Source organism: Corylus avellana, chromosome ca2, assembly GCF_901000735.1.
Source record: "Corylus avellana chromosome ca2, CavTom2PMs-1.0".
NCBI classification, from domain to species: Eukaryota; Viridiplantae; Streptophyta; class Magnoliopsida; order Fagales; family Betulaceae; genus Corylus; species Corylus avellana.
In genome coordinates, this window is record NC_081542.1 from 32,892,595 (window position 1) to 33,036,773 (window position 144,179).

Genomic DNA, 144,179 nt, shown 5'->3' on the forward strand with positions numbered 1-144,179 from the left:
TTGTGGGATATTCCCGGTCGGAAAAGGATCGTCATGGAGTATAATGGTACGTGGCAGCCCGTAGGACTAAGCACGGGAAAATTTAGACAGATGATGGGCAAGACTGTTAAGAGCAGATCCTTTATCAGGCTATCCGGCGACTGGAATGAGGTACTAAAAAATACGAAGGAGGATTTATTTGAGTCATTGATGGTAAGTGTAGATGAGATGTTCTTAATTTATGATATGTAGCATTTGTATATTAAATTTTGTAAAACAATCAGCGTTTTAATACCCTAGTTTTTAACTGATGCAGAATCACTTCTATATCATGCCTGGGTTAGATATGACCAAAATAAAAAAGAACGCATTCAGAGACATGGGCGAGAAGATGAAGCTTTTGAGGCACAAGTTAAGAAAAAAAGCTCATGATTCAGAGTGGCGATACTCCTACGACAGTGGTGGCAAGGATGTGCCAGACAATTGCAAAGTACAACCCCCCAGACGTGGAAAAATTGTTGATGAAATGGTGTGATCCCGCTTATCAAGTAGGTCACTTCAAACTATTTGTGTTTCGTTAGTTGTAATTGTTTGATGGCTTAGCTATTAATAACGTCTACATGTTATGTTCGTAGGAATATGCTCAGCACATGAAAGACATACGAACACAATATCAAACACCATACTACATCGGCTCGAAGAGCTACACAAGGGTGGCACATGAGGACATACTACTCTAATTTACCATAACTATATGTATATGTCATATATTGCGTAGTACATATACGAACGTTTCATTGATGGTTTGAACTTATTGCAGGTAATTATTTCGGGCAAGGCTCCTACTCGAGCGAGGGCTTACATCAAGACCCAAAGAAAGAAAGATGGAAGCTGCCCAAATCCGGTGGTGGCAGAGAGAATTGTAAGTGCCTTACACCTTGTCATGAATTTTTGTTTATGTATTAACTTATTGAGTCTTAACAATTATATATATAACAATGATCATGTACAGGCGCGAATGGAGGAGTTATTGAAAACTGACCCTGTGGAACTAGTAGATGGGCCCCAGGGGACTATTAGGTGGACACCGAATGCCGCTTATGCCCAAGTGCATGGCAATAAGCCTGAGTATGCGGGTCGTGTTTGAGGGGTCAGTAAGAATATTATGCCTACACGTGGCACCATCCACTCATACTATACACCGTCCCAAGCACGGTCGCAAAACCCTGGTGGCTCGATGGTCTCCCGTGCTGAACTTGAAAGAGCCATTGAAGCTAAAAGGGAGAAGCACAAGGAGCAAATGGATACGATGCTGGCGCAGCAGAGGGAGGAGATTACTATGGCGGTGACTGTGCAAGTGACTCAGCAGATGGCTGAGTAGATGGCTTCTCAGATAGCGGTGTATGAGACGCTCGATTTCGCAGCCATGAGGGGTCGAGACGTATGAGCTCCGAGCTTAAGGTGACGACTATCAGGACTCCGCAAGATGCGGAGTCCCCAGCCTGAGTGATTGTTAGATCCTCAGTTGATAGCCGATCAAGTAACACTATATTCTTATTGTTTCTATTTTAGTAACATGATTATCTTACGAGATGACTATCATTTTAATGGCTAGTAATTTTGTTCGGTAAATAAAATTTGTTCGTATCTTTATATGACACATGCATGTATATAACACAATTGCAACGTAATATGTGTAGATGACGTAAGAGTAGAAGTTGAGGACGATGATCACAATGAAATCCAACACCAGACGCTGGCTGGACAGAAGTCTCGTTTGTCAAGACATTATACTCGTCGTTCAGCAACCCCATGAGTATATATATAATCGAGTAGCTTATATATATACTTAACTCAAAATAATCTACTTTGTTGTTCTTGGTTGGTTTGGTTGTGGTTGGAGCTTTGCATATTTAATCTTACCATATTTGTTGAAGCCGCCTCATTGAATAAATGTATGTGTAGATGTATATGTGTTTGTGTATAGGTTGTGCAAATATATATGTTGAGGTTGTTTATGTGACAATCATTCAATTTTTTCTCATTTACTTGGACGTTGCTGATCCCTTAGGACTTGATAAGATTCTATTACAAGTGTCAATTTACTGATTGATTGTTTGTTTTATCATTTGCAGTAAGTGCGGAGAAGTCGGGAGATAATATCATGATGATGTTCACTCAGATTTCGTCAGACTAGTATTTGTTTGATAGTTTTTTGTGTATAATTTAAGGCTTAAGTTTTTTGTATTCGTGTATAACGTAAGTTGTATTGTATTTTACTATTTTCTACGTTATTGTGTATATATTTAGAGTTGGATTATTTATATATATATAGTTGAATTACTATATTTAGATTGATGTTGGATTGATAGATTATTTATATATAGATTATTGGAATATTGGATTTTGGATTAGTTGGATTATATAATGTAAATCGTATATCAGGTGCCGACCGGAGAAAATGAGAAAAAAAAAAAAATTCCTGCCACAAATGGTGACGTGTCAATTATGACACGTTACCAAATGGTAACATGTCATTATTCACACGTTACCATTTGGTAACGTTTGAATAATTAACACGTTACAAAAAAATGACAAGTTACTAAATGGTAACGTGTCAGAATATGACACGTTACTAAATTTCAAGTAGTTACGACCAATTTTTTAACCTGTCAAACATGTTACCATAGACACGTTACTAAATTTTAGTAACGTGTTAACACCATATACACATTACTAACGGTTCGTGGCCAAAAAAATATATTCTTGTATTGTAGGCATTTATTTTCAAAAACTTTCTTTTAAAACTAACTTGATTAATTTTGTGAACGCATGAATGGAGTTATATATATATAACCAAAAACAAGAAACCCTAAACAAAGAGTATCAAATTGCCGCCCATCTCTTTATTCTCTCATTTTCTCAGAACTTTTACCTTATCTCAGTTTTCTCTCAAGAACCCTAGCATTGTGAACATTGCACGCAGCCGTCTCTCTATCTCCCCTCTTATTCTATCATTTCATCTTTTCAAGAGCACCAAGAACACGACCCTTGTATTCTTCAAGAAATTGTACAACTCTCTCTCTCTCTCTTTCCCTACATTGCCTCACGGCCACAAAGGATCATCAAATAGATTTTCTCTCCTATCCAACTTTTGTTTTATAACGTAAGTACCTCTTCTTGACTTTCTCTAGCAACTACTTTATATCTCATAAAATTATATGTATGAGATAATAACACACTTTCTTCATTTTAGCCACACTTTCTTGCATGATGAGTTATTTTCATAGTTTCATCTAGTCATGCGTTTTCCTTGCATATTTTCTTAATTTCACGAGTGCATGAGAAAATATCAAAACATCTATATTCATACCAAAAAATTACATTATATATAAATAACACTTCTAAATAAAAGTATCATATTTTCGTAGATCTTGGTTATGGTTTATTGTCTTCAAAATCATGATTTCGTGTATGCACATCTACGTTTTTGCATGAACTGAGTTCATTATTTTCATGACAAGAACATTAGAATGCAAAATCTCCTAAAATAAATATGTTTCATATTCATGGAAAGTTTTAATCACACACTCTCTATATATATATATAAAATGCATTTGATCCATTATACTAAAGTCTTGGGCCTATTAGTAGTCTAAGTTAAGTGGGTTAGTTGGTCTATCCTAACTAGGCTAGCACTTGAATATTAATATGACTGAACATTTGGTTTAGGTAGTTAGCAGTCAAGAGTCATCTTATGCAACAGTATCGAGGTAAAGGAAAATTCTTAACCCTTTCCAAACCTTATTTCATTGCATGATTTTATTGTGAAAACTCTTTATTACCTTATGGAAAATGTTATGTTATTCTGATGTTACTTAATAATTATGCTCACATGAAATGATTTTATAAGAGAGTTTTGAATTCCTAATATTTTTATGTTACTCAAATTAAGATGGGTATAATGTTTGATATTCATGAGATTTTTTAAGTGAAAGATATCCCATTTTAATGGGATCCTATTTTGGAAATTCCTATTTTTGGAAATTTCTAAATTTTTAAGTTTCCAAGACTTCTACTTAAAGGTAAGACCTTTCATTTATGGAAAATTCTAAGTAAGGAAATTTATGGTGAAGTAAGAACTATCCCACACGTAGTCTAAGGGACTCATGATGAGTAAAGGATTGAGAATAAAATGTCTATGACAAGGACACGTGTGTGGAGGAGGTAGTTTTGGCTCAAGAGATACTTACAAAGATATGAGCTCGATACCGTTGCTTGAGATGGAAGCACAACCGCTGAAGGACAATGAGAAGGTGGCAATCCATTGCTATGTCACGCTGAGTGCACATTGGTTAATTAGCAGATGGGTAGAGCTGCGGCCACAGTTGCTACCATGGTCACAAGGACCACGCAACCCTAGTACACGAGGCTAATGGTGTACATGGGCCCTACTATGATAAGTTGTTTCATAAGCAATTGTGCATTTGTTTTAAGTGTTTGGATAATGACAAATATTGTTTATATGTCTTAAGCTTATGAAATTTAACAAATGTATTTCAAGAGAAATTTTTAGAAAGAGAAAAGGATTTCTTTTTAACATTGTGTTAAAGAAAATGAATTTTAACTCAACTGTTTTATGGTTGAGGATCTCTTACTGAACACTTTTTTTGGCTCACCCTTACTCATTTTGTTTTCAGGTTTTGAGCAAGCAATCTAGGAGGTCGGGATGGGGATATAGGAAAGGAGTAGGGTCATCCCATTAAATTCCATTTCAATAAGTGCAATAGCACATAGTTTGCATTTTCTTCGAACTTTATTTAAACCATTGGATAATTTATGTTGCTATGACCAAACGTTTCCGCATTAAATAAATTTTGATTATGCATTTATTTTCATATTTAGTTAAATGCTTTGGTAACCTTATAATACTTTGCGCATTTGAGAGAATTTGTTAATAAACCTAGCTCTAATGGGTTGGGGCATTACAAAAATATTGAATGATCCCTTAAAAGGGGAGCCGCGACAGCTCATTGAAGGACTACGTGTGTCCCAAATGTGCTCTGACCGTGTGGGAATTCTGAAACCACCGAGAACTAACCAAAGGATGATTGACACGTGGCAGGGATCAAAGTGACGCCTTGTGCAGTATTTAATAAAAGCTATCATTTCCGAGGCACTCTTTCGACAATCATAATGTGGGCTCTATAACTGCCCTTGTCATTTGAACATCCTACAATAGCTATAATCCAGTTGTCAAAGACCAAGGCACTTGTAAAATTCCTCTTACCCAAGTATCGTGGATAAGGAAATTGGGAGCTAACTGTTGGGAATAATCTCATTCAATTAACTCAATTGATTATGGACCTCAAAACCAGCAATGGGCCCCCGGCCTAGGTAGGAAGACCTCCATCCTTGCACATCACGGGAAGACACGTCAAGTATTCCAAGAACGATCTCCGGGACAAACATCTCTCTAGATCGTCAGGCACTCCCAGGACAAACATCTCTTAGGAGTACCCGTGCTACGCCAACACGGAAGATCACAAGGATATCTTTTATCCCCACGACAGAATTGAATCCCATACAAACTGGATAAAGATCTCATATCCAGCTAAATTAGGAGATAAATCAGAGTCCAAATCAGAGTACAATTCCCAGTCCCAATCAAGTTCCAAGAATCCTAATTTGAGCAAATGTAGAAGATCAACTCTAGGTTGGAATAAACTCCTTAGCCTATAAATAGGCCACGCACTAAGTATAAAACCTAGACTGAATTATTGTGCATTACGCCGATATTACTCATAAATATAACTTAGGCATTGGAGGGAAATCATGCCTACACACAGGGCGAGCTCTCTTGGTTGTCTCTTATTTTGCAGGAAGTAGAAGAAGGAATTGGAGCGCAAAAGGCAAATCGAACGCTTACTTTTCATACTCGAGGGGCGTGTCAATCACACTAGACCTGAAACTGTACCAACAATCTCAATGCTGGTTGCTTTTTTCTACATTTTCTTTGTTATTTTTCTCTTCTTTCTAATACATTTTGAATACAAATACGTGCTAAAACCATGCACCATTTTGATTTTTCAAATCATTTTGTTGTAAAGATTCACATCACCTTTATTTTTAGGAAATATTGCTAAATTAGTCTTTGTAATTCAAGCTATGACAGATAATTTTCTAGAATTTCAAAAGTGATAATTTTTATTTTTTGGTATGTGATGTGATCTTTTTGTGTGCAAAAATATCAATAATAAAATACCACTCGCAATAGAACAAATCCTTATATGATAGGGCTAGTCAAACCTTAAGGACTGCACATGTGTTGTTATTAAGCATGTCAAGATTAAATCTAACTTAATTTAAAAGAGATTGTTTTGTTTTTGTTTGAAAAGTAAATGCATAAAAGTAAAAGTAAAGATAAATAGTAATGAGAGAAAGAATAGGGGGTCGATTTCACCGCTAACTGCATAACAATGGTCAATCATAAATTAACAAGAAAAATTAATACTATGCATGATATATGGCTTGTTTCACTCAAGTAGTCAAGAAAATACTATAATTAAGAAATAAGTATAATCCATCTTTGATTGGCACGGACCATCTACCTAACTTCTAGATGCGGAATGGTCCGTCTTCCCTAGGTATGGACTATCAAATCGCTTAATCAGTTACACACAATCAAGGGATAAGCATAACTCATCTTCGGGTCGTACGAATTGTTTACCTAAATTACACTAAGCTAGGGTGTAGAGTAATTCACTTTTCCTAGGCATGACCTATCAAGCTCTCTTGATCATGTGTCAGTTAAAATCGTTATATAACAATCATTCATATAATCATAGAAAATATGAAGGATTGAGTTCAATCAAGATAAAAAACTTTCTAAGACAGGAGAAGAATTTCATAATAATTAAATATAAACTTTAAAACCAAATCTCTAAGTTATACAACCATCATGCATATAGAAAATTTTTAAATTAAAATACAATCAAATCATTGTTACTTGGAAATAGCTACATCAACACCCCATTATGATTTTAGCCACTCATAGTGGTGCTAGAATGGCCTCTTGCCATGTTTATTTTCTCTTCAACTCTTTAAGCCTCCAAGAAGATATTTTCTATATAAAACTAAGCACCCCTCTCTTCAATGCTCAGAGGCCTATTTATTGGGTGTAAAACAAACCCTAGAAGCCCTAATCCCAGGAAAATTGTACTTCAATCTCATAGTCAAATTACGAAGCAATCCTAGTACAAATCGGAATATGATTCGTCCAGATTTGCAATCTTATATTGCGGGACGATTTTGGCATAGCAGACGTCCGAATTAAGAAAATATTATTTCGTAATCATTTGTATTACTTTTAGTTATATTTCTAATGCCGCTAATTTCACCTCAATCCGATACTTGACCAGAAAGTTACGGTCAAAATACTAAGACGTGTGTAGAATCCAAATTTGAATCCAATCCGATTTTAACTCTAATTAGAAAAATTCCGATTTAATCATTTCTTTGATTTGATTAAATTTAATCACATCATATAGGTTCTCTATTATGATTGGTTAGAGTTAACTACATCTTCTAGGTCTTCTCAAAGTGTGGTTTCAGCCCAAAATCAATGAAATTTATTGCATATTTATTAAAAACTTGAAAACAATAAAACAACATAAAATCAAGGGCAAAATCAACTTTACTCTATGAAGTTTCATGTGTTTTTCAATTTGAATCCTAAAGTTTAAAAATTGGCAATGTACCCCCCTGATGTTTCAAAAATTTTCAATTTAAACATTCCATTACTAATTTCCGTCGAATTGGACGAAAATCTATGAAATTACGTAATTATCGTCAGGCTTTTTTTTTAAAAAAAAAAAAAAAATTTCCGTCCAATTTAACGGAAATTAGTAACGGAAGGTTTAAATTAAAAATTTTTTTGAAACATTAGGGGGGGTACATTGCCAATTTTTAAACTTTGGGGTTCAAATTGAAAAACTCATGAAACTTCAAGGGATAAAGTGGATTTTTCCCTAAAATAAACAAATAACAATGCTAAAGAATTAAGATATGCAAGTTAAGGCGTTTGAATGTGCAACATTCAACAGTTATCACATTCCTAAACTTACATATTGCTAGTCCCATAGCAATTCAAAACTGAAAAAAATAGAAAAAAAAAAAACAACTAACTAATTCTTTTTTTCGTGGGATGTACGATTGCATTTAGCGTATGCAAAAAATCATTTTAAACCCTAGGCATCCCTAGAGGACGAGTGAAGTCTCGTGAGGGTTTAACATGAATGGTACCCACAGACATTATCAGCATTATGGTATTCAGAAGAATGAAGCATCATAGAAGTAATGGTTTTCATTTATTGGCAAGCTTAAAAAGACAAACTCTGTTTTCAAAATTCCAGGAAATCACAAGTCAAGTCACTTACAAATGGAATTTTTGAGATACAACAAGTTCCAATTAGTGCAAAGTGAACTAACACATAATCTTGAGGCTTCAAAATAATTCAAACATAAATGAATCAGCATCTTAGAATTTATTGGACTTCCTATTAGATGAAACAATCAAGGCATAATTTTTTTTTTCTTTCTTTCGTTCTTTTTCTGCGGGTCGTGCAATGCTTAGCTCTCTTAACCTTTCTAATTGACCCATGTATCAAGTGTTAAGCCAATGAGTCTCAAACCAAATGGTTTTAAGGCATCAGGTATAAAGACATCCCTAAGGACTTACTAACTTGAGTCAAAAAGGCTACGAAGCTAAGCTAGCCATGTTATCAATCAAACCAACTTCTTACTTTTTGATGCGAACATTCACTTCTTAATGAGGTATGAGGTCACTAGTTCAAATCCCCCCTCCCCCTTCCCTTCTGTGGACATGTCAAAAAAAAAAGAAAGAGGCATGAGGTTCGATTACTTAGTGAAAAACTTAAACTTTATCAAATGTTTTTATTCTTTTATTATTATATATATATATGCCAAGGTTATTCATCTAATAAGTCACCCAACTGTATTCAAGATATTGAAAACAAACATAATTGGTCTCAAATTTTATGCCTCACAAACATGTGCCGGTGTGCTCATTGTAAATCAAATTGAACACGAAGAATGTTGCCAAAAGTAAGTAACAAGACTCAAATTTCCTAGTCAGATGATCATGTGTTCATAACTTTAAGTCCACCAATGAAATTTAAATCAAAATCAAAGCTCAACCACATGCTTAAGAATAACATAACAAAAATTTGGAATAGTGTTGTTCTTCCATACCCCAAACTTGAATTACATAGTATCCCAATGTATGTATAGAACTGAAAAAACAAGAGCAAGAGAATAGAAATATCTAAAGGATGTGGGGCATATTATACCCCCAAACTTGTATGCCAAAACACATGTCCTAAAAATGAAAGTAATACTCCAACCAAATAAATAGTCAAATACAACACATTGTTCTCAAAATATAATCAAACTGTAAAAAGAAAACAACAATGGAAAAGATAAAACCTGGAAGGAGATCATGTACCCTGGTGGAGGACTCAAGCACATAGGGCTTGCGCTCAATCCTATGAATCTAATCAATCCAAATCTGCATTCCAAAGGATCTTCCCTCAATCCTTCATAAGTCTAGTCAGTCCTTTCCAACCCTTTCTCTTTAGCACAACAAGGCACTCCTCAAGAAATAGGACTCCACTCATCACCTCCAAACTTATTTTGTCAACTTGATTTCGGAGTTCCCTATGAGGATTCTTTATATGTCTCTCTCAAAAGGGGTTAGTGATCAACTCTTCTCCTCTAAGGGGGTCCTCCAAAATCTCATCATGTAAGGCGGTGGGAGGTGGGTTTGGTGTCCAGAAGGAAACATTCCTTCTCATCCGGCGGCTGGTGTGCAACATTGAAGATGTTCAACTTGGCTTTCAAAAAAAGCTTACAAAAAATATTCACTTTTTTTTTTATGCAGAAAATACTTTCTATTTATAAAAAAAATAAAAAGATGGCGCTTGGCCTCCATGGTTAGTTCCTCCTACCTCCATTATCTACCTTCACCCGCAGGGGAGATAGGGGGGTGATGGGGGGGAGGTGGGCGTTCTATCTTCCACCTCCGCATGGAGGCGTGTCTTCCACCTCTACTGTTCACATAGAGTCACAAGGATGAATCATCCATCCACTCCCACAGTGGAGCGTGGAGGTATGCCACCACCAACCCTCCGATGAAGGGGTGCCAACTTTCATTCGGCGAAGCCAAACTCCATTTGTCTTTTTATGTTTTTATGATTAGGAAACTCTTTTCAATTTTATTTTTTAAAAATACTTTCCAGTTTATTAAACAAATTTTCACACATGGACCCGACAAACAATTCTTTTTAAAATACAAGCCCCATGGACATTACTTCTCAATTTTCACATTTTCAAACCTAAAATCGAAAAACTCTCTTTGAAAACTTCATCAAACAAGCATACGTGTTCAACTGAATAAACTACAGTTTTCAACGACATTCTTGTGCATTCCGACATTGAGAATAGATTTGCAATAACCTGGAACTGATTTTGTAGAAAGAATACATTCACATAGTATATAAAAACCATCATAATTCTAAGTTGCAGGGTTGAATGGCTGCCCATTAAATTAGATTTCCACAATCCATGCCCCATCATTAGCGTACATCATCCATGACGGCACAGTTGCTGAACATGATAATCACCCTAATTCAATCTCATCAATACGCATGCGTTGACAGGGTTTTGTATGTTATTATTATGAACATTGTTGAAGCAGTTTTCTGAATGATGACGTGGAAAAAGGGGCCAGCACAATATTTGATTACCGAACGTTGAGCTGGGAATGAGATAAGAAAAAGGGATCAAAGCTGCCGGCGTTGTCCGGCCGGTGTAAGCTCCGATGCCTAAGTTAGTCAAGTTGTTCAAAGGGAAGATGAACTGGGAAATTATATATCAAGGAAAAGATAAGCAAGTATTTAAATCTGAGGGTCAAAAAAGTTACTGAAATAGTGAGAGGGGACCCCCCTTTTATAGGCATTGGATTGTACCTGTTCATCTGACACTGTGGACTTTTTCCGAGGGTCCACATGTCAACAATATATCGGGGAACATCAAATAGGATATTTATTCAGATATGTTCATCATTTCCTGAGGGTAACGCTCGGTACCTGCCTCAGGCTCGGCTAACCGAGCCTGATAACCGAGTGTCGATAATATAATCTACATAAGCCTAAGTCTGCTGAACATGAATTTATTCTGAACAGTAAAAATGACCAAGCGTGGGGAATGGGCCGGTAGGTTTGAACTGGGCCCAACCCAGCCGAAATATGACCCAACAAACATATATCTTCCAACTCAAATTTTCTCTGGTCCACAATCCATGTAGCCTTTTGATGCCCCCCCAAATTCTTCTAAAAGGCGTTCAATGGTCTTCCTAGATGTAACCTTGTTGACCTCAAATGCTTTCATCTCGTCTCTAATACCTGTATAAGCACCACGTTAAGGTTTAATTCCATTCCAAATTATTGAGAATAAGCACACAGGCATCTTTGGCAAATATGCCAGTGAGATTTGTTTGTAGCGTCATTTTTGAGATTAAGGAATAGAAAACTGCAATGAATGGTTTATTCAACTGCACTAATGAGATCATTTCAGGTAGGTTGCAATTTGGACTGCCATGTCAATCCGAAAAGTTAACAATTTGTTTCAACTATACAAACTGACATCATCCTCCTTCAGAAAAAAAAAAAAAGGAATAAGAAACACTTAACAATTGGTTAAGCATGTCAAAAGCTCTAGCTGCAAAAGTTTCCAGTCATGCCAAACCCATGATTTAAATTTATATCATCCTGAAGATGTCATTCATTATAGTGTCATTTGGTGACAGACTAGGTCAAACCCAAAATACCATCACACTTTTTACTTTGGGTTATGTATTTGAGGATAATAATCTCGTTGTCTCGGATCTCATTTTAGAATCATTACTTAGGAATTAGAGCTAGGAATATTAAAAAACATGAAGTTTCAGTTCATTATAAATAGAGCTATCATGGATAAATCATTTATTTTATTTATTTTTTAATTTGAATGAATCGTGGATGATTGGAATACATATGCCATGTGTTTGAACAGTTTTCCGAATGATGACGTGGAATGGGCCCTGCAGATGGCTTGATGACCGAGGAATTAATTGGGTATGAAAAACAAAGAAACATGATCAAAGCTGTCGGCGTTGTCCGGCCGGGAAAAGCTCCGATGCCTAAGTTAGTCACAGTGTTGAAGAGAAACATAACTTGGAAGATTATGGAAGGAACAAAGTGTATGCAAAATATTCAGTTCTAGAGGGAAAAAGAAGTTACCCAAAATAGTGAGAGGTGACCCCCCTTTTATAGGTATCGGGTTGTTCCTCTTCATCTAACACTGTGGACTTACCGAGGGTCCACGTGTCAACAATATATTTGAGGAACAGTAAATAGGGCATTTATTCAGATATATCTAATATTCCGAGAGTACTTTTCGGGAATTCATATTCATGTGAGGTTCGGTTTACCAAGCCTTATAATCGAGCATTCTTCATTGGGCTCGGGTGGGCCTAAAGTTGCCGAGTGTAAACATGGTGAACAGTAAAATGATCGAGCCATGGGGATGGGTCGGCAAATTGTTTTACCAAGGCCAACTCAGCTGATCCATGACCCAACAGTTACCCCCAAATTTCCTAATATAACAGATATTTGGAAATTTCATATTTCCTAAAATGGGTCAGCTGTTTTATAGGTTCAGTTTTGTTTTTGGCAAAACAAAACGAATTTGGCTCCTAAATTCCAAACTTTTGAAATTTCAAATTTTCAAAAAATAGTATTTAGAACATTTTAAGGATTTACCTCTGCCTTTTGAGAACCACGCGTTGAATTCTCTGTGGTTTAAGCTTTGTAGTGGCCACGCGTCAGTTTCTGCGCGGAGAATAAGAGATGAAAAGGCGCCCCTTCGACGAACCCTATATCCTAGGGCATTAAATGCGTCGATTCGGTCTTATCTTTGAAAATCTTTTAAAAACCTCTCTTCCCCTTCGTTCATTCTTCACTTTTTCTTCATTTGAAGCCATTGTTGCCCTTCTGAGCTTTTGTTGACATCCCCTCTTTCCAATCTGGCACTCCTTCGCTCGGACCTTTTGGCCGAGTATTACTTTTTAAGAGTAGTATATTTCAGAACCTCGGTCGAGTCTGTTCCTTCGGCCGAGCCTTTTATCCACCCAAACTGCCCCGTACTCCATTACCTTGATTTCCTTCTTCCTTTAATCAAACACTCAGTCAATCGTCTTCGCTTGAGCGTTACCCACATATTGTTTCAACAGGGCCTTACTTCCATCCCTCGTCTTATATTTCCTTACCATCGATACTTGATGAGTCGTAGGGTTGAGGATGTTCCTAGTGTATTGGGTGCTTTACACCCAATCACTTGGGAATCAAAGCTGTCAGAACGTGATGAGCCTGAAATTCGTGAAAGTTGGCACATCCCTGATTTAGTTCAGCTACGCTTTGACACCAACAATGTTGGAGCAGTAGTGGATGCTGACAGTAACCAGATTTGTGTCTATTTGGACATGTTCCGAATAGGGCTGAGGCTTCCCCTCCCGAGGATAGTTCGGGAGCTATTGAGCTATATTCGAATAGCTCCTCATCAGTTAGCTCCGAATGGATGGAGGGTATTCTTTGCCTGCATGGTCGTTTGGCTAAAGATTCTCGGAGTGGAGCATCTACTCACAGTCGTGGAATTTCTAAAAATTTACCGGCTAACAAAGTGTTCCAGAACCGAATTTTTGTTCACCTTCCAACTTCGAAAGAAGATGAAGCTCCTCACCTTCAGTCGTACCTACTCCAGCAACAAGGGGTGGAAAGACGAATTCTTTTTTGTCCAAGGTGATTGGGAATTTTCACCTTCAGAAGTAATCAGGGACCCAAGTGTCCCTCGGGAAACTATTGCTCCCTCAAACCGAGGTAAAAACCGAGCTTCACATTTATTTACTATATCTTTTTGCAGCAAAGCTAATCTTGACATCTGCTTTCAGGTCAACAAGAACCGAGTTTAAATAGGGAGGAGGCGAAGCGTGTAAGGGACGTATTGGATCATGCCGAGCTTCATCCTCTAGAGATGGATTACGATGCCCTCATGGTTGATGAGAACCTGAGGCGATATGTGTGGACTCCTGCACCTGCAAGACTGGTGGAAGCTGCCCCACTGAGAGTTCCAATTTCAGAGGTGTCGAGAAGACCAACTGCTAGGGCTGCCGAGTCTCCCAAACGAAGGACTGTCGGGGTTGGAGGGTCCTCTAAAGGAAAGGGCAAGAGAAAAACCGAGGATGCTTTCCCGAAAAAACCTTCTGCACCAATTGCTACAAGGGTTTCCTTGGTAATTGCCGACGAGCCAGAAGATCCTGAGGTCCCTTCTCTAGAGAAAAAGAAAAAGAAGAAGAAGAAGGGAACAGAGGGTAGTTCGCAAGCAACAAGGCCAACTGTCGAATTGGAGGTAGAGAAGACTGAGGCACACTCGGTCCCTAAAGCAGCAGTAACGGTACCAGATACAACTCCTAATGTTGAATAGCCTGCTCCTCACATCCGAGCGTATTCCTCGGTCCTTAGGGGAGTTAGGGAATTCCTGGGAGGACAAGGCACATCAACCCGAGACGTTCTTCTTGCAAATTGGAGTCCTCCATCTTCTTCTCTCACACTTGTTAGAGCTGAAGTTCCTGCTTCTGAAGTTCTGGATGTTACCCCACTCTTGGCCGTCCCTCTTTCCTCCACTCCTACCGAGGCTATACAGCTAGCTCTTCTGACTCCGAGGAAGAAATCCCAATTGACGTTGGTCATATCCTTAAGGATCTTGCCTCCAACATGCCACTGGAACAGCCTCTCGTTGTGATTTATCCTGGTCAGACTGAGGCTGAGAGCTTAGTCATACATCCCGAGTATGCACATACAGAAACCTCAAGTGCTGGAGCTCAGGATGCCGAGGACCTTGTGGCTGCTGAACCCTCGACCATCGAGCCTGCTGCTGATGTGCAAACAACCACAGAGCCCATAATTGCTGAGCATAGAGTTGCTGAAGAGGTGGTTGGTGTGTCTAAAGATGCTGAGCAGCCGGATGCAGAACTTGTAGCAGCCGCTGGTGGAATTGCTGGAGCTGATTTCAACTTCCCAGCTGGTGGGGAATTAGTCCCTCTTGGAGAGTCATCTTGGCCACCGAGTGTTCCTATGGAGAATTTTGCTGATGCTTCGCGAGCAGCTGATTCCTTGGCAGAGCGTACACCTGATCCAATCACTTGGTCCTTTGGGGAGCCCCTTTCTCGGTTAAGTGACAACTGGCTCAGGAACCCTTTTGCTGCTCTGGTGAATCTGATTGCAGCTAACAGTTCGCCAGAAGTTAGGGCCCAGCTTCCGAAAGAAGTGATGGAACCCATGCTGTACCACTAGCTGGAGGTAAATTGGGGGATAAATTGCTTTTTGTTTCTCTATTCCCTTTAAAGATAATATTAGTGATTTTAACACTTTTCCTTTTAAAGGGATCAATGCACAGTTTGAACTACTATCTCCACTTCAGAAAGTTTGCAGAGAACTCGCCTCTAGAGACCGAGGATACTAAGAGGAAACTTGTAGATGCTGAAGCTGAAGTAAAACGACTGCAAGAGTTGTCCTCTCGGCAAGGGAATGAGCTCCTTCTCTCGGGTGAGCAGGTTGCCAGTCTGGAGGCTCAAAGTGCTCAAGCTGTTTCTCAGTCTCAAGAATTGGAATCCGAGCTAGTTGTTGAGAAGGTAAAATATGAGAGTTTACTGGCTGATTTTTCGACTCTCGAGGATGGAGCTACCCGGCTTAAGGAGAGTCTTGCTGAGAGCTCGACCCTGGAAATCGAAAATACCAAGAAGAAACTTGAAGAGGCCGAGGCTGAGCTAAAACGAGTTCAAGAGCTGTCCTCTCAGCAAGGCAACGAGCTCCTCCTTGCTAAACAGCAAATTACCAATTTGGAAGCTCGGTGTTCTCAAGCTTATTCTCAGATTCGAAAACAATGAGCCTAGTCGGTAGCTGAGAGAACCAAAAATAGAAAGTTGCTGATTGATTATTCTGCCTTGGAAGATGAAGCTGCTCTTCTTAAAGAAAAACATGCTGAGGCCGAACTCCAATGCCGAGCTACCGAGTCTCGCATTAATCTAGTCTCTGAAGAGCTGGAAGCAGCTCAGAGATACTCGGCTACTCAGTGTACTAGAGCTGAGGTGGCTGAAGGCAAATCGAAGGTAGCCGAAGAGCAACTTCTAGTGGATAGAAAGAAACAAAAATCAGCTGAGAAGAAAACTAAACTTTCAAGGGAAAATTCTCTCGAGCTAAGGAACAAGTGATCAGATACAAGGAGAAAGCTCAGAGTTTTTATAAGCAGCTTTCGTTTGCTTCTTGGGGCCGAGACTATGCTTGGGGCACAAGTTTCATCTCAGGTTTTGAAACTTTCCGCAGTTGATCGAAGAATCTTCCCGAGGGTGTCGACCTTAACACAATCAAACCTGAAGATGTTCCTCCTACTGAAAAGGCCATTTCAAAGATTGCTATAATTGGTCAGGAGCAGATGCCCGACTATAAAGGCATCACAGTTTTTGGCTTCAATCCGTTTGCTTGGCGTCAGACTAGGGAATCTTCTACTGTGGTCGAGCGTGCTGAAGCACCTGATGACTCGGAGAAATCAGTGGCTGCATCTGACGAAGAGTGGGACCATGCACTTGCTTGATTTCCCAATTATAACCACCAAGATGACATATCTCTTTTTGTAACTAACTACTTTAACTTTGATAATAAAAGAAATTTTTGTTTATTCGTCGAGATTCATATCAATTATGTATATTGACTTAGTTATTGATTTTAGCAATTTCATGCTATGTATACCCCCTTGATTCCCATAGGTTATAAATTTAATTTATACTGATGGAAATCTTAATGAGGTGTAAAATCTCGATCCTCTTGTAAGTGTGAATTACAACTTGCTGCATGTTCTACTGAGGATGCATTGCTTGTAAGAACATCGCGTTTTGAACATGATGGTTGAATATTTCGCTTTAGGCTAGTGCTTGGGGAAAAGGTTTTAAACTTGGAAAATGCTGTGGTTTAGTTAGGCCTATGAACTTCTTCCTCGGGAAAGCGCCTTAGTGATGTGTTCGCCGAACAAAGTTCGGGAAATTCTCTAGCTATATTTCTCCGAGGTGGAACCTTTTGGAGTAAAGGCTTATGTTCGGGAAAGCGCCTTAGTGAAACTTCACCAAATGAAATTCAGGAAACTCTCCGGCTATATTTCGCCTTAGTATAGTCTGATTAGATTTATGAACTTCATCTTTGGGGAAGTGCCTTAGTGAAATTTCTCCGAACAAAGGTTGGGAAATTCTCCGGCTATATTCCTCCAAAGTAAAACCTTTGGGGTAAAGGTGATGAGTTCGGAAAATGCTTGTTCAGCTACATTCCCGAATTTTTCCTTGATGAAGGTGCCTTAGAGAGAATATACCGAGTGATGTTCGGGAATTCTCCGGCTATATTTTATTGAAGGGTTGGAAAGTGCTATAGACACCTTTCCAAAGGTGGCTTTTTGGAGAATGCTTTACTCGAATGTTTTCTCCGAACGTTAATTAAAATCATGGTCTGCCACATACTTAAGATTTATGCATGATTATAACCTCAGAGGATCCTTCATTCATATGCATTTATTCGTTATAACAAGAGTACAACAAAAGTGACGCTCTGAGAATTATAATTTTATACAAAATACTTCTTAAGATGTTCAGCATTCCATGGTCGGTGGAGTTGTTTTCCTTCGGAGTTTGTGAGATGGTATGCTCCTGCTTTGCCACGTTTGATCACTTTGTACGGTCCTTCCCAGTTTGGTGCTAGCTTTCCATCAGTTGCATCTTTGGTTGCAAGGGTGACTTTTTTCAAAACCAAATCTCTAACTTGGAAACTGCGATGCTTAACCCGTCGGTTGAAATACCGAGCTAACCTCTGCTAGTATGCTGCCATAGTAACCTGGGCCTAATCTTGTTTTTCTTGTAGCAAATCTAAATGCAGCTTCAGACCCTCGCCATTGAAATCGAGGTTGAATGTGTCCACTCGAAAACTCCTCGACCCAACCTCAGCAGGGATGACAGCTTCGGTTCCGTAAGCTAATGCATAAGGGGTTTCTTCAGTAGGAGTTCTTTTGGTGGTTCGGTATGCCCATAGAACCTCGGGAAGGTCTTCCGCCTAGTTTCCTTTGTACTGACCGAGCTTATTTTTCAGGATCTTAAATATGGTTTTGTTCGTTGCTTCTACCTGTCCATTTGCTTGAGGATGTCATGGGGATGAGAAGTATTGCCGAACATGAAGTCCGGCACACCAGCCTTGAAAGGAATCACAGTCAAACTGCTTGCCATTGTCTGTAACAAAGGCATGAGGAATCCCATATCGAGAAATGACACTCTTCCAGAGAAATTTCTCGATGTTTTTTGCTGTAATACTTACCAGAGCTTCCGCTTCTGCACACTTGGTGAAATAATCAACGGCGACCACAGCAAACCGAACTCCCCCCTTTCCTGCAGGTAATGGCCCTACTATATCCACCCCCCACTGTGAGAATGGCCATGGCGAGGAGACCGAACTAAGTTCCTCGGGAGGCTGCTTGATAATGTTGGCAAAGCGTTGACAGCTATCACAAGTTTTGACAATATGTATGGAGTCTTGATTCATACTCGGCCAGAAAAATCCTGCTCTAACTGCTTTGTGTGTTAATATACGGGCCTCTGAGTGACTGCCACAGATTCCTTCATGAATCTCCCTGAGGATATAATCGCCCTCTTCTTTGGAAACACACTTGAGGAGAGGCAACATAAAGCCCCGTTTAAAAAGAGCGTCATTGACCAAGGTGAACTGAGCAGCCTTTCGTTTCAACTGTACCGCCTTCCTCTTATCTCCCAGAAGAATTCCCTTTTCAAGGTAGCCGATAATTTCTTCAGCCCAAACGGGCATGACTTCGATAGTCAAAATCAGAACCTTCTCAATGATGGAAGGTTGTTGCAAAATTTGTATTGGCTGGTCGGATTCTCCCACTTCATCCTTGGTTGAAGAGCCTAACCGAGCTAGATGGTCCGCTTTCTCATTCTCTTCTCTTGGGATTTTAACAATGCAGAATTTCTTGAAAGCTTTTTGCATATCTTGAACTTTAGATAAGTAAAGCTTCATCTTGCTGCCCTTAGCTTTGAATTCACCACGAACGTGGCCGACAATAACCTGAGAATCACTTCGATCTTTTACAAATTCCGCCTCCATCTCTTGGGCTAAGCCGAGTCCGGCTACCACAGCTTCATACTCGGCTTCATTGTTAGTAGTCTTGAACTCTAACTTTAGCGAATTTTTTAACTCCCTTCCCTCCGGTGTGATCATAACCACTCAAGCTCTGCCGCTATTCTTGGTAGAAGAACCATCCACATAAATTACCCACGTCTTCTCTTTCGGCCAATCCTCCAGGTCTTGCATGTTGGTGGATTCTACCACAAAGTCTGCAAGAGCTTAGCCTTTGACAGCACTACGTGAGATAAAATGGATGTCGAATTCACTAATTTCGATTGCCCAGTTGACTAACCGAACAGACAAGTCCAACTTCCGGAGTACTTTCTTCAATGGATACTCGGTCAAAACATTGATTGTATGAGCTTGAAAGTACGGTTGGAGCTTTCTGGAGGCAATTACCAAGGCGAAAGCAAGTTTCTCCATCTGTACATATCTCTCCTCGGCGCCATGCAATGCTCGGCTGATGAAGTAAACCGGCTTCTGAACTCCCTCTTCTTCTCGAATCAAAGCTACACTGACCAGATACCTCTTGAGTTGCTTGAATGCTTGTTCGCATTCCTCGGACCATTCGAAATTTACGTAAAATTTTAAAGAATGGGAGACATTTATCTGTGGACCGAGAGATGAATCTATTGAATGCCGCAATTCTACCACTCAACTGCTGAACTTGCTTTGTATTCTTCGGAGATTGCATATCTAATACTGCTTGGATCTTCTCTGGATTGGCCTCAATTCCTCGGCTGGACACCATATAACTGAGGAACTTCCCAGATGAAACTCCAAATGCACACTTTGTGGGATTCAGCTTCATTTTGAAACGCTTCAATGTCTTGAATGCTTCCTACAAGTCTGTCACATGATCTACCCGTAGCTTGGTCTTGACCAGCATGTCATCAACAAAAACCTGCATGTTCTTCTCGATTTGTTCTTGAAACATCTTGTTTACCAACCTTTGATAAGTTGCACCGGCATTTTTCAAACCAAATGGCATGACTTTGTAGCAGTACAAGCCTCGGTCAGTGATGAATGCTGTCTTTTCTTGATCGGATGGATGCATGAAAATTTGATTATAGCCAGAGAAGGCGTCCATAAAGCTCAGCAACTCATACCTTGCTGTTGTGTCAACCAACGAGCTGATATGGGGTAATGGAAAACTATCCTTTGGGCAAGCCTTGTTAAGATCGGTAAAATCTACGCACATCCTCCATTTCCGAGAGGACTACTTAACCATCACCACATTGGATAACCAATCAGGATAATGTGCTTTCTCAATAAACTGAGCTTTAAGCAGCTTGTCTACCTCCTCAGCAATTGCCATGTTTTTCTCAGGCACCTTTAACCTTGCCTACCCCCTTGGCTGTTGGGAATTTCAACTTTAAGTGATAGGTAGAAGTCACAGCCCTCAGTTGATTCAAAGCTGGACGACCAATGATTATATTGTAAGCTGACGGCCGGTCAATCACCAAAAAGTCCACCATGATAGTGGATTATTTAGGGGCGGTTCCTGCTATGACTGGAAGAGAAATCATTCCGATGGGTTGGACATGCTCACCTGCGAACCCTATCGATGGTGATAGGAAGGGTTTCAACTTGTCTCGGCCGATGCCCAATTGTTGAACAACGGTCCAATAAAGGATATCAGCTGAACTTCCATTGTCCACCAAAGCCCAGTGAACAGCATGATTAGCCACCGTTAGAGTTATTACCAACGTGTCATCATGTGGCATGGAAATATCTTTCGCATCTTCCTCTGAGAATGTCAGGATGCTCGGCTCCTTTTTCTGTACCTTTGAGGGTTTTTCAAGCGCAAATATTTCTTCCATTCTCGCTTGCTTGATGTAGGCTTTCCTTGTCGAACTTGATTCTCCTCCACTTGCAAAGCCTCCTGAGATCGTTCGGATTTCTGCAACTATGGTTTGATTTTGGGGACTTTGTTGCTTGTTCTGAGATACCCTCAATTCATCTAGTCTCTGCCTTTGGTTGCGCAGTCGGCCATTGTGCTGTCCCGATTGTTGACCCTGACCATCCTGATGATCCTTCCCTTTGCCATTTTCCTCAGCTAAGAAGTTTAGCAACTTTCCATTCCTTAGGAACTTTTCAATCTCGAACCGAAGACTAATACAATCCTCAATTTGATGTCCATGATCATTATGATACTCACAGAACTTCTGAGTGCTGCGGTTTTGGGGAAGAGCCTTCATCTTTCCTGGCCATCCGAAACTCGGGTCCTTTCTACCTTCCATGAACACCTTATAAACAGTTGTGTTTAGAGGTGTCCATCCCACATATTGTTGATGCTGACTTGGTCTGGGTGGTAGATCAATCTTCCTTTCCAGAGTCTTCAAATTCTAGTGATCTCTTTTCTTCTTATCGACAAAAGTCTTTGGTTTTGTTCTAACTGAGTCAGAGGCAGGCTTACTCTTGGCAGCTTTAGATTTCATCAAAGCTGAGATAGTTTCTTCTTGATTGATGAACTTTTCAGCTTTGTTGTTGAACTGTCGAAGAGTTCCTGTTTTCGGTTTTTTGGCTAATTCGGCCATCAAAGGCCCTTCAGTCTTTATGTCGTGCATCAATGCTGAAAGAATTGTCTGTTCATTTGGACTTTCTACCATTAGTTTCTCCCGATTGAACCGTAACATATAATCTTTCAGAGACTCGTTTTTTCCTTGTACGAGAGATAGTAGATATGCTGGGTTCTTCTTCCTTCTTCGAACGACAAGGAATTGTCCTAAGAACTGCTGCCCAAGGTAATCAAAACTATCAACAGACTTAGGACTCAGACTTCCAAACCATTCTTTGGCAACCCCCCTTAGAGTTAAAGGGAAAGCTTGGCAAGTGATTTCGTTAGGAGTTTCATGAAGGATGATGTGAGCTCGGAAACTTTCCATATGGTCGGATGAATCTCCACTTCCATCATACTCACCAACCCGAGGAACCTTAAAACTACCAGGCAGCGGAAATCTCATCACCTGATCAGTAAAAGGCAAATTGGTGTGCTACATAAGATCCTCAGTGGCAGACCAGTTTTCTCAATTTTCAATTAAGAAAGCCATTTTTTCGTACTTTTCTTTAAGATCCTCAACATCTTTATTCACAGCCACCTCCGCAGGTTTGACATAATGTGACCGACCATGATGGGAATGGCTACACTGGGAATGACTATGATGGGTTTTGACATGACTAGATTCGCCATGGTGTGATTTGCCACTAGGTTGTGAATCATTGTTGGGCCCTCATTGGTGAGAGTTCTCCTTGGTTCGGGCAGTACGGTGACTTCCTCGTACTGAACTTCCAGCGTCTTGTCGAGTTGATTGTTGTCGGGTTGATGGTGGTGGCTCCTTTAAAGAGTCCTCTTGCCTTCTTTTTAGTGCCGAATCTTCTCTAGGAGGTAATCTAGAGACGATCTCTTCATCTTGTTTCTTCATAGCTTCGATAGATTCGGCTATTCGCTTCATGAAACCTTCCAACAAGGCTGTCTGGGGATTTGGATCGTGTGATGTTCCAGGAATATCTGTTTGGACATTTGGGGTAGGATGTGGAGGTGTATCAGGGTGTGGGGGTGTGTTCACCATATCGGAATATTTGAGATTAGTAAGAACCGATAAAAATCGAATTCCCACAGACGGCGCCAAACTGTTTGAGCAGTTTTCCGAATGATGACGTGGAATGGGCCCTACGGATGGCTTGATGACCGAGGAATTAACTGGGTATGAAAAACAAAGAAAAAGGATCAAAGCTGCCGGCGTTGTCCGGCCGGGAAAAGCTCCGATGCCTAAGTTAGTCACAGTGTTGAAGAGAAATATAACTTGGAAGATTATGGAAGGAACAAAGTGTATGCAAAATATTCAGTTCTGGAGGGAAAAAGAAGTTACCCAAAATAGTGAGAGGGGACCCTCCTTTTATAGACATCGGGTTGTTCCTGTTCATCTAACACTGTGGACTTACCGAGGGTCCACGTGTCAACAATATATTTGAGGAACAGTAAATAGGGCATCTATTCAGATATATCTAATATTCCGAGAGTACTTCTCGGGAATTCATATTCATGTGAGGTTCGGTTTACCGAGCCTTATAACCGAGCATTGTTCACTGGGCTCGAGTGGGCCTAAAGTTGCCGAGTGTAAACATGGTGAACAGTAAAAATTACTGAACCCTGGGGATGGGCCGGCAAATTGTTTTACCTAGCCCAACTCAGCTGATCCATGACCCAACACCATGTATAAACATAAACTAAGAACTTGTAGGTGGGAAGCTTATTAGAGAGCAAGTGGCTTTTAGAATGCTCATAATAATGCTACAAATTCTGATATAGATTGGAAGTTTATCAAGCTAAGCAGCTTTATCGAGATATGAATGCTGGCAGAGGGCCTTAAGAGAAGTTTTGGTAACTCATGTGTGGGTTATATGTTTTATGCTTATGTTCACACTCATAGCTCCTATAACAGGTTCTTCACCATGCTGTAGGGGTGGCAATTTTGACACACTTACAAACCCGACATGAGCATGACACAAAGTTACAAGATTTGGGTTTAACCTAAATGGGTTTGAGTCATAATCGAGTCAACCCACTTGACCCACGGGTGACCCATCTGAACCTTTTTTTTTTAAAAAAAAAAAAAGGAAAAGTGAAAAAATTTAAAAACCTAAACCTGAAGGCCCTGCAGCCTTCTCTCCCTCTCTTCACCAGCACAGCACAACTCTCTCCCCTCTCTCTCTCGCTCTCTCTAGAGCCCCTCGACAGCTTGACTTCGTCCATGCCCAGCCCTCTCCATCTCCGAGTCTGAGTCTCCCTCTCCAACTTTGCGTCTTTGAGTCGCCGGATTTCACCGCACCCACCGTCTCCAAGTCTCCCTCTTTCTTGCTGTGTATCACGTTCTTAATTTCTTCGAGCTCTTGCTTTCTCTGATTCAAATTCTTTGTCGAATTAGAAGGGGATGTGAAATGTCTGATATACTCGCAAAGGCAGAGGCAAAGATAAAGGTACAGGTAGAGGCTTTGCAATGGACACGTTGGTGGTGGTGGTGGTGTTGACCCAATAACGATGGTTCTGGTGGTTGCTTTGGTGGTGGTTATTCAAGAGATGGTGCTATTGGTTTTGTAGGTACTGGCAGTTTTGGTACAACTTGGTGGCCGTGATTGAACACTGTGGTGGCGTCGAAGCCATTTTAGACACCACTACTCTGCCTCACAAAATATAAACAAAAAGCATAGTGTTTTAGAGAGAAATATATACAAAAATGTGATCTTTATCTTTTTCATATTAAACAATGAACAATTAATTAGTAAAAAATGAGAGCCAGACAAGATGGATTTACATGTTGTAGCTGTAAGCCAGAGCTACCAAGATCAAGTTGTAGAATTAGCAAAGTTTCTTCCTTGTACTTTATCTAAGAAACATCACTTTTCCCTTCATTAAAAAAAAAATAAAAAAATAAAAAAAAAATAAAAAAAAAAAAAAAACTTTTCCTTCAAACGGGTCGTGTTGGGTCCTGTCAACCCGAGATGACCCGTAGCTAAACAGGTCATATTAACCCGTTATGACCCGCAAGTTAAACGAGTCGTGTTAATCCGACACGACCCGTTATTTTAAATAGGTCAGACAGGTAGTATCGGGTTACACGGTAATTTACCGTGTTGTGTCCGGGTTTTACATTTTCACCCGTTTATCTAAACGGATCATATCTGGGTTGAGGCTAAACGGGTGGCAGGTCGACCAGGTTGTGTTCGGGTTGACCCGCCAACCTGTTTTACCACCCCTACCATGCTTTGTCACAAGCTTGTAGGGGCCTTTGTGCTAGCGCATGGCCATCTAGACTAATGACATTCTTGCACTCACCTTGAGAGTAGGAGCCTTAGTGGTAGTCTTGTAACCAAGTGGAGTTTATGAATGCCTACAAGAAATAAGTCTTAGGGCATGTTTCTAATACGTAATAGACCCCTTTGGTTAGAATTTTATTCCCAGGATCTATTTCCATAGAATAGATATTCATTTTCTATGGGAATAATGCATCGATTAAACTTCCCACAAAAGCCCCTACAATACCGTCAACACAGCACGCAAGAAAACCACGACAGAGAAATGGCTCTCATCAACTCGTCAGATTCTCTTTCTTTTGTTTTGTGGCCTTTCTTTGGTGTATTTTCTTTTTCGTCAATGCAAGTTATACTGGGTAACCAAGGTAGAAGATAAACAGGATTATACGACAGCTGAAAATACAAGTAAGTTGATGAGAGAGTCCCTAGGACCTTATAGTTGCTGGGGGTGAACACTAGGTAGACACTAAGCTATCATTTGAAATACTTAATTGTCTAAACTATCTTATAAAGGTTGGCGATTTAAATTCTGGCTGTAGAATTCACAATTTTCATTGAGGTTTTTCAATTCACCAAAAACTTAGCCTTTTTTCTTTTGTTAAAAAAAAAAAAAAATCCAACTTGGGATGGTGGACAATATTCAAAAAATAGGTGTGTAATCATGAGGATTAAATAAGCAGAGATTTACAGGTGAACAATTCTACAAGATTTATAGGTGAACAATTCTACAAGATTTATAACTTTGCAACATAAGTTGCCTGGTTGATGGAGAACTTTGAATGGCAGTCGAGACTCGAAGAAACAAATAAGGTTCCTCATAAGCTCTGTAGATTCAGCAGAGACCAGGATCTCTCTCTAAATTACACACAGAATAACATGTAATGTTAGTAATCTTCATGATTAAATAGTGGAAGCAACACAATCATTAAACCATTAGGACAACTATAAAAATATTGAGGAAAATACACTTTGGTTTCTCAAACTCCTGCACTTTTTCATTTACCCCACCAAAATTTTAAAAACTAGCATATGGATATGTCAAACTACCCTCTCTCTTCTTCTTCTTCTTCTTCTTTCTTTCTTTCTTTCTTTCTTTCTTTCCTTTTTATTATTATTATTATTTTTTTTTTTTTGTTTACGACGAAAAACTCTCCAAGGTAAAACCACTTCGTGTGTCTAATGCTGATAGAGTGACATTTTTGATAGGATATGTCAAACTACCATAAACTATCAAAATGCCATTCTATTAGCGTTGAAAGTTAAAATGAATGGAAAAGTGATCACGTGGCACACATGACCATTTTTCTTTCTCCTAAAATACCCATTTTTTTTTTCTTAAAAACCAAAATTTGACTCATTGCTGGGATTAAAACCACATCAAAATCAAAATGTGTTTAGTGGATTACATCTTTGGGGGTGGGTGTCTGGGGGAGGGTTATAGCTTTAGATGTACCTATGCAGCAATAAGCCATACTGTTAGATAAGTAGATGGTCTTTTTGCCATAGCAGACATGATGCTAAGTCCTCATGATGATACCCGTGTTTTAATTGAAGGTAAAGTTACTAAATCACTCACTGAGTTTTGGACATATATCAAATCGCTCCATGAATTTTTATTTTTATCTTTTAACTCTTTGAGTTTGTCTCTCCTTACAAGCTTAAACTTTTAGGATAAGTGGTGATTTAACATCATATCTTTTTTTAAAATAAAAGAAGAAAAAAAAAAAGAAAAAAAAGAAAAGAAAAATCAAGGGTAGCTCATGGCCAACTCGAAGGAAGACCAACTCCCAGTCAGCCTGTAACAGAGGGGAGTGACTCACTGCAACACCATAACAGAGCGTGGTGGCTCGCAACCACCCTGCTTTTGTAAAAGAGAGGGTGGCCACACGTAACAAAGGGATGGCTTGTGGGCATTTTTATTTTTATTTTCCTTTCTTTTGGAAAATTGTATAATTGTAGATTTATGTGGACTCCGTGAAATAATATTGACAAAATCTGTATAGAAGGATTGATTGGGTAGGAGTTAAAAGATTAAAATAGAAACTAAGGGAGCAATTTGATAACAGTCCAAAACTCAACAAGTGATTCAATAATTTTCCTTTTATTGAAATCCTAACAAAAAGAAAGGAATGCAAAATAGAATACAAGAATGTCTCAAACCTTGAAGTTCTTCTGTGAATCATAATATCCAGAAACGATCATGAATAGCTGCAGTTTCTCCATTTCTAAAATTTAGAAGAAACAAAAGTGCAGTCGTCAATGTTATTTCCAAAACCAGATTATTATTCATTGAGCCACAAATAGAGATGTAAATAAGATAATTGAGAGAAAAAATAAAATAAAATAAAATAAAAAAACCTGACTAATGTCTCAGTAAACTATGATGGAATTTTTAATTATAAATTCTAAATGAATAGAAGACTTCAAATTCATGACTATCTCTACGTCAAAGATTATTTACAGGTCATGATAAAAGGAGACATACAGGGAAAAAGCATAGGGGCAGAGAGTATGTAACTATGCAAGTGTGAGTGCGCACATGTTTTGTTTTTAGATGTTGACAACGTAATGGATCAATTGAATAAATTCCAATGGAAAACATAATCTTATATGCCTTTTTCTTTTTTTGAGGATCATGTTAATTTTGTCTAGCTGAGAGTGCTACGTTGATATGCAGTAAAGATGCCAAAATATATATGTACAATTAAGAAGAAAAAAAAAAAAAGAACAAGAAAAAAATTCCTCTACAGGAAACTCCAATTAGTGAATAAGAAAAGATGCCTAGCTAGGTAGCAAAGTACTTAAAAAAAAGTTTCTTGAAACCACAAAAAGGCTTTACTAGTAGGAATGTAGAAGCGGTCGGATATTAATCGCAACTAACCACTATCTGTGTAACCGCATGCACGCAGTTAATGTCAATTGTACTGAATACCTCTCAATGTGAGGGTTTCTCATATTATATAGGAATTGTCTAACTAATTACAGGCTGTATCTCAGCGATTATAGCAATCTAGGAGAACAAATAAGGCAACTAAAATCTACCTATTAATTACAAGATACTATAGCTATAATACAAACATATACCATAACTAGAGAGACTAATTATGGCTAAATATATATATCGTATCTAACTGACATCCCCCCTCAAATTAATGCTGGTCAATCAAGAAGCATCAATTTGCCCACAAGGAACTAATGATCTGTCATGTCATGGCCTTCGTGAATATGTCAACTATCTGGAGATCAGTGGAAACATGAAGAAGAGATATAACACGAGTGTCCAAGGCTTCCCGAATAGAATGACAGTCTACCTCAATATGCTTCGTATGTTTATGGTAAACAGGATTAGCATCTATTTGAATGGCACTAGTATTATCTACATGGAGAGGAGTACAATCAGATTGAGAAAAACCAAGCTCAGCCAGAAGCCCACAAAGCCAGACAATCTCAGAACAAGCAGCAGACATTGCCCAGTATTCAGATTTAGTAGATGATTTAGAAACGCAAGCTTGTTTCTTACTCTTCCAAGAAATCAAAGAATCACAAAGAAACATACACCAACTCGTGACAAACCGCCAAGTATCAGGACATCCGGCCTAATCCGCATCACTATAAGCAACAAGGCGAAGAGGAGAGCCGTTTGGAAAGAACAACCCACAGCCAGGTGACCCCCGAAGATAGCAAATGATACGGCGAACCGCAGCTAAATGAAGATGGCGTGGAGTTTGCATAAATTGGCTAACCTGTTAGACAGCGAAGGAAATGTCAGACCGAGTAATAGTCAAATAGTTCAAGCTGCGTACCAACTGTCGGAACATAGTAGGATCAAAAAGAAGATCACCCTCCTCATTTCGATATTTCACATTAACCTCCATAGGAGTATCCACCAAAGAAGAATCCTGAAAACCAGCCAGGTGAATCAAGTCCTGGGTATATTTGTGTTGATTCAAGAATATACCTGAAGAATCGGTATGCACCTCCAACCCCAAAAAATACATAAAGAGGACCAAGGTCTTTCATTTGAAAAGAAGCCTGAAGATTCTGCTTGAGATGGCCAATCAAACTGGAGTCAGTGTCAGTAATGACAATATCATCCACATACACAAGTAAAAGAACGAGACTAGTTGGAGTCAAGAGCAAAGAAACAAAGAGGAGTCATATTGGCTTTGGACAAAGGAGAAGCGAAGCAGCGTAGACCTGAATTTTTCAAACCATGCCCGGGGAGCTTGTTTTAAGCCATAGAGAGACCGCTTTAACTTACACACAGCTGCAGATGGAGAAGAAAACAAATCCGGAGGAGGAGTCATGTAAATATCCTCTTTGAGATCACCATGAAGAAAAGCATTTTTGACGTCCATCTGGTGAAGTGGCCAGCCTTAGGAGGCGGCAATAGAAATAACCGTACGCACTGTGGTCATCTTCGCTACCGGAGCAAATGTCTCCTCATAGTCCACCCCATATTCTTGCATGTTCTCAAGAGCAACTAATCGTGCCTTATACCGATCCAGAGTCCCATCAGAGCGGAGCTTAATCGAGTAAACCCATTTACAACCGATGGCATTAACATTAGAAGGACAAGGAACCACCTCCCATGTTTGATTGTCCTAGAGAGCCTGAAGTTCCTCATCCATCACTTTTCCCCAACATTCATGTTTAACGGCCTCGGAAAAACATGTAGGGATGGAAATAGAAGTAGCATTAAAAGAAGTGTGAGAAAAACCATACCGATCAGGAGGACGTGATACTCGGGCAGATCGTCAAGGACTAGGCTCAGGAGGCTTGGGAGAACTGATCGGACCTGTCTCGGATGACAAATCAATCTCCGGAGAAGTTGTCAGAACAGTTTCGGATGAAGGGTCAGTCTCAGGAAGAGGCAAAGTTGGTAGAAGTCGAGTATACACAATTCCAAGTTTGAACCGTTCAAGGAGAGGAGTCAATTCATCAAAACACGATAGAATACTAATTTCAGGCAATGACTCAACATGTGTAGAAATGAAACATTGATTCTCAAAGAAAACAACATTACGAGATATACGAAATTTGTTAGAACAAGAATCATAGCAAACATAACCCTTGTGTGAAATACTATAACCCATAAATGCACATTTAACAAACTGAGCAGAGAGTTTGTGATGTTCATGAGAAGGTAAATGAACAAAACAAACACATCCAAAAGTATGTAGATTAAGATAGCTAGGATGCTGATGATACAAACGATAGTAAGGAGAATCAAAATTCAAGACCCGAGAGGGCAGTCTATTAATTAAGTAAACTGTAGTAGATAATGCCTCAACCCAAAATTTAGATGGAACGGATGACTCAAGCAATAAGGTGCGAACAATGTCCAAGAGATGTCGGTTCTTTCGTTTCGCCACCCCATTTTGTTGTGGAGTATAAGGACAAGAGTGCTGAGAGACAATTCCTTTGTGGTGTAAGAAATCATGAAATTCGTGGGACATGTATTCTCCACCAGAATCAGACCTCAAAATCTTAATACCTGTAGAAAATTGATTCTCAATATATGCTACAAAGGTCTTAAAAACAGACATGACCTTAGATTTAACCCGAAGAAAATAGACTCCAGTATATCAGCTGAAATCATCTATGAATGTCACAAAATATTTATATCAAGCATGAGAAATTACTAGAGAAATGCCCCATACATCACTATGCACAATATCAAAGCATTTTGTAGCACGACTACCATGAGAAGAAAAGTGTCTTACTCTTACCAAGTTTGCAGACAGAACAATCAAATAACAAATTTTTAGAAACTCGTTCTTTATTGCCTAACAAACCAGAATTTAACATATGAGACAAAATAACAGAGTTTGGATGACCCAAACGTTTGTGCCATACTTCGTTTGGAGTGTTAACTGTCATACAAGCCAAAGATAAACAACTAGGAATTGAAAAGTGCAGTGGAAATAGTTTGCCAACTTTAGGTCCCTTCGCGAGTATCTTCCCCGACACCTGATCCTGCACAAGACAACCATCACGAGAGAAATGGACATCACAGTTTTTCTCAACTGACTCGCCAACTGAAATAAGATTATTAGAAAGTCCAGGAGACACAAACATCTCGGAATGAAGGATTGATATCTCCTACTTCATTAATAGCTAAATGACTCCCATTAGCTACTTGAATATCAGATGAACCAAGATATCGACGAACATTGCAAAGAGTATCAGATGATCTAGTCATATGATTGGATGCAGCAGAATCAATAAGCCAAGACTTATACGGAGTAGTACCATTACCTTGGAGCCCTAAGGCGGAAAAGGTTGACATAATCATCTGCTGGACCATTTCAAGAGTAAGAACAGACGATCCGGCAGCAGAAGAAGATGTTGAGGACATCACTGGAGCGGAAGAGGTGTTCACTGCAGTTTGATAGGCGGTAGCTTGGCGATTCTGAGGCCGAATGGGACATTCTTTGATAAAGTGGCCATGTTTCTTACAGTAATTGCAAGATTTCTTTACACAATTGGTGGCAATATGACCATATTCCTTGCAGCCGAAACACTAGACCTTGCGCATATCCTTACCCTTCCCTTTCCCGTAGGCGGCATAGGCTACTGGATTTGGGTTGGAATCATGCTGGAATGTAACTTGTGTGAGAAGACGCTACTCCTCGCAAAGTAATTCTCCAAAACAAACATCCAAAGATGGAGAAGGATCCCGATTCATTAAATTTGAGCGAGTAACCTCAAATTCAGGGCACAATTTCATCAGGAATTGATCTCTCTTGGTTTGCTCATGAACAGCCAGAACAACAGAGCTAGATGCAGCAGGTACCTTCGTATAAATCATATCAGAAAATTCTCCCCACAAATTTTGAAAACCAGAAAAATACTCCTGAATGGAAAGATTGCCTTGAGTGTAACTAGCAATCTCATATTCCAACTGAAAATGACATGCGGTATTATCCTGGTGATAAACCTTCAACAAATACTCCCACATAGTCTTTGCAGACTTATAGGGTCTCAGATTGAGCACAATAAGAGGATCGACAGACCCTAAGATCCACGACATCACACGTGCATCTTTGACCTTCCATTTAGCTAACTCCTTAGGTTTCGTAGGGGCTAGATCACTACCATCAATATGGCCCCACAACTCTTTTCCCATAACAAACAATTGAAACTGGAATTCTCAAGTAGAATAATTTTTTCCAGTAAAACGAACCCTGAAAGACTCGCTAAAAGACATGATGAAACCAAAATAGAATCAGAAATGATAAAACCTGATAAAGGAGTAACAGGCCCACCAGATTTGTTGGACAGCAAGCCCAAAGCTCACCAAACAGCAACCTGCAGCAGTCCACAAGCAAGCCCACAAGCCCACAGATCCGCAGCCCAGTTTGCACTCACACCACACTAGAACCTGCAGTGGCTACGACACAAGCCTAGTCTGCACCCACTCTCAACACCACAATAGAATCTGCAGCAGCTACACCACGCTCACCGCACCACACCTAAACTTGCCGACAGCACCAAAATTCCGACAGCCCAGATCCCCGCAAGCCTAAGTTTGCCTCACCACACCACACCAAATAAAATCAACCACACCTGAACCTGCCGACAGCGCCAAAGCTCCGACAGCCCAGATCGCCGACAACACCACAGATTGCCGAAAGCCCACATCTGCACAGAATTTGCTGACAACCACCACAGATCGCCGGGAACGCTCCAAGACTGCACAGAACCTACCGACAACCACCACAGACCTTGCCAACAGCCACCAAGGATTCTCCACAAACCAAGAAACTGTCGAATAGTAGTTTAGAACCCACCAGAATGATTAACAACTCCCCTGAAGTTATTGACCGCCACAAAAAACAACAACCCAGTCCCATCCCAAGCTTGACAATTCCTACGCCCCTCAACAGGTAATTGAAAACAACCCTAATTTAGATGATGACTCTGATACCATGTCAATTGTACTGAATACCTCTCAATCTGAGGGTTTCTCATATTATATAGGAATTGTCTAACTAATTATACGCTGTATCTCAGCGATTACAGCAATCTAGGAGAACAAATAAGGCAACTAAAATCTACCTATTAATTATAAGATACTATAGCTATAATACAAAAATATACCATAACTAGAGAGACGAATTATGGCTAAATATATATATCGTATCTGACTGACAGTTAGCAGTTTTAGGATAGGCAAATACGGTTAATAACCGCAAGCCCTTATATATAATATATGTATTTTCTTTGTTATTTTTAAGCTGGAATGTAGACTCAAGATATGGATTTTATCTAAAACATTAAAGCTTAAAAAAAAAAAAAAACACTAGATCAGGCCCAAAATAGTTTTATATTCGTTTAAATAGGCCCTAAAAAGGCCAAAGATGGTTCAAAACACTAAAATAGGCCCATTACTTAATAAGTGGTTAGTGGTGCAATTTTGCCTTCAATAACCGCAATAATGGCGTGGATACGCCTAGGTGAATGCAATTACCTAAAAGTGAAAACCACATAATGCAATTGCGGATGCAATTAGCGGTTGTGGATGCGGTTATTGCCTATAAACTATAACCGCATCCACATTGGTACAACCCTATTTACCAGTTCAAAGCTACCATGGAGAAACTAAGACAAAAAAGAAAAGAAAAGAAAAGGAAATGATGATTCTATTAGTTTGATTTTTTATTTACAAAATGTCTACAAACTTCTAAATTAGATATTGAATATGCAATTGACTACTCACTCTGGAAATTCTTGATTTCTTGATATGAAGTATCTTCATGAGCAGCAAGTTGTGTAATTGAAATTCCAATAGAACTCATCCCGAGATGTGGTGCCACAAGTTGTGACCCAACAGCATCTAGCTTTCCTGAAATAACAATTTCCATGACAACAAAATGTATTTTAAGGGCTGAATAAAGCCATATGTGTTTTGCACGAATAAGCAGGATATACATAACTAGTAATAGTCAAGCCAAGGTGAAGTGACATTACAAGTGAACGAGTTAAGTATTTGTATGTACAACATAGCTGCACGTGTTCTAGAAGAGCTGAATATTTTTAGATTATTCAAGATCTTGTGGGGTTGAAATGAAGATACATGCATGCAGATATAGAAAAAATGCATACAAATTAGAGTATGAATAAACATGCATTAAGAAACACAAGAAGCAGGCATACAATTGATAACAATTTATAAAGTGAATTCCAAATATTGCTCTTTAGTCACTCTTCAGCTCGTGGACACAATATCTTCCTTTTACATGATGATGGTAAAATATCCAACTTGAAAGATTTAGCCATCAAGTGGAGAGGCCCAACAGGTATAAAACTCATAATTGAACTTACCCAAAGTTAGAAAAGTTTGTTAGAACAATCCTTGCAGCCTCACCAAAACCATTTTTTAATTATTTTGGCAAGCCAATTTAGCAAAAGTGACTAAAATCCTCATTTTTCACCCTCAACCATTTTAACCCAAAATAAATTGTGAGCAAACAGTACCCACTATCTTTAGTGAGTACAATTCACTCACCAAATGAATAAGAAATAATATAAATTTTATCTCTCCTTCCATATTCTTTAAAAAAAAAATGAAGTATTTAAATGGAATAATGAAAGTTGATAGTTAAAATAGTAAGGCTGCTAAGTGTGCTTTAAAAAAGTGGATAGTTAAAATAGAGAAATGTGTACTTTTGGTTATTTTGCTGAGGTTACTAGGAATGCTCTTCCAATTTAGAGTAAGTGGATATTTTAGTTATTGTAATTTTCAACCTATATAAAAGTATGTGAGGCTAAGTGAGAATAATGAGCCTCCACCTTCTGTCTAAACCTTGCAAGGAAACTACAACATGGTATCAAAGTAGGTTTAGGGTTTAAGAGCCTTGGTTTAACCCCCCCCTAAAAGCAGAGCCACTTCGTGTAACTATTATATAGTCTTAGTTTTTCTTCCTTTTGGTTGAACTTCACGTCCTAGTGTTGGTGAGTCCTCCTTTGGTGGCAGCATTGCCAATGTGGGCTTAACCAACACAAGATTGCCTTGATGAAGCTCTAAAGAGTTATTCATTTGTGAATTTCGGTATAGGTATTTTCACTATTTATTTACTGGCATCTTTGTCAATAGTTGTCGAAACTGTGTTGTTTCACCTTGGTTCTCAGTGGTTGGAAGAGTAGTCAATGACATCAACAGGTGCTTTCATGGTGGTCATCAACGGTTTCTGAGCGGTGGTGACATTTTTCGATCGGTAGAGAAAATTGTCACGGTTGGCGTGATGAAAATGGTGGCATGTTTGGGTAGTTTTTGGTTGTATCCATGTTGTGTCCACATTGGCATGGTGGTAGTCGAAGTATTTTGAGTTTCTCCGACGGCGTCGCTGTTTGGGGAGGTTATACCCTATTTAGTTCTTGGTTGGTTGTTGTTCCCTATCCTGGATAACCAAAGCTGGAGTGTTTCTTGGCTATTCACTATCCTAGATAGGGATAGCTAGGCGTAGTGTATAGGCTCAATTGGTTTGGCCCAACTCTTGGTTGTTTGGGCTCAGTTTTGTATTTGGGCCAAGGTCTTTGGTAAAAGAAAATGGAGGCCCATATTTGATCCAGCCCTACCCGATTTGCTGGTTCTCGACCAGTCCAGCTGGTTTTCATCCGGTCCATTACATATTTTATCTAGTATAGTGGTCTCGTGTTTGGTTCATCAACTTATCTTCTAGTTCAGTGTAGTTTGAGATCGGTTCAGCACCTTTCTCATCCGGTTCAGTGTCTTCTTTGATCAGTTCATTGATTTTCTTTCTGTTTCAGAGCATATTCAGACCTGGTCAATGGTTTTTCTTTCAATTTAGTACATTCTTTGGCTAGTTCTTGCTATTTCATGACTAGTTCCAACGGTTTCTCAACCGATTCAATGGTTTTTTGGCCCATTCAAGTGATTTCTTAATCGGTTCAGGTGTTTTATCGCTCAATTGGGCTACATGAAGCAACCATCGGGTTTGTTGCTCAAGAGAAGTACCAAGTAGTGTTTTCAAGTTTCGTTGTTGCTTGTTTTCTATTGTTGGTAGTATGGATGATGATCAATCCAACGTTGGTTTTGGTTGTTCATTGTTGGTTGTGGTTGACTGTTGTTGGTTGTATTGATCACGGGAAATGCGATTGTTGTTGGTTGTTGATCATAATGATCACTCGAATCATGATCATCGTAGATGGTTTTCAAGATCCGACAAGCCTTGATGTTTTGAGGTGTTTGACCGGTTCATTGTGTTTTGCGGCGAGATTTGACTGGCCTTGTTGCAAAGACGCCACGCAGGGGCACGTCGTACCCGCTGCGGAAAATTCTCCTATCAACAACAACGTTAGTTTTGGAGGTACCGAACATGACAGATTAAGGATAATGCTAGAGAAAATACAAGGGGGGAGAGGGTTGTATTTGGATCGTCTGGCTTCAGGGCCATGTCTCTCTTGCAAGTGTGGGCTTTTGCGTAACGGGCCAAAGAATGTAGCTGAGGTTTCTAATAATCAGCCACACACCAAGTTGAAAGGCAAGGCTATTCTGGTGGGTGCTGGCCTAAGAAATATTTTAAACCCAGGAGAAAGAAGGCTGGGCTTTATCGGCCGAAGAAGTTTTTGGATTGGATCTCGGTCAGGTGGGTGCCCCAAGTGCCTCCTCTTCCACCGGAGGGTTTCAAACTCATTTGGAAAGCTCACAGTCAGGTTTTCCAGCAATCACGTCGCCTCCTCTAGTGGTCTCGCCGCCAATGAGGGCTAAGGAGTTGATAGTGGGGCTTGGTCTTTGTATAGGAGTCATTCCAAGCATCTTCTTCCCAGGTACAACCATCTCCTTGTCAGTCAGATACGGTCTATATATATCATATATATTTAGCCATAATTCGTCTTTCTAGTTATGGCATGTTCTTGTATTATAGCTATAGTATATTGTAATTAATAGGTAGATTTTAGTTACCTTATTTGTTTCTCTAGATTGCTGTAATCGCTAAGATACAGCCTGTAATTACCTAGACAATTTCTATATAATACGAGCAACCCTCACATTGAGAGGTATTCCGTACAATTGACATGGTATCAGAGCCTAAATCATCTAAATTAGGGTTTTGATTCGAGTTTTTTGAGTTGGGTCGGGACTGAGTTATTGGTCTCTTTGGCTGTTGGTAACTTCAGGGAAAGTTGTCGATAATTCTGTTGAGGGTAGGGAATTTATTCTTACCAGAATTTCTGGAGGATTTGGGGTTGTCGGCGTGGAGGTTTCGGGGCAGCCGAAGATTTCTGGAGGAATTGGGCTGTCGGCTTCGATCTCGCTCTCGTCGGTGACGCTCTCGTTGCTGATGTGGTCATCGATGTCTGGTTCCGTTGCCGGCGTGGAGGTTTTGGGACTGCCGGAGATTTCTGAAGCGTGGACTGTCGCTGTTTCTGGTTGGACTGTCGCTGGTTCTTGGTGCGGTTTTGGTGTCAGAAGAGGGATTTGAACCCACGCCCTTGGTTTAGTGCTTGCTGGGTAGGTTGCTGTTTGGATTTGGGCTTGCTGTTCGGTGTGGTCAGCAATCATCAAATTAGGCTTGCTGTTTGGTGAGTGTGGCTTAGTGTTTGCTGGGTGGGTTGCTGTTTGGATTTGGGCTTGCTGTTTGGTGTGGTCAGCAACCATCAAATTAGGATTGTTGTTTGGCTTGCTTGGACTTGGGCTTGGTTGCTGTTTGGGTTGCTACTCTACTAGGCCTGTTACTCATTTATCAGGTTTTATAATTTCTAATTTTTTGATTTCATTATGTCTTCTAGCGAGACTTTTGTCCATTTTACTGGAAAAAATTATTCTGCTTGGGAATTCCAATTTCAATTATTTGTTACGCGAAAAGAGTTGTGGGGCCATATTAACGGTAGTGATCCAGCTCCTACAGAAACTAAGGATTTGGCTAAGTGGAAGGTCAAGGATGCACGTGTGATGTCTTGGATCTTAGGGTCTGTTGATCCTCTTATTGTGCTCAATCTGAGGCCCTATAGGACTGTGAAGACTATGTGGGAGTATTTGCTGAAGGTTTATCATCAGGACAATACCACACGCTGTTTTTAGCTGGAATATGCGATTGCTAGTTACACTCAAGGCAATCTCTCAATTCCGGAGTATTTTCCTGGTTTTTAAAATTTGTGGGGAGAATTTTCTAATATGGTTTATGCAAAGGTACCTGCTTCACCTCTCTCTGCTATTCAGGCTGTTCATGAGCAGAGCAAGAGAGATCAATTCCTAATGAAATTACGCTCTGAATTTGAGGTTACTCGCTCAAATTTAATGAATCGGGATCCCACTCCATCTTTGGATGTTTGTTTTGGAGAATTACTTTGTGAGGAGCAGCGTTTTCTCACACAGGCTACGTTCCAGTACGATTCCAACCCGAATCCAGTAGCCTATGCAGCCTATGGGAAAGGGAAGGGTAAGGATATGCGCAAGGTCCAGTGTTTCAGCTGCAAGGAGTATGGTCATATTGCCGCCAATTGTGCAAAGAAATCTTGCAATTACTGTAAGAAACCGGGCCACTTTATCCAAAAATATCCCACTTGGCCTCAGAATCGTCAAGCTGCTGCCTATCAGGCTGCAGTAAACATCTCTTCTGCTCCAGTGATGTCCTCAGCCTCTTCTTCTGCCGCCGGATCAGCTGTTCTTACTCCTGAAATGGTCTAGCAGATGATTATGTCAGCCTTTTTTGCCTTAGGGCTCCAAGGTAATGGTACTATTTCGTCTAAGTCTTGGCTTATTGATTCTACAGCATCCAATCATATGACCAGATCGTCTGATACTCTTTGCAATGTTCATCCATATCATGGTTCATCTCATATTCAAGTAGCTAATGAGAGTCATTTAGCTATTAATGAAGTAGAAGATATTAATCCTTCATTCAGAGATGTTTATGTCTCTCCTGGACTTTCTAATAGTCTTATTTCAGTTAGCTAGTTAGTTGAAAAAAATTGTGATGTCCATTTCTCTCGTAATGGTTGTCTTGTGCAGGATCAGGTGTCAGGGAAGATACTCGTGAAGGGGCCTAAAGTTGGCAGACTATTTCCACTGAACTTTTCAATTCCTAGTTGTTTATCTTTGGCTTGTAGGACAGTTAACACTCCGAATGAAGTATGGCACAAACGTTTGGGTCATCCAAATTCTGTTATTCTGTCTCATATGTTAAATTCTGATTTGTTAGGCAATAAAGAACGAGTTCCTCAAAATTTGTCATTTGATTGTTCTGTATACAAACTTGGTAAGAGTAAAACTCTTCGTTTTCTTCTCATGGTAGTCGTGCTGCAAAATGCTTTGATATTGTGCATAGTGATGTATGGGACATTTCTCCTGTAATTTCTCATGCTCGATATAAATATTTTGCAACATTCATAGATGATTTCAGTCGGTATACTTGGGTCTATTTTCTTCGGGCCAAATCTGAGGTCCTGTCTGTTTTTCAGACCTTTGTAGCATATATTGAGAATCAATTTTCTACAGGCAGTAAGATTTTGAGGTCTGATTCTGGTGGAGAATACATGTCCCACAAGTTTCATGATTTCTTACACCACAAAGGAATTGTCTCTCAGCACTCTTGTCCTTATACTCCTCAGCAAAATGGGATGGCGGAACGAAAGAACCGCCATCTCTTGGATGTTGTTCGCACTTTATTGCTTGAGTCCTATGTTCCTTCTAAATTCTGGATTGAGACATTACCTACTGCACTACTTAATTAATCGACTGCCCTCTCAGGTCTTGCAGTTTGATTCTCCTTATTATCATTTGTATCATCAGCATCCTAGCTATCTTAATCTGCATACTTTTGGATGTGTTTGTTTTGTTCATTTACCTGCTCATGAACATCACAAACTTTCTGCTTAGTCTATTAACTGTGCCTTTATGGGTTATAGTATTTCTCACAAAGGTTATGTTTGCTATGATCCTTGTTCTGACAAATTTCATATATCTCGTAATGTTGTGTTCTTTGAGAATCAATGTTTCTTTTCTACACATGTTGAATCATAGCCTGAGATTAGTATCCTACCTTGTTTTGATGAATTGCCTCTTCTGCCTGAGCGGTTCAAACCTGGAATTGTGTATACTCGACGTCTACCAACTTTGCCCTTTCTCGAGACTGACCCTTCATCTGAAACTGTTCCGACAACTCCTTCGATTGACCCGCCATCTGAGACAGTTCATGAGTCTGGTCCTCGACGATTTGCTAGGGTATCACGTCCTCCTAATAGGTATGGTTTTCCCCACACTTCCTTTAATGGTACTTTATCTTCTATTTCCATCCCTACATGTTTTCCGAGGCTGTTAAATATGAATGTTGGCGGAAAGCGATGGATGAGGAACTTTGGGCTCTCCAGGACAATCATACATGAGACCTGGTTCCTTGCCCCTCTCATGTTAAAGCCATTGGTTGTAAATGGGTTTACTCGATTAAGCTTCGCTCTGATGTGACTCTGGATCGGTATAAGGCCTGACTAGTTGCTCTTGGAAACAGGCAAGAATATGGGGTGGACTATGAGGAGACATTTGCTCCGGTCGCGAAGATGACCACAGTGCGTACAATTATTTCTATTGCCGCCTCCCAAGGCTGGCCACTTCACCAGATGGATGTCAAAAATGCTTTTCTTCATGGTGATCTCAAAGAGGATATTTACATGACTCCTCCGGGTTTGTTTTCTTCTCCATCTGCTGCTATGTGTAAGTTAAAGCGGTCCCTCTATGGCTTAAAACAGGCTCCTTGGGCATGGTTTGAAAAATTCAAGTCTACTCTGCTTCGCTTCTCCTTTGTCCAAAGCCAATATGATTCTTCTTTGTTCCTTTGCAAGACTCCGACTGGTCTTGTTCTTTTACATGTGTATGTAGATGATATTGTCATTACGGGAACCGACTCCAGTTTGATTGCACATCTCAAGCGAAATCTTCAAGACTCTTTTCATATGAAAGACCTTGGTCCTCTTACGTATTTTTTGGGGTTGGAGGTGCACATTGATTCTTCCTTTATATTCTTGAATCAACACAAATATACTAGGACTTGATTAGCCTAGCTGGACTTCAGGATTCTTCTTCAGTGGATACTCCTATGGAGGTTAATGTGAAATATCGAAGTGAGGAGGGTGATCTTCTCTCTGATCCTACTGTGTTCCTACAATTTGTAGGCAACTTGAACTATTTGACTATTAGTCGGCCCGATATTTCCTTCGCTGTCCAGCAGGTTAGCCAGGTTATGCAAACTCCACGCTATCTTCATTTAGCTACTGTTCAACGAATCATTCGATATCTTCGGGGGTCTTCTGGCCGTGGGTTGTTCTTTCCAACTAGCTCTCCTCTTCGCCTTGTTGCTTATAGTGATGCAGATTGGGCAGGATGTCCTGACACTCGGCGGTCTATCACGGGTTGGTGCATGTTTCTTGGTGATTCTTTGATTTCTTGGAAGAGTAAGAAGCAAGCTCGGGTTTGTAAATCATCTACCGAGTCCGAATACCGAGCAATGTCTGCTACTTGTTCTGAAATTGTCTGGCTTCGTGGGCTTTTGGCTGAGCTTAGTTTTTCTCAAACTGATTCTACTCCTGTTCATGCTAATAATACTAGTGCCATTCAAATAGCTGCTAATCTTGTTTACCATGAACGTACGAAGCACATTGAGGTAGACTGTCATTCTATGCAGAAAGCCTTGGACACTCGTGCTATCTCTCTTCCTCATGCTTCCACTGATCTCCAGATAGCTGACATCTTCACAAAGGCTATGACACGACAGCGTCATTAGTTCCTTGTGGGCAAATTGATTCTTCTTGATCGACTAGCATCAATTTGAGAGGGGATGTAAGTCAGATATGGTCTATATATATCATATATATTTAGCCATAATTAGTCTTTCTAGTTATGGCATTTTCTTGTATTATAGCTATAGTATATTGTAATTAATAGGTAGATTTTAGTTACCTTATTAGTTTCCCTAAATTGCTGTAATTGCTGAGATACAGCCTGTAATTACCTAGACAATTTCTATATAATACGAGCAACCCTCACATTGAGAGGTATTCAATACAATTGACACTCCTTTGGTGGGGCTTGAGGTAGGAGCCGAGGCCTCTATTTTGGGCGTGGTGCTGTCCCAAGCGGGCTGCCCACGTATGGACTCAGCCGGGGTTTCCGGGATAATTCCAGCAAAATTGGTCTCTTTTATCCCCCAGAAAGAGCCTCCGATTTCTGGGCTTGTAGAGGGAGAGGAGGGGATGGTGAATATTGTTTCAGCAGGAGGGGAAGCATTATTTGGAGGGTTCATGTGAGCTGGTCAGTTTCAAGGAAAGTGGGCATGCTCTAGTTAGCATGGAGGGGTTTTATTCTCCTTGTTCTTTGGAGAAATCGGCACCTCTTACTACGGGGACAGAATTGTTTGGGTTGGAGATGGATTTATTCGTGGAGATGGTGGCCATTTTGCTGCTAAGTCCATCTTCGGAGGTTTCGGGAAAGGAGAGGGTGTTGCAGTTAGTAGAGGAGTTCAATCACTATGTGGGTCTCTCATGCGATGGATATGTAGGGAAGCTATCAGCGTCGTTTGCAGCTATTATCGCAAACAATGAAGGGGAGTGGGCTCGGTTTCAACAGTGGTAAAAAAAGGTACACGAGAACTCAACAATTTATTCTCTTCCGTTAATTATGATGTGCATAGTGGAAGTGTATCTCGGGATAGGACCAAGGGGAGGGTTCATAGACACTATTGATGAAGCCTACGATACTTTCATGGAATGTTAAAAGGGTTGAAGAAGGGTGGTAAGCGTTTGAAGGTGAGGAATCTTCTAAGGTAGTGGACGGTAGATATTGTATGCCTCCAAGAGACTAAAATGGAGTTTATTTCCAGCAGTATTGTGAATAATCTATGGGTTGTTCCTTGTGTTGAGTGGTGCTATGTTCCTTCCAAAGGAGCTTCAGGTGGTATTTTGTTGATGTGGGACAGGAGGGTGGTCACAAAGTTAGAGGTTTGCATGGGAGATTTTGTAGCTGCCTACTCTTTTAGAAATGTTGAGGATGATTTTGTTTGGGCTTTTGCGGGGGTCTATGGTCCTAACCTCGATAATGGAAAAAATTTTCTTTGGGAGGAATTGGCTGGTCTTTTTAGCTGGTGGGATTTGCCGTGGTGCATTGGTGGCGATTTCAATGTCACTCGTTTCCCCAGTGAAAGGTTGGGGGGTGTGCGCCTTAGTCTTGCAATGTTAGAGTTTTCAGACTTCATCTCTAAGCACTGGTTGATGGATCTTCCTCTTGCAGGGTGACATTTACATGGTCTAACACCTCCTCTTGGTCTAGGCTTGATCGTTTCCTAGTGTCCCCAACGTGGGAGACTAGATATCCTGGCTTATTACAAAAGAGGCTGCTTAGATTGTGCTATGATCATTTCCCTATCTTGCTTGATTGTGGTTATTCTTTGGGTGGCAAGAGACCTTTCAAGTTTGAGAATATGGGGTTGAGAGAGGATGGGTTTGTGGATAGGGTGAGGCATTGGTGGTCATCTTACCATCAATTCCGTGGTTCTCGTAGCTTTATTTTGGCTAAAAAATTGAAGGCCTTGAAGGAGGATATCAAAAGATGGAATGAACATGAATTTGGTAATGTGTGGTCGCCCTTAACAAAGAGAGAGTCGAAGAATTGAAAGTCATTGATAGATTGGAGGAAGGAAGAGGTTTAACGGCTGAAGAGAAGGAGAGAAAAAAAGTGATTGTTAGTGACTTGGAAGCTTCTCTTTTACAAGAGAAGATCAGCTAGAGACAAAAGTCCAGGATTTGATGGCTCAAGGAGGGTGACAAATGCACTAAGTTTTTTCATCGGATAGCCAACTCGAATAGAAGATTCAATTCCATCAAGTCCTTGTTTGTTAATGGATCACTTTCGTCCAATCAATCGTTTATTAGGAACCATGTTGTTCAGTTCTATGAGTCCTTACTTGTAGAACGATTCAGTTGGAGGCCAAGGTTGGACGACCTTCCTTTTGATTCTCTGAATGTAGAAGAGGCTTCTCGATTGGAAGTTCCGTTTGAGGAAAGGGAGGTGTTAGAAGTGGTCAAAGGTATGGACAAAGACAAGGCTCCAGGTCCAGATGGATTCTCTATAGCCTTCTACCAAGATTGTTGGGAAGTGATCAAGGTTGATCTTATGGGGGTCTTCTCAAACTTCTATGCTCGTGGTAAGTTTGAAAATAGCTTGAATGCCACATTTATTTCTCTCATTCCGAAGGTTTCGGGGGCCTCGAATCTCCAAGATTTTCGTCCTATTAGTCTTGTGAGCGAGATTTACAAGATTATCGCTAACATCCTCACCAATAGGATGAGAAGGTTTGTGGACAAGGCTATCTCAAAGCCGCAAAATGCTTTTGTCAAAGGTAGGCAAATCCTAGGCTCAATTCTTATTGTTAACAAATGCTTGGATAAAAATCCTAAACCCCACGACCTGCATTTGCTTTTTTCAAAAAAAAAAAAAAAAGGCTCTCCTCTCTCTTCTTTTCCTTCCTGAAGGTGTGGGAGGAATAGTTTTTTGTTTCAGGCGAGCTGCCGGTGGTGGTGAGATGGGTTTATCAAGAAGTTGGTCGGTGGAATCCAAAGATTTTCAAATGATGGTGATGGATGGTGATACTAGTTTGATATTCAAGGAGAGAAGCAAGGGTTTAGTGAGGTTCATAAGGCTGGGAAGTAGTGAAGCAGTATGGCTGTTGCACATTTTTGAGGAGTTGATTTTAGTGAAGGATTATAGGGTCTTCAGAGATCAATCTAAACCAGGGTACCCTCAAGTGCTAGCCCAGAAATGTTCTAGTAGGTATGGCAGTTTTTTGGTGATTGAAGAATGTGAGGGGAGGGAGAAGCGTAAGGCAGTCATGGTGCTAGAAGGAAAAAATCAGATAGGTTGGAACAAACTTGAGTCTGAACTGCAAATAGCCATAAGGTTCCTTCAACCTTATTTGAATCAAAGAAACGATGCAAGGAAGAAGAGGAGAAGCTATACTGAGGTGTTACAATCCACAATGCGCTCGAATGAGGAATTATTTGAGCCATCGTCTGAACCTGTCGCTAGGGTGCCCAAATGGCTGTCAGAAGGAAATGCAGGTTCAGGTGAGTTACAGACGAAGAAGTGTAGACAAGTTTCTGTTCCAGTTAGCTCAGGTCCAGTGACCATCCTCAAGTCTCCAGTGGATTGTCCGGCGATATCAGTTCCAGTAACCATTCTCAAGTCTTCGGTGGGATGTCCGGCAAAATCAAAGGGCAAAGAGAAAGATATGGATAGTTTGGTGGAAGAAGAAGAGAAACAGAGGTACGCCAAAGATTTTCCAGGGATTCTGTCACTGGTGCAATATAGTTCTCCGGCCAACCCAGCTTCGGCAACAGCTGTTTTGTTGGGTAGCAAAGCTTTGTCTCATGCGATGGCGGTTATGAAGGACTGTATTGGAAGGAAAGAATGTTCTGATAATGGATACGTGGTATTTGGAGGTAGCAAATATGACAATCTAAGAAATTCGTTGGAGAAATTACAGCTGGAGATTGGATGTTGCTTGGAGCGACTGGCAGTGGGCAAATGGGCTTAATACGTCAATGGGCCTTCAGAGCTTGGGCTGCGCAAACCGAAACTACAATATCGGAAGAAGTGAGCGTTCAGCCCAACCAGAAGATGGGCGTGAATCATGCAGTAAGGGCTGGGCTCAGAAGATTTGGTAAGAAATACAGGAGACTAAGGCCGAGAAGAGTGAAACAGATTCAAAGGACAAGAAAGATGACCAAACCAGGTGACCAAGGAGCTTCCTCGTCTATCGCCAAGCATTGTTGTATGATGGGTCAACCTCAAGTAGCTTCATCGGCAATATCTAAGTTGGGTATATTGGGAAAAGCTCCGATCAGTGTGGGTATGGGGCTGACCGGCATGTTGAATGGCGTGTTACATCTGGGCCGGCAACAAAGGGCACCGATGAAGCCTTTTGAGGAAGTGGTGAGGTGGGGAGCGGCAATAGGGGCTCAAAGCTTCTGGAAACTCCAACGGCAGGCGCTCCCGCTGTCTCTGAGTATCGGGAGGTGCTAACCGGGGCTGTTCCTGGGTATTCCGGCAGCGAGGGGATAATCCTGGGGTTGTAGAATCATCGAGAGCAAAGATTGCCGCTAGCCCATCATCTTTGACAGTGTGCGAGATTGAAACTAGAATAGTGGATTTATCTTCGACTGAGGCAGAGGTGGAGGATGGGTTGACAAAAGGGATGGAAAATATGATAGGAGATTGTGTGGATGTTCCTTTAGAAAACCAGAAGGACAGGAACAGTGGATCCCCTAATGCCAGCATGGAGGTGTCTATTGTTCCTCATTTGATGGAGAATTCTATTAGTCTCAGGGAGTCCAGGTTGACAGGTCCGAAATTGGAAGAATGAGGTGGAAGAGCACAGTCCACTGGCGTGCTGTCCAGCTAGGGGTTTCCGGTGAAAAAGGGGTCTAATTCTGCTGATATATCTCTGAAGCTTGTGGAGGAGTTTAGTCATTATGTGGGGATCTCGTGTGATGGGTATGAAAGGAAGCTTTCAGAGCTGTTCTCAACTATTATTGCAAGTAATGAAGGAATGGGAATGGGAATGGCCTCAAATACGAGGAAAAAAGGTATGAGAGAACTCAATAACCTTGCATGCTCCATTAATTATGACGGCAATGCTGGTAGGGGGAGGGCTAAGGGAAGAACTCTTAGAGATTTGTCATGAAGCCTAGGATTATTTCTTAGAATGTGAGGGGTTTGAATGAGGGCAATAAGTGCTTGAGGGTGAGGAATATGCTTAGGCAATGGAAGGTAGACATTGTGTGCTTACAGGAGACGAAGATGGATTTGATTTCCAGCAGTTTTGTGAATAATTTGTGGAGTCGTGCTTACGTTGATTGGTGCTTTGTTGCTTCGGATGGAGCTTCTCGTGGCATTTTGGTGATGTGGGATAGAAGGGTGGTTTCAAAGATCGAGGTCTATGTGGGGGAGTTCGTTGCAGCCTGTTTATTCAAGAATGTAGAGGATGATTTTACATGGGCTTTTGCGGGGGTTTATGGCCCAAATTTGGATTACTTGAGACGTTTTCTTTGGGAAGAGTTGGCTGGCCTTTGTAGTTGGTGGGAGGTGCCATGGGTTATTAGAGGTGATTTTAATGTTACGCACTATCCTAGTGAAAGGTCGGGGGGAGCGTGGTTCACTAACGCGATGTTAGAGTTCTCGGACTTCATCTCCGAACAGGGGCTTATGGACATTCCACTTGCAGGAGGGACATTTACTTGGTCCAATGCTCATTCGCGGTCTAGGATTGATCGTTTTTTAATCTCCCAAGAATGGGAAGCCAAATATCCTAGCCTGCTTCAAAAGAGGTTGCTTAGATTGTGCTCGGATCATTTTCCCATCTTGCTTGATTGTGACGGTATGATCGGGGGTAAGAGGCCTTTCAAATTTGAGAATATGTGGTTAAAAACTGATGGTTTTGTGGAAAAGGTGCGAGCTTGGTGGTCTTCTTACAATTTGTTTGGCACTCCGAGTTTTATTTTGGCACGAAAGCTTAAGATGTTAAAGATGGATATCATAAGATGGAATGAGAATGAATTTGGAAATGTGAATGTTATTTGCAAAGAGAAAGTGGAAGAATTGAAGGCCATGGATAGATTGAAGGAAGAGAGAGAATTGGATGAAGAAGAGAAGAATAGAAAAAGGGTGATTGTTAGGGAATTGGAGATTGCTCTTTTATAAGAAGAAATTAGTTGGAGACAAAAATCTAGGATCCGTTGGCTCAAGGAGGGTGATAAGTGCACTAAGTTCTTTCATCGGATTGCCAACTCTAATAGAAGATGCAACTCCATTGAATCCTTGTCCATTAATGGTGTCCCTTCTTCTAATCAAGACAACATTAGGGATCATGCGGTACATTTCTACAAGTCTTTATTCGCTGAACAATGCAATTGGAGGCCTAGGTTGGACAACCTTAACTTTGATTGTTTGGGAGCGGGAGAGGCTGATCAGCTAGAATGTTCTTTTGAGGAAAAGGAAGTGTTGGAGGTAGTGAAAGGTATGTATAGAGACAAGGCGTCGGGGCCGGATGGTTTCTCAATGGCGTTCTTCCAAGATTGTTTGGAAGTGATCAAGGAAGACATTATGGCAGTTTTTTCATAATTTCATACTAGGGGTAAGTTCGAAAAAAGCCTTAATGCTACTTTTATTTCTCTTATTCCAAAGATTCCTGGAGCTTCCGAGCTTAAGGAGTTTCGCCCTATTACCCTTATTAGTGGGATGTATAAGATTATTGCCAAAGTTCTTGCTAATAGAATGAGGAGGGTGTTGGATAGGGTGATATCAAAGCCTCAGAATGCATTCATTAAAGGAGGACAAATCATGGATTCGGTTCTTATAGCAAGTGAATGCCTGGATAGTCGTATCAATTCTGGGGAACCGGGTTTGCTTTGTAAATTGAATGTAGAGAAGGCTTATGATCATATCGACTGGAAATTTCTCTTGTATTTATTGAGGAGATGTGGATTCGGGGAGAAGTGGTGCTCTTGGATTGAGCAATGTATCTCGACCGCTCGCTTCTCCGTTTTGATCAATGGCACTCCTGCCGGTTTCTTTAGTAGCCCCTGAGGGGTGAGGCAGGTTTAGTAGGATGGATGCTGCTGCCACCGAGAGTGGTTTCATTTCGGGCTTTTCAGTGGGAAACAGGCTATCGGAGAGGGTCAACATTTCCCATCTTTTGTTTGCAGATGACACGTTGGTATTTTGTGGGGCGAATCTTGATCAAATTCGTTCTCTTAAAGCCCTTCTTGTTTGTTTCAAAGCTGTTTCGGGTCTAAAGGTGAATATGGCTAAATCAGCTTTGATCCCAGTAGGTGATGTGGATAATATGGAAGAATTATGTTTTGGGTTGTGAGACGGAGTCATTGCCTTTGAAATACCTGGGACTCCCCTTGGGTGCTCACTTTAAGACAAAATCTATCTGAGATGACATTTTGGAAAAGATTGATCGGAGGTTTGCGAGCTAGAAAAGAATGTATCTTTCCAAGGGAGGTAGGGTCACTCTTATAAAGAGCACTCTCTCTAACCTTCCTACTTATTTCCTTTCCCTCTTCCCTATTCCTGTCTCGGTGGCTAAACGTATAGAGAAGCTCCAACGTGATTTTCTATGGGGAGGTTTAAATGATGAATTCAAATATCATTTGGGTAAATGGGATAAGATTTGCTCTCCTATTTCCAAAGGAGGTTTAGGGATCAGGAAATTGAGATTGTTCAACCAACCTTTGTTAGGGAAGTGGCTATGGTGTTATGCGCATGAGAGAAGGGCTTGGTGGCGAATGGTCGTGGATGCCAAATATGGGCCCGAATGGGGGGGTTGGCATTCTATCAATATATCGGGGTCTCATGGGGTGGGCATTTGGAGGTATATTAGTAGGGTGTGGCGGATGTTGTCTAGCCATACAAGATTTGATCCAGGAGATGGTTCCAAAATCAAATTTTGGGGTGATGTTTGGTGCGGAGAAGCGTGTCTTAAGGTTGTTTTGCCAGGCCTTTACATCATTGCTAATGCTAAAGACGCATCTATTGCTGACAGCTTGGATCTCGCGGGGGGAGCTCTTCAATGGAATGTTAGCCTTTCTCGGTTGATTCATGATTGGGAGTTGGAAGTGCTAGCCTCATTCTATACTTTGTTATACTCTCATAAAATGAATATGGAAGGAGAGGATAAAATGTGGTGAATTCCGTCCAGTAAAGGGAAGTTCGATGTTCGCTCCTACTATAATGGCTTGGCTAGTACTGAGGCTAGTCATTTCCCTTGGAAGAGTATTTGGCGCACCAAGGCACCTTCGAGAGTGGCCTTCTTTACTTGGACGACGATGTTAGGGAAGATCCTCACAATCGATAATCTTCAAAAAAGGAATCTCATTGTGATCAATAGATGTTGTTTGTGCAAATCAGATGGGGAAACGATTGATCATCTTCTTCTCCATTGTGAGATTGCTCACTCTCTATGGGATGCTATCTTTAGCCGATTTGGATTGTCATGGGTCATGCCTCAAAAGGTGGTGGATTTGTTCGCTTGTTGGTGGTTGGGAGGGCGTTCACGAAGTGCCGTTGTGTGGAAAATGGCTCCCCTTTGCATAGTATCATGTTTATGGTTAGAAAGGAATACGAGATGCTTTGAGGATTCTGAGAGATCTTTGGAGGACCTCAAGGCGTTTTTCTTCTACACTCTTTTCACTTGGGCAGCAGCTTGGCTTACTCCTTTAGTGATTAGCTATCTTGACTTCCTTGTTCTTTTTTCTTCCCCTAATTAGGCGTTTTCTCTTGTATACTCCCTGTGTACTTGGGTTGCACCCCCTCTGCGCTTTTGATATATAAACTTTACTTATAAAAAAAAAACAAATGCTTGGATAGTCGTATCAAATCTGGTGAACCGGGATTGCTTTGCAAATTGGATATGGAGAAGGCTTTTGATCATATCAATTAGAAGTTCCTCTTATATTTACTTAGGAGGTGCGGTTTTGGGGAGAAATGGCGTTCTTGCATAGAGCATTGCATTTTGACGGTGCGTTTTTCTATGTTGATAAACAGCTCTCCTTCTAGATTATTCAGTAGCTATCATGGGGTGACGCAAGGGGACCCCTTGTCTCCTTTTTTGTTTGTCATTGTTATGAAGGCGCTTAGCAGAATTATCACTGCAGCTATCGACAATGGTCTGCTATCGGGCTTCGCAATGGGATCGAGACTGTCTGAGTTGGTTAACACTTCTCATTTTCATTTATTGTTTGCAGACGACACCTTGGTCTTTTGTGGAGCAAACTCTGATCAGATTCGATCTATTCGTGCTTTACTCATACGCTTTGAAGCTGTCTCGAGCCTAAAGGTGAATATGGCCAAATCTATCTTGGTTCTAGTGGGCACCATGGGTAATGTGGGAGATTTGGTTAGTATTTTGGGTTGCAGGACATCCTTTCTTCCTTTGAAATATCTTGGCCTCCCCCTAGCGGCTTGCTGAAAGGCTAAATCCATTTGGGATGATATTGTGGAAAAAATTGAACGCAAACTGCCCAGTTGGAAAATGATGTATCCTTCTAAGGGTGGTAGGGTCACCCTTATTAAGAGCACACTTTCCAATCTACCTACATATTTCTTGTCTCTCTTCCCCATTCCTGTTTCTGTGGCTAATAGTATTGAGAAGCTTCAATGGGATTTTTTAAGGGGTGAGATAGGCGAAGAGTTCAAGTATCACCTGGTAAGTTGGTCCAAGGTTTGCTCTCCTATCTCTGAGGTTGGCCTAGGGATTCGAAATTTGAGAGTGTTCAATCGAGCATTGTTAGGGAAGTGGTTGTGGCGCTATGCGTATGAGAGGGAGGCTTGGTGGAGAACTGTGTTCGATGCCAAATTTGGCTTTGAGTGGGGTGGGTGGCGCTCCATGGATACTTCAGGGCCGCATGGGGTGGGGCTTTGGAAGTACATTAGCAGGGAGTGGAGGTTATTCTCTAGTCATACAAGATTTGATCCAGGGGATGGGTCCAAGATTAGATTCTGAGATGGTGTGGTGTGGAGGTTCGAGCCTTGAGGAAGCTTTCCTAGGATTATATAACATGGCTAGTGCGAAGGATGCGTCTATTGATGCAAATATGGATCTTTTGACTAGCTCCCTTATTGTGATCAACAGATGTTGCCTATGCAAATCGAATGGGGAGACAGTCGATCATCTCTTTCTTCATTGTGATGTTGCCAAGGCATTATGGTATGCCACTTTCAGCCATTTTGGACTGCATTGGGTTATGCGTGGCAGATTTGTCTGCCTGTTGGTGGATGGGAGGTTGTTCTCGGAGCGCTACGGTGTGAAAAATGGTCCCTCTTTGTCTTATGTGGTGTTTGTAGAGGGAGAGAAATGCGAGATGCTTTGAGGATCTAGAGAGGACTCTAGAGGAGCTCAAGTCCTTTTTCTTCATTTCCCTTTTCACTTGGACAACTGCTTACTTAGCTCCGCTAGTGATTAGCTTTCCTGTGTTTCTTGTTCTATTTTCTTCTTCTTTATAGGCATTCTCTTGTATACGTCTTGTATACTTGGATTGCGCCCCTCTACGCTTTTTGGTATAGACAACATTACTTATCAAAAAAATAATAATATGGAGGTTGCTTAAAATCCATATCGCTATTTTCTTTCTATATATTTGTGTGTGTGAGCATGTACACACACGCATACATGCACACATATATTGCTGATTACATGTCTTCTATATTCTACAGATACTTGTACTAATTCGTATCAAGGGTCTATCTAGATAAATACAATTAAAGGTGAAATTTGGTACAAGTACAGACACTTTTATGAAAGCAATCAGAAAATCTAAGTGCAAATCTGGTAGGATAATCACCTAAAAATGAGTTAGAAGTTGGACAATAAAATCGCATCAAGAATCTTGAAAATACTAAAACTTCAATGAATTCTAATAGATCCAAGATCAACAAAAGATAGTTTTCCAATTCCCTTGTGCCTTTGTATCGTTTTTCTTTGAAAATAATACGTCCCTCATACAAAAAGAAAAAAGAAACAAAGAACTGTTTTCCAATTGCCTTGGATTCTTCAGAACCAATCTAACAAAAGCACATCATTTAAATTTTTATTTTTTATTTTTTATATAGGTAATCAAGCAGCTTTATTAAAAAGCGTGAGGTGCCCCTAAGTACATTGTTAGAAAAATATATTGTATGGGTATTTTTGTGTATGGGTATTTTTGTCTTTGTACTCTATGTTGGTTTGTATATATATGCAGTATGAGGGGAGTGTGGGTGTGTGATGTTTGACAGCCCCATATTCTATTCTGTCCACATGGTATCAGAGCAGTAGTAACAATTCTCTCGTAGCTGCTCCATATTTGCCATTTTTTTTTCTTCTCTTTTCTCAACAAAAAAAAAAAAAACACAGTTGAATCCAGGAATACAGGATTCTGGTTGGGCTTCATGCCCATGAACGGGGGTAGATGACGTCGATATCATCGTCCTTAAGGGTGTGATGTCGTCGTCATCGCCGCCGTCAAGCTTTTCGTCGTCTGTGTTGGGGTGTTCGTTCTGCCAGGAAGTATGAGTGTGAGTCTCGGCGTGGTCTGTGCTGGTCGGTGATGCGCAAGGTGGCCGGCGTACATGGTGGTCATCGGAAAAAAATTTCTTGGAGTTGAAAAACAAAAAAAAACGTTACTTTTTGTCATCAATTCATTCTGTGAGTTCAGTTTTAGTATTTTCGGAGTTGTCTGCTGCTTCCGGTGAGTGTGGACCGTCTCCGGCGAGGCTCCGGCGAAGTTTTTTTTTTTGCCGTATTTACACTGGTTCCCCTCTCTTTCTCCCTATTTTACTGATTGGCATTGGTTGAGCTGGTTTTTGCCATTTTCCAGCATTGTTGCAGTGTTGCATTGAGGTCTTTCAATTAGTTTTGAGTGGTTGTTCTCCTACTTATTTGTTGTGTTACTGTGGTGGAGTCTTTGCTCCTTTGTTGATTGATATTTTTTTTGATAAGTAAGTAGCTGGTTTTATTAAAAGCGTGAGGCGCCCCTAAGTACACTGGATGTATACAAGGAGAAACACCTAACTAGAAAGGGAAAAACGTACAAGGAAGTCGTCATAGCTAACCGAAATCGGGAAAACAAACACTACAGTCCAAAGATACAGAGTATGGAAACAAAAGGATAAAAAGTCCTCGAAGGACCTCTCCACATCCTCGAAGCACCTATTATTTCTCTCTCCAAAGACACCAAAAAAAGCAGATAGGCACCATCTTCCAAACTGCAGCACTCCCCCCTCTTCCTGCAGACCACCAACAGGCTAGCAACTCAAAAACCCGACCAGGCATCACCCAAGATAACCCAAAACGGCCAAAAAAGGCACTCCACAACGCAGACGCCACCTCACAATGGATAAGAAGATGATCAACTGTCTCCTCACTCTTCTTACACATCCAACATCTGTTTACTACAATCACATTCCTCTTTCTGAGGTTATCTAGGGTCAGAATTTTCCCCCAAGCCGCCGACCACGCAAAAAAAGCTGCCCTAGGAGGGGCCTGAGTCCGCCACACACTCTTCCAGGGGAACCTCCTCCCCCCTTCCGAGCATGCCAAGGAGAGAAAGAGAGACTTGACCTTGAACGTACCTCTTTTGGAGGGATTCCACCATAATCTATCATCCAACCCTCTTCTCACTCCTGTAGAATGTAACACCTGGAAAAATGAGGCAAAGGCCTCCACCTCCCAATCATGAGCCTCCCTCGAGAAGCTCACGTTCCACTGATTGGACCCCCCTAGCATCTCCACATTATCCGCAACTGAGGCTTCCTTCGCACAAGCAATGCTATAAAGGATCGGGAAAGCTATCTTGAGAGCTGAGTCTCCACACCACCAATCATGCCAAAAGCTAATCCTGGACCCATCCCCCACTGCATATCTCGTAAAGCCTTTGAAAGTTTCCCACCCTTTCCTAATATTCTTCCATAACCCTACCCCAGAAGCTCCTCCAGGCTCAACCGAACACCACCCACCCCATAAGCTTCCAAACTTCGCATCTATCACAACTCTCCACCAAGCTTCTCTTTCCACCCCATAGCGCCACAACCATTTCCCCAAAAGAGCGCGATTGAAGACCAATAAGTTCCTAATCCCCAACCCTCCTTCCTTAATCGGAGTGCAAACCTGCGACCACTTCACCAAGTGGTATTTGAACTCTTCGCCTATCCCTCCCCAAAGAAAATTGCGTTGAAGCTTTTCAATACGCTTAGCAACACTCACCGGAATAGGAAAAAGAGACAAGTAATAAGTGGGCATGTTAGCAAGAGTGCTCTTAATAAGGGTGACCCTACCCCCTTTCGACAAATACAACCTTTTCCAGCTGGCCAACCGATATTCAATCTTCTCAATCACTCCATCCCAAATATGCTTGGACTTATAAGAGCCTCCCAATGGGAGACCAAGGTACTTCACTGGCAAAGGGGCTGCCTCACACCCTAAAATACCGGCTAGCGAAGCCACTTGCTCTACATTCCCCACCGGAATAATCATTGATTTAGCCAAATTAACCTTCAACCCGGAAGCAGCTTCAAACAACAAGAACAAACTCCGCAAGTAGCGTATCTGGGCAGGCCTAGCATTGCAGAAAATCAAGGTGTCGTCGGCAAATAAAAGATGAGAGACTGTAGTGTTGCCGATTTTGAAACCTTCTAACAACCCCCCATGAACCGCCGCTGAAATCATCCTACTTAGAACCTCCATCACAAACACAAAAAGCAAAGGAGAGAGTGGATCCCCTTGTCTCAACCCCCTGGAGCTACTAAAAAAACCTTTAGGAGACCCATTTACCATAATCGAGAACCGCACCGAGGAAATGCAATATTGAATCCAAGAACACCAAACCTCTCCAAAACCACACCTTCTTAGCAAATACATCAAGAAGCCCCAATTCACATGATCGTAGGCTTTTTCCAAATCCATTTTGCAAATGACCCCTGGCTCCCCAGATCTCAATCTACTACCAAGGCATTCATTAGCAATCAAGATAGGATCTAGAATCTGTCTACCTTTTATGAAAGCATTTTGCGACTTGGAGATGATCTTGTCCAACACCACCTTCAATCTATTTGCTAAAACCTTGGCCATAATTTTGTACATACCTCCCACAAGGCTAATCGGGCGAAAGTCTTTAAGATTGTTGGCACCGGGAATCTTCGGAATAAGCGAAATGAACGAAGCGTTGAGGCTCTTAACAAACATCCCGCCAGCATGGAAGGCACTAAAGACCCTCATAATGTCCTCCCTCACCACATCCCAACAAGCTTGGAAGAATGCCATAGAAAACCCATCGGGGCCCGAAGCCTTGTTGCCATTCATCTTAAACACGACCTTTCTAACCTCTTCCTCGTCAAAATCTCTCTCCAACCAGCTGGCCTCTCCCTCCGAGATGGAATCCAAGGAGATACCATCTACCATAGGCCTCCAACTATGTTGTTCAGTGAAGAGCTTTTGGTAGAAATCCACAATGTGCTCACTAATCTCATCCTGATTTGAGGAAAGATTATCCCCAATCATAAGATTTTCTATCGAATTATACCTTCTATAAGAGTTGGCTATGGAATGAAAGAATTTAGTGCACTTGTCCCCTTCCTTTAACCAAGACACCCTCGATTTCTGTCTCCAACTTATCTCCTCCATAAGAGTACACTTCTCTAATTCTTGAACAACCTCGGCCTTCCTCGCTAATTCCTCCACATTCAAAGCCCTACTTTCTTCGTGCTCATCAAACACCCGAAGATCTTCAAGAAGAGACCTCTTATTCCTCTCAATGTTACCAAACACCTCCTCATTCCACGTCTTCAAATTCAGCTTCAAGGCCTTGAGTTTGCTAGCAAGAACAAAACTCGGTGTACCTTGGAACTCGTAGGAGTCCCACCATTGTTTCACTAAGGCAACAAACCCTTCCTCTTTAAGCCACATATTCTCAAACCTGAATGGCCTTTTCCCCTGGGAAATCTCCCCTAACTCAAGCATAATTGGGAAATGATCCGAGCAAAGACGTGGGAGCCTTTTCTGCCTCACCCCTGGAAACCAGGCTTCCAACTCTGGAGAAACAAGAAACCGATCAATCCTAGACCATAGCGGAGGGTCTTGAGAGACCGACCAAGTACAAACACCCCCTACAAGGGGAAGGTCCATAAGCCCTTGTTCAGAAATAAAATCTGAGAAACCCATCATAGCAGAATCCAGACGAGCTCCACCCGATCTTTCACTAGGGAAACGTGTAACATTGAAATCTCCCCCAATACACCATGGCAAATTCCACCAACTAATAATGCCAGCCAACTCATCCCAAAGGAGCCCTCTATCCCTATCAATATTCGGGCCATACACCCCTGCAAAAGCCCACACAGAGAGATTTGCCACATTCCTGAAAGACAAGGCCAGGGTGAAATCCCCTATACAGACGTCAATCTTCTCCACCACCCTTGTATCCCACATGATTAAAATACCTCCCGAGGCCCCATTAGAATCCAAACAGCACCAATCCACATGATTCCGCCTCCATAAACTGCGAACAATGCTTCTAGACATATCGTGAATCTTGGTTTCTTGCAGACACACAACATCTGCATTCCAATCCCTAAGTAGATTACTCACCCTCAAGCGCTTATCCCTCTTATTCAACCCTCTTACATTCCAAGAGATAATGTTTATCTTCATAACACAACTACATTCCCCCTCCCTTTCCTGCTTCCCCGAATCGAGCTCCCGCTTCTGGCATCATAGTTCACCGAACACTCCAAATTTCTTATCTCTCTTTTACCCTTAGTGCCGCTACTAGAAGTAGATACCATCCCATTATTTCGGCGCTCCTCTTCTAGAGAGTTTAACAAAGCTAACAACTGCAGCTTATGACCGGCGAACGAAATCCCCAAGATCGGATATATCTCATTGGCACACTGGATAACCCAATCTGAAAAACCTGCTGCATCCCCTGAATTAGGACCATAGCTGTTCAAAGGCGAAGGCCCCTCCGTTCCACACACCTCTGCCCTCCCGTCTTCCTTACTCCTATCATTAACAATGACTTCACCCCCACAACTCTTAGCTACCACCTCCTGCCCAGCCTCTCTAGACTCCACCAAGCCTGAGCACCGGACTCCAATAATTGAAGGATCAACATCCCAAATATGCAGCCCACCAGAAATCCTAAGTTCCTGCTCTTGACCCATTCCCCCACTATCCTGACCGCCACACCAAGGAACCACCTCACTGCCCTCACCTACTGTACCATTCATCATCGGCCACTTCTGGTGCAACACAGTCTCCCCCCCGCCCACAACCACCATCCCCAGTACTCCAGCAGCTCCAAAAGTCTCCCCAGACTCGGCCCACTCAACTACCTCGCCGGCAGCGACCAAACCTGGCCCCTCCGGCCTTGTCTGGCTCGACCGAGACTCCTCCTTGTCCGAAATCACGACCATCGGAGCACTGAAGCACTCGCCGGCCAACTCTGACTCGCCGGCGACAACCTCCGACAGCCTCTCCGGCTCTGTCTGGCCCAGAAGCACTCTCGCCGGCGTGCAACAGCTCCTTCCGGCCAGACTCGCCGCTTCTCTGCCACCCAGAATCTCACCGGGACTATCACCAACAGCTCCAGAAGGCTCCCCAGACTCGGCCCACTCAACTACCTCGCCGGCAGCGACCAAGCATGGCCCCTCCGGCCTTGTCTGGCTCGACCGAGACTCCCCTTTGTTCGAAATCACGACCGCCGGAGCACCGAAGCACTCGCCGGCCATCTCTGACTCGCCGGCGACACCCTCCGACAGCCTCTCCGGCTCTGTCTGGCACAGAATCACTCTCGCCGGCGTGCAGCAGCTACTTCCGGCCAGACTCGCCGCTTCTCTGCCACCCGGAATCTCACCGGGACTATCACCAGGACTGTCCACTGTAGCCGGCGGTCTCTCCTCTGACCGCGTCCCTCCTGCTGCCGACGACGACGCACCTGGGTCACCTGCCGGAGAGCTTCGGCATCCCTCCTGCACGCCGATCGTGTAACACACCTCCGGCGCTCCCTTGGGTCTTGCCCCTTCTGGACCAGACTTACTTGGGCTGGACTGACCAACGCTCAGGCCCATCTTCCTGCGCCTATACACAGCCACCACCTTCTTCTTTCCCTTAAACTTTCTCTTGGGCCATTGTTCTTTCCCCTTAGACCCATCCACCCCCTCCAACTCCCCAACCTCCAAGTTAATCTTCTTGGGCTGGGCCATCCCTTGCTTGAGAGAGCCCCCTCCTGCCATACCGCACACGCACATCCCGCCAGCCCTTGTATGCCCACTCCCTTCCTCCAAATTTTTTATTAAAAAATCAAACCTTTCTAGACCCACGTCGATCTCTCCCCTCAACCTGTTCAACGACTCTTTCGCATTAATGAGTTCAGATTTTACACGAAACCAGGCCTGCGCTTCGAGCCTACCTACCCCCTCCCATCCCTTCACGTGATCATCTCCAACTTCCGAAGCTGTCATCATTGCCAAGGCATTCAACCTACTCGCCGGAAACTGATTTCTACTCGCCGGCAACCTATTAACAACACCCCGAGACCCCCCTGCCTTCAGGTTGCACATTCCTTCCTGGCCAGAGGAATGGTTCCTCTTCGATTCCTCCATGCAACCGCCATCATTCCTCACCTGAAACCTCTCCTTGTATGAATCCACCACCTGAACCATGGGAGCAGGGTATTGTTTATTCTTCTCTGCAGCAGCCTTGGCTACCAGCTCGGAATAAGCATCAGAACAGTCGTCTGCCGGTTGCAACGACGACCCCAGCACTTCCGCGAAACTCCTCCTTCCCACCCCCTCAACCTTCTTCTTATCCATCGTGGCCTCCCTGACTTCGCACATTGCAGACTTAGCCAAACTCACCTCCGAGATGAATCGTTCCCAACCTTGACCAGCTCGCCCTTCTGGTATAATAATCGATCCTCTTCTTTGCCTTCCATCATATTCTTCTACCGTCAGAAAACGTCCATTCCTGTTGGAGCATTTTTGCGCAATAATCCGAGGAAACCCTGCTCTGGATTGGTCCCAAAAAACCTCTGTGGTTTCCACTGCCACCAAGTCCTTCACAATGCGCCCCAACCACATCAGCTCATCCTTCTTCAAGAAAATGGTTTTTTGTATCCTATTGCTTCTTTCAAAAATCCTCACCCCTGCGCTTTTCACCAGTAACTCAAACTTCTTGGACTCCACTGACCACTTCCTCGATTCAGCCATGACACTAACCAAACAGCTAGCAAGCTAGACACCCAAACAGGTCACACGCGCCACCCACACGCCTGCCCTCAGGCGTGGGTGGATGAGAGAGAAGAGAGAAAAGAGTGCATGATAATATTATGGCTGCTAAACCTGAGACTACCTTAGTTAATACCCCTATGACTTATGTGAAGCTCAATGGGAAGAATTATAGTTATTGGGCAAGGTCTGTTGAAGTTTTTCTCAAAGGCAAGGGCTTGTTTACTCACTTAACCTCGGGTATACCCAAGGACTATACTCCTAGCCTTTGGGAGCAAGAAGATAATCAAATTATCTCTCTTATGTTGAACAGTATTGAGCCTCACCTTGGATCCTCATGCATCTACTTACCCACTGCCAAGGACATTTGGGATCATCTCAGTCACATGTACTCTGGAACTGAGAATATTACTCGGATTTATGAAGTGTGTAAACAATATTTTGGGCTTGAACAAGGTACTCAAACTGTGGATGAGTATTACAACCATGTTGTGGCCATTTGTGAGGAGAGAAACTTGTACCAACCACTCTCTACGGACCTGAAGAAAATGGAAAAGCAACGTCAAGATGTGGATGTGGTTCGGTTCCTTCTTGGTTTGAAACCCGAGTTTGAGTCGGTTCGTGCGCAGATTTTGGGTGGTTCTGAACTTCCCTCACTTCCAGAAGTCTTTTCTCGGATTCAGCGTGCTACTCTCACTGACCATGGCTCTCGGATGAGTTCTGAGCGTACTGGTGAGCGCGTTGCTTTTGTTGCTACCCGTGGCAGTTTTGGTGGGTATCGTGGTGGTCGAGGTGGTCGTGGTGGTCGTGGTGTTCGTGGTGGCCATGACTCTCGAGGCGGTGGTCGACTTGGTAGTCGTGAGCATCGCAAATGTACTCATTGTGGCCGTCCTAATCATTCGGTGAATTCTTGTTGGGATTTACATGGCAAACCACCCGGTTTTGCCAATTAGGCTGTTTCTTTCGAGGATTCTCCAGCTATTTCTGGACCACCTGCTAGTTCAAGTTCAACTCCGGATTATGATCTCATCTCCATTCCGAAAGATGAGTATGCTCAGTTTTTGGCTCATAAGCGGGCCACCTCCACTTCCACTGCTACTCTTGCTCAGTCAGGTACTGCATCTCACTGTCTCTTATCCTCCACTTGCAACCCATTGATTATTGATTCCGGTGCCAATGAACATATGACTGGTTCGTCTACTTCTCTCTCTGATTATCATCCTGTTACTGCACCCCACAGTGTCACTCTAGCTAATGGTTCCCTTTCTACTGTAGCCGGCTCTGGCCATACATATCTGAGTCCAGATATTGAGCTGTTGTCCGTTTTACATGTTCCCGGTTTTCCGTTTAATTTATTATCCATTAGTAAAATTACCAAAGCTCTTAACTGTTCTATTAGTTTTTATCCTTCTGTGTGCATTTTTCAGGATCTCAAGACGCGGAGGATGATTGGTAGTGGGCATGAAGTTGGTGGCCTATATTATCTGGATCTCTCACCTTCATTTCCCTCTCGTGCTTTGCAGTCGTCAAGTTCAGCTCTTCAGTGGCATTGTCGCCTTGGTCATCCTTCCCTTCCTGCGTTGAAGCATCAAGTCCCAAGTCTCCGTCATGAGTTGTCTGTGTCGTGCGAAGCGTGTCAGCTTGGCAAACACCATCGTGTTTCTTTTCCGTCAAGAGTTGTTAGTTGAGTTTCTCGTCCTTTTGAGTTAGTTCATTCTGATGTATGGGGTCCTATGAAGATCGAGTCCAATAAATTTCATTATTTTGTAACATTCGTAGATGATTTTTCCCGTATGACTTGGTTATTTTTAATGAAAAATCGTTCTGAGTTATTTTCTGTCTTCCAAATGTTTCGTAATATGATTAAGACTCAATTTTCTCAAAAAATTCGTATCTTGCGTTCTGATAATGCCAAAGAATACACATCTAGTTCTTTTGCCACTTATTTGTCTGATAAAGGCATTATCCATCAAACCTCATGTGCTCACACTCCACAACAAAATGGTGTGGCTGAACGTAAGAATCGTCATTTATTAGATGTTGCACGTTGTCTCTTGTTTCATATGCATGTCCCCAAACATTTTTGGAGTGAGGCAGTCCTCACTGCTTGTTATCTCATTAATCGGATGCCCTCCTCAGTCTTAGATGGTGTTTCTCCTCATTCACTCTTGTACTCTTCTTCACCTCCGTTTGCCTTACCACTAAAGATTTTTGGGTGTGTTTGCTATGTTCATAACTTGGGTCCTGGCTATGATAAACTTGATCCTCGCTCTACTAAATGTGTCTTCCTTGGTTATTCCACAACTCAAAAGAGATATCGTTGTTATAGTTCTGTTCTTCGTCGCTACTTTACTAGCGTTGATGTCACATTTGTTGAGTCTCTTGCCTATTTTCCTTGTTGATGCGTCTTTCGAAGCGTCTACCCTTGAGCCCAATGTCACGTCTGTTCCGCTGCCTGTTCCATATCTCTAGTCTGTCGTGTTGCCTCCATGCTCTTCTTGCTCCTCTCTAGGTTTATACACGTAGGCCACGTCCATCAGCTCCTGCACCTCCACCATCATCCATCCCGTCTTCGGATCCGCTGTCACCTGCATCTGATTCCTTGCCCATTGCCCTAAGGAAAGGTACACATTCTTGCACTACTGCACATCCTATCAGTCAATTTGTATCTACTAGTTCTTTGTCTCCTTCCTATTCTTGCTTTATTTCCCATCTTTCTACTGTTTCCACCCCAAAGACAGTGCATGATGCTTTATCTGACTCTGGTTGGAGGCAAGCTATGGAATTGGAAATGAAGGCCTTGCATCAAAATGGTACGTGGGAGCTTGTTCGATTACCACCTGCTAAGAAGCCTGTTGGTTGCAAATGGGTTTACACGGTTAAGTTTAATCCTGATGGTTCAGTTGAACGGTTGAAAGCTCGTTTGGTTGCTAAGGGTTATACACAGACATATGGTATTGATTATGATGAGACATTTTCTCCAGTTGCCAAAATCTCCTCCGTCCGTATTCTTATTTCTTTGGCTTCTAATTTGGCTTGGCCCTTATTTCAATTGGATGTCAAAAATGCCTTTTTACATGGGGATCTGCACGAGGAAGTTTATATGGAGCAACCACCTGGGTTTGTTGCTCAGGGGGAGTATCAGGGTTGTGTCTGTAAATTGAAAAAGGCTTTGTACGGTCTCAAGCAATCTCCACGGGCATGGTTTGGGAAGTTCTCAGCGGCAGTTATGGAGTTTGGTCTTCAGCAATGTCAGACAGATCATTCAGTATTTCACTTGCATACAAGTGCTGGTCATATTCTCCTTGTGGTATATGTGGATGACATCGTGATTACAGGTAATGATTCAGGAGGCATTGCTCGGTTGAAATTGTTTTTACAACAGAAGTTTCAGACAAAAGATTTGGGAAAACTAAGATATTTTTTGGGGATTGAAGTTGCTAGATCCCAAACAGGTATCAATTTATCTCAAAGAAAATATGTACTTGATTTGTTAGAAGAGACGGGTCTTCTGGGTGCTCGTCCTGTTGACACTCCAATGGATCCTAATCAGAAATTAGTAAAAGATGAAGGGGAATTGTTTGAAGATCCTGGTAAGTATCGTCGCTTAGTTGGAAAGTTGAATTACCTGACCATTACTAGACCAGACATCTCATATGCAGTTGGTGTTGTCAGTCAGTTTTTGGAGGCTCCTAGGGTTTCACATTGGGAAGCTGTTACTCGTATTATTCGATATTTGAAAAGAGCTCCTGGCCTTGGGATATTGTATAGACCGAATGGACACCTTCGGGTAGAAGGGTTTACTGATGCAGATTGGGCTGGTTCTCCCTCAGATAGGCGATCTACTACAGGATATTGTACTTTCTTGGGTGGTAATCTAGTAACTTGGAAAAGCAAGAAACAGACGGTGGTGGCACGGTCCAGTGCCGAGGCAGAATACAGGGCAATGTCTAACACTACTAGTGAATTGACATGGTTACAACTCTTTCTCCAAGAGATCGGATTTGCCGCTCCTACTCCTATCCCATTATTTTGTGATAATCAAGCTGCAATACATATTGCATCTAACTCTGTCTTTCATGAAAGAACCAAGCATATTGAGGTTGACTGTCACTTTGTTCGAGATAAGATACTCAATGGCGATATATCTACACCGTTCGTGAAGTCTGGAGATCAGTTAGCTGATATGTTTACAAAACCCTTGTGTCGGAAGCAGTTAGAGTTTATTTGTTCCAAGCTGGACTTATATGATATAAATGCTCCAGCTTGAGGGGGAGTGTTAGAAAAATATATTGTATGGGTATTTTTGTGTATGGGTATTTTTGTCTTTGTACTCTATGTTGGTTTGTATATATATGCAGTATGAGGGGAGTGTGGGTGTGTGATGTTTGACAGCCCCATATTCTATTCTGTCCACATACATCAAAAGTATACACAAAGACACCAAGAAACAAAAGCAAAAAAAAAAAAAAGAAAAAAGAGAGAGCCCAGAAACCCACAAAACGAACCCGAAGCCCCACCACAGAAATCCTACACTCTCTTGCCCTTGCCACGACTAAAACCCTCACAATTGATAGAACTCTCCAAGTTCTTCAATTCCCTCATTCCTTTTGACTTAGAAGCACATTCCAATTCCACTAGTAAAATCCAAATATTTTGTCTTAGCCCTACCTATCCTAAGTTTATTTATTTCAAAAGCATATTAAAATAAATGAGAACTTATTAAAACTTCTTATTGGCTAAATCTTATCAGTTAACGACACGCATCACTGGAACTTGTGGATATTCTTGATCATTTGATCATAAAGCATAAAAAAATCAAGGCCCTCCTTGATGTGACCTCATTGTGATATTTCAACTTACTTATACCTCTGCTAACTGGACTCATTCCAGCGTATAAGTCTTAAAATAGGTCATCACATATATAAATGATACTCAGTCGTTATATAGTAGTATCCACCTGAGTATCTAAAAGAACATAAATGTTTTTTTTTTATATATATATATATATATATATATATATATATATATATATATATATTCTTCTCTACAAGCCTTTTGGTCACTCATCTTAGAAAAAATATAGCTCTTCTGATCAATCTGTTTATCCTAAATAGTTAATCCTCTAAAACTACAGCGCACACTTCACTCCAGATCTTATCACTACTACTAGAAGTAAACTTACCAAAGTGAGAATGAACCTGCAGATTTTATCAAAATCCTTACAAAGAAGCTAATGTACAAAAGTTTCGAAATTATTAGCCACAGATAAATCTCCAGCATATATAAGCCTAACTATTCTAGTAATTGAGCTCAGATCACCCTTATTTGTACTTTTCTCTAGTAAATATGTCGGACGCGATCCAGTTAGGGGGTCACCTTTAAATATGGAGAACTCATGTTTAAAATAATCAATATTGGAAGTTGAGGTTTTTAACATAACTTTGCTGCAACATAGGAATAACTTTCCCTTGTTTAGTCAAGGTACAAAGAATCGTGGGTGAAGGATAATTTTATGTAGAGGAATGGGGTTGTTGATGAGTGGAATGTCATCTTTGTGCGTTCCGTCCAGGATTGGGAGTTGGATGTGATATCATCTTTCTTTGAACTGATGTACTCTTGTAAAATTTCTCATGGTAATGTAGATCGAATTCGTTGGTCCCCATCTAAAAAAGGTATGTTTGAGGTGAAGTCGTTCTATAAGGCCTTGTCCGTTCCAGCTTATGAGGTGTTTCCGTGGAAGAGTATTTGGTGCTCTAAGGTATCGACGCAAGTGGCATTTTTTGGGTGGACTACGGCTCTCGGCAAAATTCTGACATATGACAATTTGCGAAAGAGGAGTATTGTGGTAGTGGAATGGTGTTGTATGTGTAAGAAGAATGGGGAATTCGTAGATCATTTATTTATTGATCCATTGTGAAGTGGCCACTCGGCTAAGGCACTATATCTTTACTTTGTTTGGTATTGAGTGGGTTATGCTGCAAAGGTTCCTCGACTTGCTCGCTTGCTGGAATCAGGTGGGGGGTAGGGATCTCTCTAAAGTTATTTGAAGGATGGTTCCTTTGTGTGTCACTTGGTGTATATGGTGGGAGAGGAATGCACGAACTTTTGAGGATAAGGAGTGTTCAGTGGATGGGGTGAGGAAGAATATGATCTCTATGCTATGCTTGTGGGCGTTGGCTCGCCACCGTATTGATGTCCTGACTGTAGAAGAGTTCTTGAATATGTGCTCTTTGTATATTCCGTAGGGGTTCTCTTGTATATATATTTGCACTAGGATTGCGCTCATCTGCACTTTTTCAATAATATTCACATTAATTATAAAAAAAAAAAAAAACATAGGAATAACTTAGTTCTAATATTAGGTAGCAAATCAAGGGCTAGCACGAGTCCAGACCTACTCTTGTCCACTTCTTGAAATCCTTGTGCAAGATGTCGACTATTTTGAGATCAGACACATCATACATTTTGTACTTCACTGCAAATGATATATTATATTTCTCAGGTAAGCTGTAGAAGATATGAGGAAAAAAATCCATAAAAGTCCATACAGAATGTAGAGGACAATGAACATACATATGTGGTAGAGACCATTGCATCCAAAGCGACCGGCACCACTGATTAATAGTGAAGCCATGTACTTATCTTTTGAGGTACAGTGGGGGCTGGTTAGATTTCCAGTATCTATGAGGATGCCGGCTAACTACAAGCAAATAGGAAGACCAGAAAACAATAAAAGAAAAAAAAAAAATGGTAATGGAAGGCAAAAGGGTATATACCAAAAAATTAAATAAAAAATATTGATAAGGGGAAATATTGCTTCAAGTAGGTAAAAATAATTAACTGAGTCATTTATGTACAAGATCTCTTGGTTCCAGGGTTTTTATATAGGTGCTGTATAAGGACAAGTCTACGACATGAGGGAAGTTAAGGGAAAAACAAATATTGGTAGTTGTTTCAAGGAATACCTAATCGAAACAAAATCTGTCCTAGATAATGTAGAATATATCAAAAAAAAAAAAAAATGAAAGAAGAAAAAACGAGAAAAATGAGAAGTTAAATTATTAAAAGATGATATTGTATGAAGGAAAACTTAAAAAACAAAAATTGGAAACTTCAAAGATAAAATGACATCAAGTACCAAAAGTCTACTAAATCCTTGCCCAGTCAAAATCTCAGGGGAAGTCAGTGCAAACTTCTCAGCAATAAGTGTAGAGCATGAACAATCCTGTATATAAGTAAAGGGAACACCCTAAGATAGAATTAAAATAATAACTATAGAGTTGAAATGAACAATAACCTGCAGACATCCATACAAATATCTGTGTTTATGCGTAAAATGTTTCAACATATGCTTACACGTATGTGAGGATGTACGTATATGTATACAAACATATTTGTATGCATGAATTTGACTGTCAAAGGAAGAAATCATCTGGAAAGAGAAGGGCATCAGAAAACCTCCATTACCTCAACCTTAATTTTACATCTTTTTAATAATAATCAAGAAAGAAATACACAGAGAAGGTCTTAGTTCTTCCCCTTATAACCATTTTGCATGGATGGGTGATGTCTACCTCAATTGTTTTTATCCCTTATAGAAGTAATATATTCTCACTTTCAGAATTGATGCTTTATATGCTTCTCTTGGAACGAATTGCATTAGTTTTCCAATCAAAGCAGATGTTGGAAGACAAGCTTTCAGTTTGATTTTGAAATTGTACATGCACTTATTGGGAAGATGCAGTTAAAATACAAGAAGGAAAACTTGGAAAAAGAAGAAGGGAGAATCTGTAGAGAATATGGTCTTATTTTCCTTGATAATCTTACTGATACAATCATATTGTTTATAAAGAGAAGCAATACTGTCTAATATGGACAGACAAGAAATGGGAAATAAATGAAAATCAAATCATATCAGAATCAAATTAGCCGCATATCTTCAACACTCCCTCTCAAATTGAGGTAAAGATGTCTCGCTTGACCAGCTTGCACAAAACTGAATGAAAAATACTACTAGACACTCCCTACATCAAAATATCCGCAAGTCGCTCCTCAATCCTCACATGAGGTGCACAAATCAACACTTCACAAAATTTTTCCTTGATAAAATGTATATCAATTTCAATGTATTTAGTTTGATCAAGTTGAACTAGATTAAGAGCAATATTAATCAAGGCCTTGTTGTTGTAGTGTAATCTCATAAGCTCCTTACAATCATATCCAAGTTAGCTCAGTAGAATCTTCAACCAAAATAACTCCTCCCATATCTGATGAACCATAGTTCAAAATTCATCTTCTCCACTAGATCTAGTAACCATTGACTATTTCTTACTATGCTAAGTAACTAGATTTCCTCCTACAAGAGAGCAGTATCCCAAAGTAGATATTGTATCCATGACTGACCCAGCCAATCTGCAACTGTATAAGCTTCTACTTTCAGGTGATCATGTCGAGCAAACAACAATGCCTTCGTAAAGATTTCAAATAGCGAAGTATTCTGTAAATGCTTCCATTCCCAATGCATAAATTGACTCACTATACTAACTGCATAGGCAACATCTAGACGAGTGTGTGACAAATATATTAACCTCCCAATTGTGCGTCGATAGCAAGCCTTATTGTAATGCCTAAGAAAATTAGATGGAAAAGCTGTTCATTCTAAATTTCACTAAGCATGAAAAATAAATTTATCTTCTATTGATATTTTCAAAATAATTTTCGCCGCCTTTTGTTCGTCGTACATTGAATAGCCAAATGTGATTTTATGGGATTTTATTATAAAATGTACATGGATGAACATTGATGAATCACTTGTCAATAAACTGTCGGAACTCGTATTTTGTACTAAAACTGGATGTTGACATTTTGATCTAGTGGGAATTTGATTTTTTAGTATTTTTTATTGAATCCAAATGGGGATATTTCCTTATATACATTATAAATTAAATTACTTAAATGTTTTCAAAGGAAATAAGTGTTGCTGAATTGAAGGCTGCTGCTGAACTGGATTTCTAATTTCTGTCTTGCCGACCAAACAGTTGTTCCCCCTTCCAAATGAGGCTCTTCCAGAGAGTCTCATCTGAAAACCCTTCGGACAAGGGTATACAATGATTGTCACAGAACGCCTCGTCTTCAACCTCGTCCGAACGAGTTGCATCCGAGCTCACTTATCCCATCCGAATGAGTGACCTCTCGTTCGGACGAGCTGCGCTAGTATAAATACCTAGCACATGTGAGAAAACTCATTTCTCACTTTTTCTCCTCTCTTTCTCTGATTTTCTCTCTCCTCTCTCCTAAGGTTTGGGTATTGATTTGTAGAGGTTTCCAAAGCCAAATTTAACCCCAGGAACGCATTTCTTGGTGTTAGATCAACGCTTCTACCTATTAATTTGAGGTAAATCCACAAACCCTAAGTTTTCATGATTTGAGTTAGATTTTTGGGGGTTTTGCTTAATCTCTCAAATTTCTTGGGGGTTTTTCTGTCGAGAGGACTTTTAAACCATCCTAGAACAACGGGTTGCAATCTTGTGGTTCGGAAAATCCAGATTCACAAGAAATCGAGGTAAGACCCAAAATCCTAATTTTTGTCTAAGTGTTGAGTTTTGGTGTTTTGAGTGTCTAACCCTAGAGATTCTCTATAGGTTTAGCGTTATAAGTTAAAATGGTGTCAAATGGAAACCCTAGAATGCTATGGGTTACCTTGTTGAGTGAGATACTCATGTGGTTCAAGTATCTTTGCAAAGTTTTTTGTTTTTTTTTTTTTTTTTTTTTTTAATAAGTAATGTTGTATATATCAAAAAGCGCAGAGGAGCGCAATCCTAGTACACAAGAAGTATACAAGAGAACGCTTAAATAGTAGAAGAAAAAAGAACAAGAAAATCAGAATAATTAATCACTAAGGAGCAAGCCAAGCAGCTGTCCAAGTGAAGAGAGTATAGGAGAAGAAGGCCATCAGATCCTACGAGGGGTCTCTCAAAGTCCTCAAAGCATCTTGCATTCCTCTCTAACCATAAACACCACATGAGGCAAAGAGGAACCATTTTCCACACAATAGCACTCCGAGAACAACCTCTCGTCTACCAACAAGCAAACAAATCCACCACACTACAAGGCATGACCCACGACTACTCAAAACAACTGAAAATAGCATACCATAAAGAACAGGTAATCTCACAATGAAGAAGAAGGTGATTGATAGTCTCTCCATCCAATTTGCAAAAACAACATCTATTGATTAGAATAATATTTTTGTTTCGAAGATTGCCAAAGGTAAGAATCTTCCCCAGCACCCCTGTCCATACGAAGAAAGCCACTCTCAAAGGGGCCTTTGTACGCCAAATACTCTTCCAAGGGAAAAGACTAGCCTCTTTAAATGCAAGAACATTATAGAATGATCTAACATCAAATTTCCCCTTACAAGAAGGAACCCACCAAATTTTGTCCTCCCCTTCCCTTCTCATTCTATGGGAATACAACAAAGTGTAGAAAGAGGTTAGCACTTCCGCTTCCCAATAGTGAACCAACCGAATGAAACTAACATTCCATTGAAGGGACCCACTTGTAAGATCCATGTTAACTGCAATATGCACATCCTTCACACTAGCTATGTTCTATAAGCCGGAAAAACTTCCTTGAGAGTCAAGGCTCCACACCACACATCATACCAAAATCTAATTTTGGACCCATCTCCTGGATCAAATCTGGTGGGGCTAGAAAACAACTGTCACCCCCTACTAATATACTTCCAGAGCCTGACCCCATGTGGCCTAGATGTGTCAATGGAGTGCCACCCACCCCACTCAGAACCAAACTTGGCGTCCAAAACTATTCTCCACTAGGCCTCTCTCTCATACGCATAATGCCACAACCACTTCCCTAACAGAGCTCGATTGAACACTCTCAGGTTCTTGATCCCTAAACCACCCTCAGAGATATGGGAACAAACCATGGCCCAGTTGACCAAATGATACTTGAACTCTTCGCTTATCCCACCCCATAAAAAATCACATTGAAGCTTCTCAATTCGCTTGGCCACAGAAGCAAGGATAGGAAAGAGAGACAAAAAATAAGTAGGAAGATTAGAAAGAGTACTCTTAATAAGAGTGACCCTACCCCCTTAGAAAGATACATCATTTTCCAACTAGCCAAAGTGCGATCAATCTTTTCCATAATGTCATCCCAAATGGACTTGGCCTCAAAGCAAGCCACCAAAGGGAGACCCAGATATTTCAAAGGTAATGAGGTTGTTCCACAACCCAAGACACCAGCCAAATCACCCACATTATCTACTACGCCTACCGAAACAGCTTCAAACCAGAAACAACTTCAAAGCATACAAGTAAAGCTCGAATGGATCAAATGTGATCAAAGTTTGCCCCACAGAATACCAAGGTATCATCTGCAAACAAAAGGTGAAAAATGTTAACCCACTCAAACAATCTAGCTCCCATTGAGAAACTCGAGATAAAACCACTATCAATAGAAGCAGCAATCATTCTGCTAAACGTTTCCATAACAATGACAAAAAGAAAAAAGAGACAAAGGATCACCATGCCTCACCCCTTGAGAGCTGCTAAAGAATCCAGAAGGAGTGCCGTTAATCAACATGAAAAAGCGAACATACAATATACAATGCTTTATCCAAGAACATCATTTCTCCCCAAACCCAAACCTCCTAAGTAAATACAAAAGAAACTTCCAATCAATATGATCATAGGCCTTCGCCATGTCCAGTTTACAAAGCAGCCCTAATTCACCAGATTTGCTATGACTATCCAAGCATTCATTCGCAATAAGAACTGAATCCAGGATTTGCCTACCTTGAACAAAGGCATTTTGAGGCTTTGAGATAACCCCATCAACAACCCTTCTCATCCGATTCGCGAGAACTTTCACAATAATCTTATAGATCCCACTCACAAGACTAATAGGATGGAACTCCTTAAGCTCAGAAGCCCCAGGAACCTTCGGAATAAGAGAGATAAATGTAGCATTAAGGCTTTTTTCAAACTTACCACGAACATAGAAATCTGAAAAAACTGCCATAATGTCATTCTTAATCACTTCCCAACAATTTTGGAAGAAAGCCATAGAGAAACCATATGGACCTACAGCCTTATCTCTACCATGCCTTTCACCACCTCCAACACCTCCATTTCCTCAAAAGGAACTTCTAGCCAAGAGACCTGACCCGCCTCTAAAGAATTAAAAGTAAGATCATCCAACCTAGGCCTCCAACTACAACGTTCAGAGAACAAGGACTCATAGAAATGAACAACATGGTCGCGAATGACGGCTTGATTGGATGAAAGAGAGCCATTAATAGATAAAGACTCAATGAAATTGAATCATCTATTCAAATTGGCAATCCGATGGAAAAACATACTACACTTATCACCCTCCTTAAGCCAGCGGATCCTGGATTTTTGCCTCAAACTGATTTCCTCTTGTAAAAGAGAAGTCTCCAACTCACTAATAATCAACCTTTTCCTTTCCTTCTCTTCTTCTACTAAGCCTCTCCCTTCCTCCAATCTATCCATAGCCTCCAGTTCTTCAACTCTCTCCTTATTAAGAGAGTTCACGTTGCCAAATTCATGCTCATTCCAGCTTTTGATATCCACTTTAAGGCCTTAAACTTCTGAGCCAGAATATAACTCGGGGTGTCATGGAAGTGATAAGACAACCACCAAGACCTCACCCTATCCACACACCCATCAGCTTCCAGCCACATATTCTCAAACTTGAAAGGCCTCTTGGCCCCTAGGAAGCAACCATAGTCGAGCAAGATGGGAAAATGATCCGAACACAATCTAAGCATCCTCTTCTGAAGCAAACTGGGATATATGACTTCCCATTCCGTAGAAACTAAAAAGCGGTCAACCCTAGACCAAGAGGAAGTGTTGGACCGTAAAAGCGTCCAAGAGAATATCCATAAGGCCCTGCTCAGAGATGAAGTCCGAGCACTCTGACATCGCAAGATTAGGGCGCACACCACCCGACCTTTCGCTTGGGAAATAGGTGACATTAAAATCACCACCCATACACCACTGCATATCCCACTAGCTAATAAGCCCAACCAATTCCTTCCAAAGAAAACATATGACATTATCAAGATTCAGACCATAGAGCCCCGCAAAGCCCAAACAAAATCGTCCTCCACATTTCTAAACGAATAGGCCGCAACAAACTCTCCCACACAAACCTCTGGCTTTATGACCACCCTTATATCCCACATCAGCAAGATGCCACCTAAAGCCCCTCTGGATGCAACATAACACCACTCGACATAAGGGCAACCCCACAAGTTTCTCACAAAACTGCTGGAAATGTACTTCATTTTAGTCTCTTGAAGACACAGAATGTCCACCTTCCACTACCTAAGTAGATTTCTCACCCTCAAACACTTACCACCCTCATTCAACCCTCTCACATTCCCAGAAATAATCTTAGGCTTCATGAATAATCTCTACGAGCCCTCCCCTTAATTCTGTCCCGAGTAACACTTCCACTGTGAACATCATAATTAATGGAAGAAAAAAGATTATTGAGTTCTCTTGTACCTTTCTTTCCCGCATTTGAGGCCGCAACAGCTCCCTTCTCTTCATTATTTGCAATAATATCCACAAACAAAGCCGATAACTTCCCTACATACCCTTCACACAAATGGCCTACATAATGGCTAAACTCCTCTACTAGTTTCATGGCCCTCTCAGAGGATTGAGGCCCCTCCTTCCCCAAAAACTCCGATGCTGGACAACACAACAATGGGGTATGCTCCTCCATCACATACAACTCCAACTCCAACTCCAACTCCAATCCCACCAAATTAGTCTCCGTAACAAGTGGAGCTGATTTCTCCATAAAATGTGGAGAGTTAAACACCTCAAAACTGGCCTGGATACTCTCACTATCCGTAGCATTGCTGAGGTCCAAAGGAACTTCCAAAAAATCCTCTACCATCCCCTCCACCCCCTCTACCATCCCAACATCCAAAACTGCCAAAGGAAAACTAGGACCCAAACTAACTACCTCTTTCTTGCAAGCTCCCATGGGAATGGAGTCTGCCGGCCCACAAGCCTAGGCGCCTCACCCCTAACCACATTTGAAACTACACCCTCATATTCAACCCCCTCACTAACAGCCAAGGACGATTGTGCCTGGGGAATAACCCCCACTATCGACACACCTAACGGCTATGACAAGATTCCAGGAACACTACCGCCACCCAATACTCCAGCCGAAGTTGAACCCACCCTCATCGGCGCCTTCACCAACAATACTAGAGATCTATGGCCAACTCTAGACGGCCCCTTCCCCAGCAAACCCAGCCTTGTCCTAGCTGAAACTGTCAATCAGATACCGTCCATATATATTTAGCCATAATTAGTCTTTCTATTTATGGCATGTTCTTTGTATTATAGCTATAGTATATTGTAATTAATAGGTAGATTTTAGTTACCTTATTTGTTTCCCTAGATTGCTGTAATCGCTGAGATACAGCCTGTAATTACCTAGATAATTTCTATATAATATGAGCAACCCTCACATTGAGAGGTATTCAGTACAATTGATATGGTATCAGAGCCTAAATCATCTAAATTAGGGTTTAGATTCGAGTTTTTTTTTTGAGTTGGGTCGGGATTGAGTTATCGGTCCCTTTGGCTGTCGGTAACTTCAAGGGAAGTTGTCGATAATTCAGTTGAGGGTAGGGAATTTATTCTTACCTAAATTTCTGGAGGATTTGGGGCTGTCAGCATGGAGGTTTTGGGGCTGCCGGAGATTTCTGGAGGATTTGGGGCTGTCGGCGTGGAGGTTTTGGGGCTGCCGAAGATTTCTGGAGGATTTGGGGCGGTCGGCGTGAGGTTTTGGGGCTGCCGGAGATTTTTGGAGTGGGGCTGCCGGAGATTTCTGGAGGAGTTGGGCTGTCGGCGTCGATCTCGCTCTCGTCGGTGACGCTCTCGTTGCTGACGTTGTCATCACTGGCTGGTTCCGTTGCCGGGGTGGACTGTCGCTGGTTCTTGCCTTCTTGGTGCGATTTTGGTGTTGAGGAGCGTGGACTGTCGCTGGTTCTTGATTTCTAGAGAAGCGTGGACCGTGGTTTAGTGGGTTGCTGTTTTGGGTTGATTTCTGGAGGAGCGTGCACCGTGGTTTAGTGGGTTGCTGTTTTGGCTTGCTGTTTCGGCTTGGGCTTGCTGTTTGGGCTTGGTTGCTGTTTTGGGTTGCTGTTCTGGTGGGCCTGTTACTCATTTATCAGGTTTTATAATTTCTAATTTTTATTTCATTATGTCTTCTAGCGAGACTTTTGGGGTTCGTTTTACTGGAAAAAATTATTCTGCTTGGGAATTTCAATTTCAATTATTTGTTACGGGCAAAGAGTTGTGGGACCATATTGACGATAATGATCCAGCTCCTACGGAAGCTAAGGATTTGGCTAAGTGGAAGGTCAAGGATGCACGTGTGATGTCTTGGATCTTAGGGTCTGTTGATCCTCTTATTGTGCTCAATCTGAGGCCCTATAAGACTGCAAAGACTATGTGGGAGTATTTGCTGAAGGTTTATCATCAGGACAATACTGCATGCCGCTTTCAGCTAGAATATGAGATTGCTAATTACACTCAAGGCAATCTCTGCATTCCGGAGTATTTTTCTGGTTTTCAGAATTTGTGGGGAGAATTTTTTGATATGGTTTATGCGAAGGTACCTGCTGCACCTCTCTCGGTTGTTCAGGCTGTTCATGAGCAGAGCAAGAGAGATCAATTCCTGATGAAATTACACCCTGAATTTGAGGTTACTCGCTCAAATTTAATGAATCGGGATCCTTCGCCATCTTTGGATGTTTGTTTTGGAGAATTAGTTCGTGAGGAGCAGCATCTTCTCACTAGGCTACGTTTTAGCACGATTCCAATCCAAATCCAGTAGCCTATGCAGCCTATGGGAAAGGAAAAGGTAAGGATATGCGCAAGGTCCAGTGTTTTAGTTGTAAGGAGTATGGTCATATTGCCGCCAATTGTGCAAAGAAATCTTGCAATTACTGTAAGAAATCGGGCCACTTTATCAAAGAATGTCCCACTCGGCCTCAGAATCATCAAGCTACTGTTTATCAGGCTACAGTAAACACCTCTGCTGCTCCAGTGATGTCCTCAGCCTCTTCTTCTGCGGCGGGATCAGCTGTTCTTACTCCTGAAATGGTCCAGCAGATGATTATGTCAGCCTTTTCTGCCTTAGGGCTCCAAGGTAATGGTACTATTTTGTCTAAGTCTTGGCTTATTGATTCTGCAGCATCCAATCATATGACCAGATCGTCTGATACTCAATGTTCGTCCATATCATGGTTCATCTCATATTCTTTTTTTTTTTATAAGTAATGTATTATAAATCAAAAAAAGCGCAAAGCGCCTCTAAGTACACAATAAATGTACAAAGGAACCCAACCAATCACCCTAACAAACCAAAAACCCAGAAAAACCCCATCAAACCAAACACCCCACCAACAAGGTATACAAGAGACCCAACCAAAACCCAATAAAAGCCCTAGTGCATCTCAGGTGGAACCCTAGTGCACCTCAGGGGGAAATGAAAAAGCATTTTTCGACCCCAAAAATCCCCGCCGACGCCGGCCCTTCACCGGAGAGATGGAGCAATCCAGATTATTGAGCTCCCTCAACCCTTTAACCTTAGAAGCAGAAGCTTCAACCTTAGGAGCAGAGACTTCAACCTCAGCAAGCAGGGCCTTGTTCTTATGCAGCTGTTTTGCGACCTTTTCCTTCACCCTCCGAGTATAAAACAGTTGAGACGTGGATATAGAGGAGTAAATGGGAGTACCACTCTCTGTCATGCGAGGAAACGGACGGCTAAGACTCCTCCCCATCTCCGCCGCCCCATTGAGAACGGAAGTAGTCGAGAGAGAAGTGCAGCACTGTGACGAGAGCAAGGAGGTAGCAACAGGGGAATGAAGACCCAGCTCAGCCACCCCAAAGGAAGGCGAGACAGTAGAACCTACTTGGACCTCCACCGGCACAGAGGGAACCGGAACAGGGTCCTTTCCCTTAGAGGACAAAGAAGAGTCCTTCAACACCACCGGAGAGGGAGAGACAGCTCTCGGACCAAAAAACCCACGACGAAACAAACCTTTCGCCGGAGAAGAAGGACGAACAACCAGAACCTCCCCCCCCCGAAAAAGGAACCTCCCTATCCCTGCAAAGAGGGCTCGCCGGAGAGTCCACCTCCCAAGGAACAGAGAAGGCCTCCTTGAGAATAGAAAGACGAGCCGAATCAGACATCTCCGAAGACACAGTCGCACCCAGGCAGGCTTCAGGCATCGCAGAAAGAGCACCCTCCCAGTCCCTGCGCACCGAGCTCGCTGATAAATCCTCCGCAGAAAGGAAAGAAACAGCCCCCTGAGAGGACCCGTTATCGGCAGACCCATCAATCTCGCCCAAAACTCGCACCGGAGAGAGAGAGACCTCCGCCGGGGAAGACCCATCGCCGGAATCCAAACCGGTAACATGCAAACTCAAAGAAGACCTAGCCAACGGCTCCAACAACTCGTCAGAGACCAGAGGAATCCCCGGAGAAGGCACCAAGAGCGACGCACACGCAGAAACAGACTCCCGAGGTAAAGAAAACGAGACTAAGCCCAGCTCCGAACCCGGATCCGAGTTTTGGTTTGGATCCGAGTAATCCGGATCCAAATATTGAACCGTATCCAAATTTTGACCCAATCCCACTTCAGAGACCGACCCGGAAACACAACCCAAAGCAGAGTTTGATAGGCCCAAAAAACAAGCCCGTTTACTCCTGCGAATGGGCTTTGAGACAACCCCAGCACGGACCCGGTCCAACTTACGTTGGATTTGCCCTAGAAGCCTCAACAACCCACTAATGCCGATCTTGCCCTTCTTCTTCTTCCTCAAACTCACTGACCCAGCCGCCTCCGCCAGAGGAGAAGGCAAGCTCTCCAACGCAGAGCAATCCACGGCAGAACGCAACCCCATACCGTCATACTCCGAATCCCAACAAAACGACCCCGGAAGCAAATCGAGAGACCTCGGGTACTCAACTGCTCTCGCCTCGACGCTCGGAGAAGATCGAAGAACATCCACGAAAGACCTCCCGGAGTCGACCCCCAAAGAAGGAACATCCATGAGAAACCCCGCCGAAGATGGAACCCCAAACTCCGCCGTACCATCCAACTTGATCTGGGCCGCCAACAGTTGCCGAAGCTCTCCCGCAAAACGCCGCCAGCCCCTCCCAAAGCGTCCCTCCGGAAGCGAAATGACTCCCTTACGACCACCCTCAGCCAACACCGATACCTCCAAGAACCTACCGGCCTTATTACCTCCCCCGTGGACCATCGTGGCCTTATCACCCTCACGGTAAGATTTGGCAATTTCTTCCTTCACCTGAACCTGAATCGCCGCTTCCACCGTTTCCACCAACCACGACGAACATCGAATGCTTGCAAAAATATACCCCACGAATCCTTTTCTCCTTTCCTCCAGACGAAGGTTAGGACACCCAACTTTTGCCGAGAGACAGAAGGTCTTAGCTTCAAAAGAGAAGCTGCGTTCCATAACTAGTGCGACGAACCCTAACGCGCAGCACCAGCCGCGCCACCGTTCGCAGAAATTCAACTTTCAAAAATTCAAATTTTGAAAATCATCCGAGTCTAGAGAGAGAGAGAGAGACATTCTGACCGAGAGATGTCTTTCTCATTCATCTCATATTCAAGTAGCTAATGGAAGTCATTTAGCTATTAATGAAGTAGGAGATATTAATCCTTCATTCAGAGATGTTTATGTCTCTCCTGCCCTTTCTAATAGTCTTATTTTAGTTGGCCAGTTAGTTGAAAAAAACTATGATGTCCATATCTCTCATGATGGTTGTCTTGTGCAGGATCAGGTGTCGGGGAAGACAATCGCGAAGGGGCCTAAAGTTGGCAGACTATTTCCACTGCACTTTTCAATTCCTAGTTGTTTATCTTTGGCTTGTAGGACAATTAATACTCCGAACGAAGTATGGCACAAACGTTTGGGTCATCCAAATTCTGTTATTCTGTCTCATATGTTAAATTCTGGTTTGTTAGGCAATAAAGAACGAGTTTCTCAAAATTTGTCATTTGATTGTTCTGTATGCAAACTTGGTAAGAGTAAAACTCTTTCGTTTTCTTCTCATGGTAGTCATGCTACAAAATGCTTTGATGTTGTGCATAGTGATGTATGGGGCATTTCTCCTGTAATTTCTCATGCTCGATATAAATATTTTGTAACATTCAAAGATGATTTCAGTCGATATACTTGGGTCTATTTTCTTCGGGCCAAATCCGAGGTTCTGTCTATTTTCCAGACCTTTGTAACATATATAGAGAATCAATTTTCTACAGGCATTAAGATTTTGAGGTCTGATTCTGGTGGAGAATACATGTCGCACGAGTTTCATGATTTCTTACGCCACAAAGGAATTGTCTCTCAGCGCTCTTGTCCTTATACTCCTCAGCAAAATGGGGTGGCGGAACGAAAGAACCGCCATCTCTTGGATGTTGTTCGTACTTTATTACTTGAGTCCTCTGTTGCTTCTAAATTCTGGGTTGAGGCATTATCTACTGCCGTTTACTTAATTAATCAACTGCCCTCTCAGGTCTTGCAATTTGATTCTCCTTATTATCGTTTGTACCATCAGCATCCTAGCTATCTTAATCTGCATACTTTCGGATGTGTTTGTTTTGTTCATTTACCTGCTCATGAACGTTACAAACTTTCTGCTCAGTCTGTTAAATGTGCTTTTATGGGTTATAGTGTTTCTCACAAAGGTTATGTTTGCTATGATCCTTGTTCTGACAAATTTCGTATATCTCGTAATGTTGTGTTCTTTGAGCATCAATGTTTCTTTTCTACACATGTTGAATCATTGCCTGAGATTAGTATTCTACCTTGTTTTGATGAATTGCCTCTTCTGCCTGAGCGGTTCAAACCTGGAATTGTGTATACTCGACGTCTACCAACTTTGCCCCTTCCCGAGACTGACCCTTCATCTGAAATTGTTCCGAAAACTTCTCCGATTGACCCGCCATCTGAGACAGTTCATGAGTCTGGTCCTCGACGATCTGCTAGGGTATCACGTCCTCCTGATAGGTATGGTTTTCCCCACACTTCCTTTACTACTACTTTATCTTCTATTTCCATCCCTACATGTTTTTCCGAGGCTGTTAAATATGAATGTTGGCGAAAAGCGATGGATGAGGAACTTCGGGCTCTCCAAGACAATCATACATGGGACATGGTTCCTTGCCCCTCTCATGTTAAAGCCATTGGTTGTAAATGGGTTTACTCGATTAAGCTTCGCTCTGATGGGACTCTGGATCGGTATAAGGCCCGATTAGTTGCTCTTGGGAATAGGCAAGAATATGGGGTGGACTATGAGGAGACATTTGCTCCGGTCGCAAAGATGACTACAGTGCGTACAATTATTTCTATTGCCACCTCCCAAGGCTGGCACTTCACCAGATGGATGTCAAAAATGCTTTTCTTCATGGTGATCTCAAAGAAAATATTTACATGACTCCTCCTCCGGGGTTGTTTTCTTCTCCATCTGCCGCTATGTGTAAATTGAAGCGATCTCTCTATGGCTTCAAATAGGCTCCCCGGGCATGGTTTGAAAAATTCAGGTCTACTCTGCTTCGCTTCTCCTTTGTCCAAAGCCAATATGATTCTTCTTTGTTCCTTTGCAAGACTCCGACTGGTCTTGTTCTTTTACTTGTGTATATGGATGATATTGTCATTACGGGAACCGACTCCAGTTTGATTGCACATCTCAAGCGGAATCTTCAAGACTCTTTTCATATGAAAGACCTTGGTCCTCTTACGTATTTTTTGGGGTTGGAGGTGCACACTGACTCTTCCGGTATATTCTTTAATCAACACAAATATACCCAGGACTTGATTAGTCTAGCTGGTCTTCAGGATTCTTCTTCGGTGGATACTCCTATGGAGGTTAATGTGAAATATCGAAGTGAGGAGGGTGATCTTCTCTCTGATCCTACTGTGTTCCAACAGTTGGTAGGCAGCTTGAATTATTTGACTATTACTTGGCCCGATATTTCCTTCACTGTCCAACAAGTTAGCCAATTTATGCAAACTCCCCGCCATCTCCATTTAGCTGCTGTTCGGCGTATCATTCGATATCTTCGGGGCTCTTCTGGCCGTGGATTGTTATTTCCAACTGGCTCTTCTCTTCGCCTTGTTGCTTATAGTGATGCGGATTGGGCAGCATGTCCTAACACTCGGCGGTCTGTCACGGGTTGGTGCATGTTTCTTGGTGATTCTTTGATTTCTTGGAAGAGTAAGAAGCAAGCTCGCGTTTCTAAATCATCTACTGAATCCGAATACGGGGCAATGTCTGCTGCTTGTTCTGAGATTGTCTGGCTTCGTGGGCTTTTGGCTGAGCTTGGTTTTTCTCAAACTGATTCTACTCCTCTTCATGCTGATAATACTAGTGCCATTCAAATAGCTGCTAATCCTGTTTACCATGAACGTACGAAGCATATTGAGGTAGACTGCCATTCTATTCGGGAAGCCTTGGACACTCGTGTTATCTCTCTTCCTCATGTTTCCACTGATCTCCAGATAGCTGACGTCTTCACGAAGGCTATGACACGACAACGTCATCAGTTTCTTGTGGGCAAATTGATGCTTCTTGATCGACCAGCATCAATTTGAGGGAGGATGTCAATCAGATACGGTCCATATATATTTAGCCATAATTAGTCTTTCTAGTTATGGCATGTTCTTGTATTATAGCTATAGTATATTGTAATTAATAGGTAGATTTTAGTTACCTTATTTGTTTCCCTAGATTGTTGTAATCGCTGAGATACAGCCGTAGAGGATGCCGGAGGGACTGCTAGCGACTGACTCTGAGAAGCTTGAGACTCAACGGCAGAGGATGAGGCTCCTAGGTCGCTTGCCTTACTTGCAACCCAACCCTGCTGGACCTTTTTGCGCCGTGAAAACGGCCCAGCTAATCTCTTCCCAGACTTCAAGGCTCTTCTAGGCCTTGCACCCACCAATGAAGCCTTGTCCTTCAAAGTCTTACTGTCTGAGCTTTAGGGACTTCCTCAAGAGCACTAGGGCTGACTTGCAAAGGGCCACAACCTGAAGTTGGTATTGGAACAGTTCTTAGTCAAGGAGAGAAGCCGGTGGCATATTATAGTGAGAAGTTGAGCTGTTCCAAGCTTCACTACAATACTTATGATGTGGAGTTCTATGCATTAGTGCAAGCCTTGATGCATTGGAGTTCATATTTAGCCTACAATGAGTTTATCATGTACTCTTGTGGTCGTGGGTTCGAGCCCCACGGTGGGTGTAAGTATTGATTTGTTTACTTATCAAAAAAAAAAAATCATGTACTCGGACCATGAAGAATTGAAGTGCATCTTCATAGTCAAGATAAGCTGTCATCTAGACATGTTGATTGGTCAGAATATATCCAGCAGTTTTCTTTCGTCACAAGCATAAATCTAAAGAGTTGAATAAGGTGGTGGATTTGCTTAGTTACAAGGCGACCTAACTACAATGACGACAAAGGTACTTGGATTTGATCTAATGATTCTCTGTCTACTGATCCATTATTTGGTCATATTGTTAGTAAGGTGGCACCTGAACTACGGGATGATTTTCTCTTACATGATGGGTTCCTTCTCAAAGTAAATCAATTATGTATTCCTAAGATTAGTTTGAGATTGAAGATTATATAAGAACTGCATAATGAGAGTCACATAGGACGTGACAAGACATTCAAGTTAGCATTGGGCAAATTTTATTGTCCAAGCATGTGGAAGGAGGTTCCAAGGTTTGTGGAGGGCCTTCAGATTCACCAAGTTTCAAAAGGTACACCTACTAATGCTGCCAATTTGTACATGCCACTTCAAATTCCAGAGCAACCATATACTAATGTGAGCTTGGATTTTGTGTTGGGGACCAAGGGCACAAGTTAATGATTCCATCTTTGTTGTGGTTGATCAATTTTCTAAGATGACTCACTTTATAAGCTTGCTAGAAAACTTCTAATGTTGTGAATATAGCTCAATTGTATTTCCAAGAGGTTTATCAACTCCATGGGTTGCCATCGTCTATAGTTTCTAATCGAGATACTCAATTCCTACTTTCGGAAGTGTTTGTAGAATTTATCCAACACCAAGCTTGATTTTAGCAGTGCCTATCACCCTCAAACCAATGGGTAAACGTAGGTGGTAAATTGATCTTTGGGAGGTTTGCTTAGAAGCTTGGTGGTTTATTGTCTAAAATATGCGATCAGAAGCTATTCGAAGCTGATTTTGCCTATAAGAGGTCTACCAATCAGAGTACTGGTTTTAGTTCGTTCTTTATTGTCTATGGAACTAATCCTCGTGCTCCATTGGATTTAGCACCTATTCCTAATTTGAAGTGGGTGAATACTAAGGCTGAAGATCCTTGCTCAGATTCAAGAAGTTCACAAAGCTACGGTTCAAAGTTTACAAGACTTTGTGGCTAAATACAAGTGCTGACAAGAAGCAGCTCGCTGTGGAATTTGATGAAGAAGATTTTGTATGTGTATGGCATCTCACATCGCCTAGGGATGGAGATGTGCTTATATGTATATTTGCACCCTTCTTAACACCAACGCATTTTAAAGCCGTGATGGTCATGAACTCATCGGAACTATGCAATTAAGCGTGCTTCTGCGAGAGTAGTACCGGGATGGGTAACCTCTTGAGAAGTCTAGTGCGGGGGAGCCAAAAGCGGACAATATTGTGTATCATTAGGGGTGGGACATTACATATGGGCTGTTTTGACTAAGAACAGGTTTCCTTTCGGGGAGTGTAGCAAGCTTGCTGCACGGAAGATTGAATACATGGAGATCATTGAGAACATTAGTCTTGGTTGAAGTTTACAACCCACATCAAAACATCCGACATGTTCAATATCAAGCATCTTGTTTCGTACACGGGAGAATCTTCTGATGAGAATGCGAATTCTCTCCAACCCGGGGAAGTTGATCCAAATTAAGTTGTGTGTTGTGTTCTATTTCATGAATAAATCAGAAGAAGGCAACGTCATCTGAACTAGGTCTAACATTCGTCTGAATGAGCCTTTAGGCTGAGCTTTAGGAGTGACTCCAGGGAGTATCGATCAAAATGGCGTTCAATCAATGTCTGAACGAGCACAATGCAATAGCATCTAGTTGTAAACTTGGACGGAACTTATCTAAATTAGTAGTAAATCTAAGACGTTTGGTTGGTAGGCCGTTCAATCCTTGTTCAAACAGGAGTATACATAGAAGCTTCATTTTGATGATCGTCCGAACGAGTTAGTACCCTCTTCCGAACGAGATCGTGACCTGATCGTTTTAGTAGGGTTACAACTCTAGTTTTAAAAGAAACCTAATAAGGACGGTTTAGCGGTTTAGACTGCAGTTTATGTTATATTTTTCATTAGTTTTCAGAAGAAATACTCAAAGGTTAAGTTTTCTTCTATTTTGCCTCAATTCCTTGATTTTAATCTTGGTTTTGGGAAGAGTTGTTAATCTTATGTTGTTTGGTTTTGGATCCACCACAACCATGTTGCATCATAATGCATATCAAGTGCAGCTTCTACCCCACCTCAACATTTCTAATGTCTTCAATGTGAAGATCTTATCACCTTACTTTGCGGCTGAAGAAGATGTTTCTGTAACTGTTCCAACTTGAGGACAAGTTTTTTTTAAGAAGGGAAGTTCGATGCAGGGTATTTTCAATAATGTTTGAGTGTTGTTGATTGTTAGCTGTTTTGGGCTGTCCTTTGCTTAAGTAACCAGGATGTAAGGGTAGTATAGCATATTATTAGTCATAGAAGAGTATAAATAACAGAATTCCAACTCATGTAATCAGTTTTTCAATTGTAACATAATTTCATTACCAATAACCAACATATGCCCAATTATCTCTGATTTCCAGACAGGCTATTCTTCTCCAAACCCTCCCAGATCCACTATACAAAAAATAATAATTTCTAATTACATTAACGAGATAACCCATAAGATCATGAGATTCACTTTATTTGACTTATGAGAATAGGTGAAACAATTATAACAAACTACTAAGCTAAGCATTGAATCTAAGCAGTAAGTAGAATCTCAACACAAGATAGCTTTCCCGCAAGAGTAAAGTCAAAAAGGATATCCCTGAAAACCTAAAAGATTAATATCAGTGTTTTCTATTTTGGTGCCATGAATAAATTTTAATTGCAAATAGATAACTAACGGCTAAAAACTAGAGATGCATACTCTTGATTACAACATTATACCTGTCCCGCAGTAACAGTCTCAACCCATGGATATGTCGACTCACCCTGCAAATGAGATAAAACTTCATGAGGGTATACTCTCATTCCAAAGATGTTTGGACATATCAAGCTAAAACAAGAAAGTCAACCACACTGAAGCAACTAAGTACACCTTTCTGCAACTGAAGATTTCAACTACCGCCTCCTTTAATGCCTGTTTCAGGAACACACTAACAAATATACCTCATTTCCAATGGTTAAGAGTAAAAGTACAGCTAGATTTTCTAATAAAATGTTACCTCTTGTTTAATTGGAAGCTTGTTGCTGTTAACTAGAACTAGTTTAAGACTCCCGAATAGGTCATAATATGACAGATCAATCTGCTCAATATTTGAGAATTCAGGAACAACGAAATTTCAGTTGGACAGGCAAGCTAGAATTGAAAACAACAATTTCAGGACCTTACCTTCAATGGCAAGAGAAAGGAAAAATAAATAAATTCCAGAATGAGTTAACTGCATTATTATTAAATTGAAAGAATCTGACAGAACATCAGGATCATTATTATTATTATTATTCGGGGGGAGGGGGGTGGGGGTGTTTGAGGCAGCCAATGGATCAACTTACAAGATACACAGACCGCATGAAAGGTTATATCTAACTGCTTCCAATTTTTTTACTATTTTTTTTTTTTTTTTTTTTGATATAGATATTTTATTCCATTTAGCAAATCAAATAATTAACACCAAGTTTAAATATATAAATTATTCTTAGTCCACATTCAAACATGCAGAATAAGTTACTCAATGCAATACCTTAACAATTGAGAATTTAAAACATAGAACACACCTCATCTACAAAAATTAAGGATGACTGATCAATTTGACATGATTCAATCAACCATCTTATTTCAGCATGAGAAGTTAGCTCTGCCCTCTTCATGTTGATGACAGGCACAGTGCACAACTGGTTGCTCTTGCATGTTTCATTCAAGTAGAAGGCGTACATGATGGTCGAAGCAACTACTCCAACATCTGTAAATAGTCAGATTATGTTAAGTTGGACTAACAAGACCTTTTACAATTTGCTTACATACTGGTTGCCTATCACAACGTATTCATAAGCACCATACACTGCATATATTCTTGATTTCACTTCTTTCCTTCTCAAAATCTTTTCATTTTAAAGTAATAGGATAAATTTGCCCTTTCCATCAGTATATGATGATATAAAGAACCTTAAATTGCCTTGTGATTGAGAAATCTCAGTAAAGTATCACACTTGCTAATATCAGGTACAAAAGGAACTCATAATATATATTTTTTTCGAAAGATAAACAGAGAAGTTTTATAAAAAGATAACGGATGCGAAAAAAAAACAGAAAAAACAAAGAAAATAAGAACCCCCAAACACCAAACAACCCAACCAAAACCAGCCCACAAACCCTGAACAAGATTACATCACAACAAGAGCCTTCTTGCTTTTGCCCCGACTAGATCCACGACTCCTAGCATCAAAGTTGATCGAGCACTCTAAATTCTTCAACTCCCTGCTCCATCTAAGCTTGGGAGAGGGAGGAATGGGATCTGGGACCTCATGACGCAGACCCTGATCCACTTGAGCCAAGAGGTTCAAAAATTGCATCGTCTCCCATCAAAAGAAATCCCCACGGCTTGAAGAAACAGCGCTGCAGCAAGAGAGAAAATAGCTCCAACAGAATCACCTCCACACGAAGAACCTCCCACTTCACAGGAAGAAGACAGACTCCAAGGCAAGTCCAGCAAAAGCCTAGGCGGGGGACCTAAGTCTAGCTGCTTCTCACCCAAAATCCCTCTCTCCGAAGATTCACCCACCTCATAGACACAAGAAGACTGACTCATCCCTCCAAAACCAGACCCAACTCCCCATATGTCTGGGCAACCGTGGGTCTCTGGATCACACTAGAAGCGCTCGGGAGAAGAAAACCTTGCCAAAGTAAACTAGTCAGGAGTGGATTGGACTACAGTCTCGACCAATGGCTTAGAGAGAGCACCCATAGACTTTTCGACCGCTCCCTTCCCTGGTGCCGACGTGGGCCGGACTACGGTCCCGACCAACGACTGAGAAAGAGCACCCAAAGACTTTTTAAGTGCTCCCCTCCCTCTAATTTCCTTCGCTCTCCGATAATATCTTAGCTCCAAAGTGGAAACCGAGGGGAGGATAAGAGTCCCACTATCCGACATCTCAGAAAGAGACACCCAGAGCCTTTCCCCCAACGCAGCCGCCCCTACAGAAGAGGCACCTACAGGAGACCCATCAAAAGAGAAGGGCAACGAGACAGCATCTGACAAGCAGGAAACCTCCGGCGACGAAGAAGCGGCATCAACAGCAGAACTCTGCAAGCTGGAAAGAGCCGAAGGGGAGAGGAGAGAAAACGCTTTCTTTGAAGGAGTCATAGAAACTCATAATATACAAAAGTTGTATATCGAAGTAGTAAAATTACACAGTAAAATATATAATTAATATCCCATATATTTACTAGTTTCCTCTAATGCTGAAAATTGTATTTGTATATATCAAAAGAAAATCAATTACTATTACTGAATTCCCTACAAATTAATAAAGGTTAACCCAACTATTAAAGCACTAAATGCAACACTATCTGCAGAGAGGTTATCAGGATATTCATTGATGCAGGAGCATCTTTAGCCCAAAGCAAGGAAGGCTCCCTAGTCTATTTAATCCAGTTCATTAGTTATCTCAAGACCAGTCTTTCACTATTATGTTATGCTTTATATTATTATGTTTTAGTATTTTAAAAAGGTCATCTGACTAGCATGTGACTTTTCATGAAGTTGGATGATTAAGATTTATTTGTTTTATGAAAGATGAAGGGTTAGGATTCTAGGGTTACAAAAGCCTATTATAAATAGCCTCGTTTGAGTCATAGGCAATACCGGACGTTCCACAATGATAGTCGGCACGTGAGGGCACGTCCCAACCTAATTGTCATATGATTTTTTGCAGTTTTGCCTTTTGGTTAGTTAGCAATGGGTTACTTGGGTTATTTCTACGTTGAAGCAAAATCTTTCGAGCTTCTATCAAAAGAGGGGGGGGGAACTGTAATACACTGATTACGTTTCTAGTGTTTAGGAGGGAAAAGTGTTTGAATTGGATGTGATTCAATAGAAAAAATGGATGAGAAATGGAGTTTGAATTATGAAGTATTATTGAATCAAGCCCTAAAAGTAGTCATAAAGATTATTTCGAGTATGATCACACTCCTGGCTACAGATTAAGCTAGCTAAAGTAAATGCTTTCGTCAGATTTGAAAGCTTGAATGAATTACTGAATAATAGTATTGGGCTTTTATACTAAACTGACCGAGATACAATAGGCCTATCCATAGGATAACAAAACCCAAAAACTGTTACAACTAAAATGGTCAGAATATGCTCTGAACCAGTCGGAAAACCACTAAACTGGTCAGAAAAGTCACCAAACCGGATGAAAAAGATGCTGAACCGGATAAAATATGTACTAGATCGGACGAAAACCATCTAAACCGGCTGAGAACCAGCCAAACACCACTCCAGCAATCTTTATCTAGGATAGAGAACAACAACCAACTGAGAACCAAACAGGGTCATCGTTGTTGGGTCATGAACTAGCTTACCATTTATTGAGCAGTCCTTGGGCCCAGCCAGAAGAGGCCCAAATCTGAGACCTACTCAAAAGGCCCAAGTCCGAGACCTACTCAAGTGATCCGAGACGAGGCCTACTCATGTGATCCGAGACCACCAATCCGAGGCAACCCCTAGCCGAGACCATAAAGTCCGAGAATAACTCAAGACATTTAAGTCTCAGTAAAGGGAATAACTCTAATATCTTAAAAGATTACGAAGTTGATCCTCTGATCTCAAGTCGCTTAAATCGTGGAAGAGCTAACAAACATGATCTTCTCATTCAAATGTTTGTTTAGCCGATATCAAGGGATAAGATTCCTTAATAGGTGGGAAATCAAATTTCCTCCAATGCCTATAAATACAAGTCATATGATCAAAGCAAAGGTAATCACAACTCTCATAACTTGAGCTCTGTAGTTGTTACTGTTATCCTTTCCCATTCTGACTTAGGCATCGGAGTGCTCACGCCGGCTCACCCCCGGTCACTTCGATCCTTCTTTCTTCTTTGTTATGCAGTCAAATTGTTCGGGTGTTGGTCCAACTCAAGCTCGGCAAGCGTGCCACGTCATCTTTTGGAAAACTATGTATCAACAATCGTCTCCATCAACTTGCCGGAAACATGCTGAGAACGACCAGACCTCCCTGGAAACAACCAGATCTCGCCGGTGACACCAAATAAAACCTCCGTACACCTTGGAGCACCTCATACATCGCTGGAGAGCACAAAAGATGCCATTAAACGCCACAAAGCCGCTGGAAACTTGCTGGAGACAATTAAATAGCACCATGCAACACAACGCACAACACAACAACAACCAACTCGAACGAACCTTCGTGAAAACGCATGGTAAGCGAGATTTTTTTTTTTTTTGTCTTTTCCACCGGAGATGTTCCAGTTCACTATGAACAGCTCTTTTTAGAGCTCTATCAAGGCACTGCCTGTGTGTGCTGTAGCCTAAAGCCCACACTGGCGATGCCGCCACCAAAAGTAGAAAAACCAACCGAGGGGTTTAGAATAGGATCCACACGCTCTCAAATACCAAGTAGAAAAATAGATAATAAGAACCAAGGAGGAGAGGAAGAGAGAATCAAAGAATGGTATTCTTATTCCTTGATTATTTCCATACTATTTACATATGTTTAAATAGAAAATAATACAAAGGTTAATATGGAAAGCAAATATTAGGAGATTACACTCAGAATAAAAGAGTAAATAAAATCATAATAAAATTTGGGAGAGAATAGTTTCTATCTTCAACATTCTATAGGACTCATAAGTTTGGTAGCATAGTGTATGTTGCATAGAGGTGTGCGAACAGTCATGAAAGGTTCTTGGAGTTATCGGAATACAGTGTAGTAGGGTTTTGATCTTCTCGTAAACCTTCGGAATAATCTTGTGGTTGTGCAACCCAAGGTCCTTTCTCAATTGTACAGCAAAGTTGCCCCACCCTCTACCTTCTTAGCCCTTCGGAATGGTGGTCAATTATCTCAAGCCTCATGCCATTGTGGGAGTAGGGACAGTAAGGTGTATGGTGGTAATCCACCGATGTCATAGATGGTGGATCATGGTTGACCTCAGATGTGGATGCTTTGGTAGAGGAAGGGGCATTATCACGAAAATAAAGTCTTCGAGCGCAGGTGGATTGGGTAATTTGGAGATTCAAACAATGAGGAGTATTGATGGTTATGGTGAGAAGGTTCGTTCGTTACCAGGAAATTTTGGTGTACAAACTGGCCGTGATAGCTTGAAATTTCCTTCGACGATTATGAGGGATTTACTTGATTTACGGTCTATCATGTTAAGGAAACAAATATGTGCAACGGTCATAACTTAATTGAGAAAGGAAAATCCTCAATCAGCAACGTTAACATTCCCTCTAAATAAACAACTTCCATGTATAGAAGATTACACCATTAATTTACAACGGCTATGTAGCCTAAGCATTCTGTATAAATACCCTATTGTGTAAATCAATTATCATCAAGTAATACATACTAAATTCCTTCTCATTCATATTTCAGTAGCTATATTTAGTATTTCTCATGGTATCAGAGCATAACGTTGATCCTGAGAGAAGAAAAAAACTCTGTTTTTTCAATTGAAAAATAGAGTCTTGTATTTTTTTTCATACCTGCTGCACTTTGCTGCTTTTCTGTTGCAATATCTCAGCAATATCTTGTCCGATTACTTTGGGTACCAGCCCCACACGTCTTCGCCGGTCAGAAAACGTGCAGGCTATTCTCCACCCATCACAGTGGTCCTCGTTGGTCAGAGGCCACCATTTGCATCTTCATCAGTGCACGCCACTAGTTCTTGTTTGGTCAGAAACCACCACCTATCAGCCTCCACCAGATTCCACGCCCAAAATAGCTGCCAGCTCCGATTTGTGCTCAGATTTTTAGTCGTTGGTGCTGCAGCGGCCAGTTTCATCCCCACCATCACACTTCCAAGGCTGTTGTGCTCCGGTGGTTCCATCCCCACCGTCGTTCCAGGCTGTTCTGGTGGTGCTCCGGTGGTTCCAGGCTGTTGTGCTCTTGTGATTCCTTTGAACACAGCCAGCTGTCAAGCCCCCTTTGTGTTTTCCATCATCGCACCAGATGAAGAAGATGATATCCTTTTATTTTTAGGGTACGGTCAGCCCCTTTCTTCCACTTTTTTTTTCCAAGCCTTTCTTTTGTTTTGTCTTAAGTTTTGTTTTAAGTTTGGGCCCACTTCAATTTTTTTTTGTCTCCTAAAACCCATTTAGCTCACCCTTCAGTAGCCCACAATCTTAATTTTTATTTTTTTTTATCTTTTCTCCCACACGCATATAGGCATCTGCAACACACCCATTTAGCCTTTTGTTATACTACTACAAGTCGTGTAGAGTCCCATTAAAAAAAAAAAAAAAAAAAAATCACCATGGTTGAAACTACAACTCCCACATCTTCCACACCTCCTTACCATGATCCGGATCATCATTTATACCTCCATCATTCTGACCATCCTGGCGTAGTATTGGCATCTCAGCCTCTCATTGGAGACAATTATCAAACATGGAGTCGGGCAATCAATATGGCTCTCAGTGCCAAAAACAAGCTCGGATTCATTGACGGAACCATCACCCCACCGGCAAACTCCTCCAAAGATTTTCCACAATGGAGTCGGTGCAACAATATGGTAAAATCTTGGTTATTAAATTCAATTTCTACTGACATTTGCACTAGTGTCATTTATTGCAACCTTGCTCGTGACATCTGGTTGGACCTTAAAGAGCGATTCTCTCAAGTGAATGGTCCTCGCATGTTTCAACTTGAGCAAGATGTCAGCACTCTCGTTCAAGGCACCATGCCTATCGCCACATATTTCACAAAATTAAAAGGGTTATGGGATGAACTATCCGCACTTCAGCCCAACCCATCTTGCACATGTGGCGCACTAAAGGAAGGTCTCCAACTACAGCAATGTCAACGTACCATTAAGTTCCTCATGGGTCTCAATGAGTCATATGCAACAGTTCGAGGACAACTCCTCTTGATGGAACCATTACCTTCAGTCAATCGTGCATATGCTTTAATCCTTCAAGAGGAACGCCAACGCAGCATTACCACTCCACCTATCATTGAGGGCATTGCCTTGGCTGCAAAAGGCAACCTACCACCACGAAAGGACAACCGACATGGTTTTCAGAAGAAGGAACGACCAAAGTGCACTTATTGCGGTCGTGACAGTCATACTACTGAGCGGTGCTACCACCTTCACGGATTCCCTTCTGCTCGTCGCAAGACTGACTCTGCCTTTATATCTAGCTCAAGCTTTGGTCCTAAGCCCCGTGCTCATCAAGTTTCCACTACCAACAGTTTCCCTTTCACACCTGATCAATGCCAACAGCTCCTTGCAATTCTGAATAACGTCAGTCCACAACAATCCATGGCCCACCAAGCAGGTAGTACCGAATCATCTCTCTCAGGTACGCCTTATGTCTTCTCTAATGATTCATTATGGATTCTTGACAGTGGTGCAACTGACCATATGGTCAGTTCTCCCACTTCCTTGACCAATTATATCCTGTTCATGGCCGTACAGTCCAATTACCTAATGGCTCATATGCTTCCGTAACTCACATTGGATCTGTGATTTTTTCTCCATCACTTGTTCTTCATAATGTCCTTTGTGTTCCTACTTTTCACTTTAACCTGATCTCCGTGTGTACACTATGTCGAACATTGAATTGTCTTATTATTTTTTCTTCTAACTTCTGCTTCATCCAGGACCTTCGCTCGATGAAGATGATTGGTCTGGGCACTGAACGGGATGGCCTGTATTACTTCACCAACACAAGACCCGCACGGTGTCAGGTGGCAAAGTCAACCTCACAGCTTTGGCATCGTCGATTAGGTCACCTCTCCAATAAAATCTTGTCATTTCTTTCCAATAATGTATCTGGCATTTGTAGTTCTGATTTAGAACAATGTCTTGTTTGCCCTCTGGCTAAGCAAACACGTATTCCATTTCCAACTAGTCAAATTTCTTCTACTGCACCTTTTGAATTACTACACATTGACATTTGGGGTGGTTATCGCACACCTTCCATTAATGGGGCATGTTATTTTCTTACTATTGTTGATGACTACACCCGATGTACATGGGTCTATTTGATGCAACACAAATCTGAAGCTCGCTCTCTTCTACAATCCTTCATTAATCTTGTCGAGAACCAATTCTCAACTACCATCAAAATAATTCGTAGTGACAATGGCCCTGAATTCAATATTCCATCCTTTTATTCTGATAAAGGAATCATCCATCAAACCAGTTGTGTCTCTACTCCACAACAAAATGGAGTTGTTGAACGCAAGCATCGTCACCTTCTTAATATGTCTCGAGCCTTGCTCTTTCAAGCCCACTTGCCCACACGTTTTTGGGGAGATGCCATCTTAACCGCTGCCTATTTAATCAATAGAACTCCTACTCCCCTCTTATCTGGCAAAACTCCATATGAGATGTTACACAACTCCAAACCTCAATACAATCACTTACGAGTTTTCGGCTGTTTGTGCTTTGCTTCCACTCATTCACAAAATCCATCAAAATTTTCCCCACGTGCTATACGATGTGTCTTCCTAGGTTATCCTTATAGTCAAAAGGGTTATCGTCTATATGATCTTGATCACCACAAAACCTTCATCTCTCGTGATGTTCTTTTTTATGAAGATCATTTCCCTTTTGCCCAAACCACCCCTAAGCCATCTTCCCCAGTCTTACCAATCCCTTTTGACCTCCCTGATGATGTCCCTACCCACTTGTCACCTATTGTCGAAGCTCCGGTTGACCCTTCCACCACTCCGACTACCCATTCCCCACCTCCGATCACTCGGCGATGCACTCGGTCAACCCAGCCACCTGCATACTTGCGTGATTTTCATCTTACACAGGCTTTCCCGTCTCGTACCACTCAATCATCTGAATCAGCGTTGGTGCGTTCCTCAGGTACCCCTTACCCCCTTGATGCTTTTTTATCATACAAATGTCTCTCTAACCACCATCGTGTATTTGCTACTGCCATCTCCTTTGCACAAGAACCCAAGTCTTTTTTGCAGGCCATGCAGGATTCCAAATGGCGTGATGCAATGCGTGCTGAGGTGGATGCTCTAGAGTCAACTCAGACATGGACTCTGACTCCTCTTCCTCTTGGAAAGAAATCCATTGGTTGTAAATGGGTTTATAAAATAAAATATCACCCAGATGGTTCTGTGGAACGCTACAAAGCTCGCTTAGTGGCTAAGGGTTACAACCAACAGGCTGGCCTTGACTATACGGAGACATTTGCTCCTGTCGCTAAGATGGTCACTGTCCGCTCTTTCCACGCGCTTGCCGCCTCATGCGGATGGCATTTGCATCAACTTGATGTCAACAATGCCTTCTTTCATGGTGACCTTGACGAAGAAGTCTACATGCACCTTCCTCCTGGTTTCGGACGAAAGAGGGAGACCAGAGTTTGCAAACTCAACAAATCCTTGTATGGGCTTAAACAAGCTTCGAGACAATGGTATGCAAAACTCTCTTCCACTCTCATTAATGCAGGATATAAACAATCCAAGGCAGACTACTCACTATTCGTCCGATCCCACGAAGGTAACTTCACAGCCATTCTTGTATATGTAGATGATATTATATTGGCAGGCAATAACTTGGAGCAGATTCAGAAATTGAAGAAACACTTAGGTGACCATTTCAAACTCAAAGATTTGGGCAACCTGAAGTATTTTCTAGGTATTGAAGTGGCTCGTTCAAAGAAAGGTATCTTCCTATCACAAAGAAAGTATGCTCTTGAAATACTTGAAGATACAGGCTTTCTTGGTGCCAAGCCTAGCACTTTTCCCATGGAGCAAAATTTGGCACTCAGTAAAAATGATGGAGACCTCATTGCAAATCCCTTGTCATATCGTCAATTAGTTGGTAAATTGATTTATTTAACCATTACCAGACCAGATTTGGCCTATGCAGTACAGGTGTTGAGTCAGTTTATGGACAAGCCATGCACATCCCATTTAGATGCTGCACATAGAGTGTTACGCTACATCAAGCAATCTCCAGGCCAAGGAATTCTCTTATCAGCCACAAGCAACATTCAATTACATGCATTTTGTGATGCGGATTGGGCACGATGCAGAGATACTCGACGTTCAGTCACTGGATATTGTATACTCCTTGGAAGCTCACCAATATCTTGGAAAACAAAGAAGCAAACAACAGTATCTCATTCTTCAGCTGAAGCAGAATATAGAGCTATGGCCTCAACCTGTTGTGAAATTACCTGGTTGAAGCAACTGTTGGTAGACCTCCATATCTCACATCCACAACCAGTGAAATTATATTGCGACAACAAGGCGGCCATCCACATCGCCTCGAATCCTGTCTTTCATGAAAGAACAAAACATATAGAGATTGACTGTCACCTTATTCGGGAAAAGCTACAAGATGGCATAATTCAAACCTTCCACACACCGACCACTCAACAGCCCGCTGATCTATTTACTAAGGCTCTGGGTTCAACACAATTCCATTATCTACTTGGCAAGTTGGGTGTCATGAATATCCACTCCAACTTGAGGGGGAGTGTTAAGGAAACAAATATGTGCAACGGTCATAACTTAATTGAGAAAGGAAAATCCTCAATCAGCAACGTTAACATTCCCTCTAAATAAACAACTTCCATGTATAGAAGATTACACCATTAATTTACAACGGCTATGTAGCCTAAGCATTCTGTATAAATACCCTATTGTGTAAATCAATTATCATCAAGTAATACATACTAAATTCCTTCTCATTCATATTTCAGTAGCTATATTTAGTATTTCTCATATCAAAAAATTGATGGTATCCCTTATAAGGAAATGATGAAACCAAGTTTAAGCCCAACTTGCAAGGTAAGGTTTTGGCTGCTGCGACTGGAGGAGTGGATTATAAAGGTTTGGGCTCATGTGTTTCAAGGGTTAATGTGGGCTTCTGTTTAAATAAGTCTGAAAGGTCAGCAAGAAAGAAGCTCAATGACGTCTTAAACCAGCATAAACAGTTAAATTGAGAGTGAAGGAAGGTGTGGTGGGCTTCGCAGCAGGATCAGGTCTAGTAAGATGGAAGTTTCTCTGGCAATACCACGACAAGCTACAATGAGCACAGTCAAGTGGGATGTGATGATGGAGTTCCAACAAGGCTGGTGAGCGCTCAGACAAAGGCGGCAAAAGCTACCAAAATTTTCAGTTCTTATACAAACAAGGCCGAAGGAAGCATGGGTGCCAGTGATGAGGGAGTTAGACGACAGGAGAGTGGGTTTTTGATAGAGGATTTCTTGGGGCTTCGATCATAATGATGGTTCAGGAATTAGTAATGAAGGGTCAAGGTTGCGAGGGATTGGGTGTTTGAAAGTGGGCATGTCATCAAAGAAAGTGCATCAGAATAGAGGGTAGATTCTTGTTCAGTTGAGAAATTTAAAGTGGGTGATCAAATTTGCAACAGGTGTTAGATTATCAAGAAGGGGATAGAGGGCCTCTTGTGAATTGTTGTCCAGGAACCCCCTAGTTCCTTTGGAGAAGAAGGTGGAGAAAGGGAAAATAGAGTATCAGAATTTAAAGGGTGGTGCCGGCAAGTTCTTCGAATGGAGATGATACTGCACAATTTTACAATCAATTGTATTCCAAACAGTGATGGCCTTTCTTCCCCTTTCATGATGCCAAACCCATAGAACATGTGGCACGAGGCAGATTGGAGGATCAGTTGGTGCATGTGCTTAACTTAAATGATGGAGGAATCAAGATAGAAATTGTAGATATTTTTGGAAAGATGCATGTGGATGATTATCTAGATTGGGAAGCTAGTTTGGAGAGTTACTTTGAGTGGAAGCCCATAAGTGAAGACAAAAAGGATTTGTTTGTGAAGCTTAAATTGAAAGGTATTGCGCTTCAATGGTAGAAGAGAGTTGAAGGAACAACGCGCTCAACAAGACAAGCCAAAAATCAACAGGTGGGAGAGCACATGAAAGTGTAGTTGCAGAAGCAATTTTTGTCAGCTAATTATGTAATGGAATTGTATGAAAGATTCTGCTCAATGAGACATAGAGGGATGTACCCAGGAAAAAACTCAAATCCTTGATCTCAAGCAAGGAGGGTATGTTAGAGGAATGAATGTCTTTTTCCCCAAAAAGGAAAATTTTATTTGTTAAAACAAGCCCTAATTGGATGTGTTGCCCTAATTGGATGTCAACACATCCCTATTTTGTAGGAGCTGATTTCCTAAGTTATTTCAAAAAGGAAAAGAAGTTTAGTTTTAGAAGGAAACTAAATCTGTTGCAGCTAGCTTTATTGTACCAAATTAAGGAAAGGAAAAGTGGTTTTTTTTAAAACCGAGTTTTTATGCATCCTAAAACCCTAGTTGCACTAAAACCCTAAAGCCTTGCAGCCGTCAGTTTTATATACCTGCCAACAGCTTATAGATTTCAACTTTAAAACCCTAAAAGTCACCCTTTTCAGCCATCAAATACAACCCAAAAACACCCAACGTCAGTTTTCAAAAGTTAGCCTCTTTCTCTTCAAGCTAAGTCTGAAAAGTTTACAAACCAAATAGCCCAAGGCTGCAACCAAAACAGGTGATTTCACCATGTTCTTCTCAAAGTTATCAATTGAAAACTGAAATCCAGATTCGATATAGCCTATCTAAAGTCTCTGTGTCTCTCTTATGCAAAATCAGGGGTAAGTTAAGCCCTAAAACTGTCTCCTAGAAGCTGCTAACTGCTGTCCAGTTTCTAATCAAGTATTTTGTACGTATTTTCAATGATTCTTCAAGTTTTTGAGAGTACCTTTTCAACAAATTTGAGAAAAATATCTCCTTTGTGTTTTTCTTAAACCCAATATCTTAAATTTTGCAAAATCAGTGCAAGAGTGTTTCCTGCACAGAACAGTGTTGCTGCCCAAAAGAACAGATTTTTTTTTCATTTCGTTTTCTCCTAAGTAACGGCTGGATTTTGCTTAGGTATAAGTTCTAATGATCCTTATCATTGATGTTTAGTTTTATTATTGTCATAATCATAACAAAAACCTATTAATACATTAATAAGTGAATTAAAATTGACATTTGATCTTGTTATACTTGCTGCCAGCACCAAAGGAAACATGTGGGATCTGATTTCTTCTCTTAAACGGCATTAATATGTTTTGTATAGCATTATTTGCATGATTTCCTAAGTGTTTTTCATTAGCGTAACATGTTGTATGAGTGATTGAGTGTGTTGGATTGTGTAAGGACTAAACATTAACATTAGGTTGCTGATGAAAATTCTACAGCACTGCAGTCACCAAGAAACGTGTCTGTATGGCATTTTTGGAAAGATATTTTGCAATAATTGGACCCTGGAATAACCCATGTTTGAGCTGTCTTCCAAATGGTTCAAACCATGTGATCCTTGGACACTTGTACGGTTTACAGAGAAGTAATCTTTGCTAATATGTTGCTGGAATTACAACACACAAACACACTAGTTGAATCTTGCGGCCCTAAAAACCTATATTTTGCCCAAGATCAAAATGTTTAGGGAACCTTATGGTGACCTAAGAGTACTAGTAGCACATGTCCTATATGCCATTCTCTTCCTTATATTTAGGGAAAATTTCAAAAAAATCACAAAAAATAATGTGTAGGGAATCACAAAAAGTGGTTCCCTACACATTATTTTAATATAAACATTTATCTTTCCTCTCCCCTCTTTCATCTTTTTGTCTTTAATTGAGGATTGTATTGGGATTTTGTTAAAAAAGTGAGGGAAAGTAGGGAACTTGTATTTTGTAAAGAAATAATATTTTAATGGTATAGGAAAAGGTATGGGAAGCTATTATGAATTTTCTTTTTTTTTTTGATAAGTAATGTAGTATATATCAAAAAAGCGCAATGCGCCTCTAAGTACACAATAAAGTATACAAAGGAACCTAACCAAACACCCTAACAAACCAAAAACCCATAAAAACCTCTAAGTACACAAACGAGTATACAAGAAACCCAACCAAACACCCAAGAAAAACCCTAGTGCACCTCAGAGGGAAAGGAAAATGCATTTTTCGACCCCAAAAATCCCCGCTGACACTGGCCCTTCGTCGGAGAGATGGAGCAATCCAAATTTTTGAGCTCCCTCATCCCCTTAACCTTAGGAGCAGAAGCTTCAACCACGAGCTCCCTCTTTTCAATGACAGAAAAAAGGTCCCAAAGTTTTTTGTCTTCACCTCCCCAAGACAACCCCATAACAGGAGCGAGGTTCATCGCATCAAGCACCCTATCGGAATAGCCCTCCTCCCCTTCCACCGAAGTATCAACCACAACCTCGGCAAGCAAGTCCTTGTTCTTATGCAGCTGCTTTGCGACTTTTTCCTTCACCTCCGGGTATACCACAATTGGGACGTGGAAACAGAGGAATAAATGGGAGTACCACTCTCTGACATGCGAGGAAAAGGACAGCTAAGAATCCTACCCATCTCAGCCACCCCATTGGAAAGAGAGGTAGTCGAGAGAGAAGTGCAGACCTGAGACAAGAGCAAAGAGGCAGCCGCAGGGGAATAAAGACCCAGCTCAGCCACCCCAAAGGTAGGCGAGATAGTAGAGCCTACATGAACCTCTACCGGCAAAGTAGGAGAGACTTCCGAACTAGGGTCCTCTCCCTTAGAAGACAAGGAAGATTCATTCAACACCACCGGAGAGGGAGAGACAGCTCTCAGACCAAAGAACCCACAACGAATCAAACCTTTCGCTGGAGATGAAGGACGAACAACCTGAGTTTCCTCCCCCCCAGCAAAAGGAACCTCCCTATCCCTGCAAAGAGGGCTCGCCGGAAAGTCCACCTCCAAAGGAACAGAGAAGGCCTCTTTGAGAACAAAGAGACGCACCGAATCAGAAAGCTCCGAAGACACAGGCGTACCTAGGCAGGCTTCAGGCACCAAAGAAAAAGAATCCTCCCAGTCCCTGCGCTAGTGCTCAAAGTAGTTTTATTATGAAATATATTAGTTTTATATTTTGAAATATATTATGAAATATATTTTAATAGAGAAGCAAAAAGTAGTTTTATTCCCTAAACTTAGGAAAAATCAAAGGGAAGCCGCTGCTAGTGCTCAAAGAACCCTATGAAGTCTAGAAATATGTGGTGTTGAGACCTACACTCTAGAGAGCACAAGAATAAACTCATTCTTCATGATCCATGTGTAGCAATTGAGCATACATGCATACCATGATCGTTCAAAGAATATAATTGAACTAGAAATATGAAATAAATGTCTTAAGAAGAGAAATCAGATCTACCCCTTAGTATGGAAAGCAATGTTTAGGAGGATCAAACAATGGAAAAGAATGAATGATTTACGAGAGCGTAAACTATAGTAATTGTTGTGAATGTTTTGCTTAGGTTGCTAACAGAAGAGTGGTACTTTTGAAGCTAAGGAGTGAGGTAGGTAAGTAGATATGATCAAACCTCCGCTTTCTTCTAAATGTCAATGTCATGTTTTTTAAAGTTTTTTTCAAGGTATATGATATAATGTTAGCCTTCGATATGTTGAAAAAGAGTTTTAATGTAAATGACTTTATGTGCATGCTTCCACTACGTTATATACATGTTATAAATAATTATGATGTTTGACAAAAAGTGAATGAAAAGAAAGCAAGGAAAGAAAATGAAGCGATTGTATGAATGCATGAAATGTTTTTTTTTTTTGATAAGTATGAATGCATGAAATGTTTAAAATGTTTTTCTTGGCAATATGAATGATGTGCAATGGCACCGGAGCTAATGGGCGGAGCAGCCAGCTTGTATGTTCCACCGAGAATGGCTCATTTGAGTGCACCATCATTTAACAAGTGTTGTTCATATCCTAGATGTGGCTCTACCTGTGGCCATGGGAATGGAGCCAACATCCTCGTGATCACCAACCCTTACAAACAGGGCGTAATTGCGTGTCGGCCACTCAAGAGTTTAAAGGAAAGAAAGATTTATGATTATGAATGTATTATTTGTATTTTTTTTTATGTTTTGAAACTTAAAATTGTTTTGAACATTATTTATTGTGTTGTATCTACTTACTGAGTATTCGACTCACCTTTTGTTTTTTTCTTTATGTTTTAAAACAACCAAATGATGTCATGGATAATTCTACAGGCCAAGAAAACTAGAGGAAGACGCCTTCACATGGAAGAGGAATGGAATAACTGCACCTAGCGCATTAGTTGTTTGTTTCCATACCCCAACACCAGCCCTACTACCTCTTTGCTGCTTGATGTACACCCTGCTCTCCTTTTTGCCCCCTGAGTATTGTCTTGCTCTCCTCCTCTTTGCTTACCCCCTGTTAACCTTTTTCTGTGTCGAGATCCTAGCTGTTGGTCGGTAGTTCACCACCCCGTCAGTGCAGATTGTAGCCACCCTTCGTCTACTACAGTTGTCGAGGTACCTGTAAGTCCCGCTTGAGCCTGGGTTTGGCGTTTAGGGCGTGAAGAAGAGACTGTAGAGTATAGCCTAGGGTATGTGCAGCATTGTTCGCGGCCAAGGGTATGTGTGAATAGTCCAGTGTCTAGGAAGGAGATCCTTAGAGAGTTTACCCAGTGAGTGAGTACCTAGGATGAGATCCTTTAAGACTCTACTGAGTGTGTGACTTTGAGTTTAGTTTGTGTGTCAATATGTGGAGATCTAATTCTTCTGTTAGCTCTAATTCCAGTTTGCCACCGGACGTGGTTAACTATGAAAATTTTTCTGTTGATTCTGATAATGATTTATGTGCTGATAAATGGAACATCCCTAAGCTGGACGCTAAGGATGTTTACACTACTTCTTGGTTTAAATCTTCTTTTAAATCTCAATATTCTGTCAAAACTGTTGAACAAACCTTTGCTATTACTAGCAAAGATCAAACTATAACCCTGTTTAACAAGAGGTTCATTAACGATTCTCTTGCTAAAGGTTATAAGTTTTTGCATGTTGGTTGTGTTCAAGTTGCAGTCAAGCCATTGACTCGACTTGGTATTAATGCTTCTATTTTGCTTTGCTTGCGTGACGCAAGATTTCTTGATTTTAAGACCAGTATACTTGGAATGATTCAATCGTCCTTGTTTGTTGGTCCTGTCCATTTTGATGTTTTTCCCAATCTCTCTCTTGCTTTGTCTGATATACATATTTTGAAAGCTCTGACGCTTAATATTCTGTCTTCTGGTTATAACATGGAAGAAGGTAGCAGACCCCTTGCTATCATCTATCGTGTTTATTATAAATTGATGAAGACAAATCTAAATCCACAAGCTGTGATCAAGAATCCAGGTGAATCAACTTTGTTAATTCAAAGTTCTACTCAGAATGCAAATATCAAAACTCCAAAAATGATTCGCTGGGATGAGATTGACCTCCCCAACGAGTGGCTTTTGGAAGGTGTTGTAAAACCTTCTCGAGTAGTAAACGATGCCTCTAATCTTGATTACATCCAACAATATATGGATGGATCTGTCAAAATCAATTTTTCTGATTTATGACTTTCCAGCAGGATTGAACATCCGCTGTTTGAAAGGCCTCTGTTGGTTAACGAACGAAGGAATTCTTTTGCGGGTTCAACGACCTCAGAAGGATTTCGTCGTCGTGATAAAGATGTGGACGAGTCACTTAACGCCTCTCCTCCTCTTTGTCATGTTAACCCTGATTTGAAACTCAAAGGAATTTCTACCGATTCCCAATTTTCCTCTGCTTTTTACTCTACTAGAAATCATCCCCTAACGGATGACGAAGGTAGATCTACTTCTCCTTCTCCTTCTGATTTTGATGCTCCTCTTCCCACTGCTCCTCATCAGTGTAATGTCATCACCTCTACCTCCCCAATCAAAGATTTCTTTTCTGTCATTGATTGGCCTGCTTTGTCAAAAGATTTTTTGTCAAAAGAAAATCGTGCTGTTCGGCATGCTTTTCAAAAGAAATATTCTTCCAAGGAATAAGATCTCATCAAGGTCAAATGGACTGAGATGATGATTGAGTCCCAAAAACATATTTTGTTTTTTGATTATCTTCAAAAACATTTCCCTGTCGATAATGTTTTGAATGTTGTCAAAAAGAATTTTGTCAAAGAAGATAAGACCATTGTCAAATCTTCTCATCCCCCTCTTGAAAATACTCTTCTTGATGTCAACAAAACAATTGTCAAATGTTCCCCTTTCAAAACTCATGATAAAGATCCTGTCACTAACGATAGGAGAATTATCGAACAAAACAATTTTTGTGCCCAATCTTTGCATATTTTAGGACAACAATTGGATCGTATCGAAGAGAAACTTCCCTCTCTCTCTTCTGATTCAAAAGTTTCCTCTGATCCTCCAAAGATTGAAAAACCCCTAATTTCTCTCCCTGATTTGTCAAAGTCTTCTGGTTTGAAAACGACCTCTCAAATGAACCTTGAGAAAGTCAACAAATTGCTTTCTGAATTAACCCATGCTCGTGCTAGTTCTTCTGGACAAAATTTTGTCATCAAAAAAGTTTCTTCTTCTGATTCTGAAACTTCTCCTCAAGAATCCACTGATTCTGACATCAGAATTCTTGAGCAAAACTTTGGAAAGATTGAAATGGAGCCAAAACTCCAAAGGATCTATGACGGGTCCAAACCCTTCAATCTTACAAAGAATTTTTATTCCAAACCTACTCCTCCTGATTTACAATTCAAGGAAAGGTTTCTCCAATCCCAATTCTCTGTGTCTGCTGATAAATTGTATGAATGGAATCTTGATGGTTTGTCTGAGCAAGAACTGCTCAATAAGATGAATCATATGTCCATGGTTGCTAATGCCTATCTCACGAATCACAATAAAAGCCAAGCTGATATTGTGGATTTACTTGCTACTGGTTTTTCTGGTACTTTGAGAAATTGGTGGGATAATTATCTCACTGAAGATCGAAGAGATCAGATCAGGAAAGCAGTAAAGAGTGATGAAGAAGGATTACCTATTTTCGATGAGAAAATCAGAATGGGCGAACCTGATGGCGTTAACTCTCTGATTTATACAATTATCAAACATTTTGTCGGAACTCCTTCCAATATCACCTCCCGAATTTCTGATTATTTGAACAATCTTCGATGCCCTACTATGTCTGACTATAGATGGTATCAAGATGTCTTTCTTTCCCGTGTCATGGTTAGACCTGATAGTCAAAAACCTTATTGGAAAGAAAAGTTCATTGACGGATTGCCTTCATTATTTGCTCACAAAGTCAAAGATGAATTGATTAGTACTGACACTGGTCTCATCGATTTTGAAAATTTAACTTTTGGTGATTTGTTTTCAACTGTCAAAAAACTTGGCATTAAGATGTGCATCGATCAAAAGATGATCAGACAGCAGCTTAAAAACGCCAAGAAAGCTAAGTATGAAATGGGAAATTTCTGTGAACAGTTTGGATTACCTCCTATGGCTCCCTCCAAAATGCATAGGAAAAAATCTAAAGCTCTCATGAAATCATCCCCTCCATATTACAATAGTAACAAGAGAAGAAAATTTAATAAACCTAAATTTTCTAAGCCTCCTCCTAAACGGAGACAACAATCCAAATTTGAAAAATATTTTTCAAAAAACAAATGTTTTAATTGCGGAGAAGAAGGTCACTATGCTGAGAAGTGCCCAAAACCTCCCAAAAAGATTAAAAAAGAGATTAATGCTTTAAACATCAATAACGATGAAAAGCAAAAAATCTTTAGAATCTTTCAAAACAATGCCTTTTCAGATTATTCCTCTGATAATGATTTTCTAGAATCCTCTGATTCTGATTATCGATCTGCATCAGAAATATCTGAAAATTGTTTTCAAATTGGTTGCACTGATGCCTGCTGCAATTCAAAAACCTGCTCTGTTTTGTCAAAATCAGAAGAACAAGAAGACTTGCTCCTAACCCTGATTTCAAAAATTGAAAACCTTGACTTGAAAGAAGAGTATCTTAAAAAACTTAAGAAACTCATGACACAAGATGTTGTTGAAAAACCTGTCGGCACTATATCTCTTGAGGATACCTTAAAACGATTTTCAAAACAAAAATCCAAGGTAGTTACTATCTCAGATTTGCAGCATGAGATTAGTACCATCAAGAAAGATATTGTCAACTTGCAAATTGCTTTGCAAAATGTCAATCATGAAAACAAAGATTTACAACAAAAGCTTTTGCTTTTAAATCTTAAACAAATTTTTCCTGGAAGTATTTCAGATAACGAAATTACTTCTGAGCATGATGATGAAGAATCCTGTCATAAATCTTTGTCCAATGATGTTAAGATTGTCAGTATGCTTACCAAATTTGTTCCTCCGAGATGGTATTCAAATGTCAGAATTACCATTTCTCCCGATTATTCTTTTGATGTTTTTGCTTTGATTGATTCCGGTTCTGATTTGAATTGCATTCAAGAAGGTTTCATTCCCAGCAAATATTTTGAAAAATCCACACAACGGTTGCATTCAGCCAGTGGAAGCAAATTGCACATTGATTTTGAATTAAAAAATGCATATGTCTATTTTGATAATATTCATTTTCATATTCCTACTGTGCTTGTCAAAAACATGGGTGAAAGGGTAATTCTTGGGATGCCTTTTCTTGCTTTGCTTTATCCATTTTCTGTTAACGAAATTGGTGTTTCAACTATTAAATTTGATGTTAATATTCAAATACCTTTTGCGTCAAAATTTGAAATTGATGTTAATAGGTTGGATATTAAGTTTAGGCAGTCCTTAGATCTAGATGAGGACCCTATTACCATCAGAATTTTGTCTTGTCTAAACACCCCCCTAACGGTCGTGTTTACCCATAATTCTTTGATCATACCTTTCCCTGTCATATGGCGCATATTATTATTTCTGCTTTACAAAGAATAATTTTAACGTTATTCTGCATTTATTTTATAAAGGTTTTTTACCTTTTTGATTTTAATTATCTTCATTTTGAATTTTTGCAGTGCCACCATGGCCAGCAAAAAAGATAAAGAGAAAATTGTTTCAAAAGCCCTGACTATAAAGTCAGAATCTTCCCCCCTTGCTTCTTCCTTGCCAATTTCATTTGTTGCCATAACCAACAGATTTGCTCCCTTTGCTCCCTCTTATGATTCCCAAATGACGTACTCCAGTACGCTTGCTTCCTCCTATGATCCTTTTGCCGATAAACCCAGACCTCCCTTCATAAGACATGATAAAACGTCTGTCTTTAAATCTGAATACATGATTCTTCCCTATTTCCAGAACTTGTTCTTTGTCGAACTAAATCGTTCTGCTTCTTCTTCTAAATCTCCCGGAGATATTGCCGTCTCCTATTTCCCTCCAAATTTCTATTGGATTCCTGAACATCCACAAAAGAATTTAGCTTTCTATTCTGCTGTTCTAAAGCAGACTGATTCTGTCTCTTTCAAATCTATTCCCGACAGGCTTAATCCTAATATGATACTTTATCATAGTGTCTATTTCAAACGGATTATTTCTGAAAAGGAATGGGGCACCCATCCCTCTGTCACGAGATCCCTTAACGGATTCTTGATTCCTTGTACCTATTATGACTATGTCGATGCCTGGTTTAAATTCTTACTTTACCAAACCTCTATCTTTGATCATTCTTGGTTTGTTAATTTCGATAAGAATTTTACCGGTATCCTTCACCTCTGGTTTGCCAGATGGTGGAACCAATTTGGCTTGATTCCTGATATCCTCCCCCTCCAGCTAGTTGAAGCTTTCCAACTATTTAAGAACAGCTACAAAGTTGATTCTTATGGTGCTAAGTTTCCAACTATTCTTTATTTTGTCAATAAATATAAGATTCCATGGATTCTAAAATGGAATTACCATCTGGCCGATGACAAGATTCAACGGCAATGGTTTATCAAATGGTGGGATAAATGCTCACTAACTGATGACATTGTCCTCTCTGTCAAAAGCATGTCTCAGGCCCTCAAGGCCCAGCCACTAACGGCAAAACCCCCTCTCCTTATTACCCCCAACATATTTTCTTCTCCAAAAGGAGAAAAAGAAGCTTCTCCTGTTTCTTCCCCTTCCTCTACTTCCAGTTCTTCCAAGAAGATATCTTCCTCTAAAAAAGAGATGTTAAAAGCCCTTCTTGCTGCTCTTGATGATGTTTCTGACGAAGAAGACGAAAGTCCGCAACGTCCAAGAAACCTGTCCAGAAGCCTGTCCAGAATTCTCTCCTAAATCCCCTCCAGAATCCCTACTATGAGGATACTCAAGAATACTATCCTTATCCAGGGATTGAAGATATGTGATGATGCCCTTAACGGCTGTTTTGATTGGTCCCTAACGACCACCCAAGAAAAAGAACTGCTACAATTCCGCTGACGGTTTGTTTCCAGTTCACTGTCGCTAACGACCGCAAAAGGAAAATTGTGATCTCAAACGGGTCACTATTCAAATTGTTTTGAAGTTACTGTGCAAAAACATTGTTCACTTTTACTGTTCATTGTCCGGACGACACTGCGCAGAATCACTGTTCAAATGCACTGTTCACTTCACTGTTCATGTTTTGTCTGCCGACACTACAGTCCCGACAGCTACTGTTCAATCAGACGTCTTTCACTGTTCAAGATTGGCATCGAACGTGCCTCTACTGTTCACATGTGACCGTTCTGACGCGGCGCTTGCTTTTACGGTTTTGTAATTGATTGTATTTTATTTTATGCTTTATGCTCAGCCTATATAACGGGCTCCCCTCTCCCATTGTAAAGCAGAGTTTTTCAGAGAGCTTTCTGAGAGTTTACCTCAGAGCTCGAAATCCTCTTGCTATTCCCCTGTCTTTGCTCCCTTACTTTAGTAAGCACTAACGCTTTCTTTTGTAAGACTGTCTTTAATCTGTAACGATTTTAAACTCTTTAACGAGTTTTTTTATCAAGATTTGTTTATCTTATCTCCTGTCTTTTACCTCTGATTTATCAACTGTCATACCACCTTCTTGGACGGTTTTACTTGCTTTGATCTATATCTATACTGCATGTACATCACTCTCCCTTATCCCCTGCATCTATATGCATCTGGCTTCCACTTCCCCATCTTGGTATATATATATATATATTATATTTTATTGAGTTGTTAATTTTCTTTAGTTCTTTTATTTTGTAGGATGACTATATGGGAGCTTGTGTTTGAGGTGCATTACGGTGGTAAGATTAATAAGGGGTTTACATGCACATAGGTGGGGGGTGACGTAGATGTGCATGATGAGATGTATGACGATGATAAGTTGTCAATTTTTGAGATTGAGGGTATAGTAAAAAAATATGGATACAAGTCAGGGGATTTGGTGTATTACTTAGAGCCAGATTGTAGTTTTCAAGGTGGTTTGAAATTAATTTCATCATATCATAATGTCTTGGAAATGGTTGCTGCACATAAAGGGGTACCGGTTATTGAGTTGTACCTTGTTTCATTTGATGAGCCTGCAGTTAATGATGATGAATATGAAGACGATAATGATGATGATGGTGAACATGGTGAAAATAGTAGGATTGATCGAGATGATCCTTATTGGGAAGAAGTTTTCACACCGGACTTGTTTGATGAAGATAACAACCTCCCTGGGCCATCCATGGCAGGAGGAAATGTTGAGGAGGGTGGTGTTGAGGGTGATGGGGAGGGTAATGAGGGTGATGATGGGGATGAGGATAATGATGAGGAGGATGAGAGTGATGAGGTAGCGGAGGATGATAACCAAAATGCAAATGCAAGGGGAGATGCAAAGGTTGTATTTCTCATTGGCTGCCATAAAGAAAGGTTTTTGAGCTGGTTGTAAGTTTATCATTGGGTTGGATGGATGCTTTTTGAAGGGGACTTATAAGGGACAGCTTTTGTCGGCCATTTCGAGAGATGGCAATAATAACATGTACCCAGTGGCTCTTGCAGTTGTTGAGGCAGAAACCAAAGACAGTTGGATATGGTTTTTGAGACTTTGGTCTCAGATCTTGGCACCCCTCCTGCACAAGGATGGACATTTATTTCTGATCGTCAAAAGTTAACTATATTATAAGTTCATGAGGTTCATTTGTTTTTGTTTTTCATTGTTTTCATCAAAAGATAACCAAGTGTTGTTTATTACTCATTGTGGCTGTAGGGGCTGCAACCAGCATTTGACGTGGTGCTTCCTAGAGGTGACCAACGGTTTTGTGTGAGGCATATGTATGCGAACTACAGAGATGCAGGTCATCGTGGTCTTGCATTGAAAGACAAGTTATGGGCTGTGGTTGTAGCATACACTGAAGCTGAATTCCATAAGGAAATGGATGAATTGAAGCATATAAGTGAGGATGCATACAACTACTTGTCAAATGTTGACCCAAGTTCATGGTCCATGGCTTGGTTCAATACATTCCCAAGGTGTGATCTACTTGTCAACAACCTCTATGAGTGCTTCAATGCTTACATCCTGAATGCGCATGACCTGCTGATCATATCGATGCTGAAATTCATGAGGAAGAAGTTGATGAAGAAATATCAAACGAAGAGGGATGGCATCCGCACCATGACTGAGGGGGCTATGTCCAAGGGTTGTTGCCAAATTGGATGAAATTGGACAGCTTGCTGGGCATTGCTACAACACATATGCAGGGGCTGGGTTATACGAAGTAACACACAATAATAAACAGTATGTTGTGAATGTGTTGAGGAAAACTTGTGGCTGTAGGCAGTGGGACATGACAGGAATCCCATGTGCACATGCAATGTCAGAAATTTGGTTTTTTAATGCAAACCCCGAAGATTATGTAGATGATTGGTATAGTGTTGAGATGTATAAAAAAGCCTATGATGACATTGTGTATCCAATGCCTAGAGAGGACCAATGGGTGAAGACTAACTACGACCAAGTGGACTCTCCCATAAGTAGAATACAACCAGGGAGGCCGAGAAAAGTAAGGGTAATGGGTCCAGAAGAGCCGGTTAACCAATACCGTATGAGGAAGGGTGAAGTGAAGATGAGATGCGGCAAATGCAGAGGGATTGGACACAATAGCAGAACATGTCCACGGAACAGAATAGAGGCAATGAATTACAATAGAAGAAGCAGTAGTGCAAGACAACATGAGGTGAGTTACTACATGTTTGTCTTTTTTTTTCTTTTTTTTTTCTTCTCAAATACTCCTGTTCATTATATTGTATTATGTTAATATTTGATAAGTTTATTATCATAGGTACAAGATGGTAGTGGTCGAAGTGTACATGGTCAGAACCCAACTCCCCAGCCAACCATTGAGGCTGAAACAGTAAGTGATAAACTGTTTACATGTCATTACTTATTGCAATTAGTTCATTACATTTGATTTACCAAGTTTACATCATATTTGCAAATTTCGCAAGATATTGGTGCATCTTCTAGAGGTAGAGGGAGTATTAGGGGTAGAGGTAGAGGTCAGTTTCAACCTACCCCAGAAGAGTCTACTGGACTGCAAAGGGGTGGACCAAGGACTAGGGGAGGGCCTACTGGACTACATATTAGTGGACCAAGGACTAGGGGTGGAGGTAGAGGTCAGTTTCAAGGTATTGTCCACACAGTGAGATTGTATGAGCCTTCTCAACATCAAACACCACAGTCTCAGGGCAATGCTAGTGTGAGCAAACTATTTATAATATTATTTCATTGTGGTGCATTTTACTTTTGGATGACACAATAAAATGTTATTTCAATTATAATGTTATTTCAATTATAATAGTATTTCAACTATTTAATATTGTAAAATGTTACATAATTTCAGGGTACTGTTAACACCGTAAGGTTGTATGGACCTAATACACAGTCCGCACAGTTAGAGAGGAATGCTAGTGTTAATGTGAGTACTTCAACCCACTAAGTGTTTCTTTTGTTAAATTATTATACACTTCAATTTAAATTGACGAATGATGTTAATTAAATGATATTATTTATGTTTAGAAGAATCGATACACTACTCCATCGATTCATTTGGCACGTGGATTATTACAGTTTGGGTTAGATTTATTTTTTTTTGTTTCAAAGAGTATGAATGAAGTTAATGAAAGCTCACAACAAATGATTAGCTTGAATATATCGTTTAAAGTGTGTCAGTTTAATAGGTAATAGGAAAATTAGGTGGTTAATGTGGTTAATATGGTAGGAGGCTGTTTGTGTGATTTATACATGTGATTACCGATGATGTAATTATTAATAGGGACTTTGATATCAAGTTGGAAATTTTCAGATTTTGCCTATATTTTTTTATGTGATTTTTCAATTTTGATAATTAGATCTTACAGTTTTGTTTTGTTTTTTTTTTTTCTTCTTCTTTTCAAATAGTTCCTGCATGTACCTTTATGGTATTAATTAATGGCATGACACGCCATACTAATATCTGTGGTCATCCAGAGTAGCTTCACTTTCTAAACAATTTAAAAATGATAGCTGACTCCATGTGGGTGCTTACGCTTTGATTCCTTTGAATTTAATGGTTGGTTAATGTGAGCCCATACTTGTTGACGCAGGAACATGAAACATCGCAACCAGAATGGTCTGCTCAACCAAGTGGATCTTCTCAGCCTTCTCAACCACAGTTGGGGCGTACTACTGCCTGTACATCAACGCTTGTAAGAAGAGGTAAAACTATTATACATATCGTGCAGAAGGCAATTGCAGTAATGGAGGCTAACAAGAGAAAAAGGAAGAAGCCAGATTGACAAAAATATTAGATCCAAGGAAAGGGATTACTACAAAGACAATTGGTCATTTTGGATGTGTAAATATATATATATATATATATGGTTGATGCTACAATTTGATCATTTTGGACGTGTAATATATATATGGGTAATGGTAGACACATTTACCTTGTCAATGCTACAATTTTGTCATTTTGGATGTGTAATATATATATATATGGGTAATGGTAGATACATTTACCGTGTGAATGCTACAATTTGGTCATTTTGGATGTGTAATATATATAGTTAATGTTTAGACACATTTACAAAACCATTATTATATTATTTGTGATAGAAAATTGAACTTGAACTTAATTTTCCAAAATCATTTCCTTATATCATGAACATACTCTTAACTACAGTTGCACTAGAAAAACGCCAATTAGACCAGGATTACGTGTAAACGCTGCTTTATAGTACACAAGCAATTCAATTCAGCTGGAATAGGTGAATGTACAAACAATTGAAACTCCTCAAATTGTCATATCAGGAAATTGAAATTGAAACATCTCAAACATTTACCTACTAACACATAGGTTTCGCACTTCAATACAACCCACTAAATAATAGTCCTTAAACTATATAGGTTTCTCCCTCTCACAGTAACATTGCCCTACTAATAGTGCAATGATGTTTCTCCCTATCATTAACAAAACAAGACAACAACAAAAAAGCTAAGATTAAACAAGTGGCCAATGACATCCTTAAGTTTTTTTCGATGCTAGTGTTTTTTCACTTTTCAGCAGCAATCTGCAATGTCAACTTCGCCAGTTCAGTTTCAAAACCTTTCTTCTGATCAGCTATCTGGGCATTGAATTGTGACACAGAGAGCATAGCTTCTTCGTCAACCCACATAAAATAATCACAACCACAATCACCTTCGCTTTGCATATTTCATAAATGAGAATTACTAACCAATTCACAAACATAGTGTAATATAATTTAGTGCTAACTGAAAAAATAATGGAGTTTTTCAAAGTCATCTAGTAATAATTACGAACTCAAATTAATTGAAACAAGCCAAAACTCGTTGGATAGGAAAAAGCATGCAAGAATTATGATTGTCATGGGAGTGTAAATTAAAGCACATACAAGTTGGATTCAGGAGCATTACTTGGCACTGCTCATGTGGCACGCTCTCACTGGTGAGAGTAGCAAGTTGATGCACTCAGTTTTTTGCAAAATTAATCATCTGTCAATAAATTTTCCTTCTCTTTTTTGCTTGACACAAATTAGGAAACTACTAGCCTGTTTTTTTTTTTTTTTTCAAAGTTAATAATTTGAACATTTCTTTTCAAATAGTTTATATTACTTCATTTAAATATGCAGATAAGTTCAATATAAATTCTCACCCATTAATAAATATTCCAATAGGTTCACATTTGATGGGTGACACTCATATAATTGTTGATATTCTAATCTTTTTTCTCCTCGCGGCCACAGAACTAAAAAAACATTAAATATGTCACCTCAACTAATAACATTTAGGATGAGGAATTCTAACGTAAGATTAATTAGAAATTTGAAGTCAGAAGAAAAAGCAGTGGAAAAAACCAATTTATATTATTTGTCTTATTTGGTAAAATATATATTTTTTACTTGATTAATGAATGATGATCCTTACAAAAAAAAAAATTAAAAAAAAAATTAATGGCTCCTCAAACAATGGAGTTCTTCATGTACTATTTTAGCACTCCATTTCCATTTCGGAAATAGCCTACTTGTGACATCAAGGCATAAGGACAGGAAACAAACTGTCATGTAGTAATAATTATCAACTCAAATTTTCAAGTAATTTACATTTCCCACAGAGGGCTAACAAAAGGGGTAGGTCCAATTCATTTTTGCAGCAACTTGCATAGCCCCAACATCGAAATTAATCAAACTCAGATGACCTAAATTTTAAAATTGACAATCCAACATACCAATTCTACAACCACAAAACACACACAGAAAGTGAGTGAAAGTGACTTAAAATTTAAGCAAATGCAATGTTTTAATTAAGCTCCCACGTCACTTTTCTCGTTGCCAAAGGGATATAACATGGCAGTGAAATTTACTATTTAATTTTGCATTAATTTCTCTTATACAAAATGGTACATTGCATTTGCATTTTCCATTTCGGAAATAGCCTACTTCTTGTGACATCAAGTCATAAAGACAGGAAACAAATTGTCATATAGTAATAATTATTAACTCAAATTTTCAAGTAATTTACATTTCCCACAGAGGGCTAACAAAAGGGGTAGCTCCAATTCATTTTTGCAGCAACTTGCATAGCTCCGACATCAAAATTAATTAAACTCAGATGACCTAAAATTTAAAATTGACAATCCAACATACCAATTCTACAACCACAAAACACGCACAGAAAGTGAGTCTTGAAAGAGTATAAGTCATTATTTTTTGTATCAAACTTAAATAATCAAATTTTCCATTCCACTTAGAGGCAAACAGGTGGGACAGTTCCGATTCATTTTTTAGCCACACAAAAAAAAAAAGTAATCCAATTGAAATACCTAGCAGCCCTAAATCAAAAACATCAACGTCGAACACATCTCGTAGAAGAGACCCACAAATCCAAACCAACAATCACTATACAAAATTCAAACAAACGGAGAAACTAAGAAAGAAAGAAATCGAAAACCCCTAATTTTTAAATCCCTAAATTCGCACCTTGTATTTACCGCATCCAATAAACCTTCTACCAAGATTTTTCTGCGTGCGAGAAGTCATCACTGGTGATTCAATTCCGCATAGGCATTTCATACATGCAAAGGTAGACTTCGGCGGTGAACTTTCCATCGATAGTACACAGCCACTCGCATCATTGTCAACGAACTCACTTCCAATCTTCTCCATTGTTGATGAGCTATTGGCCGAAATCTTCAAAGTCAGACTTCTTTCCCCCTACGATTTCTGTGTTTAATAGGTTGGGTAAGAAAACCCTAAAATCATTACAGGATTTGAATGATATGGGAGGCGATCTGATTGGGCTGTTTGGACGGAATTATTTGTGGCTTTTTCGATTTTGCAGGTTTTGCGGGACAACGGGATGATCGGCGTGAGGGGGACAATCGGCGCGATCGGCTCGATGATCGGAGCTGCGTGTGTGGAGAAGAGGATCGGCGAAGGCTATGCGTGAGGGGGAGGACCTGTGCGTGGGTTGGCAGCATTGTGGTTTTGTTCACTTAACCTAAGTAAAACGACGCTGTTTTGCTCCTCCTTTCAAAAAAAAAAAACATATGAGGGTATTTTTGTAACTTACCCGTAACCAAACGACGTTTTTTTGTAGTTTCCGTCTAGACTGACGGTTTTGACTAACGAAGTGGCCAAAATGCGACAGTTTGGTAGTTTGGGGGGCAACTTTATGACTTTTGGAACATCATGGGGCTAAATCGAAAACGGTTGATAGTTTGGAGGGCTTTTTTATATTTTTCCCATAAATAAATTCAATTGAAAATTCAAACATATTGCTTTATGGTATCACACATGCACACTAAAAATGTTACCTCAAAAATAAAAGATAAAAAAATAATTGTCTAATTGAAAAAAAAAAAAAAAAAAAAAAAAAAAAAAAACATGTGACTCAAATCTAGCATGAATTTATGGACAACAGTTTATTTCTTATAGAATTTTTTCGTGTTTTTTTGCTTAGTTAGCTTTCATGTTTTTACGTGAAAATCAATTTTCACATCTCTGACACTAGATTTTTTTTTTCTTCATTGACACACTATAGAAGAAAGAAAAATCTAGTTTTTATGTTTTAAACTTCTTTGAAATTCTTTTGCAATCACTTTTCCCGAGATCTTTCTTTGAAAAATCTAGTTTTTATATTATTTTTCATAGAAGAAAAAAAAAGCAATATATTTCTAATGGACAAACTAACACACGCATACTATCACTAATACACAAAGTGACACACACATGCTATTAGAGGCTTATATCTTTGACTTGTCCTTAGACCAAAAATAGAAAGATAAGACATTTACTTTCATAAAAAGTGTGCAGCAAGTTAATGCACTCCAACAAAAAAAATAGCGTGAAGTCCACTTAACCCCCTCAAACTACTACTACATTGACAATTTCCCTCCCAAACTATTAATTACGACAATGTTCTCCCCAAACTACCAAAAATTGACAATATGCCCCCCAATACTAGCAAAATGACAAAATTACCCTTATAGAAATTTCAATAAGACAAAAATATTCCTATAAATTTAAAAAGAAAAAAATTTAAAAGAAAAATTTTAATTTAAGAAAAATTGAAAATAGTAATATATATATATATATATATATATATAAATATTAAAATTGAAAAAAAAAAAAAAAACCGAATTGTTCTTTCAAAAAGTTAAAATAAATTTTATTAAAAAAAAAAAAAACATTGCTAGCAATTGCAAGCAGCTCGGCGAAGATGTTGAGGGACGGGATAATTCCGGTGGTCAGGTTCAGCTTCATGACGATGAAGGTGAAGAGAACCCCAAGCATAGAGCTCGCCACAAAGGCCCGAAAAGTCAGTTGCCTCTGCCATGAGGGGCACCTCCTTGCTGGAGAATATTTCCTCAATAGATTCCTCGAATATTTCATCCTTCTCATCTGCATCTTCCGCATGAGTAGCCTTTTTGGTGTACTTGTCTTCTTTGTCAAACACGGCCACCGCATTCGGCCCTGCATGGGAAGCCATCTGATCCAATTCTTCTCCTGCCCACAGGTCTCCTCCGCCATGGCAATCTCAGGCATAGATCAATCAATGAAATAAAAAACCCTAAATCGACATACATCAAAGTGAACAATTGAGAAGTTGATTAAATTGCTTGAGAAAAAAAAAAAAAAAAAAGGGTTGATTAAACGAGCCACCTGAAAAAAACATTTTAGGAGTGGCCAGCCACCCCATTAATGAGACGGGGGTGACCGAGCCACCTCCGAAATGGCTCGGGGGTGGCCAGACCATCCCCAGGTACCTAGGAGTGGTTCGGCCACTTTCCAGGGGTGGTTCGGCACCCCTTACGTTTTTCATTTTTTTTTTAAAAAAAAAAAAAATTGATTTTTATTTATTTATTAGTTTTTTCTTTATTTTTTATAAATTTTAGTATTTTTTGTTTTTATTTTAATAAGGGTAATTTTGTCATTTTGTTAACATTGGGGGCATATTGTCAATTTTTGGTAATTTGAGGGGGACATTGTCGCAATTAATAGTTTAGGGATGAGATTGTCAATGTGGTGGTAGTTTGAGGGGGTTAAGCAGACTTTACTCAAAAAAATAAAGACCAAAAAATAAAATTAGTTACTATTTTAAACTCACTTGGGCAAGAAAGACTAAGAGAGAACGTGAGTTTCGGAGATTGAGAGAACATCGGCAACTACGAGATACTAAGAGAGAATTTGGACTTTCTTACTGCATTTACTGAATGGCAATGACAATAGCCAAAGGAAGTGGGTTTCAACCTTTCTAGTTAAGTTAGGGTTTTATTTTATTTTTATTTTTTTTGTTTTAACAAATGTAGAATCTAGAGTCCGTTTGTTTAACACAAAACGGTGTCATTTTGATTATATATATAAATTACAATACTAGAGATTCAATTCGGTTCGAAACCCAATTTCAAAAAATTAACTTCGCCTATCGGATGTCAGCAGGGAGATTTCTTGTCATCTACCGGCTGCCGATTGTCGGTGGCGGCTCAGTGTCGGTGCAATGACTAATTATAAGACAAAAGCCAACGCAATCAATTCTATATCAATATATCATAATTAGAATTCAGCAACTTCATGTCCTAAAAGTTAAAAGGATATATTTATGTGGTTAAACGAGCAACTTCAAAAGCCTTAATAATCAATAGTCACCACCATTCAGCAACTTCAAATTTTATGAATAACCTAATACACACTAAATAAAAGTTTCATTCTCTTTTACACCCTTGCATTACGTAATCAATGTGAAATCTTCGATTGATAAATACGTCAAGAAATGTATGATTTAAATGAAAATTTTAATTTGTCACACCATTCTATAGGAATTGGGAAATCATTCATTACCTCAAGTTTTCAAGACTTCTTGTATTCAACAAAATTATATTGCCAACATGATCTCTCAAACAAAATATGCATTTTAGCAGTCATATTAAAACACTTCCAATAAAGGCTTGAGTAGTTCAACAGTCATATTAAAACATAAAATATACAGATCAGTAGCCATATTAAAATATGTAGTTCAGCAGCCATCAATCATATTACATCGGTAAGGGCCAAGCAATCTCCACTTCAAATTGATAGAGAACCTACCTCATAGCAACTCAAGCCCGTGATTGCAACAATCAAACTCCAGCTCATGACTACAGCAATCCAACTCCAGCTCATGACTACAGCAATCCAACTCCAGCTTGTAGCATTCATTCCATTGATCATGGAATCAGACAAATCAACACACATCATGCCAATATCAATCCATGCAATCCATTCCTAAGTAGATTATGTGCACCAACAAGATCACAAGAATCAAGCTTAACCTTCCTTTCATAGAAGATATTGCATTACTCTCTTTGTCCACATAAGGAAACATCATTATCTTCTTTATCTATAATTCCTTGTACATAATTTGTTTTCAATTCTATTAATATATAAACCTTGTAACATTTCGTGTATATAATGCCTTGTGCATTCTTTTGTAATTCATTGAGAAGGATAATAAAACTTTCTTAGTATTTTCATGGTATCAGAGTATTAAGGCAAACGCCATATTCAAACACTCTAATTTCTTGTTCTTCTCTCAATGGCTGCATCCTCTTCAATTGCTCCACTTGTCCGTTCCAACTACAATCAAATGGGAGGAGTGAAACTAGAAGGGCCTGGCAGCTACCTTCAATGGTTGTCCATATTCATGCCTATCCTACGCAACAATGAGCTAGTAGGCATAATCGATGGGACTGAAGAATGTCCTCCAAAGTTTCTGACAAATGAGGAAGGTCAGTCCACTCCCAATCCATAATTCTCTACTTGGATCAAGAAGGACCAACATTTACTAAGTTGGATCAATGCCTCTCTCTCTGTGAGAAAGTGATGGCCATTGTATGGACTCAATACCTCCAAGCAGGTATGGGTTGCACTAGCCAATGGATTCACTAGTGAGTCTAGATCCTACATCTCCACCATCAAGCAGCAATTACAGAACCTACGTCAAAGCTCCAAATCATGCTCAGATTACCTATAATCTGCCAAAAATTTGGCTGATCAATTAGCAGTAATTGGCAAACCATTGAATGATGAAGATCTGATATCTTCTATCATCAATGGTCTTAATCCAAGTTTCATTAATTTTGTGACTAACTTTGCTTTTGCAACTAGGGAAAAATCCCTCAGTTTTGTTTGAATTTCAGGATATGTTACTGAATCATGAAATGCTACTTAACAAAGTAGCTACTCCTGATGTCTCAACCTTTGCCTTGTTTGCTCAAAAGGCATGCCCTCGTAATTTCAATTAGAAACGTAGAGGACCACATCAACTCAATAGACAGCAGCCACACCATTTCTCCAAGCCAAATGGATACCTTGCATTCATATCACAGCAGTAAAGAAGTCACCCTTCTGGTTTTTTCAGATTTAGCAACTCATCCCCAGCATTCCTTAATAACATAAATATGCAGCATCAATAGCAGCCTCAAAATACCACATTTGCCCTCTCCACCTCAACGTGTGTTCCTTGTCAAATCTGTGAAAATCAAGCCATCAAGCACTTGATTGTTTCCACAGGTTGAACTACTCTTATCAGGGAAGACACCTTCCACCTTAGCTAGCAGCAATGGCAACTCAAACAAATGCTCTATATGATGAAGATTAGGAATGGTTGGCTAACAATGGTGTAAATGCACATATCACCAATGAATTGAAAAATCTCACTGTACAACAACCATTTGAAGGTAATGAAATGGTTGTTGTGGGAAATGGAGCTAGACTTAAGAATGACAATGCTGGTGCAACCTTTTTCCATAATCCTAACTCATCCTCTAAATTTCATCTTAAGAATGTTCTTCACTGCTCAAACGCTTCTGCTAACCTGTTATCCATTCAAAATTTTGCGCTGATAATGATTGCCACTTTATATTCACTTCATCTCATTTTTTTGTGAAGGACAACCTCACCAAGGCAACTCTCCTGGAAAACAAGAGTAAGAATGGATTATATCCTTTTCTGTTCAAAGGAAACTCACACAAATCCAGTCATGCATTTGTAGCTTTGTTAGGAATAAGAACTTCAGCATTGATTTGGCATTTCAAATTAGTTCATCCTGCTAATGATGTTGTTTCCAAAGATGTTAAAGCTTTTGATCTCCTTGTTTCTTCTTAGAATTTGAATAAAATTGATTTTTATGACTCTTGTCAATTGGGAAAGAGCAAAAAGTAGCCCTTTAATTCCTCCACTAGACAAACTTCTTGTCCATTAAACTTAATCCACATAGATGTATGGACTTCTCCCATCACCTCCAATAGTGGATTTAAGCACTATGTCATCTTTATTGATGATCAGTTAAGATATACATGACTTTACCCTCTTCACACCAAATATAAAGTGTATGAATGTTTCATCAAATTCAAATTGCTAGTTGAAAAACAATTTTCCTCTTCCATAAAACAACTCCAATCTGATAGAGGAGGTGAATATACCTCACTCTACTTCCAAGCCTTCCTCACCAAACATGGCATTCTTCACTGAAAGTCCTGCCCTTATACATCCCAACAAAATAGTCTAGCAAAAAGGAAACTTAGATACATTCTAGAAACAGGTCTTACTCTACTTGCTCACTCTCACCTTTCCAATATTTATTGGGTTGATGCTTTCCTTACACCAACCTTGAACAATGTGTCTCCTTACTTCCAACTCTACAAAAAAGAACTTGAATATCACAAACTCAAGGTCTTTGGATGTAAATGTTATCCTCTTCTGCGCCCTCTTGGTTTACACAAGCTTGAATATCGCTCAAAGCCTTGCATTTTTCTTGGCTATAACTATGCTAGATACAAGTGTCTAGATCCTATTACTAACAAAGTTTATTTGTCAGGACATGTGGTTTTTTATGAGCAAACTTTTTCTAGCAAAGGATCAAACCTCATTTCACTTGCCTTCCAAGATTAATGTTGTTGATGACTCATCCTTCACACTGCCCGTAAGTTTTCTTCCTCTACCATCTCCTTTTTCTACTAATTCTAGTTCTAGTAACTCTCATATTGTTCCAAACAGTGCCTCTATTTCTCAATCATTTGTCTCTGCCTCATCTCCACCACCTACACATTCCTCACCAACATCCCAACTTGATCTGCCTACCCTTACTTTACCATCATCACAATTATCTTCCAACCTGCCCTCAACTTCAGCAACTTCTAGCAACTCCTCCGCCACTACTCCTCTCACCATCCAACCTATCTCTCCATTTCCAAGTCTTATTCCCCCATCCATCCCCATACATCCCATGCTCACTCGATCCCAAACCAGAACCCTTTCCACCAATGCTACCCCCAATCCTCCACCACCAATAGCCCTGTATCCGATGGTCATTAGATCCCAAACACATTCCACCAAACCTAAACAATTCCCTAATTTTCAAGCCCATCACACATCCAAATACCCTCTGCAAATGCTTCACATTACCCTCTTCGACTCTGCACCATCATGTTATCGAAAGGCAGCTTCTAATCCTAAGTGGGTTTCAAGCCATGACAGAATAATTTGAGGCCCTCTTAAATAACAGAACTTGGACCCTTTGTCCTCATCCACCTCATCACAATATAATCACCAACAAGTGGGTCTATCGCATCAAACACAAGTCTGATGGCACCATAGAGAGGTTTAAAGCCAGGTTGGTTGCAAAAGGCTTTGAGCAGCAGAATGGCATTGATGACATAGAGGCTTTCAGTCTTGTCATCAAGCCTGCTACAATTCGTTTCATTCTCTCCCTAGCTATTTAGTTTAATTGGTCCATCAGGCGATTTGACATATCCAATGCTTTCCTTCATGGTCATCTTCTTGAGAATGTCTTTATGGAGCAGCCCCAGGCTTCTTTGACTCTGCTCATCCAGAATATGTGTGCAAGCTTCACAAAGCTCTCTATGGCCTCAAGCAGGTACCTTGAGCTTGGTTTAAGACTCTCCTCCTTTCTATTGCATATTGGTTTCACTGCCTCCCTGCTGGATTCTTCCTTATTTTCTCTACATTTTGGTTCAACTCACATTTTCATGTTAGTTTATGTAGATGATATCATCCCCACAAGAACTGATGACAAGCTATTGCACTCCATCATTGCTTAGCTTCAACAAGAATTCCTATTGAAGGACCTTGGCTCTCTGTACTTCTTTTTGGGCATTCATGTCACTTGCACTGATCAAGGCTTATATCTTTGTCAAGAAAAGTATATTGTTGACTTACTCCATTGTACACACATGCATGATGCTAAACCCTCCAAATCCCCTTCATCCTTAGGTCTGAAACTCTCCAAGTATTATGGTGATCCATTGCCTAATCCTACAGAATACATGCAGGTGGTTGGTGCTCTCCAATACTGCACCTTAACTTTTCATGAAATTGCCTTCTCAATTAATCAACTCTGTCAGCATATGCATGCTCCCTCAACCACTCATTGGACAGCTGTGAAATGAGTTCTAAGATACCTCAGAGACTCAGTTCACCATGATCCTTTCTATACCAAAGGTTCTCTTCATCTGACTGCTTATTGTGATTAGTTGATCTTTGATTTGAATTCTTTTCTCCATAGAAAGCAAAAGCCCAATATTTATCATCTATATTGATATTTTGACTGCGTCACCTATACTCAAAGCCTAGTATTTGATTCAACTAAATAAAAATAATCAATTAAAAAATAAAATGAACAAACCAGAAAAAGAAACATCAGAGAAAAAACATAAAATCCATAAGAAATCCAAAATCTACTCCAACATCTTTGTACCTTAATCTATGTCAATAATAATCAATTTTCATCTATCAATTGCAACCACATACAAAATATAGAATGCTAATTACATGATCACATGATTTAATTAGATCATATTAAATTGACATATTCAACCAATAAGCGATAAAAAATGTTAGTTACCAAAAACTCAATCAATCACTTTCATTATTAGTTTTTATTTGATTTTTGAAAGTATTTTATATGAAGCTGGCCCTTTGTGATTTGTATGATCTCATTAAATTAGAACATATGATTAATGATTTAAATTATTATCATATTAACTTATTATCTTTTATTTTGAATTGGACTTATAATCTAATGGTAATTCTCAAACTCTAAGTCCTAAATTCCTCAAGATCTAATGGCCATATACTCATACTTCAATTATATGATCATATTATCTAACAATTCATATTAATATTATCTTAGATTTAAGATCCTGTGATATAAGTTTTCTAAGAATAAAGTATCTAATTATAATGCATTCATTAAATAACACAATAACTTATGCAGATATACCATATGATTATATAATGATATACGGTTATGTGATATACAATTCCAATTTCCAAAGTATAAACTATCTAATGATAATACTTTATTAAATGACACAATAACTTGTACCATATGATTATATCATATGATAAAATGATTAATGATAATATCAAATATTATTTATTATTTACTATATATATTGTATATTTCTTATATGTGTTTATATAGTACATAAATATATATAATATATATACACACATATGTATAAATAACAAAAAAAAAGGGTATATAATATATTTATTATTATTGAGTAATGTTGACCATATATTGTTATTTGTTACTTAATAAAAAATATACAAGTCAAGCCTAATAAGCAAGTCGAACCTTATACGAAACAAAGGTATAATATATTTATTATTATTGAGTAATGTTGACTATATATTGTTATTTGTTACTTAATAAAAAATATACGAGTCAAGCCTAATAAGCAAGTCGAGCCTTATACGAGTTTGCTCACGATCTTAATCAAGTCGAGTCGAGTTTACTTCGTTTATTATTCGAGTCAGGATTTGTGTTCACAAAACGTTTCGTTTAATAATCGAGTCAAGCACGAGCACGAGCCGAGCTTATATGAGCTGATCCCGAGCTCGCTCGTGAGTGGCTTGCTCACTTAACACCCCTAGCCAAGAAAGCCATATGTTGTCTCTCGAAGCAGCACTGAAGCTGAGTACAGGGCTCTTGCCATCACCACTGCTAAAGTCTATTGGTTAAGGATGCTTTTATGAAATTCAGTTTGCCCTCAATCGTGCTCCTACAATCTGGTGTGACAATGTTAGTGCCTTAGCATTAGCCTCCAACCATATGTACCATGTTCGCACTAAACATATTGAAATTGATTACTACTTTGTCAGGGAAAAAGTACTCAATCAAGACATTCATCTTCAATTCATATCCACCAATGACCAGATTGCTGATATCTTTACCAAAGGCTTGTCCTCTCCTAGGTTTGTTCTTCTAAGGTCCAAGCTAATGGTGGTTTCCTCCCCCATCAGCTTAAGGGGGGTTGATAGAGAACCTGCCTCAATAACAGCTCAAGCCCGTGACTGCAGCAATCAAACTCCAGCTCATGATTGCAGCAATCCAACTCCAGCTCACAACATTCATTCCATTGATCATGGAATCAGACAGCTCAACACACATCATGCCGATATCAATCCATGCAATCCATTCCTAAGCAGATTATGTGCACCAACAAGATTACAAGAATCAATTTCAACCTTCATTTCATAGAAGATACTGCATTACTCTCTTTGTCCACTTAAGGAAACATCATTATCTTCTTTATCTGTAATTCCTTGTACATAATTTGTTTTCAATTCTATCATTGTATAAACCTTGTAACATTTCGTGTATATAATGCCTTGTGCATTCTTTTGTAATTCATTGAGAAAGATAATAAAACTTTCTTAGTATTTTCACAAATTCCACTAAGTTTAGACAAATATAAAATTAAAAATAGTTAGTTCTTTGTAAATGCAAAAGAAAGTTGTAATCATTAATGTGGAAGTCATAAATTACCTTAGACTATGGACCTCTAGTCTTCATGTCTTTAAGACTTCAACAAAAATTATGAAATGATATTCTCCAACAAATTTCACAAACAAAATATACTATTAAAGTACAGGAGTTCTACATGACTACAAGTTAAATGCAAAAGGCCATTGGTAGTCTGCTAGCTACAGTATCATTGGTAAGGCGAAGGCGATCTCCACTTCAGATTTCTCCTAAGGATAAAAAAAGAATACAAAATAATAAATATTTAGAATATTGTAAATGAAAAAGTCCATAAAAAATACTAAATTGCTAATTGTTAAACAAAAACTTACTATGCACTTCTTTTTAAGTTCATGTAGTGCTCTGACACAATCACCCTCCACATAATAACATCTTCACAGGTCCCCAAGAGGTAGCTCAATCGGTTGGGGACTACGCCTCATGAAGCGGAAGTTACTAGTTTGAATCCCTCCTCTCCCCTCTTGTGTGGATATGTCAAAAGAAAAAAAAAAAATCTTAACAGTTTCTGTAGATAATGAAGTTCTATGAGGATCAATAGCCCTTTCACCAGCATTGAATGTGGACTTTGAAGGGGATCAATAACCCTTCTACTAGCATTAAATGTGGACTTTGAAGTCACTGTAGTAATTGGTGTTGATAATATATTCTTAGCCTTTTTAGACAAAATGCGATACTTAAGGGTATTTACCTTCCACCAATCAAAGGCATTCAATTCCACACCATTGTCAACAATTAGTACATTCTCCTCCAAATATGCTTGCAAATTTGATTTAGCTGACTACAGCAACGTGTCAACATTTCTGATGAATGAGTCATAGAGTTCCTTACCACTATGAAGGTTCTTCGCAACCTCATTGACTGAACTGCTTGAAGAGCATCCAGGAGCACTACTTTGCAGCTATCAAAGTACAAAGACACTACATTCTTGAAATTCTGCAAAATAGAAGGCATATTACTTGTCACTTCACAATGAGAGAGACTCCACAATAGAACGGAGTTGCCGAAAAGATGAACAGAATACTGTTGAAAAAGGCATATGTATGAGGTTGGGTGCAGGATTGCCAAAGAGTTTTTAGGCTAAGGTAGTTAATTATGCATGCTTCATTAACAAATTGATCTCTAGCCGTAGGGATTGACTTCAAGGTTTCAGAGGAAGTATGGTTAGGTAAACTAGTTGATTATTCTATGTTAAAAATATTTGGTTGCCTGACAAACATTGATATGCAAAGTGGCCGACCCCCAACAAAGTCTTTTAAAGCTTTGCCGAGGGGGTGGTACTCCTCAGGAGAAGACTTTAAAAGGTCTTTTTAAAAGATCTCTCGATGAGGTCCGTAGATGCTAGAAGGGCACCACTAAGCAAGGACATAGTTTTTCACATGTGGCCTTAAAAGTCTTCGTCAAGCAGGATTTATTCTCCAGGTGAAGCTTTTAAAGGAACTCTTTTAACAGTCTAAAGTATATTTTAGGGGACATTGAGTAGTTGATTTAGGAAGAAACCGTTAATTAAGAGAAATATGGAGAAAGGGAGAATTCTTTCTTCTCTCAGATTTACATAAGAACTAAAGATGAAATTGCTCATCAACAAAGAAATGCAGCGTAATTGAAACAAGCATTTGATGACAAGCGTGAAAATTGTTTTTGAGTTGCATTGCTGCACAAAGAAATGCAGCGTAGATTTCAAAACATTAATCTTTTTCCAAAAAAGAAGAGACTTTGCTACACTTACATACAAGTTTTACGGAGAGATGTTTACGCACTGAGCTGGATCCAACGTGGCTTTTGCCACGTCTGTTTAAGAAGAAAAAAATTCAACCTTTTTGATGGGAAAATGCTACAATGCAATAAATTTCTCACAATTGGCCCATCTAATTCCTATGTGGCAAAAGGCACATGACCATTTGCAATTTTTTATTATTTAATTTTTTATTTTAATTTTAAAATTAAAATCCGAATATAGAAAGATTAATAAAAAACTTAAAAAAATTAAAAAAGGTGGCCTAGACTCACATTTTTATTTGATTTTATATTTTTTTTATTTGATTTTAATTTTTATTTTCTTTCTAAAAATTAATTAATATTTTATTATTTAATTTAATTGGGACATGTGACATTGTATAGGCCGTTGAATAAAAATGAATGGCTAGGATTAAAAATTGAAAAATCTCCGATTCTCCCAATAATGGGAGGGGGGATCCAAGCATGCAAATCCTCCATTTCTTTCGTTTTTTACAGGGTAGAATATGACATACAAAACCCATTTTCCTTTTTTACGGGCAAAACTCTTTTGTCTCTGTAAATATGGTGACCAAAACACTCTTCTCTGAAATAGGTAAGAAAGCCAAAATTCTCCTTTGTTCTAACCGGAAACAGTGATTTGCTTCCACTAGATCTTTTTTATGCTGATTTGCTTCCACGCTAAGGTATGTCCAAACAAAACCGACCACCGAAAAAAAAAGATAAAAAAGAAAAAGGTCTCGTGAATCTTATCATACTTGAAGGAACAAAACAAACCAACCCAAACTGGAAAATAATCGTGATCCGAAAGATGGTGGCTTTGCGCAGTGGCTATGGGCGTATTCTGGGGATGGCGTTCGGCACTGGGTTGATGGGCATATTCCAGGGACCGCGTGGGTCACAGCCGTGACCCAGGCGGGTCTGAGAAATTTTTCTCTAGTGTGTGTGAGAGAGTGAAAGAGAGAGGCACTGGGCAGCAGAGAAATTTTTCTCTGCTGCCAGTGCTGCGTGTGATTGAGAGAGATTTATTTATTTTCATTTTTTATGAATTTCTCTCTATTGTCGGCCACATCCAAAAAGGTTGAATTTTTTTCTTCTTAAACAGCTCCAGCTCAGTGCGTAAACATCTCTCCGTAGAACTTGTATGTAAATGAAGCAATTCTCAAAGGCGTCCGTTCAATTAAAATTTTCATGTCAGAAAAGAATTTAATGAAAGCTCAAATTACACTTACAAATGTTTAAACTAAGAGCAAACCAGGCATATCCGCCAAAAAGAAGATTTAACTACAATATACACTATGCAGAACATTAGATACCAATAGCACATGGCCAAAAAGTGCTACTCCTTAATAGCTCTGCTACAATATCAAAGGTTGCCACGCACGACGTCAACTGGTGAAAATAGCCCAACGAATATTTGTACTGGCGGCAACTGCCCGAAAATGTACTCTGGCTCCTCCATTTACAACCAATATTATATATATATATTCTTCTTTTTACAGATGTTCAATTGATCCACTTTTGAGTCTCTCCATTCGGGCCTGAAGCCCAGACAATGCTTTCTCATCCATGGGAAGAACACCACTCTGTACTGTATTCTCTGCACCGGTGCGGTCTGATGCATGAGGAATCTGACTAGAAAATCCATGGTTTAAGCTGTCATTCATGGACATCAGTGGCCTGCTTCCTGCATCTGGGTTCCCAGCAGCTGCTGCTAATTGCATGCTCTTCATCCTTTCTCTGATTGCATCTAATGTGCCACTGGTTACTGCAATTTCTTGATAAATGAGTACAAAATCAAGAAACAACAAAACAAATCAAAACCAGACTCACTAGCATAGATTACCTCCAGTTATAAATCTCTCATTTCTTTGGTCGCCTAATGAGTTCTCAGAGGTGAATCCCCTTGAAGAAGTAAGGGCATTTATGGCCCTGCTGTCTTCAGTATACGACAGTGGTAGATTAAAGTTTGTTGGATCGGATTTCACATTCAATGATTTTGCATCATTCAAAGCATTTGTATGTACAGGGGAAAGAGGAGCAAAATCAGGGGAAGAAATAGTTAAGGCCACTGGAGGAGGGGTTGACATTGGCAAACTCGAGGGAGTCCTTCCAGCTGCTGCATTCTTCTCCATCTGCAAAATTATATCCACAATTTCAATTGATATCTGTGTGTATATGTGCACATGCGTGCACACATTTTTTGCAGCTGCATATTTTACTTCACAATTTTTCTTAGGCTGTAGTTAAATAATTCGAAGGCAAGGATGATGGTCCAAAACCTGAGCTAAACCATCTCTAATGTAAGTCCGAAATGCCTCACTCGCATTTTGGAGCTGAGAGAATATATCAACCTGAAACAATAATTACAAATACTATAACCAGGTAATCAAACAAACGACTTAAGAAAGCGTTATACTTGACGACTTTTGTTTCCATCCCACAAATGAGAGTATGCATGTTCCAAATGGAAACAACAAACTCAATTACTTACCTTTGGGTACAACTGAGTTATGCGGTATAGCTCATATAGACCAATGGTACATGTTTGCTTGTCACCAATTTTCTTGAATATAGCAGCAAGTTCTTGCTGCAAGTTCGGGGAGGGAAACCAAACAAATTATTATTGAGTTACAACAAGAGCAATGGAAAAACAAAATGAATGCAGGAGTGGAATTGATAAGAGAAAAATATTACAACCATTTAGGATAACCACAAATGAGTTATTGAATAATTATGCACTTAAAAACTGGCAAAATGATACCTTCAATTGAGCATCAGCAGAATGCGTGCCAGATGATGGATTGTTAGCCACAGAATCACCCCAATGAGTTTGCCCCCCCGTCCCGGAGGAGGTCAACATTCTTGCTGCAGCTAAAGTCTGAATTTAAAGGAGTAAGAAAGCCAGGTAATTCTCCATCAATACATCTAGAAAAAACATATAGCCTGACTAGATAAATACCTCAAGATTAAGATCAATGTAGGCAAGAATAATTGGCTGAGGTTTCATATCTATAGGAACCATAGAAAGGTGACCCTTTATTGCAGCTCCACGAAGCTTCACAAGTTCATGTAGTACAGTCTTGACCATACGTAATGGTTTGTCATCAGCACCAGCTCTATTGTAAATATATATTTTAGATGGAAGCAAAAGGAGAAAAGAGATCAGTTCATATAGGGTAAGGAGATAAATAACAATAGATGCCATATTCAAAATGAACAAACCACACATACACGCACACCTAAATAATAGATGCCTTATTCACCAAATAAAATACAAGCGATAAAGCAGATACCTCCTCCTGATTTCTTCCATCCCCAAGTCTTGCAGGTATAAATGGATGCTTTGAAGGATACGATCAAGATCAACATCGTATATGGTGCTTTGAAGAACCTGTACCAATGAAAGCAGATCTATGACATAAGCAACAACATCTGACCATATATTAGAAAAAGAAAATTTAAAAACATATCACAGCAATCCTTCATCCATATGAACAGGTTACCCTCAGTAAATTTTGTTGCATCAATAGAATTTCAATAACCAGACTCTTTTAAAAATTTTGATAGTCATGGTTTCTTAACAATAAAGAATGACAACTCTTGGAGAAAATGACTATCTAGCATAACTAGCACTTCATCAAAATTAAAATTGTCCGACCTAGCTCTTTAGGAAAAAGCCAAGAAACAATATGAAGTCATTACCAAGGATAAGCATTTAAGATTTTCAACTAGGTGCAGAGTTTAGTACTGTCTTACGAAAGTGCTTCAGAAAGAAAAGATACTTCTGAAAATCAAAGTAACCAAGGAACTGAAAAGGAAAAGTTACCTTTGTAAGTTTGATTAAGCATTTGACAACCAAATCAGAGAACTTTTGATTTCTGGTAGCAAATGACTCGTTTGCTGCTAGTGAAGGCCATCTTGACGGATCCAATGGACGTAAGAGATTAATCAGAACAACAAAGGATGAAGTTCGGTCTGCATTATCCTGTACATACAACCACTTATTAAGCTCAAATAACAGATGCATAAAACTCAGTGCAACATGGATGTATTTTCAAAATTCAAGTAAACATTAACCAGAATCTTAAGCATCAACACGTTCAAAGCTTTCAGAAGTTGGCTGCCATCATCCATATGGGGAACCCTTTCATCCAATAGCCAAAGCAGAAGCTCAGTGATAAGACTGTCAAGGGTACTCTCCTTGACAGCATGTGCAAGTCTTTTATTTTGAAATGTCTGCAGAAAATTCCATATCATTAGAATTTTATAACAAAATAATTAATTGATGCAGAGTCTGGGAAGAGAAAATTTGGAGTCTGATAAAACGTAAACATGCATAAAAGAGCAGAAAGAAAAATGTCAGGCTAGTAGGGTGGTACACTTACCTGCATCAGAGTGTTCAGGACATATTTGCAAGACCTTGACGAAGCTCCAGTCAGACTGAAGTCAAAAGTCTTTGCTACCTATTAGGAGAAGAAACAAAGATATGAATATATAACATTTTCAAATTAACTTCATGATAAAAATACAAGTGTAATTGCCTTATTTGCCAAGCATGAAACCAGCCTATCTGAATCCTTCACGAGTTCATCCATTGCGCTGCCATCTGGATCACTAGTGGCCTGAGCCAACTCATGGCACACAACTTTCATTCCTTCAACAGACTGCATATCACAGGCATATTTCAAAGCTCAAAACTTCTTTTACACCGAAATAACATGCATATACATAAACGACTTGCATGTCTCTGTGTATGTGTGTGTGTATTTGAAAGAGACACCCTAAAGAGAACAGCAGCTTAGAAAGAATTGACATCCAAGCACAACAACTAAGGAGCTCAGAACGTGATTAGTTATGGAAATAGGTCTCATACATTCAAAAGGTTAGCTGCTAGAATAGATGAAATTGATATGGAAAACAAACCCACGACGGGTGAATCAATCATAAAACAATTATAGCAAACGAGGATGAGAAGATAACCACACCCCATTAAGTGCTCAACTGATACAGTCTAACTGAGAAGTTTAGGTTCAGATGAAGCCACTATCTTCGTAAATCAGATGATATATTGATTACATACTAAATAAAAATGAAAAACTGGGTTCTTCTGCTAAATCTGAGGATGTTTATACATAAATACCTATATATGTATACATGTATATGCATGTTCGTGTGTGCGCGTATATATACACACCAAAACACACACATGTACACATACATTTGTCTTTACTAGTGGCCTAAGCATGCCAAAGTAAATTTTTCTCAAATTCTTCACAGTACAACAGAATATATTCCAATTCCAGAAATCCCCTTCCAAACACCATACCTTGCCAAAGATGAGAAATTCCACCTAGGCATAAAAGACAGTAGCAGCAAATCAACAACTACATATCAAAATAAAATTTTTTAGAAGTAAATAGGAAGCCAAAAACTAGAAGCAGCAGTGAGCCAAATGAACAGCGCTGTCAATACTTCAGAAGCCTTGCTTTTAGAGAGCCAGAAATGATTCATAACCAACGTTTTCTTTCCTTTATTATATAATTGAGCCTAGTTTGGAAAAATATAAGGGTGTAGGAAATGTTATCAAAATTTGTTTGATTTGAGGTGGTAGATGGGTCAAGCCAACAACTTCACCACCTGTCAGGGCATTGACCCACTCAATCCTGAGAAGGCGGAAAACCAATACCCACAAGTCTCTAGCCACTTCATAATGGAGGAAAAGATGGTCAACTGTTTCCCGCTCCTCTTACACATACAATATTGACTCGCCACATTGACACACCTCTTTCTCAAGTTATCCATACTTCAAATCTTTCCTATATTGCCGACTAAACAAAGATCATCACTTGCGAAGGACCCTTATTTTCCCAAATGCACTTCCCAAGAAAGGGAGAGCAAGTAGTAAGAGGAATAAGCGCATTTTAGAAATATTTTACCTCAAACATCTGTCTTTTGGAATTCCATTGGAAAGAGTACAAAAGATTTTTATTTTTATTTATTTTTTATTTGGCACCAAGTATCCGAAGCTTCGCTTCAACTAATCCTGGGGGTGCACAGGCTCTCGGCAAGGAGTTTCCCACAAGTGCACCTCAGTTAAATCAAGGGGTGAACCTCCAGTCCGATCACCCCAAGAAGCAGTTTGCACTCAGTGAAAATAATATAAAAGATTAAACAACAAGGTAATCAATTCCACCTCCCAATCATGCGATAAGATAAGGAAGGTGTCGATAAAATACTGCAAGTGATCTGCCATCGAAGCCTCGAAGAATCAAGCTATTCTACACAACTCCGAGAATGATGCCTTCAAGGTCTGATACTCGCAACATACATCATGCCAAAATTTGATCTTTGACCCATCACCCACATCAAATCTAACAAATCAATAGAATTGCACCCATGCCACAAAGCCTCCCCTCTTTGAGGCATTACCCCATAACCATTTCCCCAAAAGAGCTCGGTTAAACAAAAACATATTTCTAACACCCAAACCACATGAGGATATCGGAGCACAAATCTTTGACTAACTTACTAGATGGTATTTAAATTCATAACCCACTCTGCCCCACAAAAAGTCATGTTGAAGTGTCACAATACATTTACCAACACTGGTAGGGATGGGAAACAAGGACAAATAATTAGTAGTCAAGTTAAAGAGCATGCTTTTGATCACCATCACCCTTAGACGGATAAAGTTGCTTCCAACCAACCCAACAATGTTTCATCTTTCTCAATAATGCAACCCATATTGATTTTGCCTTGAAAGAAGCCCTCAACAGAAGACCTAGGTACTTTCATAGGCAAAGAAGACACCCTACTGCCAAGGATATGAGACAAGCCTTCAACATCTTCCACAACACCAATAGGGGCAAGCTTTGATTTAGCCAAATTAATTTTCAATCCTGACACACCTTCAAAACATAGAAAAAGGCAACACAGATTATAGAGGTGATGAGCGTTTGCCTCACAAAAGATCAAGGTGCCATCCACAAATAACACATGAGACAAGGAGAGCTCATCATTACTACTAGACCTCACCAAAAAACTTGATAAAAGCCTCTTACTTTTAGAATGCACAACCTTCACTTGGGCCAATACTATCTGATCTGGATCGCTTGCACTACAATGGGCTTAGAAGAGATCCTCTGGGTGAGGCTTTGGCTCAACAACAATATCTACTCATGCATTTTACCGAGCCTACAGAACCCAAGCCAAAATCCTTTCTCCCGATTAAAAGGTTGATTTTTTCCTCGTTATGTGGGACCAATGTTATTAGTGGGCGAAAATCAAGACTTTCACCCAAAAGCCCCATAGAGTCTTTTAAACCAGTTTTCCAACGAAGAAACTAGGAATCACTCAATCCCCAATCACTACCCCAATGCTCCGTTCCTTTGTCTCAAAAGCATCAATGGCAGCAATGCCAGAATTGCCCCTACAAGAAGTGGAATTTACTGGGATCTGCCCCGCTCAAACCGGCAACCTCCGCATACAACTGCATACCCACCTCCACCGTTGGAGCTTTCAACATCGGCACTAGTAATACCCGTGCCTATTGATATGGCACCAGCTATGGGTTTTCCAATCGTCTCTGATATGCTCTCAATACCGTATGCCAACTAGAAAAAATTCAAAGCATTTGTAGCTCACCCTGGATGATTTTACATGATCTTTCGACCCCACCCAGGACAGAGACTTTTCCCAAGAAAATTGAACTAAAAACCCCTACTTAAACTCAAACTCAAAAAACTTAGCTTCAATGACAAACCATCTCAAACTCCCCATTTAACAATCTTCAGTTGCGTAGTTCAGTAACTCTTGAAACAAAGATTTAATTTATACAAGTATCCTAGAAAAATATGTCAATTCAATAGAGGAACTTTTATGAATTTCCAGGCCAACTTTTTACATAATTAAGGAAAATTTCTGCACTAAATAAATGGACACATCTAGTGACAAGGTGCAAAAAATCAAATATTTTAGTTTAGTGCATGATGAGTGCCCACAGAATAAAAAACATTGACACAAGATAAGTTGGACACCTGCTCAGGAGAACCAAAGGAAATGATATCCAGAGCTTCATTCCAGTCTGTGGGGCCGTTGACACTAGCAAGAGTCTGGGGCACCAACTGTCTGTCCATGTGAAGCTCGGTATGACCATAGTTTTTCCTGGAACTGAATGACATTAAGATCATGACAGAACTATGCTGTACCAAACAAGAAAAAGAACTACAAAAATTTAAAATCCAAAAGTGTCTATTGTACCTTGAATATATTGGGCCAGAAACAGAACGTGAAACTTCCCCACTTTGCTCTGCAACATCGGAGCTGGTAATCACAGATTCACAACAGTAAACATGTTGAAAGTTCAGAACTACCTCTAAGGCAGCAACAAAAATATTACAGCTAATTATTGAACTCATAGTCATAATAGTACACATGGTTTACAAGAACGTTTCCCTTCATTAACGAGAAAATTTTCTAGTCTGCTTCTCTGCCTTCTTTGAAATTAAATGAGTAATTTGAGCAGGAAAAAAACACTTTATACAAATGCAAGGACTACGACCAAAACTTTTCCAAATCATTCCAGGTTCTTTTCCTGGCCCTTTTTCTAATTTAAAAAACAAGATTGTAAAAGTTATAGTATCATAAGTTCTGTCAATCATAACATGAAATGTTGAAATAGCATGACAGCCATGAAAACTGTGCATGATAACATGAAAATTGTGGATAAAAATCCAAATTAAACCTCAGCTTTTAGACTTGTAATAACCATGAAAAGAATTATAAGAAACAGCATCATAAGTGATGCAGCCAGCAAGCTCTGATTTCATGTTTATGGGGTGTCTTCAATATTTTTCACAGCTCTGGCGGACAATTAATTAATCTAGTTTTGGGGCAGTTATGCCATTAGGTATTTATTTTGTAGTTTGTGCTGAATCTAGGACAGTCATGAGTCTTTATTTTTTTGTTTGATAAGTACAGTCATGAGTCTTTATGAGAGTCAATAAATCTTATTTGACTTTTAATTTTCTGGAGTGTTACAATCTCCCCCATTCAAATTCTTGACGTGTCAGGACCCATGTCATGTAATGACTAAATGCAACTTTGTGTTATTAGGTTGCTCCGATATCATTTGAAACAACCTATGAAAAGTGCTAGCTATGTCCATGCTAACACTTCAAACGTATGGGCCAAGTTGCAATTGGAGTTCCCATTAATCACTTATAAAGTCCAGTTTCACCTAGTAAGGAACTAATGTGAAACTTAGCACCCATTAATTCTTTTATAAAATCCACTACTCCATATGGACAATTCATCTTCCCAATGTGAGACTAACTTTATAAGGTATCACAATCTCCCCACTCAAATCCATGAAGTCCTTATTAGGACCCATTTCATGCAGTGTTTCAGCGTCACATGGTGGTACTAGGTTGCGATGATACCATTTGTAATGATATAAGGAAAATGCTAGCTACATCTTCGCTATCATTCTAAAATGACTAGTCGAGTTACAAATCAAGAATCCTTATGTGAGTCATAATAGAAGTATTTATTATGCTAGTTGTCTCTAGAACGTCTTGGAACTAAGAGATAATTATTAGGAGATGTTGAATTACATAAATCAGTTCTGAAGCATGGTAAGATACTTTTCTGACCAAACAAAACTATTGCAAAGAATTATTCTCTACAGCACTACTTTGGGTTTGTCTTTCCATCTATTCCCCTACCTCTCTTTATTTTCTCTAAATCAGCTTCAACAGTCCTTAGTGTTCTGTGGACTGCTCTGTCCCTCATCCTTTTTATAATTTGATAATATAAAATAAACAGTAGTAATAGTAAGACGTAACCAACAACAAATGTTGGAAGCCAAATAATCATATTTCACATTCACAAATTGACTATCATGACACAGAATATGAAAGATTGGAACTAAGAAAAAGCAAAGGCAAAACTTATGCTGCAAATGGTACAGATTCATGCATATCACAAGCATTAAGAGCAGAACAGACCCATTTTCTCTGACAGAACGCCTTAAAGCAGCTCTAGCTTCACCAGGCCTACCTTCCTTCTTCTTTTCCATCTCGCGTACCTGATAAAATGCATCCTGGTAAATAGATAGAAACAGAAAACAGAACAAAACAGAAATATTAACTTACCTTCCACTTAAATCTATCATCTAACATGCTTTTCTGAGCATCTGTTAGCTTCCCAACATATCTCCATATGTCCTCACCTACAAAAATTTGGTGCATAGAAGTGCTCAGCAACAGCCAAGCAGTAGGGAAAAAGGAAGGGAGACAGATCAAACACCAGTGGCCTCAACTTCAAAGTAAGACAAAGTTAAGGAAATCATACACTCCTATTAAAATACAAATCTTTATTCAAACCAACAAATAAGACCAAAACCTCGCACACAAAATTAATACTATGATAAAAAGAATACAGGCATAAATCATCAAAACGGGAGCTATATACATTACAAAAACCTCACAACAAGTCAAAACTGGCATTGTGGCATTCAGACACAATGACATACCAAGAATCTTATAACCCAAAGCTAGCGTATTTAATGCTGCTTTCCTAATTTCACCATCTCGTTCTGCTGTCAAGCTTGCAACAATTTGCAACGACTTCAATTGTCCACTAATCTGTTCAAACGAGAGTAGACACAAGTATGTCAGAAAACCAGAAAATCAAAGTAGTAGTAGAGCATCAACAATTGATGTAACAAACAAGCCAAAAACCTCTAACTTCACCTCAGCTCCATGATGATCAATGATGAATCCAACGAGATCAACACACTCTATCCGAGTACGGTTGTTCTTTGATCGCAAACCCTCCAAAATATAAGGGAAACTTTTTGATGCTGAACATATGGTTACAATTTGTTTGGTCAGCTCCCGCATTTTCTCTCGTACTTTCTCAATGTTATGCCCTGACTGCAGCACAACATAATTTTCAGCATTTTCCTCCATAACCATTTTAACTTGCACACAGCAGATATCATAAAGCATACCACATTGAAAAAACCCTAAAATATGTATTATTGAAACAACCCGACAACAGCGAAATCAATAATGTCAAATAAAGTTTTGAGCAAAAAATAATAATAATGTTATTGATTATATGCATCCAACCAAAGAATATAAGGAACCTTCTCTATTAAGCATGGAAGAAAGATGGCTGCTTCAGACTCGGTCAAAGAGTAAGCCTCATCCTTCAAGGTGTCAAAAAGTTCAGGAAGAAATTCTAGCGCCTGTTTGTTTCACCAAAAAGTAGTTAGATTTTGTATAATAGATGGAACAAACTTATAAACCCTGAACAAACAAATAACGTACAGAAAGAAAGCACTAATAAAGAGAGAAAAATACACCACCTTCAACAGGCATGTCGTGTTCGATTTACAGAACTGCAACACAAACCACCTTAGAAGTACATCCAGAACTTCAATAATTTCCTTTGCTATGGATGGAAGTGCCTGAAATGTTTATAGAAGATTCATATAAAACAAGCTTCATATACTCAAATGAAATTCAAGTACTCAAGGACATGAGAAAGCAAAACACCTTCTGTAGCATCTCAAGCCCCTCCACTTGCTTCTTAAAATCCGTACTTAGAAGCCGCCTATGCAAATCCTCTCTGAAGTACCTCATCATATCATTCTACATCAAAGGCATGTCTCAAAGATCTTTGACAACTTGGTGCAACATGGGAAACCTAAATATCATTCTATGAACACCATACAAATACAAACCTCAAGATCTTGAATCTGTTCTATCCGCGGCTCTTCAAACTTGAACCTACGAACTACCATTCTCTCCCGATCATCCTGTATATAAGCCATTCCAAATTACAAATAATTTATATGCGTCTTAGATTCTTCTATAGAGGTTTCAACTTTTCAAATTTCAGCCAATGTACCTTGTTCGAGTCCTTGACATAAAACAGTGCCTGAGACTGTACAGCTATATCTTGAACAGACGTTACTGACTCTGTCTTTGAGCCCTTTGTTACAATGGCTCTCTTTCAAGACCATGAGACACACAATCAATACCTTCATTAATTTTGAACAAGAATATGTTACTGAAGACAGTATAACATACCGAAGACATAGTTCTATTTCCATGCTTCATTACACCATTTGACGTAGATTTTCCAACCCTTGAGCTGCTTTTTGATGTTGGCCCTATTGACATTACTTTTGCTGATTCAAATGATTCTAAGAGAAAAAGGTTGTGTTAGCATACAACACAACTAACCAAAAAGAAAGTTAACTAAGCTACCAGCAAAGCCACCTTGAAAAGCCCCATAAGGTTTCAGTCGTTCAAGAACGAGAGCTAGAGCTGGTCCATGCATGTCTTTAACTATCTTTTCGATCTGAAACAAATCATAATATCAAGAAAATGTTCAGGGACCAATCATAGCTCAGATGAATTATAACATGCACCAGAATTTTATCTAGCAGACATACTGTTTCTTGTCCACCAACTCTCAAAATTTCATTAATGCATGTCTCTGCCGCTTTTCGAACATCTGACGATTTATCCTAAGAAAGATTCCACGCACGTGTAATTTCAATAGGGGGCAGGGGGAACCAAAAAAAAAAAGAACAATATATATGCAAAAGTTATAATCAGGAAAAGTTTGGCCAAGAAACGACTGAAAATTACTCTTTCGTAAATAAACTCTTACTGTCATGGCAGAACAAGCTGGTTTCAGCAGATATGCTGCATCAGAAAACTCACTTACTCCAGCAAATTGCTTTGACAACCAGTCAAAAAGATCCTTACGTCCTTCTGCCCCAAGCTTAGTGTCTGTCAATGCTACTGTAATGCAAGGAACCTACAAAAAATTATTGTTACAAAGCCTGACACTTAAACAACAAACCTTCAAAACATCAGGTTAAATAAACAATTACCATTTTATCAAGATGCACCGCACCAAGCCAAGAATCTAAAGCATTCAAAGTGCATTCTCTCATATGCTTCTTATTATCACCAAGACATTTCAAAACATCAGATAGAATGCCCTGTGATAAAAACAATTCAGAATAACTCTCAAGCTCCTAGAAGAAAATGATAAATGTAAAGGGTTGTTTGTTAACAACCCGGGTACTGTGCACCTTTTTGTGAAAAAAAAAGAAGAAAGAATAATGATTAGCATAGAAAAGTAAAAAAGTGGTATTGAAAAGTGAAAAAGTTTTGTTTTGTAGCGATTTTGTTATTTGAATAATAGTAAAAAGTAAATGATGTGATATAAAAAGTGAATGATGTAATATAAAAAGTGAGAATGTTTTGATATTGCTCTTTTTTTTAAAAAAAAAGGAAGTGAATAGTGTTTAGGGGAGGGAGGGCGTTTAACAAACACCCTCTAAATAACATTTACAAACCTTGCTTGATTTTTCAACGGCCGGTCCCATTGCAGAGGCAACACTGCCAATAGTTGTTAAGGTAGCCATGACTAAATTTTTGTTGCTGTCAGATAGACGCCCCCTAAGAGCCCCAAATAACTCAACTGGCAGTCAGAACAAACAGATTGTTTAACAAATTAACTATATTTGCAAGCAAAAGGGTAAACAAGAAATGAAGCTTATTGTAGAAGCATGGCGAGCAGCATAAACAGCCGCTGAACCAACAGCGAGAGGCAGGGAGAGTAAAGGAATAATAGAGGGAGCAATGGTCTCATTTATTTTACAATCTTGAACAGAATGCACAATGGTATTACACCTGTTCCGGTTGGTTGAATTCGCTTATTAGCCTCTTCCAAAATCTTATTGACAGCTTCAATTGACTCTAAACGAACCTGAAACAAAGAAAAAAAAATCCAGAATCCAAATGATTCTAGTCAATTAGTGTCTTCTTGAATCAGTTACTAAATATTGACCGCAGAAGAAGTTAATAAACCAAACTGGTGTTAATATATACAAATACTCAAACCTTCCAATCAGGACTTTCCAAGCTCTTGAGCAGAGTAGGGGTGATCTTTCCACTGATATCTTCACGTGGAAGGCTATCTAGCCCACCAACTGTCACCGACAAATTGGATTCTGATGCCCTAACAGTCTTCTTCGGAGCTGCAGAAGCACCCTGGAGGATGATATACAAGGATACTCAGTAATCCATAAACAAGAAACAGACATATGAAACGATAAAACAAACTTCTTATACCTCAAAGGGATTCTTTTCATACTCGGTATCAAGTGCACTAAGCAGCGCAGGTTTGACATCTGCCAGATATCCTTTAATATCTGCGAAGGAGAATTTGTCAGAACCTAAAAATAAAATTGAGGCAGACGGACAGTTACAAAAAATGATTAGCCACCTGGACCAACAAATTTATGCACAACACCCAAGAGCTTAATTGTAGCATTTCTAGTGGCAGCTGCACTAGACTGTAGTCCAGTTTCTTTGCAGAAATCAATTAGATCCTGCAAAATTACAGTGAACTTCATTATAAATAACAGTTTATAATCAAAAATCAAATAGAAAGAAAGACTGCACATGATACTAATGTTAGAACAGAACTAAACACCTTGAGTTTCAAATGTGATACACCAAAGTCTTCAACAGCTGACACCATCCATAATATTCCCTCACTGAGAACCTTAGGATTCTTATGCTCCTTAACAATTTTGTAAAGCTACAAAAAGATCACAGTCTTTGAACTATTATCTAATACTATTGTCAAAATAAATTATATCCAAATGAACATAGGCACCCTTCATCATTGCTAAAGCAGACACTCTAAATATGCATACTTTTAGTTGCACACTAAGGGAAATTATATAAACTTCATACTTACTCTTTCAAAAATAAACCCAGGACCTACTGCTTCAGAAAAGGTAGTGAGGCATTTCATGGCATGAGCACGGGTCTTAATATCAGCTACTCGTTCACTTATACCTGTCAATAAGGCAGATTTAATCCAGCTAAGGCTAAAGTTGACTTGACATAGATTCATTCAGCCACAAGAAGAAACAGCATAAGCATAGAAATAGACATCAGGTGCACTTTAAAAAAATTATGCAAAGCCAACCAAGCAGCTAGCTGTTAATTCAAAATATAAGAACACTAACCAAACAAGCAAAGCACTACACATTTCTTTGGAAACTTTGTCGCTGTAGAAGCTATGTAAGTAGTAACTTCAATAACCTGTTGTTGAACCTGCATTGCTCGACTAAATGCTTAACATTTTTTGCGCCAAAAAAAGAAAAGGAAAAAGACGAATCTCTCAGACAGCAAAAGCAAAATCCTTAATACCTGAACATTTTTCTCACTCCAACCAGGCAAAGCAGAGAGTAAACGAATCAAAATCTCCACCGACTGGTCAAGTTCCTGTAAACCTTCCACTTGCTGCTTCAATAAGGAAATTGCTGGAACAAAATTTAAATTTTAGTAATCATAAACTTAATCAAGTACTTCAGGGACAGACTAAGAAAAATCCTCAAGGAAAATGCACAGGAAGGTAATGATCTCTTTATAGTACATTTTTATCCTATTGTACAAAATAGTCACCGCACAGTTTCAGCCAATACATAAACCTACCAATGTCCATAGCTTGCACCAAAACCAATTCAAATGCAGGGGAAAATGGCTCCAGTGAATCATAAACAGTAAATGGTAGGTGAATTAGTCATTTGACAGTTCCAAGTCAAACTAAATCAATGACAACTGTCACCTCAAAAAGTAAGATTCAGGTCACATATGTACCAAAAGAGGTGCCGGTACTGGTTACTTCTTAGGTTTTAATTTGCAACTTAAACCCAAAATTATTATAGATTGGAAAATGAGTCAAATTCCAGCAAAACAAAAAACCATTAAGCAATGAATATAGTAATTGATTTTAGATTTCAGTTCTTCCTCTCCCTAAATGGGGCCTCTTTTGTATACTTAATGTTTACTTGGGTTGCACCCATTTGCGCTTTCAAAATAGATTAATTTATTTATTAAAAAAAGGTCACAAAAACATACCCTAAAGAGAACTATGTATGGTTGCACATCAATACAGCAAACACAAGTTTAAATATATATGTATGTTTGTGTGTGTGTGTGTATGTATGTATATAGATAGATAGCTACTGACCATGTATGTAGAGGCCCCTATGCTTTTATTTTATTTTCTTTTTTTTTAATGGAACTTTCTATTACTGATCAAAAAAATGTATATAAATAGATAACTCATCGACCAGTTCCTTTTGGATAAATAGGACCATTCAACCTAATCATTCTTCAATTTGATATTTGACTAGCTCAAGAAGCAACATCACAAAGGATGTCAAAGGTAGATGACAACGAACCTTCGAGTCTCTCTTTCCATACAGTGCTCTTCAATTGAGAAATGGTCTCTTCCTGTAAAAGAGAACCTAATCTGCGTTCAATCTCTTCAAGACCCATTTCTGCTGGCTGAAAAATTTGAAACAAACTAAAGGCAGTCAGCACAGAGCTTGGAAAAGTAAACTAAAATCAAAGTAAAGCTTTCACAAACAAACCATTCATTTACCTCAATGTCTTCAGGAGGCTCAATTGGCTTTGAAGATTTCAGTTGTCCAGTTCCATCACTTTTCTTGTTAGCACCTGATTTTATAGAGCCCCCCTTTTTTATAACAGGCTGAAAAGAAGCACAACAAATCAACGAGGAAACACATTGTGATACAAAGTAAATTAAGTAACAAGAAACACGAACAAGCAGAAAAACTCACAGCTGCCAGAACAGGCCTCTTCCCACTAAGCATGCTAGCTGCCGACTTTCTCACAAACGCACCTTCTGAAGTCTGCAACTTAATCAAGTATGACATCTTAAACTTGAAATCTAAAAATAGGAAAAGAATAAACTTGAATGCCACACTAAACCCTACATAAACTAGAAAACAGTATAAAAGAAAAAGTAAATAAAACTCTATATAACTCACACAACACTATACAGTTAATATATTCAAGATACAGCAAAGATAACACTACAATCGATTACTGGTATATACATTAGGTTAGGGACTTCCATCTTGTTTTAGAGTTTTAACTTCTATAAAGACTAGGCATAAAACAAGTCCTTTGTGCCCTCTTATAAGCTTGCCACGTCAGATTGGAACACCAAAACACTTCAAGCTGAAAGCACCGAATCACACCAAACCCATCGACCAGAAATGAACAAACACTCACACTGGGTTGTCAGCAAAGAGAAGGCCTGAGTACGGTAGCCCCAGTGAATCTTAAAAATATGTTTTAGTGGTCATCCTTTTTTGACACCTTTATTAGTTGCAAATTTTTTTGCTATTCTTTATTCATGCATCCTTTATAAATTTGAATTGTAGTAGGGTGATCAAATCTCGAAGAAATTGG

General features: G+C 39.9%; 2 protein-coding genes across 9 annotated transcripts in view; both read right to left on the minus strand.

Annotated features, from left to right (window-relative positions):
- Window positions 1-10,567: 10,567 nt before the first annotated feature.
- On the minus strand, window positions 10,568-86,420 carry LOC132172946 (uncharacterized). Of its 3 annotated transcripts, none has more exons than XM_059584509.1 (10): window positions 86,061-86,420; window positions 85,511-85,591; window positions 85,384-85,425; window positions 85,233-85,277; window positions 67,055-67,141; window positions 66,490-66,616; window positions 66,311-66,391; window positions 33,862-33,987; window positions 27,297-27,361; window positions 10,568-11,462 (listed from the first exon to the last, which is right to left on the minus strand). In XM_059584509.1, the coding sequence occupies exons 1-10, from the start codon at window positions 86,217-86,219 to the stop codon at window positions 11,445-11,447; spliced, it is 831 nt and encodes a 276-aa protein (XP_059440492.1). In that variant the 5' UTR covers window positions 86,220-86,420; the 3' UTR covers window positions 10,568-11,444. The 3 variants fall into 3 exon arrangements, with proteins under 3 accessions (XP_059440492.1, XP_059440491.1, XP_059440494.1); XM_059584508.1 differs by lacking the exon at window positions 10,568-11,462 and adding an exon at window positions 25,777-25,991; XM_059584511.1 differs by lacking the exons at window positions 10,568-11,462; window positions 85,233-85,277; window positions 85,384-85,425; window positions 85,511-85,591; window positions 86,061-86,420 and adding exons at window positions 25,777-25,991; window positions 67,273-67,356.
- Window positions 86,421-128,002: 41,582 nt separating this feature from the next.
- LOC132172823 (protein MOR1) overlaps window positions 128,003-144,179 on the minus strand; it is a 49,060-nt gene continuing 32,883 nt past the window's right edge. For 2 of the 6 annotated variants that reach the window (XM_059584394.1, XM_059584390.1), the window contains exons 16-54: window positions 143,543-143,614; window positions 143,344-143,451; window positions 143,141-143,246; window positions 142,104-142,216; window positions 141,920-142,007; window positions 141,646-141,746; window positions 141,376-141,483; window positions 141,166-141,271; window positions 141,012-141,091; window positions 140,781-140,930; window positions 140,571-140,646; window positions 140,234-140,358; window positions 139,763-139,873; window positions 139,537-139,686; window positions 139,316-139,390; window positions 139,140-139,221; window positions 138,948-139,063; window positions 138,766-138,867; window positions 138,599-138,673; window positions 138,411-138,506; window positions 138,221-138,322; window positions 137,999-138,100; window positions 137,601-137,783; window positions 137,381-137,492; window positions 137,001-137,077; window positions 136,854-136,933; window positions 135,106-135,168; window positions 134,883-135,015; window positions 131,388-131,510; window positions 131,232-131,309; window positions 130,924-131,082; window positions 130,673-130,831; window positions 130,140-130,237; window positions 129,806-129,962; window positions 129,608-129,724; window positions 129,338-129,433; window positions 129,126-129,197; window positions 128,690-128,978; window positions 128,003-128,611 (exon numbers count right to left, since the gene is read on the minus strand). In XM_059584394.1, the coding sequence (XP_059440377.1) occupies window positions 128,340-128,611; window positions 128,690-128,978; window positions 129,126-129,197; window positions 129,338-129,433; window positions 129,608-129,724; window positions 129,806-129,962; window positions 130,140-130,237; window positions 130,673-130,831; window positions 130,924-131,082; window positions 131,232-131,309; window positions 131,388-131,510; window positions 134,883-135,015; window positions 135,106-135,168; window positions 136,854-136,933; window positions 137,001-137,077; window positions 137,381-137,492; window positions 137,601-137,783; window positions 137,999-138,100; window positions 138,221-138,322; window positions 138,411-138,506; window positions 138,599-138,673; window positions 138,766-138,867; window positions 138,948-139,063; window positions 139,140-139,221; window positions 139,316-139,390; window positions 139,537-139,686; window positions 139,763-139,873; window positions 140,234-140,358; window positions 140,571-140,646; window positions 140,781-140,930; window positions 141,012-141,091; window positions 141,166-141,271; window positions 141,376-141,483; window positions 141,646-141,746; window positions 141,920-142,007; window positions 142,104-142,216; window positions 143,141-143,246; window positions 143,344-143,451; window positions 143,543-143,614 (4,512 nt within the window). In that variant the 3' untranslated portion in view covers window positions 128,003-128,339. Of the gene's footprint in view, window positions 128,612-128,689; window positions 128,979-129,125; window positions 129,198-129,337; window positions 129,434-129,607; window positions 129,725-129,805; window positions 129,963-130,139; window positions 130,238-130,672; window positions 130,832-130,923; window positions 131,083-131,231; window positions 131,310-131,387; window positions 131,511-134,882; window positions 135,016-135,105; window positions 135,169-136,853; window positions 136,934-137,000; window positions 137,078-137,380; window positions 137,493-137,600; window positions 137,784-137,998; window positions 138,101-138,220; window positions 138,323-138,410; window positions 138,507-138,598; window positions 138,674-138,765; window positions 138,868-138,947; window positions 139,064-139,139; window positions 139,222-139,315; window positions 139,391-139,536; window positions 139,687-139,762; window positions 139,874-140,233; window positions 140,359-140,570; window positions 140,647-140,780; window positions 140,931-141,011; window positions 141,092-141,165; window positions 141,272-141,375; window positions 141,484-141,645; window positions 141,747-141,919; window positions 142,008-142,103; window positions 142,217-143,140; window positions 143,247-143,343; window positions 143,452-143,542; window positions 143,621-144,179 lie in introns of all 6 variants that reach the window. The other 4 variants (XM_059584393.1, XM_059584389.1, XM_059584392.1 and 1 more) reach the window with 3 other exon arrangements.

What these genes read in the sequence shown, in the direction of transcription:
- LOC132172946 (XM_059584508.1), bottom strand. Translation starts at nt 86,219, where the DNA reads ATGTACGCCTTCTACTTGAATGAAACATGCAAGAGCAACCAGTTGTGC. An exon ending in AGAAATCAAGAATTTCCAGA is followed by an intron (nt 27,362 to 33,861) that starts GTGAGTAGTCAA and finishes TCTAAATTTTAG; the next exon opens with AAATGGAGAAACTGCAGCTA. An exon ending in ATTCACAGAAGAACTTCAAG is followed by an intron (nt 25,992 to 27,296) that starts GTTTGAGACATT and finishes TGTGTAATTTAG; the next exon opens with AGAGAGATCCTGGTCTCTGC.